Source organism: Syzygium oleosum, unplaced genomic scaffold, assembly GCF_021117445.2.
Source record: "Syzygium oleosum isolate NSW1041296 unplaced genomic scaffold, Sole_v2.1 Sole_v2.21, whole genome shotgun sequence".
Lineage (NCBI taxonomy): Eukaryota > Viridiplantae > Streptophyta > Magnoliopsida > Myrtales > Myrtaceae > Syzygium > Syzygium oleosum.
The window spans coordinates 1,939,802-2,079,534 of record NW_026607505.1 but is presented as its reverse complement, the minus strand read 5'-3'; the positions used below and the strand labels follow the sequence as shown (position 1 = coordinate 2,079,534).

The following is a 139,733-nucleotide window of genomic DNA, read 5'->3' as shown; positions in this document are numbered from 1 at the left end:
CCAGAGCTGCCACTCCACCGAGGCCGTGCTCACCATGATCAAGGATGGCACCTACCAATCCAAGTTCGCCGACTTTGTGAGGGCTCGGACCAACGGGCCCCACCAGGAGGCGGGCCTCGACCTAGTCCTGGCCCACCCCAACGGGGGGCTCACGTGCAGGCAGCTCTTCCAGAAGGAGCTGACACCAAGTGATGTAGGGAAGCTGAACCGGCTTGTCATCCCGAAGAAGTTTGCCATCAAGTACCTCCCCCGCATCTCGGGGGGATCGGAGGCCGGGAAGGGCGAAGCGCCGCTGCAGCTCCGTACCCTGGGCCTGGATGACGTGCAGCTGGTGTTCTATGACCGGTCGATGCGGTTGTGGAAGTTCCGGTACTGCTACTGGAGCAGCAGCCACAGCTTCGTGTTCACAAGGGGTTGGAACCGGTTCGTGAAGGAGAAGGAGCTGAGGGCGAATGACACTGTCGCCTTCTACATGTGCGAGTACCGAGAACCACGGAAGGAAGGGAGGACGTTCTGCATGATCGACGTGCACCGGAGGGACACGAACGACGGCGGGCTGGGTGAGAAGGCCAAGGGAAGCATCGAGATCATGCCGGTGGAGGGTGAGGAGGAGGATGAGAATAAGATGATCAAGAAGGGCCTCAAAATCTTTGGTGTTGAAATCAGTTAATGTGAACACCCCTGGCTTAAACATGTTTTGACTCTGGGGTTTTAGCCAACAGTGAGTCTTTTAATTACTTTCTTTTCATTTATGTGCTTCATGTTTGTTCTAAGTTTAATATGGAAGATGTGGGAGTTGATGCTTCCTAAGTTGCTTAAGTCGCAAACAATGTGCTTATGAAAATGCAAAGAGTTTGTTTCGGTTAAGTTATTTGGTGGTATACCAAGCTCCATATGCAATCCTTGGTGAGATTTGTGTCTTCTATCTTAATGGTACTGGTGTGAAGTTTCCCCTTTGAAACTCACAAAATGGCAGATATCTGGTTGCAACTTCATGGGCCATTACTCAAGTTGGGTTTTGGTACCCAGTTCATAAATTAGGATCATAACAGGCTAAAAGGCTTAAGCCCATTTTAGGAGAGGATGATGCTTAGCAGATACATTAATCAGAATATCTGTGTATTGACCCTCTCGATTCGCTTTGAAGCAGTCCAAATTGGTTTACATTTTACTGAAGTCGGTCCCATGCTGTCGGAGTTATCAAACCAGATTGATAACGAACGCACGCCTAACTAATCGCCGTGTACCAACCAAACTTTGACAAATCGAAGGATACAAACTCATTGTCATGAACCATGCAAAAAAGCTGATCTTGGCTTTGCTGTCATGCTGGCCTGCACCTGCACGTAACTCTGCAACAATCCTTTGGTGGTTAAGGTCAATCACGACGCGAATTCATGAGCAAATCATCAAGTCAATATATTCTTAGGGTGTATTTATTTCGCGGAAAACATCTTCCGGAAAAACGCTTGCCTCATTTTTCGACGTTTGATTTGTTTAGGAAAATGAGTCAACGGAAAATATTTTCCCAGCAATAGAAAAAGTTTGCTTATCAAAGCTTAAATTCAGAAAAATGATTTCCCCTTTAAAAGAATCGAAAAACGTTTTCCAAAATATAATTAGCTATCGGCGATTAGACCCGAAACTCTACGCTTGGGCATGAAATCCCAACGTTGATTCCTGAGTCCCGACATTCAGGACCAGGTCTCGACGGCCGGGCTCAAGACCTCGATGTCCAGGGCCCGGGCCCCCGGTACCCATGCCCGAGTCCATCGAGGCTGAGCCTGAATCCCTAGTGCCCGTACCCGATGCTCCGGCACTCGAACTTGAGTCCATAAAGGCCGTGCTCAGGTCCCCGATACTCGAGCTCTAGTCCCAACCCTATGACCCGAGTCTACAAAAGCCATGCGCAGGTCCTCGACACTCAGGCTCGGGTCCTTAGTTAATGAAGCGTTTGTTCTTATAAAAATATTTATTTAAAAAATTTGATTATTTATTTATTTAAAAAAATCAAATTTTATTTTTTTTTTAAAAAAAATCGAATTATTTTTTTCTTTTTTTCTTTCTTTTTTTTTTCTTCTTTTTTCTTTTTCTCCTTCCTCGGCCGGTCACCGGCCACAGCGACGGCCGGCAAGCCTTGAGCCTGCCCTAGGCCGGCGAGCTTGCGACGGCCTCTGGTAGTGAGTTCAGGGCTCGGCCGATCCAAACAAGCCCGAGCTTTGCCGAGGCCAGAGAGCTCGGGCTTAGCCAAGGTCGGCGAGCTCACAGCTCGCTAGATCCAGGCAAGCTCGCAGCTCAGCCGAGGCCGGCGAGCTCGAGCTCACCTGTGGCCATTGCCGGGCGACCCTCAAGCTCGCCAATGGCCGTCGCCGGATGGTCACGGTGGAGGAAGGTGGAAAAAGAAAATAAAAGAAAATTAAAATTAATAATTCCATTTTTTCAATAAAAGAAAATAAAAAAGAGAAATAAAAAATAATTAAAAACTTGATTTTTTTTTTGCCTTAAATAAAGTCATGAGATTAAAATCTTTTTCCAATGAAATCCAAACATCAGAAAACGATTTCCATTGTGTATCACCAAACAAGGGAAAACTAAGCGTTTTCCTGGAAAATGATTTTTCGGAAAATATTTTCCTTTATTATTGAGTTTTCCGTGAAACAAACGCACCATTAATGACAAGTAGTTGGGTTGAGGCTCGAGTAGTCACCTACTTGAATTTGAAACCGGCGCTACATAGATCCCGTGTGAAGGATATCAATGCAAATTGCCCATTCTATCTTATTTGCGACTAATTAATTATGCTAATTAGCCAAAACTAGTACTCAAGTCATCTCTACAAAAGTACTGCTTAGCAAGGACAATCCACTCATCATGTTTTATACTCCAACTCAGCATACAATAATCCACGTCATCAAAAAACTTCTAATTTATCATTTGAGCAAACAAAATGACTACATTGAATATTTATCAATAGTTTAGGGATTACATTAAACGAATTAGAAGTCCCAGGACGACATTGCACAGTGAGTCATATTTCATTGACCATTTATGTCATTTTCCTTTTTAAAGGTGCACGACGAAATTCATCTTATCATTCATACTTTGTGGTGGGAGCTTACTTCGTTAAGGCTTTCAATGTCTTCTCGATTGTGAAGTCGAAAACTTTTATGGTAGTAGTTTTCGAATAAGGTGCCGTCAAGAAGAGGTTCTTCACCGATAATGAACTTTAACTGTGCTACGAGGCTTACTTATCCTCATGTTGCGGTCAATCCGTGTTCGTTTATTATGATTTATACCGAGTATTTTGTAACAAGTGGGGACTCTTATGATCAGGTTTTAGATAGATTACCACCGTAATGGCTCCTTATTGCTCTTTTCGTCACTAAACAAAATACCACTAGTCAAAAATACAAAGTTTGCCCAAAAAACTCTCTCCCTGCGAAGGATTTGATAGATATATGCTTAAACACAATAGAGATGCATCCAAAGGAGCTCTTGTGAGTTCCACACGATCCTTCATACTAGAGAGACAACTTGTCAAAAACAATTGAAACAGAAACTTCATAGTTGGGGCTGTCCTGTTTCACGTCCTAGATACGGCACACTTTCTTGTTTTGGTGTACCTAAATTACATCATCACGTTGTTCCGCCAGATTTCTGTCTTCTCCATCATAATAAATACATGACCTAATTTTATCAATGTCAGAGGCTTGGACATGAACGGAGGATGACAAACATGAAAGGGGGAATCTTTTCACGTGATACAATGCATGGATACAAATGGCTGACGGGTTAGTTTAAACGATTCTGCAATTTTCACGTTGTGGAGGTCGACTGTGGTACCAGAAATGCAAAAACAAACAAAAACAGTAGAGAAACAGCTACATCAAACACATGTACCTGCGGATTTTGCATGTGTACAGAACTGCACGGAGGTATATTGCAGACGAGAACATGATTTCACTATGTTTGTCCTCTTCTGTCAGATTATTCGCTTTGGAACGAAACAAACCAAGGGGTAAGAAATTTTTTAGGTGTTTGAGACAAAAATCCAATCATGAAAGCAAAATAGAGAAAAAGGGTAACGCAAAAAAGAAGTTGTCATTCAATTGGCCGGGGCGAACAATAATTGTGTGGCAGACAAGACCTCTTCGATCGTGTGTGAAGGACAATAATTGAGACACCATAATCGAAGAAGGGCCATCCTTCATCATCATCGAAGTTCCAAAAATCATACGTATATTTGCTGGGAATGATCGAATGATCTTATTTGCTGAGCCAATATTTTGCTTTTGGAGTGGATTGCGATCCAGTAGACAATGATGACAGAAAGATGGAACCAAAAGAGCAAGGCAAAGATCCCAAATTTCTATCAAGGCCACGAACAATTCGTTTCACAAACAGAGCAGAAAGAAAGCACACATGCGAGACAACTTCCATCTCAGACCCAAAAGCACAATCCATTCACAGAATCACACAAACATATCACATTACCGAGAGTCATCGACAACGAATCTGGCTTTGATGTCCACAAATCTTGATAGCTCTATCAGTAGAAACATTAACAGAACAAGCCATTCCAACAACCCAAAAGGTTCAGTTCCTCATGCAGGCGTAGAGCTCTCGGCAGGAGATTTCCACAATATGTCTTTGAGTGCAGGTCTAAGCTCCTCGCTGCAGAACTGATTATACTCCAGAGTATCCCCGTTGTCCTTCTTCACCTCTACCACCAAGAACGACGGCGTCACGGCGAAGATCTCGGCGGCGATACCCAGCTTCCCTTTCCTCCCCGTCTCCTGACCCTGCAGCTTCACCTTCGACTCGCTCTTCTTGATGCTGAACTTCCCGGCCTTGGCCACCTCCTCCAGTCTCGAAATCACGCTGCTCGCGGGCCTCGTCGTCGCGAACCTCATCTCCTCCTTCTCCTCCCGCTTCTTCTCCTCGAACAGCGGCGACAGATCAAAGCCCTCCGACAGCGAGATTATATGGAACGCATTCAGGGTCTCCGTCTGCTTCTTCGGCTTCTCGCCATTGGCCGCGCCGCTCCCGGCCTCGTCCTCCCCATCAAAGGCCTCGAATTCCAACTCCTGCTTCGTCCTGATGGTCTTCGGCACTGACTTCCTAAACCAAGACGACTCCATGACCTTGGCAATGGTGATTCGCGTGCTCGGGTTCGGGTCAAGAAGCTTGGTAACGAGCCTCCGGGCATCGGAGGACAGCCACGGCGGGCACTTGAAATCTCCCCTGTAAATCTTCCGATACATGGCCATGATGTTATCATCCTGAAAGGGCAAGTAGCCTGCAAGGAGGACAAACAAGATAACCCCACAAGACCAGAGGTCGGCCTTCGCGCCGTCGTATCCTTTCTTCCCGATCACCTCCGGGGCGACGTAAGCCGGCGTCCCGCACGTCGTGTGCAGCAAACCGTCGTGCCTCAAGTGCTCCGAGAAGGCGCTGAGCCCAAAGTCGGTGACTTTCAGGTTGCCATCCTCGTCCAGCAGCAAGTTCTCCGGCTTCAGGTCGCGGTGGTAGACGCCGCGGCTGTGGCAGAAGTCGATAGCGGAGATGAGCTGCTGGAAGTACATCCGGGCGGCGTCCTCCCGGAGGCGGCCCTTGGAGACCCGGTTGAAGAGCTCGCCGCCGCGGACGAGCTCCATGGCGAAGTAGATCTTGGACTTGCTGGCCATGACCTCGTGCAGCTCCACGATGTGGGGGTGCTTCACCATCTTCATGACGGCGATCTCGCGCTTGATCTGCTCCATCATCCCCACCTTCATCACCTTCTCCTTGCCCACCACCTTCATCGCCACGCTCCTCCCCGTCTGGAGGTTGCGCGCGTGGTACACCTTCGCGAACGTCCCGTGCCCCAGCAGCCGCCCCAGCTCGTACTTCCCGTGTAGGACCGAGGAACCGCCGCCGCCGCCGCCGCCTCTTCCGCCTTGGGGCTCCGCCATCTCCGCAGCGAAAGATGCGATTTTTCCTTTTGCCGAGATTGAAATGGAATCTTGCAACGGAACGAGACTCGGAGTGGGGAAGCGAGCGAGGAACTCAGAACCGGCGGGGACGGCGGGGGGGAGTGGTGGGGTGTTCACCCGTCCTCGACGTGCTTCCGGTGACAATTCCGGCCGCCGATGGCGGTGGCGGCGGCGGCGGCGCGGGGGCTGAATTCAGGATTCGTCAGCAAGAAGCCTCTCATCTCTCTGCATTCCCAATTCGGACGGCGATTTAGGGTTTCACGATTGATTCGCGAGGAATTCGTTCGAATCGGGGAGGGCGGAACGGTTTGAAATCCTCCTCTTCCTCTTCGGGGGAGGCGGCCGTGCTCTGCTTTATATGGGCACAGGCAGTTCCTGGGGGATGATCGGACGGCTGAGGATGGGCCCGGGGCGGACGGGCCGCGCGTCGCGATCGTGGACGGTCGGATGATGAATCACCGTCGTGTCGGGGCCCCCGTGCGGGGGGGGGTGGGGCCCGGTGATGCGTGTAAAGGTCGAGATTAGCCCTGGAGCGGGATGGTCGCACGCGAGAACCGCCAATGAGATTTCGTAAAAAACGCATTTCGTTTTTTACGAATTTGTCCTCCTGACCGCGCGATGGACGTTCTCAATAATTCTGGGGACCGGGGGCCACCGGAGGTGATCGGTTCTCCGGCGGTCCAGTTCTCCCTCGGGAATCGGGAACTGGACTAGATAGGCCGGTTTCCTGTTTTCTAAAACTGAAAATTGGACCGGTGCCCCTCGGAACCAAATTGGATCAAACTGTCGAGTTCGATTCTCGGGTGGGCCAATGGAATCGGTGGCATGTTCGGTTTTTCCTTTTTTGGTTTATCGTTAATGTTCGAGACGAAATTGAATATGTTCTTGATAATCGAGGCGTTTCTACAATCGGTGAGTTACGTGTAACATTATAGGTTTCACAAAGATTTTTCCGATTTGTGGCAAAATTTGGTTGGAATGAAAAATTAATCTTGTGTTTTGATTTGTTTTTGTCATCTTACTCACATGCATAAGTAAACACAGTTGCTCCAGCCTTGAAGGAAAAACCTTTGTGAAATGGGAGATAGGTTACGGTTCTTACATATTTTTTTAAGAAATAAAAAAAAAATCGGTCATGTCTGGGTGGGCGGTTCCACACTTGGAATCGGGAACCGAACCAACATTCACCGGTTCTAATTTCATGGAACCGACCTAAATCGGCCGGTCCGCGGTCCTCGTCCTGAGCGGCTCTTTATGCTGACCCCTAGGACCCACTCCGGCAAGTTGGTTCGGGCCATCCGATTAGGGCAGAATAATGGCCATTCGATATGCCCAGATCTGAACATTCGAGCCGCGTCGAAAGCTCCTCGGAAGAGAACGCGATAAGCCAGACCGACATCATTGGCGAAGCTTGGGGACCACATTAGTGAAGACAAAACGAATTCGTGTGGCCAAATCGAAAATCGATTAACATGCTCACTCAAGGGTTGACTCCCAATTCGTTTTTTTTTTTTGACAAAAGTTTTTTTTTTCTGAAATTGATTATGGTAGCTTCCTAATCAACCCGCTAATGTCACGAATGTCTGCTAGGTACGTGGAAATCGTGCGGTCAGCGAAGCCAGTTGACTCGAGTCAACACCAGCTTCCCACGTACTTACTTCGCCCTGAGTTTCAACTTCGGCGGCCCCCGACACACGTGTTCTAAGAGTCGTGCTCTCATTCGATTTCTTCTAGCCATGATGCGTGTGATTCATTGAGTTCGGTTAATCTGGACTCGTATGCACTAGGGATGTGCAAAAAATTCAGGACCGCCCGGGATCGCTCGGGATCGGATCGGAACCGGTGATTCTCAAGGGGACCGGTTCGGTTTCCGGTTCCAAAAAATTGGAACCGGTGGGTATCGGTCCGGTTCCCGGTGTGGAACCGCCCACCCGCCCATCCGGACCGGACCGGTAATATAATAATAATATATTTATTTTTTAAAATTTTAATTAAAAAAATCTGACCAAAAAAAATAAAAAATAAACGAAAAACGTGACTAGATACTCATAACTCTCTGCTCTCTTATCTCTCGACACTCATTTAATGAGTACCCACTTGATTTATGGATGATGTGGTTAATAGAACTTATTATAGTATAGGAATTGTATGGAAAGTTATGTTCTTTTCTTTTTGTTCCGTTGATCCGATGTTGGTCCACATATTTTTTTTTATTTGTCCAGGAAAATTTGGTGGGACGGGTTCCATGGACCCGCCAGGGAACCGGACCGGACCGGCGGTCCGGTTCTCGGGCGGGTCCATGGAACCGACGGGCGGTCCTCGGTCCCAAAATTGAGGACCAACACTGTGCGGGTTGGTCCTAGGATTAGGGGGTGGACCGGCCCAACCCGGACCATGCTCACCCCTAGTATGCACATCACTAAACGAGAATGTACACCGAAATAAATGATTTAAAATATATATATTTTAAATTAATCGTTTGTATCGTTTTTGAATAATCGATCGACCGGAAATGTTTTCGTTACCTATATGTTTCGCCGGTTTTATCCCGTCGAAAATCTTTCACCGAACGCTGCGTTTCGGATTTTATTAGAGGAGACCAGGGTTTTGAGTCAAGTTTGGACAGAGAATGTCAAATGTGCCTATTAAACCCAACTTGTGCCTTACAACTTAACTCGATAATACACCCAACTCAACAATACTAACAATAGGATGACACCTTGCAAATGCCAAAACCAAGCTACGTCGGAATCCAATCAACGACACAACTAGTACACAACATTACAATTCCAGGTACGCCAGAATCTAATCAATGACGTGCCCCGAGAGAATATGGCTGGAATCTAATCAACAGCTATATTTCAAGCACAACTCCGGAATCTAATCGACGACGTTGAACTGGTGGCACAACATTGGAATTTAATCAGCAATGTTGGACTTGATAAAGACTCGCGTCGGAATTGAATCTACGACGTGGAATCTAAAAGCTGTAACTATTATTACTCCTATTGTATCGAAAATAAAGATAGATAAGAGGTCTGTTGTCTTGTTCGGAGGTCTTTTCTACGTCGGAAATCCTTGAATATTTATAGAGCAACCTGATAACTGTCGATCGGCTACTTCTCCCTTGAAAGTTGTTTTCCACTTCCTTACGTTTCGCACTTTAACCGCTTCTTGACTTGTCGATGTTGCTTACGCCCCTTGGGCATCACGTAATAGCTGATTTTCTTCCACGTGTCTCCTTATTTCCTGCTGTTTCCCACGTTTCACTATTTAGCTTCCTTGATCTTCATGCCCACGGTTATGTCTTTACCTTTCGACACGTGAAAATGAATTTCTTTATCATGTAACACCAAGTGCTTAATTCATCGACATCACATGAAAAGCTCGTGATCTTGGATTTGTCGACGTCACGTTCAAGGCTCGTGATCTTGGACTTGTCGACGTCATGTGCAAGGCTCGTGATTTTGGACTTGTCAATCTGTCGACACTTCTATGATGTGTCCTGTCGATAACTGCTCCAAATCTTTCCGATGCTTCGGGGCCTGACTCACGGTCTTTCTCCGGATTCATGCTATGTGAGCCGTGTTTTACGTTCTTTGTGATTTGCAATCCGCCCGCACCCACCAGAGGTAATTTTGGGTGTCAACACTATAAAAATTACCTTTTGTTCGTTCGTTTTCGCGAACAACACGGAGGATTATCTTCAAGGACAATGTTCTTAAGATTGTTCATTTTCTACGAAAGAAACGCGTCATGGACCGATGATTACGAATTGGAAACTCGCATGAATTATTGGATAAACATGAATGATTACAATAATTGAAGTTTTATAATCGGAAAGATGGGACAACATTCAATTGGAGTTAGATGGGTGACCGGTTTGTTTTGGTTGCACTGGTGGTTCGTCGTGATGGTGATTTCGGGTCCTACCCATCTTTTCATTAATCGATTACACTCGTCGTGTGTCTCTTCTGTCTTGTTTCGTGGCCCCAAAGGACAATTAGGGCAGGCGTGATTTGATTAGGCTCCAGAAAGGAAATGATTAAGGGCAATTTTTCCCGACAATCCAAACCCAATTAGGAGTTTTTTGCCGGGCATCTAAAGTCTAATCGAGAGCATAATTTATATTTTTTTCTTCTTTTTTCTTATGGTGATGATGAATTTGGATGATGGCATCGCTGATTTTCTCCCATTTCCGGCCATTATTGCTTGGTGATTCCACCCTTTTTCTTTGTATTTATGGAGTTTGCCTATCGGATGGCTCGATTAGGTTAGGCTTTAAATTTATGGTAAGTATAATCCAAGAAGAGGGAATGAATATATGGGGCCACTTATAGTTTAATCGAGTCACATTTCTTAACTCATTCGTTCACTAGGACATGCCACCAAGGCCTAGCGATAGCATTAAGAATTAAGATAGATTAAACGTAATTATATCTATTTTAAAGTACAAAATATGCGAGGTGTAAATTGCCGGTTCGACCTTAATGACGAGGAAAGTAGATTCATTGAAAAGTCAAGCGCAATGACAGGGAATCAAAGGAGATTAAAAGGAAAAAAAGGGATGAAACTAAAGAAAATTGAAGCTAACAAACACGAAATGAAAGGGAAATCGAAGCAAACACTGAAGGGGGAAATCGTTGGAAAATAAAAACACACGAGTGGAATTGAAATAACTCGAAAGCTACACACATGCCGACGCTCCACCGGAAACATCGAAACGAACGCTGCACCGATATTCATTGCATACCTTACAAATCACATGCTTTGCTCTAAAGCTAAAACGAAAACGGAAACACATTTCATTTGTTTCCTGATTTTCCTTCTTCCCATTTGTGGAAAAGATGCACTATCCATGCCAAACTGATAGCTCGCGTTAGGGATTGAGAATTTGAGGGCAGGCGCCAGCATAAGCCTATCAATGTATGCTGCCGAAGCAAGAACACGGGCGTCGTTAATGGTAGAGATTCACGTGGCTCTGTTCATCAATTTTGCAGCCTGAGGTAGGGTTAAGTGGTCCTTGTTGATGGTATCAATAAAGCAAATATGAAAAGACCACCAAGGAACTGCGTGACGCTGACGTATCTATCTGCACGCAGTGAATTCTCAGTCACGACCATGTGACGAGGTCACTACACATGAAAGCTAAGTTTTCTGGTTCGGAATAAATGCCTTAAAAATTCTAAAACTTATCATTAAAGTGTAATTGAGTTCTAAAATATTTAAAAAGTGCAATTAAATCCTAAAACTTATCATAAAATGCAATTGAGTCCTAAAACTTTCAAAAAGTGCAATCAAGTTCTAAAACTTGTCAAGTTAGTCCAATTAAGTTCTTCTTTTAATTGCACTTTTTAAAAGTTTTAGGACTCAATTGCACTTTTGCAACAAGTTTTAAGACTTGATTGTACTTTTTGAAAGTTTTAGGACTCAATTGTACTTTCGTGATAAATTTTAAGACTTCTAATACGCTTATCCCTTCTGGTTTTTTCGAGAGGATATATGCCTGTTGCTTATTGCTTTTGAGATGAGGCTTTCTTGTTGCATGCAGTGTTATCCAGATCTCTCGAAACGCCAATCAGAATATAGCAAGCTGAAGAATAATCACAGTATCAGGAGGTCCATAATTGATGTATCTGCAAAAGAAACCCTAGTTTCTATGAGCCATGGAAGCATATTTTGGTTCGTTTTCAATGCAGAATGATTGTCGCTGTGGAGTCAAGATAAGACTATTTTAAGTTTCAATGATTAGTCCCCCGATTTCAGAGCTCATAATTCACCTCGCATTGAATAATGGAAGGTACCCATTATCAAAGAATTATATGGTGCGAGAAGATGCAAGGGACAACGTTACATGAAGAACACACACCCTAGACTGAATTAAAAACATTGCACGTTCTACTAGTACGATGAGTTTTTGCTGAACACGGTATGAAAATCGGAAGATCGTAGCATGCATCGTTGGTTTTTAAAAACCATATCGTGAAAACATAATATTATTTCAAGAACTGAATCAAGGAACTTTTTTTGGGACAAAAATAGTTATATGAACGTAACGACGAACCTTACAAAGAAGATTACACCAATCTCTAACTTCCATTACGAATAGCAAACTCAGTTCTTAAACGCTTAGATTTGGTTGGCGCAAGTACTCCTAAAATCCCGAAATCAACCGGTATCTAGGTAGATGCTAATCTTGCTCTATTTTTTCATTAGCAAAAGGGGAAAAAGTGGCTATAGTTTTATGTACTATTTTTTTTTTTGGTCAGAATTTTATGTATTACATGAAGTGTTCGTTATGTGAGATTTTATGAAATTACTGTCAATTATTTTAAAAACTTAACGTAGTAGATGAAAGTGTAATTTAATAATTAAATAATATCAATACAGTGCATATATAGCTCTCTTCTCTCTTCTCTCTTCTCTCTCTTCATATCATGTGTATATGGACAAGATTTACTTATATTTCTTGAGGCCAATTAAAGATACACAGAGCTGACACTAGATGCAGGTTGAAGAGGAGGAAATCACATGGTGCAAGCTGCAAAGAGACAAGATTCTATCGCCACCACAGAAATAATGATTCACCACTGAAAATCTCTGGTCGACCTGTCCCAACTTGATGAAAAGACATCGTAATAACTCGCGTCTCTTCTGGGGTTCTGGGGCATGAGAGCCGAGGGCGTCCACAGGTTCAAACCCCATGCATGGCGACAAACGCGTAGGGCGCAGGTTCTCGTCTCTCTGATCGCGATGGTGGAGGAGAGACGCAGGGAATGTGGCACGTGACCATCGGCCCGCGATGCATGCGTTCCTGATTCTTCTTCTCCTTCTTCTTCGTCATCCTCCTCGTGAATCCTTTCTGGAATGAGAAGGACTTGACTTTGATATTAATGGGTAGAGTTGATAGGAGACCCTGACCCTTCTCTAGAACTTCATACGTATTGGCGTACGAAAGTGGATATGCGTACGCGCCCTTCTCGACATCGTTGATATACATTGGGAAGTAGATGTATTGTGACGCGTGTGTCTGTATCTACGGTGGTTTAAGCAGTAAATCGAAAAAGAAAATTCCACTCTACTTTAAAGATTAACCCCCAAAAGGAAGAAATGTATGCGTGACCCTTGTGGTTCCATTGTCAAAGAAAAACTCTTAACATTTTAACTAACATTTTAAAGAAATGACTAAGTAACAGTTCTTAATCAATTATCATGTTTTGAACCACAAAAAGATAAATAACAAATTATTATAAATTATTATAGAGTACACTTTTTCAAGAATTTATGACTCACAACAGCCTAAAAACTGTTATGCTAGTAAAGCCCAATATTTTATATTAGTTGTAGTGGTGGAGGAGCCGAGAGAGACGGCCATAGCTCCGTTGCTGCGACGCAAGAGGCAACGATGTAGTCACTTAGGGTATATTTAATAATGTTTCTGTTCCCATAAACAATTTTTGTTCAAAAATAGTTTTTTCTATTTCTATTTCCTAGATAAGTTTGTGAGCAAAAAAATGCGTTTAGTAACTGTACAAAATTTCTATTTCCGGAGTAGAAAAAGAACAGAAATATGTTTGGTAGGATACTAAAAATTTCTACTCCCAATTTTTTTATTAATTATAAAATTGTCGGTGGAGACTTAACAATTCATGTTTGGATAAAATTGGATTAGAAATAGAATAAGAATATATAATTCTTGGATGACCTTAATACAATCATAAAGAAAATTACTCCTTATAGACAAAGCAAATACCGGGTGATGATCGAGGAAATTGCAGTTTAGGGTGTAAAATTTAAGATTTGGGGTTAGGGTTTAAGGATTTCGATTTTGAGGTTTAGGGTTTTGGATTTTGGATTTTAGGGTTTAGGGTTTGGGTTTAGTGTTTCGGGTTTAAGGGTTTGGGTTTTGGGTTTTGGATATTGGGGTTTGGGATTTAAGGTATAGGGTTTAGGGTTTACAGTTTAGGGTTTATGGTTTAGGATTCGGGGTTTTGCGGTTTAGCATTTTAGGATTTAGGGTTTGGAATTACCATTTTAGGGTTTAGGTTTTAAGGTTTCGAGTTTGGAGTTTTGGGATTTAGGATTTAGTGTTTCGGGTTTTAGATTTGGGATTTTAGGGTTTGGGTTTAGAAGGTTTAGGGTTTTGGGGTTTCGGGTTTTTGATTTTAATGTTATGGGTTTTAGGGTTTGGGTATTGAGATTTAAGGTTTAGGGTTTAGTACGAGAATATCTTGTGAAAGAGAGGGAGCTGATCTTGTTTCTCTATTATTATTTTTTGTTTCAGAAACAGAAAAGTTGATTTTTTTTTACATCTTATTTCTATTCCAAATTTATTTCCTGATTACTTTTCTGTTCCGGGAAATAAAAAAACTAACTGACGTTATTAAACGGATTTGTGTTCTTTTTATGTTCTTGAGAACAAAAGAACAGAAAAACAGAGAAACAAAAATGTTACTAAACAAACCCTTAGCTACACAGCAAACATAGTTGATGAAGAAGAGATGGAAGGAACTTGATTAGGGTTAAGATGTCTCATATCGATAGAGTTAGAAAAATGGGAATGGCCTTTTTTTCTAAAAAGAGGAGATACCTTTGACATTACTACATTAATTTTAATTTATAGTGATGAGTACGAAACCATCTTATAATGATTCTCCGATGTAACTGCTAGAATCCCTAATGCATCTGCTGGTGTCCCACATCTAGCCACAAGGGACGCGAGTCCATCTGTGATATTTTGGATCGAGTCGACATGGACAAACCGCAGGAATTAGGGGTTCAACTACGAAGAGATAGCGCACTTAAAAAAATTGCCATCATATTGATATCGTCAAAAGCAAAATCGAAAGATTGAGTTTCGATGTATTGCAACGAACTAAAGTGTTTCGCGAAAAAAAAAAAAAACTAGGGAAGTCATTTTAATTTCACTCGAAGGGTGTGGAAAAGGCAAAAGAAAAACTATTTAAAATTTTAAATTATCCAAAATCTTGGGATGAGGATCTCTTTGCTGGGGAGAATTTGCAGGCTCTTGGCCTTTTGATGGCCGCTGAGGCCAATAATGCCAGACCAGAAATGCATCAATTTAACAATATAGTGAAGTGATGATTGTAGACGAGCCAATAAAGCCTGATGCAACACCTCGAATAATTCCCAGGATTCTGTCTGATCGTATTCATGTCCATTTGCAACATCTTATAAAATATATATTGGTCTTCTATCTTATAATATATTAAATAGTAAAAAACTAGGGTTTCTGCCTTCTGGTCTGTGAATGTTGGGCTGACACTATAGAAAACCGTCCACAGATCGCAATATAAAAACGTGTATTGATACATAGCCGGCCGTATTCCAATTCTTTGTTTTTTACTCTTCATGATCCCACATCCTTGCGTTATTTTTCAGCCCCAAAATGAAAAAAATAGTGAAAAAAAGAGAAGCTTTTTTGGATATTGATATTCGAGGGTCCCCAAGAGTCAAGAGTGCTTCGGCAATGTTTGTCTGCATGTCTTTGCAATTTGCATAGAAGGTCACATCTGTGTACGTTGTCTTTTAAGATAAGATCACGTATAAAATATTCGTATATGCATGTACAGATTGTTGGGTTTCGATGCATTGAGATCTTTGCTGGTCCAAAAGAAAAGATAGATGGGGTCTTTGGTACCCATGAGGACAGCACATTCCACTTCAAGTTTCATGTCTCTCTGCTCTCCTCAGAAAGAGTCTTGGAAAGCCCTCTTAGACTAGGTTTAAAATATAAGTTTCTGCATCTGCAATTTATTTTACCGGCTTTTATTAGGTCTTTACCATAATCTGCCTACTTAAATGTCACTTATGACTTATCGCATCACTTTGTAAGCCATCCTTGTTAGCTATTTCTCATGGGATAATTACAAAAAGCAGTTTTAAACCCATTATATTTGTGCCAATTCAGTCCTTAATATTTTTCATGTTTTGCCAATTTAGTCTATTCGATCAATTCTGATCGAAAATTGTTGACGTGAACACCAACCGTCCTATATTGCATGGCTGATGCTAATGTGAATATTTTTAATAATAATTTTAATGATTTTTTTTAATTTTTTATACATATTTTTGGGTTTTTTCTATTTTCTTTTCTTCTTTTTGGGGGGGGGGGGGCGGCGGCGGGGCGAAGGGCCAGCAAGGGTCGCTGGCTGACCCTCGTCGACACTAGGCGTGGGCGTCGCGGCCCTCACTCGACACCCTCATTGGCCAAAGCGAGGGCATTGCAGCCCTCGCCGACAACCTGCGGCAGTCGCAGTCGTCGCCTGTGACCGGCGATTCATGCCAGTCCTTAGCTTAAAAAAAAAAAGTAAAGAGAAGAACAGAAAAGAAAAAGTAGAAAAACAAAAAAATTTCATAATTATTAAAATACTATTTAAAAAAATGTCTATGTTAGCGGCGACCGTACCACGTCGGACAACCGGCCGCCACATCAGCAATATCCGATTGGAATTGGTCGGATAGACTCAATTGGCAAAACAAAAAAAGATTTATGACTTGTCGCGACCTAAAATTTCTCTCAGGCTAATGGATTGTTAAGACTAAGCTAACTCGCCCTCCCAAGCCCTACCAATTCGCAACTTAGGTTTAAATTTTTAACATGCAAAAGTTTTCATGCTTGAGTCGCCACTAATCTATTTGTGGTAGGTTGATTAGAAACCTAAATAAAACATAGGAGATATGTTTTATTCCTACGAACCGAGATTCTAAGCCGGACTTGATTACGCTTAGATCCGGTCTAACGCCCTTTCGGTACCTTTTCTTTTCAAAAATGTTTTGGCGGCAGCTTTGGATCCATTTCAACTTAGTTACTAACATGTGAGGTGTTCATGCAAGTCAAACCACCAATTTAACACCCAGAAAGCATTAAATAAATTGCAAGTTTGGAAGAATTACTTACCTGGAAGCAACGTAAGCATCCGCATTGTTAGCTAAAATCACATTGACACCCTAATATGATTTCTAATTAACAAGCAATTCACTCAATTTCTTTTTTTTTGGATTTTCACTTATTTAAATGAAATCTAGCCTATATGCAATGACATGCGAAAATGACATGCGATTAATGCAACCTAGCATGCTGTAAACTATACGTAGTGCGACGACGTGGCCTATTTCTAATGACAGACGAATGATTATTTTTGGTATTTTCTCAATTTAGATTCGGAATAATAAAATGCCTAAATTAACATGCAAACTATGATGACTTAATCTACCCTAGCATGATTTCTTTTTAGGATTTTTGTTAAAATTCGAAATAATGAATAACCTGAATAATCTATTAAGATTAGAATATTACTTAATTTAAACTAGGAAATAGATCATCTCAAGTCCTAATTTAAATTAAATAACTACTCTATCTTCTAGATACATTTAGGATTCCTAGACATGCAAAAACTCTAATTCAAATCTAATTAATATTTTTTGAATTTTCTGTTTATTTGAAAAAGGAAAGCAATTAAATAAACAAGGATGGCAACCACATTCAAAACGTCCACGCGATCCGCCATATTTGTTTCAAACTCGGATTAGGCACAAAAATCAAACTATCGGTCATATCTATAGGGTTATAGATATCAACGGAAAGCCGATTATTCAAATTTAGAAAGCGGATAAAAATCATTATCGTACCAAGTGGTTATGGATAGGATAATAATTTTTCGTATCGCCGCGTATCGAACCTTAGGGATAAGGTCGGATAGTCGTCCGTATACGTTGCTAAATTAGGAAGTTTTCCTAATTTTGAATATTTAAAAATATTGCGGATATATCGAACATTATCCTAAGATATCTAAATATCCACATGATATTCACGAAATATTCAAACACCCATATTAGGAAATTAAATATTCTGAAAATATCGGATAATGTTGAATTACCTAATTTGCGAGATAATTCCCAAATTCAAATCGACTCGGGATCGAGTTTGCGGATCGGGATCGGACTCGGACGACGGGCGACGCGAGCCGCGCGGCGGCTCACGGTGGCGTCCGGCGACGGCGCGGTGGAGCGCGCAGTGAGGTAGCGGTTCCCACTGAACAACGGCGGGTCACGAGCGGCGATAATGCGTCAAGGACTGACGCGGTGGTGGTGCTCGTCGAAGGGATCTTTGCGTGAATCAGGTGCTCCCTGGAAAACTTTTCTTCGTTGAACAAAGCAACCCAGGTGATATTGTGATTTGACAGTTGAACGTGGCTTCTCTTCTCTTCCTCAAAGCCACCTGTTTGTTACACGATGAAGTCTTCCTTATCAAACGGTGGTCAAAGTCCCTCTTTTTCTCACCACACCTCCACCACTGGGCTCTCTATAATCACGTCATTATCAATCTTCCTCTGCTCGTTTGACTTGTGGCCATTGGAGGCGACCCGATGCTCCCGGAGACACTTGTTGGTAGGCGTTGTGTGGCGGCTCGGCAGGATCACGAGCCAGGGAGGCAACGGTGATGTTGAGAGGGACAGGCCGAGCTGAAAGACAACGTCGTCAAGGAGTTACGGGACAGAACAAGCCTTCGCGTCGGTGCAGGGAGTCCTCGGCGGGTCTTCGACCTGGATCGGTTATCAGGAAGGAGCAGCACTGGCCGGGAACAAGCAACTACGTAGCAAGGACGGCGTCGAAAGCTATGACTGGGTTGCGGTGGTACAAAGCAGCTCGGTCAATGCGGAGAGACGCGGCAAGGGGTGCGACCAAAGGCTTGGGCTGCGGGCTCTCTTCAAGTTGTCTTTCTCACTCCTTCTTTGGCGTTTCCTCCTTTGCCTTCTCTATGAGTACAGAACATGGAGACCTTTTGTTCTCCACCTTGACTCTCGTGAGTTGAGCCTCGCCGAAAGAACAAAAAATAATCTCTCTCTTTCTCTTTTCTCTCAAGTGATTCACTCGTGTGTTCTCTGAAATTTCCGAACTTGAAAATTATTAAAGCCCCCTTTGATTATGATGCATAACGATATATTTATATCGCAACCCTAGGTTAATTAACCGGGCTTCCTAGTCCTAATGGGCTTAGACTTAGGCTTAGATTTTAATTTAATTTAAATGGGCTGAATTAATTAAGGATAATGGGCTGAATTAAGCTCAAATTAAAACAACCGAGCCCGTTTGACTCGTAATTCCCGGCCCTTGCCTTCCGAGCGAGCCGAGTCCCATTCGATGAAATTTAAGCTCGTTCGTCACCGCCGGTCCGATGCAAAATGCAATTAATTTAAATGGATTTAAACTATATGTTTATGCAATTTAAATATTTTTGTTTAGGGTTAAAAATTTAATCCCTAATTTTCTATGCAAATTACACTAAATGATACGCCAAAATTTAGGTGTCAGCAATTGCCCTCTTTGAAGGTGAGCTCAGAGGTTGCATTCAAAGACCAAATGATACCTAAATTTCAACCATGCAAATGCAATGAATGTTGTTTTTGTCGGGATTATGAGTCCCATTTTAAAATGCATTAAGAAATGATGCATGCTAACATGAGTGGAAAACATACCCTGGAATTACTTACCCGATAGGAGTGAGATAGCGCAATTCGAGGCACGACTGGACTTTGTATGTTGTTTGGCAAATGTCTGGGCTCATTTCCATAGGTATTGCCTCGATATACGTTGATGAACTTCGGTGATCTGCAGCTAAGTCAAAACACACGAAGAAAGCTCGACGTATCCAATCATCATCCGGATTCGTGAGAATAGTTCCGATCTTTACCAACTACCTATACATCTCCATAGGTGTTTGCAAAGATTTGGCCGCTTCACTTATACCGCTCATAAGTGAATTGCGGGGAGAACTTTGAAGTCAAGAGGATATTCCGACCTTTACATATACCGCTCATATGCAAAGATTTGGCCGCCTCACTTATACCGCTCATAAGCGAGTAGCGGGGGAACACCGGGGTTGAAAGAATATTCCGACCTTTACATATACCGCTCATATGCAAGGATTTGGCCACTTCACCTATATCTGCTCATAGGCGAGTAGTGGGAATACCCGAGATTTGGGGAGAATTCCGACCTTTACATATACACCTGCTCATATGCAAAGATTTGGCCGCCACCTATACCTGCTCATAGGTGAGTAACGGGGAATACCCGAGATTTGGGGAGAATTCCGACCTTTACATATACCCCGCTCATATGCAAAGATTTGGCCGCCTCACCTATACCGCTCATAGGTGAGTAACGGGGAATACTCCGAGATTTGGGGAGAATTCCGACCTTTACATATACTTGCTCATATGCAAAAGATTTGGCCGCCTCACCTATACCCGCTCATAGGTGAGTAACGGGGAATCTTCTCGAGATTGTATGAAAATCGTGATTTGGTGAACAAAGGGGCTAGCCCAAGTGTTCAAGGGTTCCCGACAAAGTACCCTGGATATCATCGTAGGTACGACGAAAGGTTTGATCAATAGACACCTAAACATCATCAAAGGCATCTAGAGATCGCAAAAATGATCAAATGTGGGACCCGACGATTGCTCGAACAAGTTAGGGACACCTAGATAGTCATAGACATCCTAGGATAGAGATATACTTACCATGGCGATATCTCCAACTCCGAAGGTGTGTCTCCCTGTTAGACACGGATTTAAGTAACATGTAATATGCATTCGCACACTTGTCAAGAACACATATACACATGCACTATGATTTTCAACGATTTTCATGCACGATGGTTTTGTCAAATCGGCATTACAAACCCACTGGGAACAATCATGACAAGACAATCCGAACTTACAAGTGGGTGTCTTGAAAATGCCGAATGAGGGACTTCCGATCTAAAAGGGCTTTCTCTCATTCTCATTGAAAAAGGCTGATTTATGAGAATCACTCCATCTCACCTTCATCATGTGGACAAGGGTCCGAGTATTCTCATAGCGGTACGACCTTACCAATCCGAGAGGTCTTTGTCGACCGTAACATGGGCTTGGTCAATGGCTTAGCAAAAGGGGACTCTTTGAGTCAAGGCTATTGAAAGAACAATACTCCGCAATCATCTCCGTTTACAAGTCAAGAACCCCGCAAAACGAGATAGAAATGGACTTGCTCGCACTTCTTCGAGCTAAGCTTATAAACATTTGAATCCTTAGTTCAAGTGCCCTAATCAAGAAACTTTGCAAGGGACGTAACGTAGGCTAGGCTCATGGGTTGAGAGATGAATAGATCATTAGGCTCAAAATGTGTATAATTGGGGTGAATAAGTTGGTGATCATCTTGGCATTGTCACCGGTCTTCTTGTTCATTCTTGGGAGTTGTCTTTTCAAATGAATGCTTCATCGGGCTTGAATTCACCACTTCTTTAAATTTGTAGGACTATGACTATCCCACTGGGGATGATTTTGATACACTTATCTTTCATCCTTGGGCATTGGCCTTGCTTTTACCAGTACACCGCTTCTTTTCTTGCCCATGAACTCTCTTTTTTTTTTTTTACACTTGACATACGCTGTTTACAATGCATATGTTGGCCAACTATACTCCGATGAATGATTCAACATTAGACTTCCAGGGGTAATTGCCTTCGATTGACATTCTGAATATGTTTGCTCGGCGGTGACAACTTTTACCTTGCCCCAATGTGGGGGATGATCACCAACCGGTTTTAAGAAACGAATTTGCAGGCTCAATTGGGCTTAGCAAAGGATAAAGTGTGTATAGGATAGAGAAAGAAATGCTCTTCGTCATTCTAAGGCACTTGAATTTCGTGTGAATTCATCCAAAAGCAACACTCGAAGATTGATGCAAGAAGTGAGAGCAAGAAAATTTCTATCCATTTTTCTCACCTCATGATGTTGACTTACCTCAAGTTTGCCCCAATGTGGAGTGGTTCTTGACAGGTAATTTGAAAGAATTTCTCCAAGTGTTTAGGCTTAAAGTGGCGAAACAATGGATAACTTAGTATTTGGGATAGAGAAATAAAGCGCCTTTACGTCACTTCGGTTGCCGTACTTTTGAGATAACCCTTTACCTTACGACATAGAAATTTTTCCGCCAACTCACTGGGATTAGTGCATGGGACTATGTATAGGATAGGGCTTGCCTTCCATCATCCCGATGTACCTCATTCGACACATTCAAGTCATTCCACATGAGTTATCGATTGTCTAAATAGACTTCTCCTTTGAAGTCAATGATACTAATCGACAAAATAACCATGCAGAAATTAAAGCCAATGCAAACATCTTAACTTGAAATTGGTTGAAACCATTTATTCATCAGTGAAATGTTTGCAATTCAAAGGTATAAAGCCAAACACTGGAAACTTTTTGTCGAATGTCAGGTTTATCAAGGATAATACGCCTTTACAAAGATCATAATTAACAGGGATTGGAGAACTCACGACCATCCATTTCTGCGAGAATCAGGGCACCTCCGGTAGCACCTTATTAACCACATATGGACCATTGTAGCTTGGGGCAATTTGCCCCCCGAACAGGAAAACGGCAGTATCTTCCTTAGGACTAGATCATTTACCTCAAGTGTCTTTGACGCACTTTTTGGTTGAAAGACTTACCTACTTTCATGCGGCAACTGGATCGGGCGTTTCGTCTCACTCTCGGGGGGATTTTCCCTCTACGCACTTTTCCGGGTTCTCCGTGAATCACTCGGAGTTAATAATGATAGTTTGGTCCGATGTGAGGACTTTGGGCCTTTCATGCCGCTCTAGATCGCGAATATCGAGGAATCGTCGAGTTCGTCGGTGTCATTGGGATCAAGCTCGGGACCGCACATGATTCATCGATTGGACCGTTTTCATACTCTCACGTGTCACAAGATTGCCCTGAAAACATAAAGTAGGGGTTCGGAAGGACAAACATGGCTAAACAATGTATTTTTATTTCTTTTTTTTTTTTGTGACTTGTTTTCGAAATTCTTTTCAAAAAAAGTTTTAACACGAGGAAGCATGAAGAAGCCCAGGCCTCGTAATTCTCCTTGACTATATTTTCTTTATCGGTTGGATATCATCACCGGGCTAGTTTGGTATACCTCAACATGCCCTCAAATGAAAATAATTTGTAATTTCATTGATTATCTCCAAATGAATTACATTTATTGAATGGAAATTGCAACAATCAAATCCTAGAAATGAAAATGGAAAGCAGCGCCCAAAACGGGGCAAGTCCTAAAAAGCCGTAAAATTCCCACGCAGGGAGTGCGAAAAAGTAAAAGTTTTACTCTTGTGGGCTGTGCCCATTCCCTCTAACGGTCCTTCCTCGATAGCTCCAATGAATAAATCATCAAACAGGCGTGATTCCATCCATTGCATCAGAATCTTCCGTCATTAGAGGTGTTGGATCATCCATACCTCCCCATCCATCCGGACAATGTCACGGGGGTTAACATAAAGCTCGGGGCACCGAGTATTTCACATGTAAAATCGAACTTGCCGCTCGGATGCCCCAAAGTGTCGATCACCTCTTTCTCTTCATGCATCATTCTTGCGGGCGGAAATAATGGTGTGGATATGTGGAAACAACCTACCATGCCCAAACTCTGCATTGTTGTGGTAATTCCATCTCGGCTCTTCTTCGATCGCCGTCTATTATATCCATCTCCTCGACCTCGACCTCGGCCGCGTCCCACGTTCATGTCCACGCCCCATTATTTGGCCCGCTTGACCCTCGGTATCCCAACCCAGTGATAGTGTAGGGCCTTCGAGAGACTTCCACCGGTGCGGCGGATACCTTGACCATTCCTACCAAGGCCTTCACCCGGAATAAAGCCATGGGACACCATTACTCTTCCAACCATGAGTGCAGGCATTTGACACCTCGAATGGGCGGTGATGATCCTCTCGATGCATGTATGGTTGACACGAGCTCGGCGGATCGATAGCTTGATTCTATTTTGCAATCCGGCTCAACATAGGGGATAGCCGCTTGCGTGGTAAATTGGGTGCTCTCTTCACCGTGAGTGTGACTAACTTTCTCTCCATAACGAACTTCACCTTCCCGATGCGACCGGATGGCACGGCTCCGGCAAGTATGAATCCATGGACGACCCAACGAGAAAGGTGAATGCGGTGGGAATGTCCATAACTTGGAATAGGATGTTGAACATCGTTGGTCCTATCTGTATGTCAAGGTGGATTTCTCCCATTACTTCTTTCTTCGTTCCATCAAAGGCTGCACGAGAGGTCTTTGCAGGAATTTATCCTAGAAGGGTCTATCTTGAGAGTACGTGTGAAAGTCGCCAAAGGACAGAGATATTCAAGGGCGATCCGTTATCAATAAGTACCCAGGGCTACATGCGAGGCCTTATATTTGACAGAAATGTAAAGTGCCTTGGTATCCTACTCCCTTCGAGAGGAAACTCTTCATCCGAAAAGGCTATGAGGTCGCTTGAGGAGTATAGAGCAGACAAATTCCTTCAATTTATCATGATCGATCGTTTACGGCACGTGGACTTAAGCAACACCTTCATTAGGGCATTCGATGCTTGACAGATGTCACGGTAGTTCAAGAAGAGGTTTATGCGGAGCATCTTGCGCAATTGTTCAACTATGTTGTATTCGCTAGCCTTAATCACCGCTAGAACTCTTTGGCTTCTTCATCGATAACGGGTTTTGCGGGTTGGGCATTAGCTTGACTATAGGTACATGAGATCACGGTAACCAAGTCGACATCATTACGTAAGACCCGAGGGACCGCCTTGTGCTCGATTAATAACTTCATGTGGTTGAGAGTATCTCGATCTTTATCCCTTCATTAGGCGCAGAGTTGTGCACTACGATCTCTTCATCATCGGGCCGCGTCTTCGAGCGGAAGCATGTCTTCCAAGCAAAGGGTCGAACTTGTCCTTCCTAGGTGTTCAATGTAGCAAACTCTTGCTTCCCATTTAATAACCACTTGAGAAATAGTGGAAACAATGCCGATTAATGGTCGGCATAAACAATCATCCCGGCTTACTACCATACTTGAGATTCTTTCTCTCATGACGGCCCGGAAGAGGTCTCGTTACTCGGGTAATAACTTAGGCTTTCACCAACTGCTCGTGAAGACGTCAAAGTAGTATGTACACCTTGACGTTCTTAATTCGAAGCCAGTATCGAAACTAAAAATGGCATTTACATTGCCCCGCGTGATCGAGGGGAGTGGGTTATCTGAACATTCGGCTTAGCGGGTTGGAATGAGAAAGCCTCGTGTCCGGAGGTTCGGATTCGGTGCTTGAGGACATAGCAATCATCGGTTGAGTGTCCACACCCATGTGATAATCACATTTCTTTGACGGGTCAAAGTTATAGAACCGCTTCGGGGGATTGTGGCCGCTCTGGCTCGGTAGTAAGCAAGCGCCTTTCTTGAAGTACTACCAATACTTGAGACACCGATCCCAGGAGGAGGTGAATTGCCTCTTGTTGTTCCTCCTTTGAAAAGGGACGACGACCCGAGTTTTGTTCTTGGAGCTTCACATTTGGATTGCTCAGGGCGGAGTTAGTATTCCGCCGGCTACGGTTGATTATAAGCCACATTCACTTCAGATGGCAGTTCTTTCTCTTTCTCGCACCAAATCTTACAAATTACGAGGAGGACGGCTCGACAAACCATCCATCTTTATCTCAATCTGTTCGCCTATGGGGATGAGTTGGTTGAAGTTGTCGACTGGAATAGCAACCATCCGATTATGGTATTGTGAACTGGAGAGTTTTTACGAACATCCTCTTCAACTCACTTTGTCATGGGTTACTGGGACAACTTTGAAAGCGGCTAAATTCCTCCATCGATAGCATAGTCTTTGAAGGACTCGGTCTTTTTCATTTGAGCACGTTCGAGATCATCACGGGTAGGAATGATGTCCGTTATGAATCTGTCACGCTTTAAGAATGCTTCACTGGCTTCTTTCCAAGTTTTGAGGCCATTTATCTTCTTCATGAGATACCGGTTCAAAGCGGGACCAGTCAAACTTGCTTGAAAGGCATGGATCATCGGGAGTTCGTTGTCGCACATACGAAGTCATCTGTACGTGATAGAGCTGCAGGTGGGCTTTTGGACATGTGGTGCCATTGTACTTGTCAAAATCGACATTTTGAACTTCTTTGGGATTTTGATCGTGAGTACAGGACGGATCGATCGAAGGTGAATCCTGCGAACCTTCCAGTGCTTCACTCTTTCTTCAAGCTTGTTGACTCGTTCGTCCAGGTTTGTCTTTGTTGACGATAATACGGGCGTCTAAATCGGGAATATCGTCATCTCCGTAAACATCGACACTTTTTCTAACTTTCTGCTTTGGAACCTGATGTTTCGAGGGATGCGGGAACGAGAGATCGACCGAAGAGCTTTGATCTCGGCGGACATTTGTTGCATCGCGATGACAAGTTGCTTCATCCGGTCTTCCATACCATCAACACGCTCTGCAAGTCGGTTTGATCGGCCATTCTCGGCTCTCGACCGTGTACGAATGGGCGATCGTGGATCGGTCCGTAGTTACCTAATTCAAGAGAAATGAACCAAATAAGCACATGGTCAAGACAAGGTTGGTCCATGACACGCTTTCTAGTCTTTTTCATTCTTCGTTTATTCATAAAAATACTCGTATATGAACAAGACTTTATGGAAAAGTGCTCTAAGCAAAGAAATATAAATACACTCTAGACACAACCTAGGAAATAGACGCATCGAAATCCCTAATCATAAAACTAGGAAAACCAAAAATTAAGACTCCTAGAAACTATGAACCGAAAACAAATTCTCTAAAGCCCCTTTTTTTTGTAAAAGAAAGACGACGGCAAACTTCTTAGGAAAATAATTACCTATGACACATCTAGGAAAATAAAGACATAGATTGAAAATAAATTCTCTAAAAGAGCTTTCTTTCTTTCTTTCTTTTTTCTAAGGACTGAATGATTATGGCTTTCAAATTAAAACCTACCTAGACACATCATGGACCGACCCAAAAAAATGAGAAAATAAGCAAACCGCAAGATAAAGGTTTAGAAAACTTACTTCACTGGTAGGGACTATGGCAATCACATAGACATGCGCATGAAATGTGAGGTTCGATTTCTATCTAGACTACGGCTTGCAAAATGGAGACGAGGATTAGGGCTGCAAACAGGTCCATGGTTGTGGTTTTGGCCGGGTTCCTTGACTCCGCCCGGTCAAGGAGTCGACCCGGTTGCAAAGGGTGCAACCGTGGTGGGAACTCAATGACACCGTGAAAGAACTTTCGGGACCAAGGAGGGCGACCCGCACTACGCGGGGTGTGGTCGAGGTGTCCGCTGTCTCGAAGATCACCATCCTAAACTTGCCACCCGGGTTCGGCGGCGGGTAGTGTGTGCGGTATAGTGTAAATGCAAGGCATGCACAACATGTTATATCAAACAGCGCTTCGTGCATAAAATAAACCATACATCCAAACACCTCCACACGCAAAACAAGGGTTAACAATCACGCCTCCACCTTATACCTCCCATTCTCAGAAAACATTTAACACCTAAAATGTTAGGGACGCACTGATCCTCACAAACAAAATATTTTTTGAAAAGAAAAACTAGCCTAAGTCCACTAAGAGTTTTAACTCAAGTCCCTGGCCGAGTCGCTGCCGTCATCACCTAAAATTTCTCTCGACTAATGGATTGTTAAGACTAGTTTCAACTCGCCCTCCCAAGCCCTACCACTTCGCAACTTAGGTTTAAATTTTTAACATGCAAAGTTTTCATGCTTGAGTCGCCACTAATCTATTTGTAGGTTGATTAGAAACCTAAATAAAACATAGGAGATATGTTTTATTCCTACTAACAGAGATTCTAAAGCCCGGGGACTTGATTACGCTAGATCTCGCAGTCTAACGCCTTTCTGCACCTTTTTTTTCAAAAATGTTTTGTAAGTGTGCGCTTTGGATCCATTTCAACTTAGTTACTAACATGTGAGGTGTTTATGCAAGTGCGCAAACCACCAATTTAACACCCAAAAGCATTAAATAAATTGCAAGTTTGGAAGAATTACTTACTTGAAGCAAGCGTATCGCATGATTAGCTAGAAAATCACATTGACACCTAATATGATTTCTAATTAACAACAATTCACTCAATTTCTTTTTTTTTGGATTTTCACTTATTTAAATGAAATCTAGCCTATATGCAATGACATGCGAAAATGACATGCGATTAATGCTAACCTAGCATGCAAACTATATGTCGTGCGGCACGACTGACCATTTCTAATGTCGACAGTGACGAATGATTATTTTTGGTATTTTCTCAATTTAGATTCGGAATAATAAAAATGCCTAAATTAACATGCAAACTATGATGACTTAATCTACCCTAGCATGATTTCTTTTAGGATTTTTGTTAAAATTCGAAATAATGAATAACCTGAATAATCTATTAAGATTAGAATATTACTTAATTTAAACTAGAAATAGATCATCTCAAGTCCTAATTTAAATTAAATAACTACTCTATCTTCTAGATACATTTAGGATTCCTAGACATGCAAAAAACTCTAATTCAAATCTAATTAATATTTTTGAATTTTCTGTTTATTTGAAAAAGGAAAGCAATTAAATAAACAAGGATGGCAACCACATTCAAAACGTCCACGCGATCCGCCATATTTGTTTCAAACTCGGATTAGGCACAAAAATCAAACTATCTGGTCATATCTATAGGTTATAGATATCAACGGAAAGCCGATTATTCAAATTTAAAGCGGATAAAAATCATTATCGTACCCAAGTGGTTATGGATAGGATAATAATTTTTCGTATCGCGTATCGAACGTAAAGGATAAGGATCGGATAGTCGTCCGAATACGTTGCTTAAATTAGGAAGTTTTCCTAATTTTGAATATTTAAAAATATTGCGGATATATCGAACATTATCCTAAGATATCTAAATATCCACATGATATTCACGAAATATTCAAACACCCATATTAGGAAATTAAATATTCTGAAAATATCGGATAATGTTGAATTACCTAATTTGCAGATAATTCCCAAATTCAAATCGACTCGGATCGAGTTTATGGATCGGGATCGGACTCGGACGACGGGCGACGCGCGCCATGCGCGGCGGCTCACGGTGGCGTCGGCGACGGGCGCGGTGGAGCGCGCAGTGGTAGCGGTTCCCCGCTGAACAACGGCGGGTCACGAGCGGCGATAATGCGTCAAGGACGACGCGGTGGTGGTGCTCGTCGAAGGGATGCTGCGTAAATCAGGTGCTCCCCTGGAAAACTTTTCTTCGTTGAACAAAGCAACCCAGTGATATTGTGATTTGACAGTGAACGTGGCTTCTCTTCTCTTCCTCAAAGCCACCTGTTTGTTACACGATGAAGTCTTCCTTATCAAACGGTGGTCAAAGTCCCTCTTTTTCTCACCACACCTCCACCACTGGGCTCTCTATAATCACGTCATTATCAATCTTCCTCTGCTCGTTTGACTTGTGGCCATTGGAGGCGACTGATGCTCCCGGAGACACTTGTTGGTAGGCGTTGTGTGGCGGCTCAGCAGGGATCACGAGCCAGGAGGCAACAGTGATGTTGAGAGGGACAGAGCTGAGCAGCAACGTCGTCAAGGAGTTCTGGACAGAACAGCTTCGCGTCGGTGCAGGGGAGTCCTCGGCGGGGTCTTCGACTGGATCGGTTAACAGGAAGGAGCAGCACTGGGCTGGGGAACAGCAACTACGTAGCAAGGACGGCGTCGAGCGGCTATGACTGATTGCGGTGGTACAGCAGCTCGGCTCAGGCGGAGAGACGCGGCAAGGTGGGGTGCAGCCAAAGGCTTGGCTGCGGGCTCTCTTCAAGTTGTCTTTCTCACTCCTTCTTTGGCGTTTCCTCCTTTGCCTTCTCTATGAGTACAGAACATGGAGACCTTTTGTTCTCCACCTTGACTCTCGTGAGTTGAGCCTCTGCCGAAAGAACAAAAAATAATCTCTCTCTTTCTCTTTTCTCTCAAGTGATTCACTCGTGTGTTCTCTGAAATTTCTGAACTTGAAAATTATTAAAGCCCCTTTGATTATGATGCATAACGATATATTTATATCGCAACCCTAGGTTAATTAACCGGGCTTCCTAGTCCTAATGGGCTTAGACTTAGGCTTAGATTTTAATTTAATTTAAATGGGCTGAATTAATTAAGGATAATGGGCTGAATTAAGCTCAAATTAAAACAACCGAGCCCGTTTGACTCGTAATTCCGCCCCTTCCGAGAAATGACCAGTCCCAGTCGATGAAATTTAAGCTCGTTCGTCACCGCTAGGTCCGATGCAAATGCAATTAATTTAAATGGATTTAAACTATATGTTTATGCAATTTAAATATTTTTGTTTAGGGGTTAAAAATTTAATCCCTAATTTTCTATGCAAATTACACTAAATGATACGCCAAAATTTAGGTGTCAACATGACTAAATTGACATGAGTGCAATAGGTTTAGGATTCTTTTAGGAAGTTTCCCCGATCTTTACGGTGTTAAATGCAAGTTAGCTTCACCCGTCTTTGGGCAGTGAATGGGGGAGACCCCTTAGAGAATAGACCGAGAGAACACCCAAAGATCAAATGCTCTCTCGCCTCTTCGCATCCTCTTTCCACCCAAAGTGCAACGCGTGTGGCCCAAGACATGGAGGCTCCCTTTGAAACTGACCCCTGTTAACTTATTCTCTCTGCATTTCTGAGGCCGAGATGTGATCAGGTCATTGTAAACCAGGTTCAATGACGAGGGTTTTGGTTGGAGGAAAGCTTCAAGAGGAAGAGTTCCATTTTCTTAAGGGTTTCTTGAAAGATGAGCTATCGATTTCTGGCCCAGAAATCATTAAAAGAAAGAAGAAGATAAGCTATTAATTGTATTATCCACTCGTTTCAGACTCTCCCTCCCTCACGTCTCTCCCCCTCCTGATCGATAACAACGTATACTTACCAGTTCAAAGCCCCTCATGAGAGACTGGAGTCGAACTCCGGCATCCACAGTGGTTTTCGGCCACATCTTTTTTTTCAGCTTTGAAACATTACTCGGGCTCGACGCGGACCTGCGTGCCATCGCGACGTCGTAGCGAGTGGTCCTCAGCCATCGTCTTCGTGCGGCATTATTAGTTGATCGTTATAGTTGGTGAGTGCTAGGATGACCCGATTTGATTTGGGACCTCAAAATTACCACGAAACTAATTTCAATCTCCGACCATCAATTCTGTTAAGGCATGGCGGCTTAGAATCGTCTAAAGGAGGGCGACACCACGGATGCACGATGCTCCGCCTCAAATAAGATCGCCAAAAGTCGCAATTCGCAAGTTCTGGGAAGTGAAGGATCCAAAAGTATGTGGCCTTGCATGAGGTTCCATATGGAAGATCTAATCGCTTTCGCTTAGCCTCGTTACCATTTTCTTATAAACATCCAAATCGTTAGTTTGTGAACTTTATAAAGAAAGATCTCAGACTGTCAACAATTTTTCTAAAGGCTATGAACCATCTATTCTTATTTAAGGCTAAGACCATGGGAGTCATCCAAAAGTAGCAGGAATTGGAATTTGACGCCCATAATGAAATCGTTGGACTCCAACCCACTTGGTCGATGGTGGCCTCATGAAGCTCTCAGCCCATGAGATTGGAGGACCAACAGGACTCGGAGCAATGCTAGTGAAAACCTGACAGACAAATCAGACACCCTGCATTCCCTAATAGATGAAGCCACTGATGAAATGCCTGAAGCTATTCTCTCGATAAGCAATCAGCGAAATTTTCGGCTGCAACATCAAACAATGTTCTACATACAGCCTACAACCCCAGATGCTGAACTCGTCCTCGGGACGATCACACTATGAGTCTATGACTTTCCCTGCTTCAATTTCATATGAAGAATGTGGGCATAAAGTACCTCATCTAGTTACAATTAGAACTGCCAACGAGAATGTGACTTTGATAAAGAACAGACTGCCTGCCCAACGGCAATGTAGGTAGTTAAGTCACTGATATTAATCAAAACTGCAGAACTAGTGTTAGCCAGACTTCAGTTGTTGCACATCCAGCAGGATCAGATATTAGCTAAATCCGCCAATAGTACTATTTACTCTTCGCACCAACCTCACATTCCATGAAATGGCCGAGTTGAAGCCATCCATTGGCACCACGACACGGCCGATGAGAATATCGAAAGTGCGTCCGCTTTGTGTCTAACAGCGGTGAGTCCGTGGGCTTAATGCGAGATGGTTTGGGGCAGAAAGCAATCACAAGAAACTTGTGACTACACAACAATTTATCTAGAACTAGGATGCCTTCTTTTCCTTTCTTTGTTCTACCACAGTTGGTCCATACCTCTGCGTATTCGCTCTGACACATCCGCTCTTAACGAACTCGGCTCCTCTGCAATTTCCTGCTGACCCATCTCACGCAGTCTGCTCATAATATCTAAATGCAATATATGCGAAGAACACTGCACGTGGAAATAAACTATTATCAAACACCTAGAGATCGAAATGGAAGGCTATTCAGATCGAGAGAAAAACCAGTTTACCTCCCCAAACTCTTCCAACAATAGAAGAAAAGCTCCAAAAGATTAAAAGTGCAGCAGCAGCTACGGCTTTTTTGTGAGAGCACACGCCCCAAGAATCTCGAAACAGTTGAATCCAAATCTTGCCTGCACAATCCACAGTGGACCCAATTAGATGTTAGAATTCAATTTTGAAATGTCACATTGTCTCCTGCAATTTCTCTAGTCATACCAGAAAATTGTTTCTAGGATACAACCAAACTGTTAAAAAGTTTTAGCTTTCTCTAAACAATGCTTGTCATCCCATCGAAGATGACATTAACATTCTAAAGGAGCTGGTTCAAAAAGATACCGGGAGCTCTGTCCAGCTCTCTTTGTAGTAACCTAAGCTTAATCAAGATCTCAATGAAAAGGTACAGATGAATGAGATCCTATTGGTACCAAAAGACATAACTCACAGTTCAATAAAAAATGAAGAAGTAGCAATTTACAGGAAAATTCGAATTAGAGTTAATAAAGGTCCATGAGAATAAGCATGCTTTGCACAGAAAGACTAAACTTCCTTTTCGGAACTCGTTGCAACACTCCAAGTAAGATCCATTCTTAATGATCAACTTGAGCATTCCTTCTGGGCTGAAGCCCATGTGGATTGGCTAGGCCGTCATGGAAGCATGGCGTTGATGCCATTTGTGACAACCTAGCTTGCTCCCCGTGGGCCAAGATCCTGAAAGAGTGCTCGAGGTGGTGATCGTTTGGAGTAAGATCTTATTTGGAGAGTTGCATTGGAGTTTTTGAATATGTATCACTAGCGCAAGCATAGCGTGTCAGCATGCTGCAGCCAAGATATAGATTACCTTGTGTAGTCATATGCCCAGAATACGTAAAGCAGAGTTTTGGTACAATGAAAGCTCCAAAAAATCCTGCAGTAATGAGCAATGCAAAGTGTAAGTAAGACAAGGAAATTGCATAAATATTTCGATGATTTTTCTTCCATTTGGCTGCATCTCAGATACAGAGAATCAGAGTAACCTGTGAACATTCAGCATTAAACAAGTAAATGCTTCGGTGAGCAAATGCTTTGAAGTTGTTATCGAGTCTTTTGAGGGTAAATATTGCATGGTATTATGCTCCCTTAACTTCCCATTCTTTTAAAAGGTAGCCAAAAAACATTCTTTTCACAGGCAGTGTCAAATCAATAACATGGGCTGAAAATCACCGTAAATTCTGCAACTAGACACTTGTATGCACACCAACAGAGCCAGTGATTATCCTTCTTACAATTGAAGGCGCTACATTAAAATCCTGAAATCCTCTTACTAACAAATCTAATGAAAACTTACCAAGTTTGACCATCATCCCTCCAGTGATATAGCTTCCGCATTTGGCCACAACATAAAGCAGGACTGCCAACTGCAATTTTCACCACTCGTTAGCTTCCGCACTTAGAAGAAGTCGCTAGTTAACAAGCAAAACCACCTCACCTTCATCGTAGTCGATGGGTCTCCAGAGAGAACAGCTCGGAGCATGAACAGGAATTTGTTATAGCAAGGAAGCACCAACTTCACTAACCGCATTGCCTCTTCCTCTTCACACTCACATCTCATAGCGGCTACATCCACATAACCCCTAAAAGCAAACAGATGCGACACCAGCACTAAGTTAGGAGAACAACTAACTCGGCGACATCGTCTCTTGCATTTCTATTGTAACTGTATTACCTGCTAGTGACGGATTTGTACACGAAAATCGCAGCAAGAATGATGAGACTCAGATAAGAAACCAGAGAAATGAAGCTGGAGAAGCAGAAAAGAAACAAGTTCTCAAACTCAATTCTCATCTGAAACAGAGCAACAACCCAAATAAGCCAATTTCACATTCTTTACCCGCAATCGAGATGCTTAGCATAGGAGGATGATATTATCAGTAGTGTTCCAATTGCAAAGGCTAATGCTGACTTATGCGCATTTTTCCACATCACCAAATCCACTGAAAAAAAGAACACAAAATTTTTTAAGCCTAAATTAAGTTACAGAGTCCAAACAAAATGTAGTTCATGGAGGAACCAGAAAGCGAGAATCACCCAAAATTTGCCATCCCTCCTGCGTCTCTCTGGAACGTCGGTTTTCATCCGATACTGTAACAAAGAACATAAAACCGTGACGGAAGGACACGTGATAAAAGTGTCAACCAACTAGAACACATGAATGCAAAACTTACATGTGTTATGCTTGGCAAAATTTTGATGAATAGTAGAGTATTTTGTGGCAGCCGGCGACTCTTCAGTTGCCCACAAAGATGTGGGCTTACTTGGAGGAGTATAAGCAGTACTTCTCTGCACTCCATTACGGTTCAACATAGAAGGTCGTTTCACAGCATCAAAACAAATTGGTTTGTGCTTTTCGCTGAAATGATTATCTACTTTCTCTCCACTTGCCACTTTTTTGGATCTCTGCTCTGATGTGTGAATTTTCTCGATGTCAAATCTCTGTTTTTCAACCTTAGTCTCAGCTTTCTCATCAATGCAATGAGCCTCCAATCCCTCATCATCGAAAAATTCTTCATCCCCATCATCGTTACCATGATTACCATGAAGGTCATAATCATGGAATAGTACCTTTGGAGCAGCCTTGACCTGACCCACATCGCTCATAGTGCTTGAAATGATTCTCTCTTGACAAACCCCAACCTCCTTGCAATTTTCCTCGGATCCCCCGCGACCAGACTGACATAAATCCTTCGAAGGCTCCAAATTTTTCTTCCTCAGATCAGCTGAAACAACCTTTTCAGAACCGAGAACAGATTCACTCACCTTCTTTGCCTCCGGCCTTGATTTTATCTCCTGAGAAATTCCAAGCTCTCTCTTTTCCTTCACACCCAGATTTGGACTCTTCCTTTTCTTGATTCCATCACCCGAAAAACTCATTTCCTTGACATGCTCATCAAGACTGTTGCTCGACTCATTGACCTCCCTTGCAATCTGAATCGGGCCATCAATGCTCTCTGATTTCCATGTCCTTCTCTTCCCCGCAACCTCACTTTTTCTCAATGTGACTGAACTAGGAGCGGTGGGCACATCACTAGCAGTGCCATTATCATCATCTTCGACCACACCAAAGACTCTGATCCCACCTTTCACTTCATCTGACCTCATCCTCCTCTCCCAAACTGATCCTGCCACCACCCCATTTCTCACCCCACTCCTCCTCTTACTCGTATCCATCACTATCCGCACGACTCTCTATCTCAATCCTCACAATTCTGCAAGATAAACCGAGAAAAAAAGCTTCCCTTTTGCTTCGTCTCTGTTTCTGTTTCTTGGTGAGCAAATGAGCAGCGTTAGGGAGGTTTCAGCAGGAGCAAGGCAACAAAGGATTTCGGTGGGATCTGATACGACCCATGTACCAAAGAGAAATATCAGGGGAGGCACGTCACACGAGGCAATCAGAACACGGAAGCCTATCATCATTCACGTGCCATTGTTTATGGTCGGAGAGAGAGAGAGAGAGAGAGAGACATGGCGCTTTGCTTTGCTTGGTCGGCTCTAATTTCGTGTGGGTGTGAGACAAAACAAGAAAAAGAACCGAGGGAAAAGAAAAGAAAAGAAAAACAAAAGGGAGATGTGGGTACAAGCGTGGCGGTGGCGATTAACCAGAAGCCATGTACAGGAAGCTGCCAAGAAACTAAAATGGTACAGTAGATCTTCTTCTGGAGATTCCCCAGGAAGAAATTTCTGTGAAGGAAGAAATTAGAGAGAGAAAAATTTATTAATTGAGGAAGAGAAATGGACGCACAGCAGGACAATGTGGAAAGTTTCCAATGCATCAGAGCGAGGTAAGACTGGTCCCATTTGGCCTACCAAATCAACAGAGATGACTTTCGAAAAAAAAATCAATAACATAAACAGTTTTGAACTTTTATTTAGTACGTAACGTGGTGCCTGAACTTTTCATTTGCTCAATATAATCCCTAAACTATAGCCTAATGTTCAATGTGTGATATCTGAACTTTTGGTACATGTTCAATGTAGTGCTTGAACTATATGAAAATGTTTAACAAGAATTATATTAGCATTTTCATATAGTTCAGGGACTATATTGAACATGTACTGAAAGTCCATGGAATACATTGCACAATGAGTTAAAGTTCAGGGATCACTTCGCGTATTAGCCCAAATTTCCCAAACAAAAAACAGAGATGACTGTTTCTTCTTTTACTTTTCAAGTTCCTTCCCTTTTCTTCTGCTTTGATTTTGGGTTCTTCCGTTTTGCCATATTTTCTCTTTTCAGCATTCTAAATCTGGAGTCTCGCCCTGTTCGGAAAGAGATGCAAAAGCTATAAGATAATGTGAAGAGAACACTTTCAATCATCAACTTGTTAATTTTTAACCTCTTTTTTTACTGATTAGAAGATGAAAATCTCGAGGAACACTAACTACAATAAACAATTTACAGAGTGATTTGTTTAAGGATTGTGGAAATGTGGCGTGCAAATCAATTTATGATTGCAGACTTACTTAACATTGGTGCAAAAGAATTAAACTTTAGCCTCGCTGATCAGCAACTATGCTTAAATTAATATACAAAATTAATACACTGAGTAAACCATTTAAAAGTTCCGTTTGTTTCGCTAAAAATTAATGATTTGGAAAACATTTTCCTAAAACTAATTATTTGTATCGCTTACAAAAATGAATAAATGAAAAATATTTTCATCGTCCATGAAAATGTTTAGACATAAATTGTTATTGATAATGAAAACATTTTTCGCTGACCGACTATTTTGAGCGATATAGACAATCGTTTTTAAGAAAATGTTTCACAAATCATTCATTTTCCGCGAAACAAATGTAGGCTAAGTGTTGTTCCAACTCAGAGTCACCATGTGACTGCACATCAAGTAAATTCTGAACAATCCCCCCAATTCTAACTTTTCCAACCCATCTTTGATTAATCAGAGAAAGTGGAATCAATCTAGTGCACGAAAGCTGATGTAAAGTACCACCTCACTGCTATAATAAAAAGGGGGCAAGACAAAGAGAATTGCACTGCTTTGAAATCAAAGTGAGGCAGACCTTGCAATGGTTGAGATGTAAGTTCTTAACCACCTTTGACAGCACCTAATTGATCAATCAAACGGGGGTAGTCAACAGAATTTGATAAGTTGTATATGAAATAAAGATTCCTTGTGCTTTTAATAGCTCCTCTACAGGTCATGCCAATGCAAAAAGGGTGGGTGTGCACTTATTCTTTTATCAGGAAAGCAACATGTTACAAAACCATATGATGGTCCAACATAAGTCTTTGTCTAATGGTAGGTTCCCACCAACATCAAATTCCAGATGCTGATTTGTATGCCTTTTTTCCATATGGTTAATGGCAGGCAGATGCCATAGCTGGAAAGTATTGTGAGGTTAGCACCTTACTTTAGTTTCATATTATATACTAACCTCTTTTTTTTGTCCTCCATGCTGGTAATAATCATGGCGTTGTACAAGAGCAATGGCAAACACAAAGATCTACCTAGAGGAAAAGGGTGAGGTGAAGAATACTTACAGTACCTCACTCAAGGGTGAGAGCATAGGATGTTTCATATGAAATTTCATTTATTATGGTATTTACATGATGAAAACTGCACGAGTTGATAGATGGCCCCGGAGCCGGCCTCCGCTAACCCTCGATACATCGGTAATGGCACAAAGTTAAATATATATAATTAACGAGTTAACGATTTGCAAACTTCAGCAGAAATGGAGAGAAAAAAAAATGGTTTAACAGGTTCATATCATAATATATGTTTTCACTCCACATATTTAAATTGATGAGATCCTACAAGAGGCAATATATATGATTAATATGAGCGAAGGATTTGCAATTTTCACGAAAAAATGGAGGGGGAAAAAACCTCAAATCATCCCAACTAAGGCACTTCTATTACCACTCCTAGATAGGAAATTTTCCTCTCTCCTGATGCAACACTGCTTGTTCATTCGTTTCTTGCGAGAACCCTAGTCATGAGACGGGGGACCTCGCGCTGATCTGCGATATTGAACGACCACGACTCAATTTTTTTCCTTTTTTTTCTTTTTCTTTTTCCCACATAAAAGATATCCTATTCAAATATATCTCACTCTCTACTTGGAATTATTTTATTCGAATTATATCCGAGTTATATATAGACAATCCGGGATTTTGCATTAGGCAAACACCAGATAGGATGTAAGTTATCATATCTGCAGTTACATATGGTCTACCGTACGTAGCCTAGAGCAACGCAGACATTTTCAAGAAAATGGATTGGGCTGGCTTTTCCTTAAGCGTGATAGCCCATTGGGCCTCGAAAGCAAACTTTTTTTCATCAAGTATGTGGCTATGCTTTGCGACCGAGCTCGGCCCATATGCTCTTGCTTGGTTTTCCTGCCAATTTTCTTCTCTCTTTTTGTTTTGCATGGCTTGATCTCCTCCATGAATTATTGTCTCTCATGCTCAGATTATCTGCAATTTTGCGTCTCTCGTGTGGGGCAGCATTTCATTCGAGTTTGATCACGCTTCGAACCTAGTTCTCGTCAAAAGGGTTGGTGCTTGAAGCTCAATTTCTTCACTTGATTTTGGCGTTGGGTTGGGACTTTCAGATAGCCATCATCCCGTTTAACTCGCCATTCCCAGCCGCATTTGTTGCCTTGCCTCTTAGTGCTTAAAGAGTGGCAAATTACGCAATTGAGTGCTTGAGCGTCCTGCCACACCACATCCAAGATTTGAAGTTTGTTTGTGTGGCATGGTGCATCAGGGAGTGCAAATTAAGCTCTTGTTGCCTCAATTTCACAGCCCAGTTCTTCAATGTAGTACAAGTCGAGCTGAGGATTGCTGACATGAGAAAAAAGACTTAAGTTTTGAGATGTGGCCATATTTTTCTGCAAGTGCTCTAGTATTGAGTCTTGATCACTCATGTTGAGAATGCAATGCATTGTTGCAATGTTATTTACCTTTGTGAGGTTCATGGATGTCATCTCATATCATTCTCACGCCGTGTACCTTTGCACATATTTTCGAAGAGTGAATACTCGTATATGTGCATGTCTAAGTACTTTCCACGAGCATAAATGCAAGAGCTGTACTATCAGCTGATGATCAGATGGAGTGCCCGCCACTGACACCGAGTTGATCAGCAAACTGCTCTCAGGTAAATTTGGCTTTTAATCGAGTCTGGTTTTCCTAGTGGCTATATTCTTTCAGCTGAGTGATAATTGTAAGCTGTATGATATTCCTGGTCATCTATCAGTATCAGGAAGTTTCGAGACTTCCTCAAGCAGTGCCGATACAATACGCTGTACGAAACCTTGTGGCTGCTTGCATCCAGGAATTTGATGCACGGAAGTCTTGTACCTGGATTTTTTGCTGGCAAATCAATGGCCAAACATTCATCTATTGAGGTCAAACTGACAACTTTGGGGACAATAACAATAGCTGAACATCCATCATTTACTTCCATGGATTCGAACCTGTCTCCTCAGGTTTCGAGGACACCAATGTTCAAGAGAGGCTATAAGGGATTCCAATCTATAAAGCCTGGGCAACTTGCAAATCAACAGAACAGAAGAAACGTGTATTTCGATCATACAAACTTGTGGTCTATTTTTCCTTTCTTTGTGTTTTCCTTTAATCTGTTTTACAACTTTAACACACACACAGCAGCATGAATGCCTTGTGCACGAAACAGATGGTGAGGTTAAATTTCACTCGTTATGATGCCAATGCTAAATGACGCCAGTTGTTTGCAAATACGTCTCACGGACAGTGTTTGACAAGTGAGGCTACAGATAAATGGGCACTTCTATTGCACTCATGCTGCTCTGCTAGCTCCTGAATGGTCCTGGCCCTTTACACTTCCTAAAGAAGTGTTGCTCCATAAGGTTGGTCTTCACGTCTGGTGGGTTCTTACTTAAATCTTCCTGCCTTTTGTTTTTATCTTTCGAATTTTCATGTCAATTTGCATTTCTAACCAAGTCCTGATCACTAGAAGTACAGGTCAGAAAAGAGCAGAAAGGAAGGAAGCTTCAGGGAAGCTGACGAGACGTCTCTACTCGAGATTTTACGCAGTAAAGTAAGATTGATAATTGATACATCCGGAGGTCGAAGAAGCAGACTACCCTGTGGTTACAGAAACAAACACGCCATGCACTGCATGTGTCTTATTGGAACTGTGGCCAAAAAGCGCAAACTCCCGATATTGTTTACCAATTCAGCTACTCTCACGCCTGAGTTTACTCGTGTCTTGATTATATAATTAGCCTCGATTTGCTAGTATGCACAAAAGTTAGCCTGTTTCTGGCCAGAGAATCAGGAACTTGTCGTGCGGTGTGCCAATAAAACTCAAGCTTATAAGGCTCTTTTCAAGGTATAATTTTTCTCCTTGTCCTGGCCTACGATGATTAGAAAAGACAATTGGTAGCTGATTAACCTTCGTTTCCAGGTATATGTTTACTAATGGTTTTTAATTAAAGTTTTGACAGGTTGGAGATTTAAATGTAACCCACTTACTAAATTTCTATGGTGGATGTATAGAAAAATCTTTGTTGAGGAGAGTAGTCAACAGGTCGACTATAATATACTTTCTTTCGGCTCGTTGTGCTTGGAGATTTGCTCCCACCAATGAGTTTAAACCCCGACTACTAGGTGGCTTCTGGAATTCTGAACAAACAAAAATTAAACAAAACCAAGGAGCTTTTGAATAAAAAAAATGTCAGTCTTCTGGATGTGATCCATGTTGTAAAACGACAAAAGTGTGGATGTGTAGGCCTTAGCATTAGGAGATTTTGTGCGCAAAGCCTCATGAGAGTCTGGATGACGATGAAACAGGAATGAAGCTCTCAACCTGAAAGTTGAACCTACACCAGCAATGCCCAAGTTCTTTTTCTTTTTCCCCAGAAAACTATTCAAAGTCTGTCAAATTTCTCAACTGCTCACATGGAAGAAGATGCCCTCAAAGGAGGAAAAAGAGAGAGGGAAAACTTAACCAACTTTCAACACAAATTTGGGATCTTTAGTCTGGACACTGACAACACTGTCAAAGTAAAAGCGGAAAGAAGTAAAGAAGGGGTGTACTGGTGGACAAAAGATAAAAGAGGGTTGAATTATCCTTTATCTTTCTTTCTTGCACTTCTCTTGCATGTCTTCTGCACCGTTTTGTTAGCTCTTAGCAGGTGTTGGTACAACCACGAGAAAAGAGAGTAGCTACCTTTGCATATGCATAAGCCCAGAAATGGGCAAACAACTTTAATTCACTCTGCCAATAGGCAATGTTCTGTACAAACTCAATCCAGATATATCTGGTTATGTAGCTGTTAGGTATCAATCTCATACAAAAACTGTTAAACCCAAAAAGGAAAGGGGAAAAAAGGATCAAACTTCAAATTTATGAAGAAAATTGACTATCCTCTAACCTAGGGGGAAAAAAACTGCAAATCCTTTTCTATGATCTAGAGCAGAAGAAACTTATAATCATCACAGATGGAACCGACCCCAAAACAAAACACCACCATGACTGACTCTGTATAATGTATATCATAGAACTGATGTAGGCGGAGTCTCCCATATATCGAACACATTCTCCTCGCTATGTAATGCGAAGAGCCGATCTCCGCCGATCGAAAAATCACAAATGGAACCTCCCTGACCTCTCCGAAGCCTCGAAGTGAGAACCCAGTCAGGGCCGCTGAAAACCGAAATGCAATCACTCATGGACGAAAATAACTGCCCGTCGTGCAATGCCAATTTGGGGTAACATGGCTCATCCGACATCTTCCCGTTCATGAGCCGGCTTCTTGAGCTCCACCTCACACTCCCGGCCGCACTCCTCAAGTCCATAAATCCTAGGTCCTCATACTCGTTCACCACGCAAATCGAATTGCTCCCCTCCATCGCAATCGCATCCCTAACTCGCTTCTCGTCAAAGGTTATCGGCGCGCCAATATCCGACCAAGACCACACCATGTTCTTCTCCCTAAAGTCCAACAAACTGATGTAACAGTTATCCTTTCGAGGAAACAGCGTAGCAACTAACAAACAGTTGTACCCATTTAGCCATTGCAGCTTATCAGCATCCCCAAGCGACCAACCGGGCGATTCATAGAAGAAATCAATCTGTTTCCCTGTGATCTGGTCCCAAACACCCACACCGTACTCATTGCTCCTCCCTTTGCAGCTCGAGAAGATCTTGTAATCTGAGCTAAAGGTCAAAGCTCCAGCAGTGTAGCTCTTGATCTGATTATCATGGCTCACCTGAAACTTGTACCTCAATTCACCTGTGGACGAGCTAAACAAGCCCATCCCTCCATCCCCAGTTCCCAAACGCTCGCAAGCACTGATCACTAGGCTCTCCGAATCAATCCAACCGGCATCGTTAACCCTCTGGTAATCAAGATTGATCGGCGGGTGCTCTTCCATCATCCAATCATAAACATGTACCATGCTACCATGAGCCACGCAGCAACCGCCGTTGGGCCCCGCCCTTATCGCCGTCCCATCTCCCGGCGCTGGGCCCGTGATTGACCTCGAGAGCCGCAGCCGATTCCCATCGAATTGGCCCCACTTCGCCGCACGGACATGATCGAGAACTCCGTAAAACTGCGCTTCCCTGCACAGCAATTTCTCTGGCACAGTTGGAGGGATGTAAAGCTCTCCGGTGCGGAGAAGATCGAGGAGGACGGCAAAGCAATCCGGGTTCCTATCGATGAAGAGGTCGGAGTTCGAATTCATGGGTTGCAAGTTCCAGTTTCCATCGAAGAGCGCGCCGAAGAAGGAATTGCGGCCGGCGTTGGCGAGGGTCGTGGAGGTCGTCTCGAATGTCCTGCCGCCTACATTGAATCTTACCCTGTCTCTCTGGATACCCATCATCAGATTCCGCGGGAGAAATCCAGACGGGGGAGCTCAAAGGGGGGCGAACAAAGCAGAGAAAATTCGCAGCGGGAGACGGGAGGGGAAACGGCAAGAGAAAAAGGGGTCGAAAGATCGAGAAAGGAACAGGGGATTTCAGGGGGAAACGGTGCACCATACACCCTCAAAACGTAGCAGAAACTCAGGGAATGGGAAAACTACACAATTTGAACACAAGGAGGTACTACAATTAGCGAAGTCGCTTCTTCGAATGAATAGATCGGGACAACAGCTACGAGAAGAGACCAGATTGACTGAACAGAGACGCGTCTGAATAGACACTGCTCCTCTTTCTACAGGCCACGGCCGAGGCATGCCATGAGAGAGAGGAACAAGGAAGGACGGTGGCGGTGGCGATGGCGATGGCGATGGCGATGGCAGAGCAGAGATTGGGGGAAGAAAGCGCAGAAACTGGGATCTGGGTGTTGAAGAAGGAAGGAATTCCGGAGGTGGGTCTTATATATTTGCGGGGATTTGGGCGATGAGGAATTTGGAAAAACTGGAGCGGCCGGGATTTTCAAAAGTTTGACTCTTCTCCTTTTCTCTCTCTCTCTCTCTCTCTCTCTCTCTGTCTCTCTCTCTGTTTCGCAAAGGAGCTTGTCGGAGATTGCTGACCCCTTTTTTTTGGGCAGGTCCAATCCGGGGTTGCGCCGCGGTAGGGTCCGGTCCAAAGGGCAGAGATTCCCACCACGCCCCCAACTTCGTGTCGAGCCCCGCGCGGTTTGAATCGGATGCGTGTGGTGATCAGATGATGAATTGCCGATGGATGGATGGACTCGAGTTTGCAGAAGACGAAGGTGGGGAAGGGGAACACGACCCGGTCCCAGGCCGTGCACTAAAAGGAAGTCCGACGAGGCAAATATGCTTTGTGCGCGACCGAGATGGATAGATTATATCTTTAAAAAAAATCCCAAACCATAATATGCAAAAAATAATACTTGAATTTAAAAAAATTTAACAATTAAATAAAATTCTAGTGACAGGATTTTGACGCAAAAATAGTTTGACAAAATTGTCCGCTGCCAAAAAAAAATTGAATTTGAGCCCTTAAAGCTACCAAATATCTCAAACTATGATCGTTGTGATACAATTGTCCCAAATATTTTTTCTGTGATATCAAAAAACTTCAAATTATGTTTATCGTGGCTCATTTACGCTTTTTTTTTTTTTTTTTTTTTTTTTTTTTTTTTTTTTTTTTTTTTTTTTTTTTTTTTTTTTGGGTTTTTTTGGATAGTGATGGATGGCTCCTTCCGATGCCAAAAAAAAAAAAAAGTTGATATTACGAAATAATTACATTAATGTGATATCCACGGGAAACTTGGAGATGTGGTCGAAAGTTATAGATTTGCATTTGAATTTGAATGCCGTTACATTAGTGTTTGTTTTAAAAATTATCGGGTTACGCGGAAATCGAGATTTTTTTTTTTTTTTGGGTCGAACGCGGAATTGAGTTTTGGAGAGACGGTTTAAAACTTTGATGCCCTCGAGGAGGACGGTTGTCCCCCACGACACCATATGATCTTTTTATTTAGTTCTTGATGACCTCTTCTTGGAGCTTTCTTTGTTTATATCTTTGCATTAGATTAGATCTGCATAGCATACGGTTCACGAGTCTGACGTGCACAAATATATATTTTTTAATCGGCATTATAATAGAATCACGGCACGAAGATAGAGGTTGAACGGTCTTTTCTTAATTAAGGTTTCGTTTATTTCGCGGAAAATGTGATGTTTTCTGGAAAATATTTTTCAATAAGTCATTTTTCAGGAAAATGATAATATTTTCCGATATTTAGCTGAAACTTGAAAATAAATTAGAAAATATTCCCCGCCGTTTGATATGGAAAATTTGATTTGATTTTCCTCCGTGCACTCATTTTAATAGTTTTTATTTTATCTTTTCTTTTCTTTTGGAAAAAACGAATTTTTAATTATTTTCTATTCTTTCTCTTTCTTCTAGGCCGGTATCTATGCGGCACGTTTACCCTCCTCCATCAAGGTCCAGTCAGGTGATTTTTCAGTAAAAACGACGTCGTTTTTATTTTACTTACGTCATGCGGGTGCCTAGCGTCCGAATTTTTAGCCATTCTCATTGACATAACTTTGGAAGATGATAAATATATCACACAAGTACAAGTTTGAGATTTTTTGTGTCGCGAAAAAAGTTTAGGGTTTGTCACACAAATACAAGTTTACGATTTTTTGTGTCGCGAAAAAAGTTTGGGGTATATATGTCACAATGGACATAGTTTAGAATTTTTTGTGGCTTTTACCCTTATCATTATGGGTTAATACCACGAAAAACCCAAAACCGGTACATCTGTGATAAATTTACCAAAAACTAATTTTCTGGTAATGAAAAATCCCAAGACTTGTATACTCGTGACAAATTTACCCTAAACTGGTATATTTGCGACAAATTTACCCTTGTTAAATTGGATTAATATCAAGAAAAATCACAAACTGGTACACTTTTGACAAACATAGGGTAAAACCCAAATCGGTACACCAGTCAATTGTCAAACGTCATCCAACTGAAAGATTTTGACGGTAAAATATAACAGAAACCAACGGAGGGTAAAATTATCGCGAGTATACCGGCTGAGGATTTTCAGTGCTCAAAAAATTAATTTGAATAAATTTATCATAAACGTAATAATTTAAAGTTTTTCGTGGTATTAATCGTTCTTGTCGTTACATAACGTGCAAAGAGGGTCATCTTTGATTGGTTCAGCGAATAGGTACAACCGGGCACATCAGCTCTGACTTAGTCTCTCCATCCTGATGATGTCCAAACGAGTGGCGCAGCCCAATCTTTCCTAATCACCTGATTAAGGATAAAAACCTCCCTAATCAGTGGTGGTTATCTACCCACCAAACATTTTACGTCCCACGGAAAGCACTAAATTCGAGATCTGGGATTAATTTTAATTTTTTTTAAAAAAATAAATAATTACGCAGATTTGACTATTCTGTGGGATTTTGGTGGTGGGGGGCTCCTGTTTTTTTTTTTCCTCCTAATTTTTCTTTTTTCCAATGGGAAGAAGGGGGCAAGACTTTTGGGTTGGTTCTTCTTCTTCTTCCCCGGTTGGTCGATTGCGGGTCGTGGACGGCAAAATCATTGAATTACATTTGGGGGATTGTAAATTAAATTCTATTTTTCGACACGTCTTATTCTTACATAGTTGGTCTTCTGTTTTTTTTATTTTTTTATTTTTTTTGGGTGGATAGGTATGAATTTCAAGAAACATTTTAATTGGCGATGGCGGGCTTTTATTAATTTATTATTATTATTATTATTATTATTATTAACCATGGGGATAAGCGAATGCATGCATGGTGGGCCATTTGACTCTGCATCTTCTTATCTCCTTGCCATGACCACCAGCACCTTCTTCTTTTTTCCCTGTTTTTTTCTTTTGCTTTTATTCTTCTTTTGCTTTTCTTCTCTTTTCCCCTAATTTTAACGCGGAAAGATGTCTTCCATTTCAATGTCCTCATCAAATATGCAAGAATGGAATCGTGCTCTTTGCAGCACGTTCGAATAGCTTTTCTTTTAGCCAAAAAAAAAAAAAAAAAGCGAATATAAGCCGTGTTCGGCATTGGTTTTGTTTTTTTCGTTTGCATGATTTGTCTCGATTTAACGAGGGCTTAGCACCAGCCGATAGCTTTTTCAATTCCAATGCGGTTCATTCTTCGTAAGATCCGTTCGATCCAAGGACAATAGCGAGATGCCGTGCACATGTCGCGACCGCGAGTATACTCTTTCAAGTTTGGTGATGGAGAGACTCGTGAATGGGGATGGTTGCCAATTTGGGTGAGGTAATCTTCTAGAACTGAAAAGGCTAAAATCATCATTGTCATCAATTTTTTTGGAGTCCCCATCGTGAAATTGGGAGCTTTAACTTAAACGCAAAGAGAGGCCTCCCTCAATCATTGTCAGCCTTAACAAATTTCAATCATCATTTCATGGTGTGGACTGTGGAGTGCGCGGGTCAAATTGGCTGTATCGGTCATGTTGGCTCTGTGTTAGGTGGGACTTAAAATGACCGTGCCACTTGTCTGGTCCTTTCTGTTTAGTACTAACTAGACCGAGTCAATTCATTACTGTCCTTTTGCTTTTTTGGTTTTGTAAATAGGCATGGTCTTCCTTAGTCTCACTTTTCATTTGGTTCCATTTGGTAGATAAGAGCCTCATGAATTTGAGCTATTTGGTGTACCCAACATTGGCAAAGAGGAAGGTGTACCAAACAACACCCGCGAATTTAGATGAACCTAAGACGAATTTAGATGAAGGTAAGGGTATTTTTATTTCGCGAAAAATGAATGATTTGAAAAATATTTTTCGGAGAAACGATCCCTTGTATCACTTACAAATATAGAATGAACAAAAATATTTTCGTTGTTCATGAAAATATTTAAATATAAATTGTTGTCAATAATGATAACATTTTTCATCGATTAATTATTTCAGGCGATACTATCGAGCATTTTTAGACAAATATTTTTTAAATCATTCATTTTCCGCGAAATAAATGAAACTTAAAATACAAAATAACAAATGTATTTTTTTCCTCGGTTTTCCAATACATTTTTACCTCGAGAATCATCTGTCGGCATTTTCGTTGCTCGCACTTTGCATTTTTCTAGTTTCTAAAGTCGGATCAAGCGCTCTCAATCATTCTCATTGCCTACTCTAAATCGATGCGAGATTGCATGTATCTCGCCCGAGTTATTGAAAAAGGTAATTGGCTAGGATGCGACCATCAACGAATGACCTAACCTATATAGTTCCTAGTTGACTCGCGGCGAAAAAGTCAAGGCAATCGAGGGTGGTAAAGCTCAGGTTTTGGAAGCTAAAGAATGCTGCGTCCAAGATTTTCTTGAAAACCCCATGTTGCGAAATTATAGGATTTGAAGACAAAAGGGTTTGATGTTGAATAAGGCCCTTAGTCATCCTCAGCCCAATGGCAAACATCTAACATGGGCTTTGAGTGAGGCAAGCAACGTTGGGCCCATTGTCTATTTTGTCGTCCACATTGGCCCAATTGTCTTTGGGAAGGCAACAACGTGGGCTTTCTCTTAGCATAGTTTACAAGCCCATGACAAGATATTCTAAAATCTGAACGATAGTACAATTATGAAAGTTAAAAGGATTAAAATGAACAAATCAAAAGTTTAGAAATTAGATCGAATATTTAGGAATAGGTCAGAGACTATATTGGACGAATCAAAGGTTCAAGGATGACATTACACGTCGGGCAAAAATAGGGACTGTTTTGTCGAAAAAAATGGGATAACGACATAAATAATTCACGAACTTTGGGTCAATGTGCAATGTGGTCCTTGAACTTTAAATTTGTTCAATGTGATTCCTAAACTTTAGCTCGATGTATAATGTTGGACCGGCCCAGAATCGGCGATTCCAGTGGGGATCAGTCCGATTCTCGGTTCAAATTTACTAGAACTGGCGAGTACTGGTCCGGTTCCCTATTCTAGGCGTGGAACCATCCACCCGAACTGAACTGGACCGGTAATACATATAATTTTTAAGAAAAATTTTCAATAAAAAATAAAAAAAATTAAGAAAAATAAAAATCCTAAAATCCTTGATCTGAAATTCAAAGCGCATCAATTAAGTACTCGTCTCATCTCACTCTCACATTGTCTAAGTCGTCTCTTTATCTCTCACTCATGGTCTCGACTTTCAAGTTTAACGCCCATCGACTCATGCCCTGGACTCTTAACTCCCATCAACTGGCTGCGCCTCTAGCAGTTCATTGCCTCCCTCTCTAGCTCTCGGTCACCTTCATTTGCGCGAAACTTTGTGGGATCGGTTACATGGACTCACCCGGGAATCAGACCGCCATGGATCCACTCAAGAACCGGACTGATGCGGTTAGGTTCTCGGGTGAATCCATGGAACCAACGGGCGGTTTTTAATTTTAATTTTTCGGAACCGGTCCTCCGTGAGCGGTTTTCAATTGCATGGTGGGAATTGGCCCCTATCATTTACCCAAAGAAACAAACAAATGCCTACAAAACGACATGCCGACCAAACGTTTCAAGGTCTCGCCCAGTTCCGGCACGTGGGGGTGCTCCAATGATGTTGTTGGCCATGGCCAGACGCGACGAGGTTCATTCGATCATCGAAACTGAAATGACGGAAACACCCCCGGGAGGTCTTTGGTAGGGTTTTATAAAGTCGGCCCCCTTCGGCCACTTTTTGGCTCCTCTTTCGCGGAAGCCGTAGCGAAGCTTTCTGCAAGTGCTGCCGCCGCCGCCGCCGCCGCTCGCCGCCGCACCGTCCCGTTGTCCCTCGCTTCTCCGGCCACCCATCTGGAGATATAGAGAGGGGAGAGAGAGAGATAGAGGGGGGAGAGGAAGAGGGGAGAGATTGCTCCGTCGAGAATTTTTCAAGATCAGCTTCAAGAAGCTCTGTAGCTCCGGCGATTCCGCAATGGCCGTGTCCGAGCCGGAGCACAAGGGTCTCCTCGCCCCGTTCGCGCCGTCCGGGTCCTCTTCGTCTCCGGCGTTGTTCCAGCGGAGGATCGAGTTCCATCCCGCCAGGAAGCACTTCAACGGATACGGGAGCGGCGGCGGGGACTTCAAGATCGAGACCCTGAACCCGAGCGCGCCGCAGCCGGCTGGAAAGCTCGCGGGGAGCGGCTCCGGGCAGGCCTCGGGGAAGAGGGTGGACGGGCTGGAGCTCGTGGAGGGCTGGTTGGATCCGGAGCTCAGTTTCGGAGCCTCCGTACAAAGAATTGTAAGGAACGCCAGTTCGATGCTTGTGGCGTGTGGCTGAACTTTTTAGTGATTTCCGTGTTCTTTGTTTTGATCAGGGGATCCTTCTGTGCTTTTGTGACTTGTGACTGGGGCAATTTGATATTAGTTCGTTGGAAATTTTGCCTTTTCCGCTTGAAATAGCGATTTGCCCAAGTCTTTGGACGCCTTAGCTTCCTATAGCCACTCTCCAGTTGTCTAACGATGAGGTTGGTATGGATTGCTTGCAGGGTGCTGGCTTGGAAAATCTGGGAAACACTTGTTTCCTTAATTCCGTATTGCAGTGTCTAACGTACACCGAGCCCTTGGCAGCTTACTTGCAAAGTGGGAAGCATCAAAACTCTTGTGAGTAAATGTCATCTCGACTTGCCCAAGTCTGTTTCTTTCCGAGGCATTAACATGTTTTAATTTGTTCTTCATTGTTCACTGGACTATAACTATATATGATAGGTCGATAAGCGTTTATTCTTGCTATGACATGGGGTTCCTCGGAGGTTTTAGTTCTATCTTGTTCTTTACCTTTATGGGTTTTTATGGCGAGAACCCTTTCGGTGACATTTCCAACATTTCGTGTAAAATTTAGCTGCCCATTTGGATAAAGAGTGTGATTGTCATTTTGGTTGTAAGGTGCTTTTGCTTTTCTACAATGAGCTCTTATTAGATAGGTGAACCATTGGCATCTCAAATCTTCTCTTAGTTCCTTCCTACCAGAAGCACTAATAATGCGTACGGTTGAATAATTGAGATCCAAAGAAGCTTATTCCAACTGTTTCCAGCTGAAGTTTCATCATCCTATTGGATATTTGAACCAAGATTCATTTGGATAAAGCTGCAGCAAGTTAACAATGTAGCTGCAAGAAGTTAACGGACCTCTTTAAGTTTTTTTGTGAAGATTAGCTATTTGGAAGTGAAGTCTGAACATTCTTAGGTGGTTACTGATTGATGAATTTCTCTGATGCAACCGTCATTACAAAGAAGGTGAATTTAAAATGGATCCAGACAAGCCAAAAAATCCATGGTATTAGGTTGTTCCCTTGAGAACTTCCATATCTGGTGACGGCTTGACTGCACTTTATGTCCATAATCAATATTATTTTTTCTGAGTAATAGCAGAAGTAATGATTTTGAGATTTAGTCATTTTTTGCCACGCGGTAAGTTGAGATGCCATGCTAAAATTCCAGGTCAAAGGTTTGTATCAGTGAGAACAGTATTATGTAGATTGAGCTGATGATATTTCTGTTCAACAGAAGGCAGCTAGTCTATGTCATCTATATTTGATGACTAAAAATTGTGAAATTTTGATAACTCTTCTTCAAGTAAATCTAATAGATATTTCGAGGTACAAGTACTATTTTCTGGTTTACTTTCTTAAGAGTACCGAGACATTAGTGACTTATCTGCATTTATTTTCTCTTGGCATGGATAAATCTAACATGTGGCAGCTCTCATACGAAAGTGATATAATACTGCCTTCTGTTGTCTAATTCTTTCTTCCTTCTTTGTTTTTCTGTTCATCTGTGAAGGTCGGATAAATGGTTTTTGTGCCTTATGTGCTATTCAGAAACATGTCAGTCGTGCTTTGAAATCAACTGGTAGAATTTTGGCGCCGAAGGATCTCGTCTCGAACTTGCGGTGTATCCTTGTATAGAACTTTTCTGGAATCCCTTCTATCATTTAGCACAATTCAGTTTGTAATCATGTTCGGTTTCTGTTTGTGGATTATGTTCATTTTGTGATCAGCTGGCACAAAAAAGCCCTTATCATGATTTTTGTCCTTTCAAAATAAAAAAAAATAGAGGGGAGGAGTGTTAACATATATTCTGTTCAAGTCAAATTACAAATTTATTTTGTGTACAAGTACTTTCTGGAACTCGTTGTCCTTGACACATAATTAGGCATATCTCGGAATTTCCGAAATGCTAGACAAGAGGATGCACATGAATACATGGTGAACTTATTGGAATCTATGCATAAATGCTGCTTACCTTCTGGAGTGCCAACCGAATCACCCAGTGCGTACGATAAGAGTTTGGTGCACAAAATTTTTGGCGGTCGTCTACGAAGTCAGGTATGCTTTCTGAGCTCATGGTGGCTTTCTGTTTTTCAGTTAATGAGCTTGAATCTTTTGGCCTCATTTTTGTGCACATATATTGAAGCTTAGAGTGAGTACTGTTAGTAATGTTGAAGAGAGCTGATATATGGAAGGTCCTTCTGTCATTGTTTATCTCTCCGCTGTCAATTTTTCAGGTGAAATGCATGCAGTGTTCCTACTGTTCCAACACTTTTGATCCATTCCTGGATTTAAGTCTTGAAATTGCCAAGGCAGATTCTGTGGGGAAAGCTCTTAAACATTTTACGGCAGCAGAGCAACTAGATGGAGGGGAGAGGCAGTACCAGTGTCAACGGTGCAAGCAGAAAGTCAGGGCTCTTAAGCAGCTTACAGTTCACAAGGCTCCTTATGTTCTAACCATTCATCTTAAGCGGTTTCATGATCCTACACAAAAGATCAACAAGAGTGTCCAATTTGATACTGCGCTAGATTTGAAACCTTTTGTCAGTGGTTCCTATGTAAGTATAATATCCAAAGTAGGCAATCTGGTCTCTCTGTTATAGTTATTTTAGCTTTTGCTATTGACTACTATTGTCACCGAGCTTGTGTTGTCTTAAGACAAGATGACTTTGATAATCTATAGGGGATTTCTGAGGATTATGCTGGAAGACCTTACTGGTTTTTAGTTTTAACAATTCTCAATGTTATTCTTGCCTTTTTGTAATCTTCTAAAAGCAACTACTGATTTCCTGTTAGGAGAATTAATTTTTTTCTGTTGGTTTATTGGCTTTTTGTGTGATCTGTTTTGTGTCGTCGGTTTAAGTGCAACTGCAGATGGGCTTCTCTAATTCCCTTTGGCCACATACTTTCCAGGAAGGAGATTTGAAGTACACTCTTTATGGGGTTTTAGTCCATCATGGCTGGAGCACCCATTCTGGCCATTATTATTGCTATGTCCGCACGTCTACTAATATGTGGTACTCCCTTGACGACAATCAGGTACCTAGAGTGGAACTTTTTACCTTGTACTCTTAAATTATGTGATCATTGGCTGGCCAGTTTGTTGTGCTTGCTCAAGCCTGATGATCCGAAAAGCAATGTGGGTACGTTTTGGCAAGGAGCTGTAGTTAGAAAGCCTGGCTTTAAATCAGCCTGCTCAGGCGAAGAACGGCTAAAAAATACTGTGCACTTTTGTGGGGATGGGCAGGTTTGGCAACATGTTGTTTAAACCTTCGAGCCTGTGGCGCGTGCCCACCTAATAATGGTCACCTTTCCTAATAATCATGTTGTAGTCTTGCTGATATAGATGGTGCCATTAAGAAAATGAGCAAAATTTGTTTCTTATGTTTTAGTAGAAGGAAGTCCTTAGCATGTATCCTTATTTGTTGGCCATGCGACATTTATTTGTGTTATGCGTGAAGTATTTGATGCCTTAAAATGAACCTGTATATGTTTTCTCTTAAACTCTACATACGATCTTAAGTTTTGGTATAATAATTAATTGGGATAAGTGCATTTGAGGTTCTAAAACTTGTCACGAAAGTGTAATTGAGTCCAAAAACTTATAAAAAGTACAATGAAGTCCTAAAACTTATCAAATTGGTGCAATTGAGTCCTTCCGTTAATTTCATTTATCTTGACTAATGGAAAACACTGGCTTGGTTTTTTTTTATTCTCTCTCCTACGTGGCTAAACATGAAGGATTAGGCTAAAACGTCATTTTGATCCAAATATAATTTTTTAACGTAAATCTTAATTAAATTAGATAAAAATAACTTTTTTAAAAAACACAAAAAAGAAAAAAGGCGCTCCACCATTGCCGGAAAGCATTGGTGGGGACTCGGTGAGGGCTGGCGACCCTTGTCGACCCCTGCCGAGCCCCCACCGAGCCCCACCGATGCTTTCCAACGACGGTGGGGCGGCGGCGAGGGCCCTTGCCCTTGCCCTTGCCTTTTTTTGTGTTTTTTTCAAATTTATATTTTTATATTTTTATATTTTATTTAATTAATAATTTTTGGTTAAAAATAAGGATTTAGGCCAAAATGATGTCGTTTTAGTCTTATATTTCATGTTTTAGCAAGGTCAATGCCATGTAGGAGAGAGAAATTTTTTAAAAAAATTCACGTAGGTAGAGAAAATAATAAAAAAAAAGCCACGTCAACATTTTCCGTCTGTCTAATTAGACAGAGTTAACGGAAGGATTCGATTGTACCAATTTGACAAATTTTATTTCTGGGGATGACATTTCTCTCTATTCTTTTTATTTGTGGACAAGTGTGCAGTCTGTCTACACTGCTGACTAGGATGTATTGTCCTTGGGATACTGATGATGCAGGTTCACCAAGTGAGTGAGTCAAAGGTTTTGCAGCAGAAGGCCTATATGTTGTTTTATGTCCGAAATAGAAACAATACAACAGCAAGAAAACTGGCTGCTGTTGCTCACAAGGATGTGAAAGAGAATGTCGGTGGACCTGGGGCGCCTTTCATTTCCAGCCAAAGCCCAAAAGGACCTGTAAAATTAGATCAGATGAAGAGTGGCATCAATTCAGCAACCTCTCCTACCACCCTTATTGCGAAAGATGCAGTAAATATTAGTTCATCAAATAAGATCAGTATGAAGGAATCATCAGTCAAGGAAAACCTTGGTCCAGCGCAGGCAGAATTTCAAGTTAAGAACAACTCCATTTTGGCTTCTGTTGTGAAGGATTCATCATCAAAGGTTTCTGTGGAAGGACTTGCTCTTGCAAAAGAAAATTTGGCATCTGTTAGCCCTACGGGCATTAGTTCAAATGATAATTTGGAGAATGCTCCTCTCTCTGCACCTGTTCATGAAATTTCTCGGCGCAATGATGGAAATTCCAAGAAAGATTTGACAGTATCAATTCCTGAATTTCCTGCCAGCACAACTTCCTTGAAAGCTGCCGCTAAGAAGCTTCTCAAGGATGAATTATCTCAAAAGGTAAGAACATTTCTTAGCTCCAATATTATCTTCCTGGCAGTTTGAGTGGATTGCAAGAGGTTGCGATGTTTCTTAATGTCTCTGAATATTGTTATGCCCAGATAAATGCTGTCTCAAGTCTTGGTGGTACGACTGCAAATTCATGCAATGATTCTGCTGACAAGTCTTTTGAGGAAGTTGGACCTGAAAGATCACCAGAGAAATCAATTTGCAATAGAAGCCGGAACATTCCTTGTGAAAGTATTGCCGTTGCAGTGAGTGAGAAGACTGATAAAACTGGCCAAGGATTTAAATCTGATGTGGCTGTTAACTTTTCTGTCGCATCCACCACATCAAATGTATTGTCACGTGTGGAAACACTTGATGGCAAGCCGCGTAAAAAATTTAGAAAGCATCTAAAGTATCAGTTCGCAAGCCTTCATTTAGGCTCGAACATACTTTTGCGCGCATCACTCCGTCCACGTAAGAAGCACAAGAAGAACAAGCATCACAGGTTAGTTGCGAAGAATTATAATGGAAAACAGCTGAATAGAGATCTTATTGCTTTGGATTTTGGACCATCAACGTCAGAAACAACAGAGGTCGTTTCTGTTTCTTCAAAGAGGAGAGGGTCTAAATCGTGTTCCAAGAAAAGAGTCGGTGACACTTGTTCAAGGATGACCACGAGTTGTAATGGCGACTCCTTGGTGGGTGCCATGGATGGTGCATTTAGAGATAGGACAACTCAAAGTGATGCTGTTCTTGCAACCGATTCTTCGTTGAAAATGAGCATAAGCTCTCAGTCGTCAGTAAACTTGGGTAAAAGTAGAGAGTATGAGAGTCTAGAAGACTCTAAGAGGGACACAATGCAGAACGGTTTGATGAGCATGCTTACGCGAGGATTGGAAGAGACATTAGGTGAGTAAAGGAATTTTTGGTCCTCGTGATAATGTGAGGTTGATTGCAAACTGGGCTGCTTTTGATGTGGTTTTTTTTTTGGTCAGATGCTTTTGATGTTTTAATTGGCTCATGTTTGTTGCATTAATGCTTTTGATGCCTGCAGCAGCTGCTTTCTTTGGCATTTTTCTGTTGATGATGTCCTTAGGATAATACACTTGAGCTACCATATACTTAAGCAAGTAAAATGATCCCAATTCATTCTTTTATGAAATAGATCAAGTCTGTTATTCCTTTAAGTATTGCGGAAGACTTATGACAGTTTGCCTTCTTTTGTGTGTCTGTAGATTGTGTAAGGTTAACTTGTATTTTGAAAGTTCAGTAAAGATTTAGTCTAAACGAGAGCATTTCCCCTGTTTTCCATGCTTTAGTCAATGATGGCATATGAGTTTTATTGTGCTCTAGAAACCAAATTATAATTATCCTGTTTGTAAAAACTTTCTCCATGTCAGTACCAGATTTACTGGCATTCTTCCTGTAACATCCTTTTGCAGTGGGTACTTCATTGGGTTTTATCTGTCTGAAAAATCTTGATGACAGTCATTATTCATTTCTATTTATGATTCTTTTTTGACTTGCAACTTGTACTGGTTGCGAATTTTACTTGAGTTGGTGCTTCCCAATTATTCTGTTGAATTAGTACTCTCTATTTACCTTTTTCTTTCCTTTTGATTGCAGTTGCACATTGGGACGGGATAGAGTTTTCTCCCTCTCCGACCACGGAATCAAATGGTGCAGAGAACACCAGCATTGGTTATGTGCTGGATGAATGGTAAGCTGAAGTATTGTTAGTCATATATCTGCAGAATCATGTCCTATCTGTTATGAACTTCAATTGAAGATATCATTGGCGAAAAAAGGTGAATAGGTACTTGTATCGTATGGTTAGATGGTTGAGGGGTAGTGTCGACGTTGCAAATCATGAAAGGGTTAAATCTCAGTTCTCTCGTTCTAATTAATAAACTTTTCTGATGGTACTGTGGTTGATGCTTGTAGACATGAATAATAAATTGTTGAATTTTGAGTTTATTTTTAGGTATTTTACCTGCTGTGGATGTAATTGTGGTCTGATTAGGAAATCCTGTTTCTTGTTAATACTGTGATGATCAAAATCTGTTGATCAAAATCTGTTGAGTGGTAAGAACAAAATAAACGGTAATATAGGAAAAGATAAGCGTGGGCACGCTGTAATTTCTTTGGATAGTCAGGTGAAAGGCAGCAAAAGAGCATGTATTATGTTGGTTTACTTAGTTGGTAGAGATCTGTTTCTTTACAGTTGATTGGTAGCTCTTGCTTTTTATTTTTAAGCACATATCCTGTACAATTTACAATAATTTACGTTCATATTGCAGGGATGAAGAATATGATCGGGGAAAGAGGAGAAAGGTGAGGCAAGCCAAGTTTGATTTTGGTGGCCCAAATTATTTCCAGAAAATCGCATCGGAGAAAATAAATTTGAAGAAGACAAAACTTGATAAGGCTAGCTCTGGGAGTTTGCCATTCAGGATATAAGGTGATCCTATGGCAGACTTCAAGCTCAGTCTGCTGATTTTGATCGTCCGATTGATAAAGTCGCATTACTTGATTCTTGCCCAGTGTTGTATGAGTAAAGTCTCCTGCTTCTGGCGTCTAGGTACGAGGCTCTGTGAGATTGACCATTATGACAATTTCTCTGTTTCTTGGAGATTTTGTTTGTTCCTTTGAGAGGTGTCTTGGTGGATCGAGCACTGGGGAATATTTCTCTCAGTTCTAGCTTTTTTGTCTGTGAAATGTATTTAGCTGTGTGTTCGTGTATTAGCTAGCTATGTAATAAACCTTTGAAAGGGAAGATTCTTTGAACAGCTGACAATGTTGTAGCCCAGTATTTGTTTTTTTTTTTTTTGGTAAGGTAAGATGTATATTGACTTTTCAAAGTGTAACCTACATATGATGTAACCGAAACACAAAAATCTCGTACCTGAAACGACACCCAAGGTGTCTAAACAGGTGCAAAGGTGTAACGGATAGTGAGCTCAAAAGCATCAAACGCAAAATACAGCAGGGCCAAAAAACGACCAACCGACTACAAAAGAGAGCCAACAACCACCGAAGAGGATTAATCAAAGATGGTAGGCGAGATGCCCCAATTGACTTGGATCCTTCTGTTGCGAGGATTATCTTCAACAGGTTTGAATGACAGATCTCTATCCCTTATGAGCTTAGCAAGATGTTGCCGTAGGGCCGGCACAGAGGGGTTGATTTCTGAAGAGGATATTGTTCCGTGTCGTCCAGATAATATGGCATAATGCTCCAAATGAGAAGCGAGCAATTCGCTGGTGGAAACTGTGGCCGCCTATGAAACTGATGGCCCATTGGAGATTATCTTGCCATGACTGGTTTCTCTAAGAAAGATTACATTTATGACACCCAAAAAACAGATTATCAACAAAATCGGGTCTACATTTACAAAATGCACAAACACCTTCCGATATTCTGCGATAATTAAGCAAAACGACCTGTGTCGGGAGCCTATTCAGTGATATAAGCCACAACAAAAAGCCATACCTCGGCGCAATGCTCTGGTCCCAAACGAAGGAACACCAAGGGACAATAGGTCTGCTGATTCTGATCAGTTCCCATGCCGAGGCCACAGAGAAGATACCCGACGAGTGGCCCTTCCACAGTAATCGATCAGGTCTCTGTACATCTAGATCGGGGATAGCATCCGGCCAGGAGTTGAAGGTTTGAAGCATATACGAGCTATGCCAGGAATCGGAAAAGAACTCTCGAACAGAGGCCTCCCTCGGGATACCAGAGCAATAAATGTCCCTATTGGAAAAGAGATCCGAAAGAGGACCTTTGGGATGCCAAGAATCAAACCAGAATGATGTGGTTGCACCATCACCAATTTGCCATATGAAGAACATTTGAAAATCCCGGCGGATGTCGAGAATTTTTTTCCAAGCCCAAGAACAACAAGTCGGCTTGGTAGCTCAGTATTTGTTGAGTTTTTACTGCATTGTTAATTTATTAGATCACTTTCTTTGATGGTCTCCTAAACACTGATCGGTGAACTCTTGTAAATCTGGTTGTGACCGACGTTCTTCAAAATTTTCTGCATTTTATAATCAGGGTTGAGTGTTTGAGTAAGGGAATTAAGTAGGTGCTTAATTGAAGGTATCCTTCACTCATCAGAGTGAGCTGTGTTAAAGAATGGGCTATATGTTTGCTCGGTTGGGGGCTTAGCTCATTTTCTTTTGGGAAAATACTACCAAAAATCTTAAATTATGTCACTTATGATAAATTTACCCTGAACTTTTTTTTGTGACACGAAAAACTCCAAATTATGTCATTTGTGACAAATTTACCTTGAACTTTTTTTTTTTATACTAAAAACCTCGAACTATGCATATTGTGACACATTTATCCCAAACTTTCTCTTATGACACAAAAAATCCTAAACTTGTATTCGTGTGATATATTTACCCCACAACACTTTGGCCCAAGGGCATTTTTGTCATTTTCCTTTCTTCTTTCTTCCCTCTGCTGGCTATGGCGAAGGGAAGCAGGCGAGGGCAGCCCTCGCTGGCGTTGGAGTTGGGCAAGGGTGGCCCTCACCGGATCTGGCGAGGGCAACCCTCTCATGGGCAGGCGAGGGCAGCCCTTGCCCGACTCAAGCGAGGGCGGCCCTCACCTGGGTGGGCGAGGGCTCGACTCAGGCAAGGGTTGCCCTCGCCCGACTCAAGCGAGGGTCGCCCTCGCTAGATCGGGCGAGGGTTGCCCTCACTAGATCCGACGAGGGCAGCCTTGCTTGAGTCGGGCGAGGGACTCAGGTAGCCCTTGCCCACCCAGGCGAGGGCGACACTCGCCCAACACCGGCGAGGGTCGTCCTCACTAGATCCGGCGAGGGCAACCCTCGCCCAACTTCGACGCCGGCGAGGGCCGCTCTCACCGGCTTCCCTCCGCCAAGGCCGGCAGAGGGAAGAGAGAAGAAAGGAAAAAAAAAAAAACAGAAAAAGGAAAAGGACGAAAATGCCCCGGGACCAAAGTATTGTGAGGTAAATGTGTCACACGAGTACAAGTTCAGGGTTTTTTGTGTCACAAGAGAAAGTTTGGGATAAATGTGTCATAATGGGTATAGTTTGGGGTTTTTAGTGTTACAAAAAAAAGTTCAGAGTAAATTTATCACAAATGGCATAATTTAAAATTTTTCATGTCACAAAAAAAAGTTCATGGTAAGTTTGTCATAAGTGATATAATTTGAGGTTTTTGGTAGTATTTACCCTTTTCGTTTTGAACTTTGTAGTGTTGGTCTTAACTAAACTCTTCTCCAAAACAAGCCCTTTCGATACCTGTTGGAATCTTTGCAAGAAAAAACTACCGGGGCACTTTCATTATTTTCATCATGCCTAATCGCATCCTTCCACTAAATTCGCAAGTCCGAGAGACATATATACAAGTGGAATCACACTTGCGGGCGAGACCAATACATAATCACGATTATTCGCTAAACTCGTGATGAACTTGTAAGCAAGAAATCTTAACTATCTTGGATTATGAGACACATAAAAATCACCATATTGAAGAACAAACCCTAGCATTTCGCTTACAAAAGATTTGACATTATTTTGCGATTTTCATGGGATTGTGCGTGTTGAAAACGCAGACATGAAGATTGCTTGAAACTTGGGTTAAGGTTATTATCAACAAAAGCTGGACATTCTCTGGCTTAAAATAGACTAATAAGATAAAATTAATTAACCTAGCAACAATTTTTTAACAATTGAAGAAAATCTACTTACTCGGACTCGGACTGTGCAAATTCAAACTTGGGTTCCAACTGGAGGACACTGACTGATCTTTTAGCTATAGAACTAGAGAAACTCTGACCTTTCAAACCTGCGTGGAATCAATCCTCGTTTTCCAAGGTGACAGAAAAAAATTAAATAAAACATTAAACGAGGACTTAGTTATAACTTCCATAAAATTTTGTCTTTATTGCTGTTCCTCCTAGAGAACCTAATTCAAATATTTAATACAATGATCCTAGTTTATTAATAAAGGCATGGAGACTCGATTACTATTAGATTTTCTGTAATTAAACACAAAAAAAATCAATTATATTTGGCAAGAAATGTGGCTAATGATCGCGACATGGTTCTCATGTGTCTTTCGCATTCTTAAACATTTTTTTTGTCACACGTCAATGTCTCCGTGGGAAAACTACGTGCCCTAGTTCTTGTTTTCACACTTCCAAGAAGATAGATGTTTCCTGTAAAAAAATGAGAATTTATAATCTCGTACTTTGCATTGCAGGATAGTTATATATAGAGAATTATAAAAGTCTGATGGTTCTCTATTTCTAGCTAGAAAATATATCTTCCCCTGGAATATATGTAGAGATTAAGGGTATGTTTATTTGATTGAAAAAATTTTCCGCGAATTAATCTAATGGATTTCAATGTGTTTTAAAAGAATAAAGCATTGTTTTCTTTCTATACACTATCATGTTGCCTAGTAGTATGTCACTTTTGTTCATTTTCGATGTCCGAAAACAAACTCAACTATACTTAGTTGCTTAATAGTAAGTTTAGTAAGAACACCTATTCAGAACATTTATTTTTTTAAGAACAGATTGAAAACAAAACCAATAACAATTTCTTTAGATAATGCCCACTAGACATTACAAAGATGGAGGCCCGTTCTTTCCAGCTAACTTGTAAACTACTCCAATTATTAGTGAGGATCCTTCTTGGGTTCGTTGTTGCACAACATTAAATGATAGGGTCAAATTAATTTCTTCATGTGGAGGATCCAGCTGAACGAGATACCTGTCTCTGATTAGCATTAACTTAATTAATGTAAATCTCGCTGTCTTTTTGGTCATTAATTAAAAAGGGTGGTGCTCTGACTGGACTCAACATCATTAAGAAGAGCAATGTTTGAAGAATGAGTTTGCTGGCATTGAGTACACAAATGAGTATGAATTCTTTTTTTTTTAAGGAGGGTCCTTTTATTTAATTTGGTGTAGGTTGATTACTTGTCACTCCTCACCCCAATCAATGCAAATCATCATCATGTGTGCAAGCTTTCTCTCTTTCTTTGTCCACTCATTTCTCATGTTGGATCTTGGCATGCTCAACCCTTTGTCTCTCTCTCTCTCTCTCTCTCTCTAAAATGTAATAGATTTGCTCATTTGCTTGAGCTGGTGCTGGATAGATCCCCACACGATTAGGTTTTCCTAATGCAACTGTTCCAAGCAATCTGCCCTTACAGAAAGGAAGGGGATAAGATACAAATTCTATATGCATAACCTGTGAAAAGTGAACTGTTCCCAGTGTGAAATGTTCATAAGCCAGCATGTCATGTAATGTTCACAATTTATTACAATTAATGATTAATCAAGCAGTCACTATTACACTCCCACAAGCTTCCATCAGTGCAGGGATAGAGTGGGCAGAAGAGTAGCTGTGGGGGCCAAAAGCCACCTCGTGATTTAAGGCCATGGTGAAAGCTGGGTTCAGATTATGATATGATGTAAATCTCTTTCACACACATTTGATACTTATTCCTCGGGGACCACAGACGTTTTGATTTTGTTGTCTAGGTTTTGAGTTTTCACACATATTTAAGACCATGGAGAAAGCTGACTTCTGTTTGATCATGTCACATATGAGGCTATTTCTGTCCCTTACAGAGGGCCGTATGTATTACCCAAAAACTAATTTATATAGCTCAATAACTGAACTTTTACTTAATGTATATTAACTACACCAGTAGTTACTCGAAAATTAACATGTATCAATTTAAATACTTTTGCATGTCGGGTCGCCAATTAGGATTGTATCTAGTATTGGCCGTTCAGGGATCACTAATTACATTCATTTCTATTTAATTAATAACGTAAGGAGGATGGCTTTCCATTGGGCTATTATACATCCTTCTCTTCTCCTCAGGGCATTCCTTATATTATGAGGCTTGAACATGAATTAGGAAAAGAAGGCATTGTTTTATTCAATTGGGCATGCCCCATCAAGGAAAAAAGATTGAAAAGAGAATCAATGAAAGCTTAAAAGTCAAATGAGCATATCACAATTATTCGTAACCTATTGAAGTACATATTGATTCCCTATACAATGTAGATGCTGTTCAAACAAATGAAATGCTGATTGCAAATCTAGCTTTAGCCTTATCATGATTAAATATAGGTCAATGGGATTTTACCTCGTATCATTATATGCACTTTGGATCGCCTCTATCTTCTTTTCTTCGTTTTAAGCACCTCTTTTCATCGAGTTCTTAAAAAGTTCCTTGCTTTACGCACTGAAGATTAGTTGTCAAGTGAACTAATTCTGCAGTCAGCTAAACCGGAGTAACTGCAATTAAAATAAAAAAACAAGTAGGATGGAAGGCAGAAGCATCCAATTGAAGAAAATAAGGATAAGGTGATGAATAATGCTGAAATGTGCTAATACTATTTTGCAGAGTTAGTATATTACTTGTGATTTATTAAAATCTTATTAAATGTCAGATATGACTCATTTTAAAAAGTTCATTCATAACAGGTCGAGTTAATTAATAATATAAATTTTAGAAAATAATCTTATTATACCTTGTATTTTGCATAAAAAGTGTCTATCTCGAAAAGTGTCACTTTTAAGTGCACTGACTGCGTTGCAGAATGTTTGACCGCACTTAAAATTGACCTACAACTGAAGGGCCAAAGAGAGAAGCGTGTGTTGACTTTGACAAGTGCTGCTTTCCTTCTCTTTCGTTTTTCTCCTAAACAGCAAAAAAGTTTCACCTTTCTTACAGACAGGAGTCAGATCAACTTGCATTCAAGTGGGAAAAGCCCATCGGAAAAAAGAGAAAAAAGAACACGGTGAAGAATCATTGAATACCCACCAACATCACTGATAAATTTCACCAACCCAACAGACAGTTCTATTCAATTCAACCCCCTCCCATTTTTTTCAAAACCTATACCTTACCAGTATATACTGTTCGTTCCCTTCCCCGTTATACCCTCTCTCTCTCTCTCTTTCTCTCTCTCTCTCTCTCCAGAAAGTTTTTTTCTTTCTCATCTAAGTAAAGTTCATAGTGCACGGTGCAACCCCCCCCCCCCCCCCCCCAAAAAAAAAACGAAAACCCCTCACAGATGGAGCTTGCTGATTTCTCATGTCATGTATGTGAGGTGTAGGCAGAGACAAAAGAGCAATGCTTCGGTTTTGCTTTTGTTGTCTTCCTTGAACCTGCAGACTAAGACAAAGGTGAGCTCACACTTTCTTTGAAGGACCACTAAAAGCAATCACGGCCCTTTCACAACCTTTGCTTCTCTTAACAGTTTCCATTCAAACTTAAATGGTTTCAGCAGCCAGTTTTTGGGGTTTTCCGGGCATCTCAAAGAAGTCCCCGGACGCGGTAGCAAGGTTGGTTCTTTTGTGATGATCCTTTTCTGGGTAGTGCAATAAACCCATACCCTCCTGCTTGGTGGTGGTTTTTTGGATTCAAATGGAGCTAATGCAGCCTGAAAGGTACCGTCTAGCCTGTGCCCAGAGCCATTTATGAAGGAGTTAAGGTAGCTTTGGAGCTTTGAATTGGGGATTTTTTAGGTTGGATTAAGTCCTCTCAGTCTTATATCTCTGTCTTGAGAGATCTTGTTATTTCTCAAATGGGTCTCGGCTTGTTTGGTTACGTCCTGGTTTTGGCCATTTGCACTAGGCCTTTGGCTTCTCAACAGCCAAACACGGACGGGTCTTTTGTGTCTGAATTCTTGCGGAAGATGGGTCTCGCTTCTTCGCATGTCTACGACTTCTCTTCTCCTGTTTGCTCATGGCAGGGAGTTTTCTGTGATGCCGAACAAAAGAATGTCGTCAAGTTTCTAGCTCCCGGTTTGGGTCTCTCTGGTCCTATTCCTGATACTACCCTGGGGAAGCTTAGCAAGCTCCAGACTTTGGATCTTAGCAACAACAAAATCACTGGGTTGGCTTCAGATTTCTGGAGTTTAGGCTCACTTAAGAGCCTAAACCTCTCCTCCAACCAGATTTCTGGGTCTCTCTCGAGCAACATTGGCAACTTTGGTTCACTTGAAGTTATTGATGTTTCTGGCAACAATTTCTCGGGTGAAATTCCTGCAGCTATAGGCTCTCTTCAGAGTCTTCAAGTCCTCAAACTAGATGGGAATGGGTTTCAATGGAGCATTCCACCCAGCATTCTGAGTTGTCAGTCTCTTGTCCTCATTGACCTTTCATCAAATCAGCTAAATGGGTCTCTTCCTAATGTCTTCGGTGCCGCATTCCCCAATCTCAAAACCTTGAACCTAGCAAACAATGAGATTCATGGGCATGACGTGGATTTCTCAGGGCTGAAATCGATCACCACTCTCAACATTTCCCAGAATTCGTTTCAAGGATCGGTGCTCGGTGCCTTCCAGGAGATGTTGCAGATTGTTGACCTGAGCAAGAACCAGTTCCAAGGTCACATTTCTCAGGTACGGTTCAATTCCACCTATAACTGGTCCAATCTGGTTTATCTAGATTTGTCAGAGAATCAGCTCAGCGGAGAGATTTTACACAGTTTGAATGAATCCCGGAACCTTAGATACCTAAATCTTGCACATAATAGATTTACCAGGCGGGAGTTCCCAAGAATTGAAGTCCTCTCTGGTTTAGAATATCTTAATTTGTCCAAGACGAGCCTCACTGGTCACATTCCCGGTGAAATCTCGGAGTTGAGTCATTTGAAGACACTCGATCTCTCTGAGAATCATCTCAGTGGCCAAATCCCCCTTCTTAGCGTTCAAGGCCTCCAAAACCTCGATGTTTCTCAAAATAATTTGACCGGAGAAATCCCGATGTCGCTCTTGGATAAGCTCCCTCGGATGGAGCGATACAACTTCTCTTACAACAACTTAACCTTCTGTGCAAATGGAATTTCCCCAGAAAACCTCCAAAATGCCTTCTTGGGGTCAACGAATAGCTGCCCCATTGCTGCCAACCCAGCATTCTTTAAAAGAAAAGCTCCCCGAGATAAGGGACTCAAGCTTGCGCTTGCTTTATCCCTCTCAATGGTCTGTTTGCTTGCTGGACTGCTATTTCTGGCCTTCGGTTGCAGAAGAAAAACAAAACTGTGGGCTGTAAAACAGACCTCATACAAGGAAGAGCAACAGATTTCGGGCCCTTTCTCGTTTCAAACCGATTCAACCACATGGGTAGCCGATGTAAAGCAAGCCACATCAGTCTCGGTTGTAATATTTGAGAAGCCTTTGTTGAATATCACATTTGCCGACCTCTTGTCTGCAACATCAAATTTTGACCGCGGCACCCTTTTGGCCGAGGGAAAGTTTGGGCCTGTGTACAGGGGATTCCTGCCCGGTGGAATCCATGTAGCTGTCAAAGTTTTGGTTCATGGATCCACATTGACCGATCAAGATGTGGCCAAGGAGCTTGAGTATCTTGGCCGGATCAAACACCCGAATCTTGTCCCGCTAACTGGATACTGCTTAGCCGGGGATCAAAGGATTGCTATATATGATTACATGGAGAACGGGAACTTGCAGAACTTGCTTCACGACTTGCCACTGGGTGTTCAGACGACAGAGGACTGGAGCACGGATACGTGGGAGGACGACGAGAATAATGGCATTCAAAATGTCGGATCTGAAGCACTATTGACCACTTGGAGATTTCGACACAAAATAGCCCTTGGCACTGCGAGAGCTCTCGCATTTCTACACCACGGGTGCTTCCCTTCGATAATACATCGGGATGTTAAAGCTAGTAGTGTTTACCTCGACTACAACTTGGAACCGAGATTATCTGATTTTGGGTTGGCTAAGGTGTTTGGAAATGGATTGGATGAAGAAATTGCTCGCGGGTCACCCGGGTATGTTCCGCCAGAATTCTCTGAACCTGGATATGAGTCCCCAACATCGAAATCCGATGTATATTGCTTTGGCGTGGTTCTTTTTGAGCTCATTACAGGGAAAAAGCCAATTGGAGATGAATATCCAGAGGAGAAAGAGGCGAATTTGGTGAATTGGGTTAGGGGGTTGGTGAGACAGAGCCAGGGATCAAGAGCCATTGATCCAAAACTTCGCAATACCGGACCTGATGACCAGATGGAAGAAGCCCTTAAGATCGGCTATCTCTGCACGGCCAACCTCCCCTCGAAGCGGCCGAGCATGCAGCAGGTAGTTGGACTTCTTAAAGATATCGAGCCAGTCTAGGTGTTTGATTAAGTGAGGAAAAAACAAGAAACAAAAAGGAAAAAAAAATTGAAGCTTGATGTTGGTTTATTCATTTTCTCGCTCTGCTCATGAATTTGATGAATCTCTAGTTCTTCAAGTGCTGCTAAGGTTAAGGAAGGAGTTGTATAGTATTCCTGAACTTTCATGTTTTGGCTACTAAGCCTTCTCTTTTGTTTTATTTCCGGTAGTATAGAAGCTTAATTTATACATGGAAGTCCAATTTTCCCGACGTCGATTCTCGTTGTAGTTTTGTTTAGGTGCCTTCATTCATTCACCGCCGATCATCCAATACCCGGCCGAGCTGTTTTCCTCATCAATGTCTAAACGACTTTACCTTCTTTGCCTTGGCAAAATAACAAATTCCATGAATTTCCACAAAAGAATCTTGGCGAAAGCACAGGCCTTTAGATGGGTGTTATATGAAGATACCCTTTTGTTATCTCTGAGAAAGATGCTTGTGGGACTGTGCATACACATTACTATTCTTGTACTGTAGCGAGTGTACTCTTTAACAGGTTCCCCGCTTCGGCCGATGCTTTTAGGCCCTTAAAAAAGGGCATGTTCCTTCTGACACCATACGAGGGTGCCTTAATACCAAACAAATCTTCACAGGACTCACGAACAAAACCTGGACCACCAGACATGGACCATTCTCTACTTTTTCCTGCAGAGTCGTGGACTTTGTGTGGGGATTTTTAAGTACGGAGATAAGAAAATGGAGCATGTGCTCGTCATTAAGGGCATTTCGAAACGTCACTGCCATTTTTTCACTGCATGTCCTTCTTTTCTCGTGCAAAAGTTGAGCCCATTTCTTTTAATGATTGTGTTTGGTTAAGTGGGTGATTTCACGCCAACAACTACATGTGAAAATGAAATGAATGCTGTGGTACTACAGGGGCGACTAAAACCATTTCTAACAGAGAGAGAGAGAGAGAGAGAGAGAGAGAGAGAGAGATTGATGGGATGTATATATTATTGAAAGACTAATGGGAAAATCTTGATATAAGCTGGAAAAGAACAAGATTTGATAACCATTTTAGTCAAAAGGGGGGTTGATTCTGTGGATTCGGTTGCTGAGCATATAGTAGCATGTTAAATTGTTCTTCTTTTGACTTTGTGACACTTCGAATGCAAGAAAGAACCCCACCCAAATCACCACCCAAACAAAACTGCTGCTTTGGACCTAAGCATGTCCTCAAGAGGCTTTATCTTGGTTTCATCCGGATCTCGGGATTACCAAGATAGAAAATTTCTAAAGAGTATTCTCTCTCATTGAAAAAGATAAAGATACATGGAGAATTAAAAGTACAAGACGTGCGGGCACCAGCAAGTTAAAATAGGGAAAGCATCCGTGAAGCCTGCAGGATAGGCTGCGGAGGCCTTCGTAGGAGTGAAAGCTCCATTCCTTTGATGATGTTAATTATTATTGAAAGAGTGATGAGAAAATCATAATATAAGCTAGAAAAGAGCAAGATTTGATAAACCAATCAGTCAAAATGGGGTGGATTCTGTGGATTCGGTTGCTGAGCATATAGTAACATGTTGGATTGTTCTTCTTTTGACTTTTGTGACGCTTTGGATGCAAGAAACAACCCCACCCAAATCATCACCCAAACAACATCGACTTGACACTCCATCCATGAAATGTCCTCCCAACCAATACATTCTAAGGAAATAAATAAACAAATGAAGCCAGCATGATACACCCATCTGCGATTTATGCAGAGCTTAAGCGTTTTTTTTTTCCTCGTTCATTCGGAAACATGCATGGTTCAATTAAGGGGAAAAAATGAGAGATATATATACATGATATTGTAGTATTTTTAGGCTGAAGGGGTGCATGAGTGAGTGGTGATACACCCATCTGTCTCTTGGTCAGTTTGCATGATGAATGTCCCACACGCTGCCAAAAAACACTCATGAGAAAACTTCTTCTCATGTGTTTTTTGAGGTTTGTTTGACCATAATTTGCTGCGCTAATTGAGGGAATCATGTAATAATGCTTGCTAACATGGGGTCACTACAGTCACCCTAAGGAATGATTATTGTCCGAACTCTCCAAAAAAAAAGTCTTTTCTTCTTTATCTATACCAAAAGGAGAAAACAAAATGGAGAATAAATTAAATTTTTTTTTTGAAAGGGGAGTCTTTTGTTGAGAACTTGGGCTTGCTTTGTGATGAAATATCCCTCTTTTAGAAGGCTATTTTATCTCCTCAAGAGGAACAGCATGAACTTGCCTTAATCATGTATTAATTCGGACCGATGACCGGAACTTGATAATTATATCTTTCTTTCTTCTTTTTTTGGCAATTTAAGTGTGTTTTCTAGGATGCTAAGCAAACAGAAAGAAAATGATTTTCCCCTCAACATGTTCTCTTTTTATTTGAGAAAGGCAGCTCTTTTCATGGGTTGCAATTCCTTGTTCGTAGATTAATTTAGGATGGGCCAATTTCAGTGGTTTTGGGCAATTCAAATAATAAGATGGGCCGAGCCCATTTCAATTGGGCTACTTGACCCAGGCCCAACAGAAAAGGCTCGTGTATATATCATGAAATTTTCCCATAAGGTGAATCATACATCAGACACCTAATGGGCAATAGCTTGAGTTTTGCTTACAATTTCGATTAGCATCTTTCTATCTAATTAAAGCTAACCCAAAAGATTATTTCAATCTCGGATTTTTCCCCATAAAATTCCATAAAAAGCCCTCGATCGATAATCATAGTACAATATCAAATGACGGTGAAAATCGTAATTTTAATATTTTTTTTATTTTGTCATTCATTGCAGTAATCAAGAATCGGTTCCACTTCTATTCTCTTATTGTTCCACCTAAATTCATTTCAGCCCGTTCCATTCTCATCTCATTCTGTCGGACGTAGCCTTAGTATTTACATTTTTTGAAAAACATCCATAGAACTACCATTTCACGCATATAGTCTTGGGAAGACAAATTTTTGTAATTTCAATAAAATAAATGCGGTTATTTAAAATTAGGGAAAATAATACAGATATATGATCATCCTAATTATATTCTGGAAAAAAAGGTGGAAAACCTCAATTCAATTTTGTAGACTTTTTTTTATAGCACAAGTCTTAGTAATTACATATCTTTAAAATAAAAGCATGAACATAACTCCCAATTTATTTTTTCTATAAAAAAGCCGAGTCATAAAATTTGTCGCGAAAGTGCAATTGAGTCTTAAAACTTGCAAAAAAGTACAATCAAGTCCTAAAATTTGTCAATTTGGTGCAATCGAGTCCTTCCGTTAACATTTTGGATGTCGATATTCTTTCTCAAAGTTTTGTGGATGAACGAATCCATCAGAATATATTTATTTAAGGAGGAGGAATATGACAATCTTTGGTTCAACTAGCTGTGAAAGGAATAAGATGCAATACAGATGATTCATGCAGAAAAAGCCATTGGCATCATATACTTATGCCATTATAAGTCTCTAAAAAGGGAGAGACGTGAACCGTTAAAACTATATATGATATTAAATGTCAAAATCAATACGATACATTACAATTTTCACAAAATCAAAAAGGGAGGGTATACTCATCATGACCATAGATGGGTTGGTACTCATTACTTTGTTAAAAGTGTTAGGATAACAAGTGGCATCTTCAAGAATCCTACAAGATCAAGAAAAGGATGGCTTATATGATGCAAGCTTTGACTAATCAATATATATATTTCAAAAGATGTGCAAGACTAAAGATGCTATTCATAAATAAGAAACACTGCAAATAAAAAGGGGAAAAAGCCACAAAAAATCTTAAATTATGCCCGCGACACATTTATCATAAACTTTTTTTATGACATCAAAAACTCAAAACTATGTCCACTATAACATATTTACCCTAGAATCCCAAACTTGTACCTATGTTACATATTTAACTTTCGTCAAGACAGATGGATTTTCTATCAAAATAAAATCCTTATTACTGCACTTAAGTCATGTGAGTGCCAAGTCAACAATGTTTACTTTTCGACGTCAATGCAGATAGATTTTTAACAGTCCTCATTAACAGAACTTTGACGGAGGGTAAATGCGTCACACAGGTACAAGTTTGGGATTTTCGGTGTCACAAAAAAATTAGGATAAATATGTTTCAATGGACATATTTTGGGAATTATTTTGGATTTAGGTCACTTTGTATGGTTAGATTGCGTACCTCCTTTGACACATAAGTCGGTTGGATCATTACCCCACTTATAGTAGAGGAGTTTCCGATACCATAAGTAATGACCCAGGTCAGCGTGGACCATAAGTCAGAGGTACTCAGGTGTAACCACAGAAAGTAATAGCTACTTGGAAGTAGATTTTACTTATAAACCACTTTATAAGACCCCTTTCTTTCGACGTGGGACTTTGGGATGTTACAAAAATGTAACATTTTTTTTAATTCCCATCTTCATTACTTTTATTACTAGGTAATATAGAGGAATCTATTGGCTAACAATACTAATTATAGTAATAACTCAATGTATGTGAAGTGTAATTAATTTTAACATAGTTCTTATACTTTTAGCCTAAGTGCTTTTGACTTGTTTATTTATACAAACAATTACTTATGAATGCACCTATCTCTATACAAGGAACTAGACAATTAACTAGCGCTTTGGATGGGAAAATTTGTGTATTTCTCTTATATTATCTTCTATAGATGAAATGTTCTTTTTGCATAAAAAATCCGAATACCAAACTAAAAAATTCAATAATAGGAATCGATGGATGTTTTCCTAAATACTATAGTGATTCGAGTATGTATAACAAGCGATGGTAAGATTTCACTATTAAATTGTGGGATTTGGTGTGAGAATGTAAAAACCTTATTGTAATTATAGCGAAAAGGCAAACAACAAATCAAACAATTATATTCTGCATGAATAAAAAACTACCTTCTCTTCTCATAAACCATTTAATCATCAACTTTTTTTTAATAATAAATTTGTGATTAATCAAACAACTCAAACACAAATCTCTAACTAATCAATAGAATTTTTTTTTAAAAGAGGGGGAAATTGTCCAAAAAGCCCTAAGCCTATTACACTTTTGCCGATTCAATTCTAAACCTTTCAATTTTGCTAATTGAATCATAAACATTTTCATCTTTTGTCAATAAAGTCCACTCAGCTAATTTTGGCTGGAAATCGCTGACGTGGACGTTGGTTGTGCCATGTAGGACGGTTGGTGCTGATGTGGATAATTTTTATAAATATTTTAATATTTTTTCATTTTTTTATAATCTTTTTTTATTTTTTCTTTTTCCTTCGTCTTTCTTTTGCTTGTGGTTGGGCAAGCTGGCCTCGTCTAGGCAAGGGTTGTCGTTGCCTGCCATAGGCAAGGCCCGGTTGGGCGAGCCTCAGCGAGGGCTCCTCTTGCCACCTCATCTCGTCCAGATCCGGCGAAGCCGACCTTCGCCCAGGCTAGAGTGACCTCATTAGATCAGGTGAGGGGCCCTCATCGGGGCTCCTAAGGGCCTTGCTTGTGGCGGGCAATAGCGACCCTCGCCTAGGTGAGGCTAGCCTACCCGTTCATGGCTGGTGGCCAGTCATCGGTAAAAGAAAGAAGAAAGGAAAACAAAAATCAGAAAAATGAAAAAATAATAAAAGATAAAAAAAATTAAAACGTTATTAAAATTTATTCATATCAGCTTAGTGTCGACCGTGCCACGTAAGACAGTTGGTGTCCATATCAATGATTTCCACTCAAAATTGGCCGGATGGACTCAATTGGCAAAATGTGAAAATGTTTAGGACTCAATTAGTAAAATTGAAAGGTTCATGATTGAATTGATAAAAATGCAATAGGTTTAGACATTTGTGAACAATTTTTCCTCGAAAATATCAATTAAGAGAAAAAAAAGATCGAGAGGATGTGAAAACATCATAATGAGGAAAAATTATTCATCTTGCACCAAGCATGACAAGAAATATTTCATTATCATTTGTTTTCTTATATTCTATAGATAGATGGGCGCATCGAATGATTGACTATCAAAGATGATCGACCAGTAAAATCAAGAGAAGAACCGATTTTACACTCTATTAAATCATCCACGATAGAAGGAAAAGGACATTAACAAATATTAAAATCCTATAGAAAATTGATGTAGACTCAAATCACTCCAAGTCTCCCATTTGTATAATAATCACAACACCCCAAAATCCAAGAATTATATCCATGGATTCTTGATTTTCAATGTCACCATCATCAAACCTGGGACCAACACATCCGACGGCCAGGATTGAACCTGCAGTGTCACCAGAGTTAGAAGAATATCAGTAGGGGCCTCCCCACCCCCACCTGTCTCCTCCTCCTTCTTCTTCCTCCTCCTCCTTCTCCTCCGGCTCGTCCTCACACTGCGAATTTCTAGAGAGAGAGAGAGATGTCGGACGAGGAACATCACTTCGAGTCGAAAGGAGACGCGGGTGCGTCCAAGACTTACCCGCAACAAGCTGGCACCATCCGCAAGAATGGCTACATCGTCATCAAGAATCGCCCCTGCAAGGTCTCTCTCTCTGTCTCTGTCTCCGTCTCTGTCCGTCTCTCTCTCTCATATTCTGGTTCTGGGATCATTTGGGTACTGAGAATTTATCTGGGTATGCGATTTAACGCGTCAGATCTTCCATGCAATGTTGTGAAAGCTCGGAATTGTCGAGGCGTGTCTTTTCTTGGTGTGTCGTAATTCAGTAATTCTTACTCAAATCTTTTTGTTGGGTTGTTTGAATAATAAGCAATTCGTTTCATCGTCCCACGAGAGATGTGCGGGGGAATGATTTGTTCCGGTGGAAACTGTGTGAGGCTCCAACTCCTTTTGGGTACTGCCAGAAATTCTAAAGATGGTTGCTTTTTTGTGCGTCTCTCTTTCGTGCGTCTGATTGAAACCCACTTGTCTATAAAGTTCGGGAATTTGTTGATCTGTCGTGTTCTTCTGCTAGATGGAAATTCATGTAACAGGATTCAAGTCTTGCTAATAGATTTATATTGAAACCCTGTGAGTTATAGCTTGAGGGTTATGTTCCGTTCCGTTGCATATCTTGTATTACAATAGCTCAGTTTGATGCGCAGTCTAGTCTGCCTTTCCTCATACTGGGAAAAGCTGTTGCTGTTAATTCATGTGCAGTTCACTCATCTATTTAGAGGATACTGCATCACATTTGATGTTATCTGGATTATGGTCTCGCTCATAGAAAATTTCTTGTCATGGTGGGAGCAGGTTGTAGAGGTTTCTACCTCAAAAACTGGCAAGCATGGACATGCCAAGTGCCACTTCGTGGGGATTGATATCTTCAATGGGAAGAAACTTGAAGATATCGTTCCGTCGTCCCACAACTGTGATGTAAATGCCCCATTGGCCAAATCTTCTTTCGAAAGATCTTTTTTTTAAGAGAGCTTGTTCTTTTCTAAAGTTTTCTGTGTTCATTTCGCAGGTTCCTCATGTTAACCGCACTGACTATCAGCTCATTGATATCTCTGAAGATGGTTTTGTGAGTGATTCTTTGCTGTTATTGCCAGATCATTTGCTTCACAAGGGCCTCTTAACTGTTATATACATACGATGGTGCTTGTAATAGTGTTAACGTGAGAAATAGATCATGGTTTATTTGAAAAAGGAAAATGCTTTCCCCCTTTCTTTTTACGAATGAAGATTCCATAATGTGATCAAGATTTTGGATGTTAAGTACTCCAAAAAGTTTCAGCTTTCCATTTGAAGGAAAAAAAACATATCGATATTTGCAACATCTCTGAGAGGCATGATTATCTGATGTCCAAAAGGTTCTCTCCTGGACCGTGAAGGATCATTGGTATCACAATTTTGAGTCGGTCTTCTTCTGATCAAAGCAAATTTCATGGGATGAATTGCATTTTTCAATTGAAGAAACTTCCTTCTGCGGAAAAAGATATCTTAATCCCAGAAGACCTTAACCGGTATAAAGACTGTCACGAGAAAGTCTCTGCTCTTCTCCTCAAGACTGATTTAAACAATTTGTGTTGAATATCTTTCAGGTCAGTCTTCTGACTGAAAATGGAAACACCAAGGACGATCTGAGGCTTCCCACCGATGACAGTCTGCTTAGCCAGGTATCACTCTAGGACATGCATATTTTCTTATCCCAGTCTCTCTATTTTTCCAACGTGCTTAAATAATTGTCAGCTTAGATCTAACTTCTCACGGGTTCTCCTTTCACAGATTAAAGATGGGTTTGGCGAAGGAAAGGACCTTGTGGTGTCGGTCATGTCCGCAATGGGAGAAGAGCAGATATGCGCTCTCAAAGATATCGGTCCTAAGAACTAAAATAAATCGCTACTGTTCTATTAGCCAGTCATGGCAGCAAAACTTGTTAATGTTTGCTAACAGAGTTATCTTACATTCCTAAATCCACGAACAAAGGCTTATTTTAGCTGTGTGATTGTAACGATGGGGAGTGGTGAATCCGATGATAGTAATGGCAAGAGGTACTAATCCTCCCTGCCTGTACCTCTGTTGTAAAACCTTGCTCTCGCGGGGATGACGATTACGTGGTTATGGCTTATGGTCTTATATCCTGTTTTTATTCTCAAGCATTTGTTTTCTAGTTACACTGTGGCATTTCCGAGCTTAGCTAATATGCTACCGGGTGCTGTAATTCTAGTTTTTCGGAACCCTGTGTTTCTTACGTGGCCCGAGTTTGGATTCGTACTCGTCGCAGACTTTTGCATCGTAGAGGCGCGATACCCTGCTCAAGTGACATTCAACAGTTCATGGAGTAGTTTATCTCTTGATAGAAGAAGAAAGATATGATCGTCTTAATCAATGTGTGTTGTTGTATCTGTCTGCATTCTAATAAAACTGTGCTCTTCAGTTCGCGGGCTTCATATTTCTAGGCTGAAGTTCAGATCATGCTCTTGAGCTTTTTGTACCGATGAGCCACTTGACATGTTCGATGGGGTTTCGTTCTCATGCAGTAGAGAGAGTAAGTGCGAAGCAACCTCGACGCTTGACTGATAGCAGAACGAATTCTGTGTCACCCCAGCCGGAGACCTGGCCCTAGCGCTTGTTCAAATGTCCCGGAAGGATTTCATTTTGACTGCACCAGGCGCTTTCGCTTACTAATCTGTTCTTTTCTTCACATCTGATCCATCATCTCCATTCACAGGTCTGGTAAAATTACCTGTATCTGATTTGCTACAAATTGATAGGAAACCACAATGTGTAATCTTCCATGGTCACACTAGCAGTCATCTCATTATGGTTTTCCTCTTTCGGTCGTCCATACGTCTTTATGAAGTGTAAGCAGTTTGAATGCGTCCGAGAAATTTCTTCACTGGGTTGTTTGCTCATTTGGGAAAACTCTACATCATCACTTTCATTGATCACTATGATCTGTTAATGAACCTGAGCTGAGTCCGCAGACAAAGCTCACACAAGCAAGAGAAGAAGAGCAACAATTGGTACCTACTCAACGAAACATGTATGCATAAATCTCTACATTGATATTGCATTTCTGCATATAGTTTTCAACCGGCGATCGACACGCCAAAATAGGTCATTGGAACCTTACTGTTGTGTCGTGGCCCCAAGTGCGACGGTTAGAACTGTACAGTTACTGCAGATGAAAGGCTTTCTCTCTGTCCACCGAAGGTGGTACTCTAGTTCGGAGAATACAGTAACTTCTGGTCAGTCATATCAATCACAGATCATGAACATTGACAAAAATGACTCAGTCTACTGCAAAAGTTAGATGACTACAAAGCAGATAAATAACCTTTCTTATCATTTCTTTCACACTATGCAGTATACACTGAATCACAAGTTGCACCATAATGTGATTAGTGAGAACTAGCCAAGATACAGTCATGAAGTTTCGGTACTCACATTGGCACTGCCATATATGTATGATCCAAATCCCCAAAAGGTTATGACAAGCGACAGGATCTTGAATCCACTCATCGGATCTTTCAACAATATAACGGCAGCGATGCTAGTAAGAGGCACCCTCACAGCGTTCAAGACACCAGCGAGGACGGTCGAAGACAAGAAAAGCACGGCAGTGCCTCCAAGCACCCCCAATTGAAAAGTTATGGCGCCCCATATCATAACCAAGTAATACGAGCTCTTACCGCCCTTGAAACTTTTGGCCTCGTTTGCCATTTCTTGAAAATCGTGATTCAAGGCAACACCGATCGTTGTAAGTACGAAAGCGAAAGAAGAAACCATGACCTGTTGCTCCAACACCACATGGAACGATCTTCTTCCTAGATACTTGATGAAGACGAGCTCCGAGAGAGCGAAGATGAGGCCATGGAGTGCGGATCCCAAGATGTCCCACATGAAACCCATGATGTATTGGCTATTGGTGACATTGCCATATCTGTCTGAATTCGAGTCCAAAGCGATTATTACCATGGCTGCTGTAATTATCACGACACCATTGATCATCGACATAGTTAGTTTGTTCTTGACGAATAAATATCCAAATAGTGCAGAGAACACCAAAGATGACGATGCTAGAAGAGACGAGGTTGACGCAGGTAGGTAGGCATAGGCATAGGCATACATGAGATTGTCAGCAGCACTTAAGAAACCTAAGACTAAGTAAGAAATGACGAGCTTTAAGTTTAGAGGGGTTGGGGAAACTTTGCAGATGAAGTATGTAGGGATCAAGATGAGCGCAGTCAGGGGCCATCCGGCGACGGCCACCCACGAGATGATCCATTTGCTTTTGCCACCATTTGTGTAATAGACACGGGAAAGGAGGCTCGAAGCAGGGAAGGCGGTGAGCATCAATCCGCCACTCAGAAGCAGAAGAATCCAATGCGAGATGGGTTTGCTTTTATATGCTTCCCAAGCCACAGTTCTAGCAGCAAATATTAGGTCCCAGAAAGTTGGACGCGGTTTCTTGGGTAATGCCTCTTCCATTCTTGTCCCCTACCATAGACATTAAGTGGCATGAGTAAACAGTATGCTCATAGAATAAGTCAATAAAACTTGCATGAGTAAAGGGTCTTGAACATTTCTGTTGTTACTATCGAAGCTGAAGACGGTTAATCAAATTTCATCCAACTACAAGAGAAGAACACCACCCCTAAAGGAACAGTAGTCCATCATCGCAGTAAACAACCAGATTCACCACCTTTCAATTGAATTCGATCATTTGGAAAACTACAAATAGCATGCAAAGTCACAGTATGGAGGAGAGATCCACGGCTCATAAGAACGAATCACCTGACCACAATCAAAATATTAAAAGTTCAAGTGGCTGAATGAAGCAGCTACTTCTGGAGAGTTTACTCGACAGTTGACAATCACCACTCGAGCTTGTGCAAGAATTTAAGTCATGCATCCTCAGAAAGGATTAAGAAAGGACTGGAAATTTCTGCTTCCAAGGTAATTTCGAGCAAGCCAAGTATTTCCTTGGTCTAGCAAAATGAGTGGAACAAAGTCATGATACTTCGGATATACCGAAGATCACAAGTTTTTCAACTGCAAAAAACCATTTAGCATTCCCAGAGGAGCCAACGCATCTCCAACTTTAACAGCAAACAGACCAGAACTCCAGGAAGGCATAATTGTAAAAGCTGTTTTCATCAATCCTACAAGATTGCAAGAATCAAGCATTCCATAAACTAAGCATAATCTCTCCACCAATTGATTGCTTCCGCAAATCACAGCATAATCAGACACGGCATCAAACCATTTCCGACTAATTCGAAGGTCACAACTAACAACAAGCAACAATAGTTTCTCTCCAGAATCAATCACCATTTCTTGCAAATTACTAATCAGTTCAGCTTGAGGAACTAAACTAAATTCCGAAATCATTCTTGCGGGAACAAACAGATGCTTCAGCTCCAAATTAGAACTCGTGAGAATTGGTAATAGAACCACCAAAAACCAAACGCTTTTGTTTGTTTTTTTTTTCTCCTTCAGCCAACCCAAGAAACCACATGAGAGAAGAAAACCCATCAACAACAAAAAGAAACTACGAACCAGGTGAAGAATCAGATGACAAAGAGAGCAAGTGGGTTCAGAAGACACTCGCTCGCCTTGTGAGAAAGCGAGAGAGGCGCCAATTCAACAGTCTCGTCAGCTGAAGCCCCAGCAGATCTTGGAATTAGGATGCTTTGAATATTTCTCATTCGTTTTTAGATGTCTTAAATCTCGTGCTCGTGGTGGAGATGATTAGGTAGGTGGTCCAGTCCCAGCCAGTGGGGAAGGTTGGTGATGGTGGGTCTGATCGAGCGGGCAGCATTTAGTCTCCTCCCAGAGATATCAAGATCGACTCTTTGACTCTTGAGTTCCCCATTTCCGAAAACGACCATAAGAAGAAGCTCACGGGATCAGCATAATTTAATACAAGATTGACTTTCATCGTGAAGACATGTAAGATTTAGAGGGGTTTGTCACGTGTTTGGAGTTTGCCGAGATGGTCGGGATGAAAGGAAAAACATTTCACACAGCAAGGAATGCTTCCGTCGGTTGTTTTGACAATCATGCTTCCGCTGGTGGTTCATTGGGGAAAATTACCAAAAAAGTACTCAACCTATTGCATTTGTGCCAATTTAGTCCTAAACCTTTCAATTTGGCCAATTCAGTCCTAAACCTTTTGCAAACCAGCCAATTCAATCCTTTTGGCCGGCCGGCGCTGACGTGGGCCGCCGGCCGGCGTCCACGTGGCAATATTTTAATATTTTTTTATTATTAATATTTTTTTTTTTTTCTTTTCCTTCTCCCCGGAGCTCGTCCGTCCAAGGGGCCTTGCCGACGAGGGCGGAGCTCGCCCGGCTCGGGCGAGGCGGAGCTCGCCCGGCCATGGCGAGCTCCGCCTCGCCGGATCTAGGCGAGGCGGAGCTCGCCCATCCATGGCGAGCCGGGCCCCGGATCGCGGCGAGCTCGCCCAACTCTGGGCGAGGGCGGAGCTCGCCCATCCATGGCGAGCCGGGCCTCGCCGCCGCCCGCTCTCCATGGCTGGGCGAGCTCCGCCTCGCCCAACGGCGGCGAGGGCCCGGCTCGCCTCGCCGGAGCCGGGCCCTCGCTCGGCGAGCCTCCCCCCTGGCCGGACAGGCCAGGGGGAGAAGGAAAAGAAAAAAAAAATTCGAAAATAATAAAAAAATATTAAAATATTGTCACGTGGACGCCGGCCGGCGCCACGTCGGCCGGGCCCGGCCACGTCAGCCACCCGGCCGCCAAAAGGATCGAATTGGTTGCTGGTTTGCAAAAGGTTTAGGACTGAATTGGCCAAATTGAAAGGTTTAAGACTGAATTGGCACAAATGCAATAGGTTGATGACCTTTTTGGTAATTTTCCCCTTAAGATAAGTCCATGTCCGGATCAAGGGGCGTAAAAGACGAAGGGAAGGCATGAACTGATGCTGCTTGCCCTTGTGTTTCTCTCGTTTGCAGAAGACAAGTAGGCACGTAAAACTAAACGTGATGGAAAGGAACCTACTTTGATCTCCTAGAATCAAAGGAACTAGAGCCGAAGGAGGTCAAGAAACGATATTATCAACGTATGTATCGCGTAAGGCGAAACTCGCTAACCGATCGGCGCATGTGTCGCCTTCTCCATAAATATGTTTTAGAGTAAAGCATTCGGACCGCTCGGTTAGGCGGCGAACGTGTGGCGGCAAATCATTTCTGGTTGCATTTACCTTCGACGAACGTGTGCTTGCAATGTTCGGGATATTTAGTAGTATTAATCTTGGAATCTATTAGCAAAATAGAGTTATATGCATTTTGACGCCGGTGCTTCGACTAGAGGCAAGGACTTGACAAAGGATTCGTACAACCTCAAAGTATCATAAATTTTTCGATAGCGTTGGTATTTTGTCATTCCATGTCTCGTTTGAATTGCTTATTCTTCTCAAGTCGCCTTACCGTTAAAAAAGCAATTGTTGAACATGCTAAAGAACTAGTACATTTTAAATTCGTGTTAATTCGTGCGACTTTGGTTTGCCAACGCCTTTTATAGAATCGGGTACTATCATGTCAACTCATATGAAAAAGTCACCACCTATCATTATTTGCATTGTATAATACTGTGGAAAATTGTATGTCGGATTGGGAAAATTATCTAAAAAGTCATAAATCTATTGCACTTTTGTCAATTCAGTTGTAAATCTTTTAATTATGTCAATTGAGTCTTAAAACTTTTCATGTGTTGCTAATTAAGTCCATTCGGTCAATTTTGGCCTGAAATCGCTGACATGAACGTCGACCGTCTTATATGGCATGGCCGGCGTGCCGGCGGCTAATATGGATAATTTTTTGTAATATTTTAATATTTTTTATATTTTTTTCTTTCTTTCTCTTTTTCCTTTTTTTACTTTTTTTTATTGTTAAGGCTGGCAGCCCCCTACTTACCTCTAGGTGAGGACCTACGAGCCCTCACCCGCCGCGAGCCCTCACTCATAGCTGGGCGAGGGCTCCCGGCCCTTGTCGGTCGTTGTGAGGGCCGTGAGCCCTTGCCTGTGGCCGATGAGGGCTTGCAGGCCCTCGCCCAGTAGTGGGGGTCACCGGGCTTAGGTCGATGGTCCCCTGCCGGCCTTAACAATAAAAAAAGAGTAAATAAGGAAAAAGAAAAAGAAAGAAAATAAAATAAAATAAAGAATATTAAAATATTATTAAAAATTATTCACATCAGCGCTGACGGTGTCATGAAGGACAGTTACGGGTGAGCATGATCTAGGTTGGGTTGGTCCAACACCTAACCCAAGGACCAACCTGCACATTGTTGGTCCCTCATTTTTGGGATCGAGGACCGACCTTGTTGTACCTGGGACCAAGGACTGGACTCGGGTCCATTTCTAGGGTCAACCCGGGACTAATCGATTATTTTTTTTTCGTTTTTTATATTCCTTGAATTGACAAACATATAATTTCAAATTACATATCCATCAACAATGCGACATTGAGCAACCAAATTATGGACACCAATACATATCAGACATAAATATAAGATAAGGTAACAACATAAATTTCAATTTGCTAAAAGCGACAAATCATAAAAATGAACACGTGAAATACGATTAAACCATAAGAAGTTCAAAATACTTAATATAAATCATGAATTATACAACTTCATATCTTGTTCATTCTTAAATGATCGCTTCAACTTCCAAACACTTGAAAACTTAACAAACAACACACATAATTAATACTTAACAAAGTATGTTTGTCCAGTTGAGCTGCACTCGTGAGGCGAGCGAGGAGAGGCCTAAGGTGAGCGAGGCGAGCAGCGAGGTGAGCGAATAGAGGCAAGCGATAAGGCGAGCGAGGCAAGCAAAGAGAGGCGAGCCAGGCAAGGTGGGCAAGCGAACAGAGCAAGGCGACCGAAGAGGATTTCTATTTTTTTGGTCGAATTAGGGCTAAGTTTCTTTCTATTTTCTAATTAACACGGCAAATTGAACTGAACAAGAAAGAAGAGAATAGAGGAGGAGGTACTAGGGTTTAGAGTAGACAAAAGCATACAATATATAATATCTTAATATATACAGTGCTGGTTCGAGTTGGACCAACTCTAAACTCTCAAGACCGAGGTCCAGGGGTCTCAGAATCAAGGATCGACCCAGTCCCCGGGAACTGGGCCAAGACTGGCCAATCCAGGGTCGGTCCAGGTTGACCCTGGACCGATGCTCACCCCTAAGGATGGTTGGCATCCGCGTCAGCGATTTTCGGGTCAAAATTGGTAGGATCGATTCAATTTGCAAAACATGAAAAGGTTTAAGACTTAATTTGTATAATTAAAAGATTTAGGCTTGAATTGGCAAAAGTGCAATAGGTTTATAACTTTTTGGACAATCTTCCCGTATCGAATAATGATCTGTCACGCTATTCAATACGCCGATTTCATTTCATAGTAGTAAATAACCCTAAGATTGTTCACTTCTCTTTGGGTTAGATTATTCGTGGCTCTATATGTAGTTAACACGTGGGATTAGTTTAGTACATTAACACCCCCCCAGGTCAAGAGCCTCGCCACTACTAAACAGCAATTTTTTTTTTTGGCCCCGTTTAATTAAGGCAAAATTACGACCCAAAAAAAATAAATAATAATACCAAGAGGCAAAATGAACGGGGGGAGAAGGAGGAGGAGAAGATGTCAACCAAAACCAACGGCGGCAGTCCCGTCACCCGGCGAATCGGATCCATCCCCACGCTCCCGCACGCACGACCCGGAACCCCCAACCAAAAAAATAATAAATAAAATAAAAAAAAATAAAAAGAAAATAAACCATTATCATTAATATTTATTTTCTCAGGGAAGAAGAGGAAGACCACCTGAGTCAAACGCAGGTCAAAAGGACAAATGTCCCCACGCTCGGCGTCTTTTCTCTCTGAAGCTTCGCCAACGCAACCTCCCCCCCAAACAAGCAGAGCACGAAACCCTCACCTCCCAGAACCTTCGCTTTCTCTCTCTCTCTCTCTCTATAGCGCATCGCGGTCGCGATCGGCGGCGGCGACGCTTCCCGCCCCCTCGATCGGCGGCCGGTCGGCGAGCTCGGCTCGGCTCGGCTCCGGCTTAGGCCCAGCCCCGAGCCGGTCCATGGGGGAGAACGGGAGCGACAGCTCCGACGACGCCGCCCTCCCGACAGAGGACGAGCCCGAGGAATCGGAGTCGCTGTCGGAGTCGGAGGAGGAGCGCCTCCGCGACCTGCAGGAGTTCAGGATGGTCGCGCGGCTCGGCGACCTCCGCGGGGCGGCGGCGGAGGCGGCGGCGGGAGGAAGAGGAGGAGGCTCTCGGTTGAAGACGCCGAGTCGGTGCGCGAGTGAGTTGTTCCTCCTCCTGCTCTCGGGATCTTTTCCCGGTTTCTTGTTGTGTATTTCTCTTCCGTTTCTGGGAAAGGTGGCTCGGGGGCTTTGCTGGTGAGGCTGAGTCGGTTGGTTTTCGGGTTGTGTTTTGATGCGTGTCTGTGTGTGTGCGTGTGTGTGGCAGGTTCGCATGCGGATTCTGCGTCGAGAGAGGAGCCGGAGGTAAATATCTCTCGGTGATTTCCCCCTCGCTCCCTTTCATTACGTCGGTTTCGGCTTGATCTCAAGGTGTCTCTGTTTAAAGTGGTGATGGATGGTGGTTTTTGTTTCTTGAAAGTTGCTGTTTTTTTTTTACCTGCTGGTATAGATACCGGTTCTAGCTCTCAGTGGGTGAGTTGAAGATAACTTAAGTGGTGCGAATCAGTGTTCGACCCATCTACATTTAGTGGAATTCGACTAGGTTCCGTTTCCAATTCGTATTTTTATTTTTCCGGTGCATTCTGCATTCGAGCTTGTTGTCTGGGTCACTTTGTTGATGCACCGCGGCTGGTTTGTTTATTTGTCCTTTTTTTTTTCTTTTTCGCTTTCGATTTCGATTTCGATTAAGAAATGAGTGAAGGCCTTTGCATGGCTTTGGGGTCTAGGTTTAATTTTGTAATTAGGCGAATTATGTTTCGCATCTTAAACGAAATATGCATGTGCGAGCTTTCCATCCACGGCTCGCACCGTCACTTTGAGGAGGTAGTTCTAAGTTTTGCAGGCTGCCGAACGCATGAGGTACATCCAAAGTAGATGTGGATCTATGGAAGAATTATGAATCATGGACTTTACACCTAATGTCGTGCAGGAAAGATGAGGTGGTCAGGGCTGTCATCGTTTATGTTGATCCATGCACGTCTCCAATTGTAGAGGAAGCCTGCAAAGTAGTTTTTAGGCACGAATTCGATTGTAGGGGAAGCCTGAGAAGCAGTTTAAGTTGACTAGTGTTGTTAATTAGGTTTACTGAAGTTTGGACTTGAAGACACATATTTTCCTGCGTAGTTTCGGATGCATCTTAAGTTGTGACAGATCTTTTTAAAGTTTTGGCTTTAGAGAATCATTGTAGCCAATTATACACGTTGAAGGGGGAATAATAATGTTATTGATTGTCAGGCTCTGCATATTAACAGGATCTGTTATTACTTATGCTTAGGGATCAATCGGTGTTACGTAGTTTAAGATAAATTGAAATATTAAAAGGGAATAGATCCAAGCAGGGTTAACGCTTACCTAAACTTACATATAGTTGTCATTTGCTTAGCTAGAGTTTATATTTAATATAAATTTTGACTTTGGTACGTGAAAAAAGAATAAGGGCGAGGGCATATACGGCGTAGGCGTTTCCTGCTCGAGGTTCCTGCTATTAGCTTGTTGAGCTTTTTACTTTGAGGCATGGATTTTTCCTTGCATCTCATCGCGGACTTTTGCAGTTCATTGGAGATAGATTTATGATCAACTGCTGTGAGATAGATTTTTCCTAGTGGCCATTTCTGTTATCACATCCCTTTAGGCAGGAAAGAGATACTTTCCACTCAACTCAGGCATATCGTGGGCTGATCTTTTGTTTTGTGATTTGGTTAATGTTGTATGTTCGCATGTGCTGCCTGTTTTCAAGTCATGATAGAATTAAATTTCTGTGCAAGTGTCTAATTAGTCTGGATTTCTCTTTCCTTGTGCATTTTATTTCCTTTTCTTTAGGAGCGCGTTAAGCGGTTGTATGGCGAACTCAGATCTGACATCACGGGCGAGGCAGCAGAAACTTACTCCAGGAACTCGCGTAATGTTTGTCCATATATTTCATCAGAACTGTCACTAGTTTCTGCTTCTCAGACCATTTCACCAGTTGCCAATTCGACTCATCTAGACCATAAACTGCCACCAACTACAAAGGTCACAGATTCATGTACTGTACATGCCAAGGTACAGAATTCTTCCGATTGTGGAACTACATCTGATGTGAAGGCATCTAGAGGAGATGGGTACAATTGGAGGAAATATGGTCAGAAGCAAGTTAAAAGTCCAAAAGGTTCCCGTAGCTACTTTAGGTGCACTAATTCTGAATGTTCTGCCAAAAAGATAGAGTGCTCTGATCTGTCGAGCGACACAATAGAGACTGTTTATAGAAGTTCACATAATCACGATCCACCTCAGAAAGTCAGAGATGGGCGGCAGAGGAGTCGGGTCAAGTCTGCCAGAATCATTGTGGAGAGTGAGGTTGTCGAACATCCGGTAAGAATGCTCACTGAATCAGATCCATCTGTAGCTTCAAGAGAACAAAAAAATGAATTACCATCATCAGTTCCTGGAAGAGAAATAGAAAAGGCAAATGGCTTTGATGCAAACGATGGAATTGTGGCCAAACAGGAAAATGACAATAATCCAGAGCCGAAGCCAAGGCAAGTCGATCATATATTAGTCTGGATCTTATGTGCTGAGCATGATTAATGTCGTTTGCGCTTTGGCTCTTATACCTTTTACTCCTTGTTTTGATCTCCAGGGGGAAGAAAAATAGGTTGTTTCGGTCGAGTTCTCCCTTAAAACCTGGGAAGAAACCGAAATTTGTTGTGCATGCCGCGGGTGACGTTGGGATATCTGCTGATGGATACAGATGGCGCAAGTATGGACAGAAAATGGTTAAGGGAAACCCTTATCCGAGGTATGTGCTTATATGTTGAAACGGCTCTTTGAGAGTTAATATCGTCTCTTCTGAATTGGCAGAGAATTCTATACAACTTAAACAGTCTCTATTGTGCGGATTTTGCTAATCGACTTTGTTGGGATTCCATTTGCCACTTGGAATAAATTACAGGAACTACTACAGATGCACCTCTGCTGGATGCCCTGTACGTAAACAAGTCGAAACAGCAATAGACAATGCTAGTGCTGTTACAATAACTTATAAGGGGATACATGACCATGACAAGCCAGTGCCCAAGAAAAGGCATGGCCCACCAAGCGCCCCTTTGATCACAGCTGCATCTCCAGATTCGTTGCACGGTACACCGATCAAGAAGTCAGATGGATTGCGAAATCACACTTCACCGACGCAGTGGTCTGTGGACTCAGAAGGAGAGTTATCAAGCCAGGCCCTAGACTTGGGAGGTGAGAAGGCCATCGAATCAGCTAGAACTCTTCTGAGCATCGGTTTTGAAATCAAGCCCAGATGAACGTGTGCTTGCGACTGGTGGAGAAGGGATAAGCTCGTGCTCTTGTTAAAAATGACTAGAGACAGTTTTTTTCGGCTTTTTACTTCACCGGTTTTGCCCTGTATCTTGCTTCGCCAGTCTTCCTGTTTGCGTGGTTTTACACACCCGGTCTTTATTTACATGAGTGAGTGGTGTATCTCCATCGTAGACTGATCGTGAAGAGATGAATGGCAAGACCATCGTCTTCCAAACAAGCCAGCACATCTGTTCAGTAATGGTATAGTAGCCGAACAAGATGCGGAATGACGAGGCAAAGTCCGTTGGGTCTTGCCCCCTCGCCACACGAGGTTAAAGATGTGCTCTGTTCGGTAAATTGATCTGGGAATACACTGTTCCAACTAGAATGGCGGGGAGCATAACCTAACCATAGTATGTGGGTCCGAAACAGGCAGTACTTGAGATTGGACAATTTTCCAGAGACAGCCTATATGGGAAGTCACTATCTTTGGTATCTATTCAGAATATAATGCCAGCCCAACTGTATGTTGCGCTCCAGGGTACAGACATGTTGAGTGAAGGGGAATCCATTAGCTGCCCAGTAGAAACAAACAGGTGTTCCGGGTCCTTCAAATCCTTAGATTTCATCACGCCCGACCGGTCGTTCCCCAAAATTAAATCAAGCTGTCTGGCGTGCAACGGCGAAACACGTACCAACCAACCCCACCTAGTTATAATTGCAAGTCCACGGATCAGATGGTGACCGATCTTACACAACATGGGACATGGACTTTTGCTTGGCACACTGTGGCCTTTAACGAAAGCCACCGACTATCATCTCCTTTGCCATGCCCAAAGGCTCTTCCCGCATCGCATTTCACCATGAAACATATGTTTTTCATTACTCTACAAGCAAAGAAAAATCCACCATTGATACGGTTCGGTTCATGAAATTTTATACACATACATATTCATTGTCGCTAGGCCGACACGGGCAGCGTAGCTACATAAGGAGGGTCAAAGGTTTGTTTGACGTTTGTTCGAGGTCTGGCCTCGGGGCTATGTACGTCACAATTCCTCGGAGAAATCCAATTCATCCATGGCCGCGGATAGTTCGCGTTCGCTCGGACCGTCGGCTTTCTCGTCGCGGGAGCTTTCCATGGCACGGGCCTCTTCCTTCCCTTCCGCGGCGGAGATGCACACCTGGAACCTGAAGCAGCTGATGAGATGATCGTTCGTTAGGCCCGCCGCTTGCATGAACGAGTAGATGACCGAGGGCCCCACACTACGGAAGCCCCGCCTGACCAGGTCCTTGCTGATCACGTCCGCCTTCGGAGATTTCACCGGGACTTGGCGAGGGTATCGGAATTTACTAATTATGGGTTTGTGATTCACGAAACTCCACATATACTTGTCGAACGAACCAAACTCTTCTATGACCTGGCATCAACAGAGCCTGCAAAGAGTTAGTTGCTACAAAATCGACAGCATTTATTAGCTACAGTTATGTTTACTTCATCACAATATAGGACTAGAGACTTGGTTACATAGTTTTGATTCAGAGTTCACCAATCAAGCAAGACGTACATTAGTTGTATGAGTAAACCTCATATTCGAAGAGAGAGAGAGAGAGAGAGAGAGAGAGAGAGAGAGAGAGAGAGAGAGAGAGAGAGAGAGAGATCAGGCTGTACGGAATGGTTTATCTTATCTAGATCAATCAGATTTAGGAGGGATGAGAACCACAAGTCAACTACTATCACCTAATCAATTGTGATGGGGAAGATCACTAAAACTCCATTAGAAGACACTTAATTGCTTGTTAGATAGAAGACACGATGCCTGTGGTCCCAATTAGTATGAGTAGCATGGACCAACCGGGACATATGCTTGAGGTTATTGATGAGAAAAACTATTCCCACTTGCAAAAGAGGACAATTAGGAGAAACGTCAACAGCTTGCAAGAGATAATTAAAACCGGCACCTAATTGAGCACCATTGACTTCAGAAGCATAATCACATTTTAGGTGGACAATCCGTCAAGTTTATCCAGCTCAATCCATGAAGGCAGTCTGCGAAATAGAAATGAAAGCGCTAATTTACCTTAGTTATTTGACGTGCATTCTCAAAGATAGCGCGCAATTTTAATTCTGATAGAAGGGAGCTCGCAGCACTTCCTGGTGCTACCATCTTCTTCTCGTTCATCTTTGAAACAGCGAGCGGGTCGAAGTCAGCAAAGACTTCTCTGCATGAAGAAACACATCATATGGCAAAATAGAGTGAATGGTCAAGTAGTAAGCAGAGACTATGGATACAAGAGGACCAAGGCCAATGACAGTTCTAAAACAGTTTTGCCAATTCAGGGAGAAATTATCAATTTGATTTAACTTAGAGAAGCACCTGAAAGTGTGTCTTTTGCTCAGAATGGCAGGCCATGCAAGTTCAGAAAGGGTGCTGGAGAGGACAAGAAGCTCAAACAATTTCCTGCATGTAAACAACAATGTAATGTGAATCAGCTGTCAACAGAATGTTATGGTAGGTGTCTAATGTCATGCCAAACCAACAGAGCAGATGTACACTCAACATTCGCATCTTCACATACCTATCATCATGCACCGGAACTCCCCATTCTTCGTCATGGAAAGCAGCATAGCAAGGCTCTGTCGGAGAATTGAAAACTGATTAGCATCTCATATGCCTGGGCAAAACTCCATAACTACAGTGGATCTATTAACGTTAAGGAGCTTCTCACGGAAAAAGGAGAGGATGGAGGACTACAGGCATGGATTAAGACACTGGTGAATTGAAGTGAACTATCTAGTCACACTACAAGAAAAGAAGTCGAATAAGGATTGTGATAAACCTAATGTATAAGTCAAGTCTCCCTTAGATATCCCCATACACAGTCAAGAGACACAAGGTTAGACATAGAAGCATTCTATTCCATCCCTCTAGATAACATTTTGAATCTGTGTTATCCTTATAGTCAGCATGACCGAGAGAACGTCTGGCGTCTAAAGTCAAAATAACAAAAGATGATTATGCCTGAAGAGTGTAGGCCATCAGAGTTTACCATAGTTAAATACCCATTCAATCAAAGAAAACCGTAGTGCTAAAGGCTAAATCAGATTTATGACATTTCTTGTTTGCATATTGCAATGGGAAATACAAGGTGCAACATCATAGTGGATGGTTAATATAATACCTCCACTTAGCAAAGAAAATCCCTTGCGGTTCCTATAAGCTTTTGATCTAGTACAAATGGCTGCATTATCTCCCCTATTAACCTTTGCTAACACATCTCACAACATCACCAACCCTCTATTTTTGCCAGAAAATATTATCCTCAGCTAGTGCTATAAAGGCTGGTAATACAGAAAACAGGGAACAATCCATTCTGATATACAGGGAAAAGAAAGCATATATCAATTGCTTAACGATGTTGTTTAATGACAAGCCCAATATATCATAAGTTACAAAAGATTCTTCATGTAGTAGCTCGCAGGAATTAATTCATGATTCACCCAATCTCAAGTGAAGAAGAAAACGATTACTTGCATTCTAGGACAGTTCTAGGCAGATGCATGGATCTATTGATGATGATCTTGCAATGATAAGCAACCTCTTGGCTGATATCTAAAGAATGGCTTCTTAAGCTCGGGAGCAATTTATTCCTCGAGATTGGCTAGTTCTAATAGAGAGAGAGAGACCAGCAATTGAACTAGATTAATGACAAACAAAACTTTGTACAGTGATCTTTCACGGGTGCATACGTTTCAAAACAATCATGAACTCTTTTTTAAGGTTCTACATTAAATGAAGGACCATGAGGACTCAATACTGGCGGACATTGTGATATTGTATTGATAGATGATATTTCTCAGTGAAATTCATTTGGCGGGTTTACTCTAACCCCGTAAATATATCACCATTAGACAAACATAGATCAGCAAAAGCTACAATGCGTTTTGCAAAGATAAGCACATACGAGTTCTATGCAATTCCAGAACTACCAAAGAATTGAGAATGCACGCACCTGTATTTGGCGTCACCCAAGCACAAGTCTTTTTTGCCTGTGGACCTAGCGGAGGCGGAGAATCTAAACTGCCATCAGAAACAACACTCCTCGGCTTCGAAACAACAGGCTTTCTTCGATACCCAACACTACTTGATCGAATGAGCCTTCCAGTAGATGCCCGACTATGAAATGACTCCGTAGAGGCATCAGATGAGCAAGACGCATTCAAGGACGAGTTAGAATGCAAGAGCTGCTCATGCCGCCGAAGTACAGAGGAACCATTAGTAGGATGCAACTGGGGAGAGGATGAAGTAACTGTCGCAAATTGAGAGGCCTTCTTTCCCTCTGGAGTTCCAAACTCATCAGGTGACCTATCCTTCTTTCTCAATGGCTTCGAACTGGGTTTCCGGACACTCAGAGAACTCGCCTTATTGCCAGTTGGACCTAGTACAGGTCTCGTCTCAGAATCAGCCACATTCATCGACCTCACTCTGGGTGCTCCAGACATGAATACAAGCGAAACTTCCTCAAAACTCGTTATTCTGCTTCTCGCCCCAAAATCACCAATTTGTATCAAGTTACCTGAGCTGGTGGGTTAGCTCAAATTCACGAAGAGCACAGCCAACCCACCAACATTATCCACTAAAACCCCCATCTTGCTTATGCTTATGCCTTGACAAATCAGCTCGTAGACCATGAACATGGATAATAACTCGGGTTTTCCTCCTCCAGCAACATCTAATCACCAGAACTTCACAATATCGACTCAGATCTCCTGCTCTAAGGCTCCAGAAATCCACAAAATCGCACCAACCCACTTTGAAGAACCCACATTAACAGTCATCGATTCATATAAAAGCTCCAAAAACTAGCTCAAAACACCCAAGAGGAGATACCACAAACCTCCAGGAGATCTCAAAGTGGGTGAAGCATTCTCCACTGAAGTGAAGGGAACTGACAGCACCCACTACATCAGCGAGCAAGTTTCATGGGTTCGTGGAGAAACACCAGAAAATGGAACCGCGAGGAGCCTTCGAACGCAGAGATTCCTTCGTGCATTGCAAGGAGAGAGAGAGAGACAGAGAGAGAGAGAGAGAGAGAAAGAAAGGAGGATGATTTTGAAACTATACCCTCTCACTTTCAGCGACTGACCACCTCTCCCACCACATGGATAGCTAAAGCTGCCAACTTTCGCTCCAATCTTCCACGCTTCCTTCTTCTTCTCTCAAAGATGGGAATTTTCCAGGGGAAATGCAGGAAGAAATGGGGAAGATTCGACTGATCAGCAGATGGGTATGGATCCACGGGATTTGCAGACCAAACCCAGTTGCGTGTAGAGAGAGAGAGAGAGAGAGAGAGAGTGTGTGTGTGTGTGTGTGTGTCTGCGTGCGTGTGAAGATTGAAGAAGACTAGGCTCGAGCTCTAGCTAGCTTGGATTTCATGTGGTCTGAAGCGACGGGGAGAGGCGGTCGCGCCACTGCTTTACCGGCTATTGCCGGTTGGACTGGCCATGCCTTTTCTTCTGTCTTGGTCATCATCATCCATCGTTGGTATATATTGCTGGAGAAAAATTAGCAGGATATATTATGTTTCTTTTTTTGGCTAAATTTTTAATTTTTTTTCTTTTTTTGTGGGGAATGTAAAAGTGAGTTGCTCTGTAATTAAATACTAAATAGTAGATGGAAAAGAGGCCCCATCAAAGATTTCTCGGATTTGTCCAAATTGACATTGGAGAGCATGACGCTGTGTAATGATTGCATTGGGTCGTATGTATCATAGATTGCACATCATGATTCTGTGAAAGTCACCCAACTTAAATCAATTCTTATACCATGGCAAAAGGCTCGACACTTTGTGCATAGAACCAGAACTATCAACACGGATTATAAATCTATTTCTTAACAAACATATGATGAGTTGAGTTGTTGTATGTTTTAATTATAAGTGGATTTAAATATAATTTGGGTGATAATATTAAATGGATCGTAAATGGGTTTACGTTTTACGTAGACCCAACGTACATAAATGATTCTTTCTCGCCCTCACTTGATCTTGTGCCTATTGACTGCGCATTCTTACTTCAGTTTTAGTATGAATTTTCTTAAATTGTGTTAAATATAGAAGTATTTTAATAATATGGGTCGGGTCGGAATATGTGTTGGGTTTGAATTGAGTATAGATCACTAGATTTGCGTAGCATAGAAATTGATCTATTTAGGTTGGACCTTTTTTGTCTCGACCCAAACTTGACCCAACCGATCCGTTTGACAAGTCTAAATGTAACTGAGGTCAATATAATAATAATAATAATAATAATAATAATAATAATAATAATAAGGGTATTGATTACTGCTTACAAAATTCATATTTTTGGTTCTTAAACTTCATATGATTTCGGAGATAGGGTTATAGCATTTAAAATCATAATTTTATCATCTAGGACAAATGTCAGTGCACGCCGAATTTTCTCTATTTCGAGTAACTCGTTCGATCGATCATGCTACACTTGCACTTCGCAGGGCTCGATCCCGAGAATTCTAAATTCGTTGTCATATTCTAATTAACGATAATATATTGTATTAAGATTAAGAAATTTGTAATTAATTGACTCATTAGCTCCTAAAGGTTCTACACACCCTGAAATGCAATTTGATATTTTATGTCTGCCCTTGTCATGACAAGGAAAAAAGTCCAATTGATTTTGAAGGACTCATTGGTTCAAGCAAGCTGCAAGCTGTACACCAACGAACCTTACTCAGGCCAGCATTGCACATTTTTTTGGACCATCACACTTCTCGTCCAACATATAATAATATGCTAGAGTTGAGCCCGTGTGATGCACGGAACATAGTGATAAAATGGTGGATCAAGTAATAAATTATAGGGGAAAGTGCATCAAAAGTTTTAGAATTTATCACAAGAGTGCAATGAAGTCCTAAAACTTTCAAAAAGTGCAATTAAGTCATAAAATTTGTAACGAAAGTACAATCAAGACCTAAAACTTCCAAAAAGTGCAATCAACAAAAGTTTTAGGACTTGATAATACCAATTTGACAAGTTTTAGGACTTCAGTGCACTTTTTAAAAATTTTAGGACTCAACTGTACTTTTTATGATAAATTTTAAGACTTAATAAATAGGCTTAATACCATTTGACAAAAAAAAGGATTAATACCACGAAAAACCCTAAAGTAGTACATATGTGATAAATTTACCTCAGACTAATTTTTTGACTACAAAAAATCTCAAACTGGTATATCTGTGACAAATTTACTCCAAACTAATTTTTTGATCACAAAAAACCCCAAATTGATACATTTGTAACAAATTTGCCCTCCGTTAAATTTGATTAATACAAAAAAAAAATCACAAACTAGTACACATGTGACAAACAGAGGGTAAAACCCCAAACTGTTACATTCGTCAACTGTCACGTGTCATTTAACTCGGCAATTTGATAGTAAAATTTAACGGAAACTAACGAAGAGTAAATTTGTTACAAGTTTATCAGTTTGGGGGTTTTTGTTGGTTAAAAAATTAGTTTAGAGGAATTTGTTACATGTGTACTAGTTTGAGGTTTTTCGTAGTATTAATCCTAATAAATATACAGAAGTATTCCATTTCTAACTTTAGAAGATGAAAAGCCCTATGCTTGTTGGATTTGGATGGTGTATTTGTGCCTTGGGCTCTGTCTAGTGTGGTCTTCAAGTCTTATCTAAAGCCTATAATCATTTTCTGTTTCATAGGAAAAGAGTTCAACTCAAAGCTGTGTCTCCGCCACTGCATACCATGGTGCTCAATCAAATTGCAAGCCCGCATTTGGGCAAGAGGATACTACAAGTGCCATAAGTTGTGTACGGAGGACACTTTGGTGCCATAACTTTTTTTCGGAACACTTTGGTGCCAAGTCGGAGGAAAAGAGATCACTTAAGTGCCAATTTGGCCGGAAATCCGACGTGGCATTTTTTTTAATTTTTGACATCGACGTGGCTTGCCGGAGGATGAGTCAGTGTGTACAGTTAGCATTTTTTATTTTAAATAATTTTTTTCTAGCGTGTACAGTCAGCATTTTTTATTTTAAATAAATTTTTTCCTTTTTTTTTTCGTCTTCTTTCCGTTTTCCTTTCTTTTCTCCCCTCGTCGGCCCGGCCACCGGCGAAGCCCGGGAAGGGCTGGGCGAGGGCGGCCTTGCCCATGGCCGGTGAGGGACGGCCTCGCCAGATCTGGGCGAGGCGACCCTCGCTGGCGACAGGCGAGGGGCGGCCTCGCCCATGGCCGGTGAGGGGCGGCCTCGCCCATGGCCGGCGAGGGGCGGCCTAGCAAGATCCGGGCGAGGCGACCCTCGCCGGCGATCGCGAGGGCGGCCTCGCCGGCCATGGGCGAGGGGTGACCTCGCTAGATCCGGGTGAGGCAACCCTCGCCCATGGCCGGCGAGGCGGCCTCGCCTGTCACCGGCGAGGTCACCTCGCCGATCCTGGCGAGGCCGCCCCTCGCCCATGGCCGGCGAGGGGCGGCCTCGCCTGTCGCCGGCGAGGGTCGCCTCGCCCAGATCTGGCGAGGCCGCCCCTCGCCGGCCATGGGCAAGGCCGCCCTCGCCCAGCCCTTATTGGGCTGGCCCGGCCACCGGTAACCGGCCGGCGAGGGGAGAAAAGAAAGGAAAAAGGAAAGAAGAGGAAAAAAATTATTTAAAATAAAAAATGCTGACTGTACACGCTGGAAAAAAATTATTTAAAATAAAAAATGCTGACTGTACACGCTGACTCATCCTCCGGCGAGCCACGTCGGCGTAAAAAATTAATAAAAAATGTCACGTCGGATTTCCGGCCAAATTTGCACTTAAGTGATCTCTTTTCCTCCAACTTGGCACCAAAGTGTTCCGAAAAAAAGTTATGGCATCAAAGTGTCCTCCGTACACAACTTATAACACTTGTAGTGTCCTTTTGCCCCCGCATTTGCCAAGAAAATTGAGGAGACTGAAGCCTTTCTTGAATCCAAATGCCAAGAAACCTTATAGGTGAAATAATGATATACTTGTCCCATAAAAAGACTGAATCGATCGCGAAGGTCGATGGCTCCGAGTCCCGCACAAACTTCACACTCGTTGGCCACTGTAATTAATGCCCCAAGTAGTGGACATTTTCTCCGGTGTAATATCTCCTTCATCATATTTGACCCGGTTTAACATTTCGTTATGATAAAACTTCATATTGCATGCCGCCTTGATAGTAACTTTTTTAAGATATATTGTTTTCTTTGCACGTGAAAGACTTCAAAGCTTCGTACAAATCAAGAAATACGAGTTCACATCGTTTGGATTACTAGTCGCCCAAGAAGAAATAAAGTGTAAAACACTAAGGTGACCCTTTGCAGTCTTGAGAGAATAATGTTGGAGGCCTAATGTCAACATCCAATAGAGCTTGATCTTGACCTTGTAAGTCGACAGAGCGAGCGAGATGCGATGCTAAAAATCTATGGATAATTAAGGATAAAGAAAGGGAACTGCATTGATAAAATAAAAATAAGAGCCAATCCGAACTAATTATTTATACAGATAATGAAGCATAGCCTCCTACACCTTGTCACGTTATCAGACAAGTATACAAGTGACAATGCTTCTGATCCATAAAAGTAGTCCAAGCAGCAAGATTGGTGTGGTTAGCTTTAGGGGTGATCGGTTTTAGGGTAGGTGGATATCCTGGAATCGAAAACTGCCTACTAAGGACCGGTTCCATAAAATGGGAATTGGGGACCGCTCGTTAGTTCCATGGTCCAGTTCCTGAGTGAGTCCATGAAACTGGTCTTTTTGTTTGTGAACGCATACAAGAATACTATGTTCAATATCAAAACGATACTACGACAACTGACAATATAATTTTATTCTCCTACTCTTTTTCTTCTTCCAACTTTCCTTGAACATTTAAAGAACCAAAAGAATAAACAGAGAAAGCTCCTAAAAGAAAAGTTCAGACCTTTCCAACCCTATTCAAAGAGCCTTGAAAGAAACCTAGAGTGACCAAGACACTGGCCATGATCGCCACTAAATATGTGGGGGTCTTACCCAGTGATCTCCCTTCTCCTTCCATTTTAACACCAACCTAGAACTCTCTCTTCCCTTTTCTTTAAATCTCAAACCCAAATTCAAACCCACTGATACAAGAAAGAGACCCCAACTCTCTTTGATTCAAAGCAAGAAAGTTCATAACTTTTAGAGACCGTACAGTGAAAAGAAAAACACATTTAAGATGAGGTGAGAGAGTTGAGAGGGTTAGGGTTGAGAGCGTGTGTGACATCCGAAAATTTCGTAATAATATATATATGTGATATTGAAAATTTTTCGAGTTCGATAATTATACTTAAATTATAAAACTAAGTATTATTTAGCTTAGCATTCGTATGGATGTGTAGAAATCGTCGTTGGACTGCAAATTGTGAGGCGCGAATTCGGGAACGTAATCGTTCCGAGTTCGACGTGTTTAGAATTTCTAAACGTTGATGTGTACGTTAATGGGGTGTTAATTAATTTACCGTCGCCTTAATAGTTAGTGGATAATATTATTAGTTAAAATTTAGTTAATTATTAATAACCATTAATTAATTTCTAATTGGCGTTAAGAGGGGAAGATATTCTGTTTTTCTTCTTAATTCTCACAAAATTCTCTCAAGACACCTTGCTCTCACGTGGCCTATGGAGGATCATGGATGACCATATTTAGAGAAATCAAGCATGCCACATGCCATTCTTAAACCAAGTTTCTTGCATTAACTTGACACATAGCCATAAGCTATCATTACTTGGTTATTACTCATCCCTAACAATGTCTTGACTTCTCACACTTGGCCATGGATGGAAATAAGAAATGTCACCTATGAGTACATGCAATTATCCACCTCAAAGTCCACTCCTCTGTTTCAGTTTCATCTAGGTAACATCGAAGGGAATTTTCACCTCAAATCGTAACTCTCTTCTTCACTGTCAATCTTCAAAGAGAATCTACTTTCATCAACACCCGATCCAAAATCTACAAGCTAGTTTTGGGCGTTCAGGTTTTAGGCAAGGTAAGCGAAAACTCTACAATTAAGTTAGATTAAATTTACTTGTCATTTTTAACTTGGATGGTTGTGATTTGCTATTTGGAGGTGTTACAATAGTGAGAACATGGTAATTTGTGGGATTGTTTGATTAGTTTCGAGCGTGTTAAAATGGGTGTGTTTCGTTTCCTTAAGAGTGTGATGTAATTGGCAAATGCAATTGTTAAATTTGAATGTGGAAATTATATCTTTGAGGTGATTGTTGAATCCTTCTTGCTGGTCTTATGCACGTTTAAAAGGTAGTTGCTCATTTTACTCAAAATTGAGTACATTAGGTGAGTGTAAATGATGAGTCAGAACTTGAAAAAATCATATCTATAGGTCCAGACTTAACCCTCTTTTGTAAAATCTATTGATTCCTTATCCGAGAAAATTTTTACTTTCTGAATCTGGACATACTGATTTATGAATCTAAGTAGATTTTACACTTAAAATCTGTGTATATCTATTTTGAAACCGAGTAGATTTTTACTCCCTAAATTTGGTTATGCCTATCTCCAAATCTGAATCTGGATTTATCTATTCTTTAACCAAGTAGATTTTATTCTTAAAATTTGTATATGTCTATTTCTAAAATAGAACAGATTTTTACTTTCAAAATCTGGTTATACTTATTTTAAACCAGAACAGATTTTATTGTCAAAATCTGAAAATGTCTATCTTGGAAACCGAGCAGATTTTATTATCAGAATCTAGGCATGTCTATCTTTGAAACCGATTAGATTTTACTGTTAGAATTTAGATATGTCTACTTTTAAAACCAATCAGATTTTACTGTCAGAATCTGGACAGGTCTACTTTTAAAACCGAACAAATTTTACTGTCAGAATCTAAACATGTCTATTTTTTAAAACCGACTATAACTTACTCTCAAAATCTGGACATATGTATTTTGAACTCGAGTAGACCTTATTTTCAAAATTTGGATATGTGTATTTTGAACTCGAGTAGGCTTTATTTTCAAAATCTGGACATATGTATTTTGAACTCGAGTAGACCTTATATGTATTTTGAACTCGAGTAGACTTTATTTTCAAAATCTGGATATATGTATTTTCTAAACCGAGTAAGTTTTATCTCAAAATCTAGTATGTGTACTTTCTGAACTTGAGTAAACTTTAGCCTTTTGAGTCTAAACATGTATTGCTTCATACTTATTTACTCAAACGATGCATTTCATTGCTTTATGTGATGTAAAAAGAAGATGAGTATATACATGCAAATACTTATTTATCATGGCTTGCATGAGAATAATATAAATTCCGTCACCCACAAATCAACGGTGACGATGCCCCGTGTGTCGGGATGCCTTGTTGGTCGGGATGCCTCGGAGGGTGTACCAAGATGCCTTGGGAGTCGAGATGCCCCGAAGGGGTGTACTAGGATGCCTCGGAGTTGAGATACCCGTTAGTCGAGATGCCCCAGGAGTGTTTGGGAGGAGAAGTAATGAACCTAACACACGAGCATGAATATTTTATATCATATGCTTGTGTTTGAATGATATTCTTGTGGATTAATGAAGTGATAAGGATTTGTGGCATATCCAGACGGAAAAGGTATAATATTTATTTAAGTTCTATGCATACTGTTTGTAATGCATGTATGTTGTTTGTGCCAGGTGAAGTGGTAAGCTAATTTTCCTAACGTAAAACTAGAGATTTCATTTGCTGGGCCTCGACTCATTCCTTTATTTTTTTTCGGACTTGTAGGATGGATGTTTCACAGTCTCTGCGTTTTGGAGTTCCCGTGTATTACGAAGGTGTCTATGAAAATGTGTTTGTATATGAGTCTGAAGCACTATATACTAAATGTAGTTCCACTGTTTGGATCGACGTGGGTTTTATGGAGTAGGTTCCCTATCGATTTGTTGCATGGTATTGTAACCTCGACGGCATGTTTGTTGGCCTGTGAGGGGCTTCGACATAGATGATGGTGGTCCCGCAACGGAGGGCGAAGTCATCGATCCGTGATGTCACCAGACTTTTGTCCAGGCAGACTTTTGGAGTATAATATAGTATGGAGATAGACAACCTCGACCTACCCAGACTTTTGTTTTTTGTGCTTATATGATATTTGTCTGGACTTGTAAATCTAACAAGTTATAAGAATCTTACGTACTTTGACTAAACTTGTGTGATTTTTATGTTTAAAACATGTTCAGATTTTAACTTTCGCTGACATAATTATTGATAAAGATTAGTAATACTAAAAGACACGTGTCGCGCGTGATGTTCTGGGGCGTCACAGCGTGCGTGAGAAGGTGGAGAATAGGGGTGTGCTAGAGTTGTATGTATGAAGCCTAATTAGGGTTTTTTTTCTTTATATATATGTATGTATGTACCAGTATGGTCCGGGTGAGCAGTTTTGCACTTGAAACGATGAACTAGACCGATACTTAGTGGTTCGAAAATTGGAACCGGGAACCAGACTTGTCCCCATGGGAACTATTAGTTCTGGGCCAGTTTGGTCTGGTTTTGGGCGGTTCTTGATTCTTTTGCACACCCCTAATTAGCTTACAAATATGCTAAATCCAACATTTTATCTATTGGGCTGACAAATAAAAACTAGAAGAGCTTTTGTTGTCATGGCAATGGCACAATTTTTATTAGATCCAACTCTTTTAAGAGAACATGGGGAGAAGAACATCAGAAGTGCTAAAACTTGTGCACGACGCTCACTTTAGTGCCAAAAATTTTCGCCGGCTCACTTAAGTGCCAAATCGGAGGAAAAACGATCACTTAAGTGCCAAAAGTTTTCGCCGGCTCACTTAAGTGCCAAATCGGAGGAAAAACGATCACTTAAGTGCCAACGGCGAGAAATTCCGTCCAAATTAATACGTGGCTTTTATAATTAAAATTTTAATCTGAGTTGGATTTTTTTTAAAAAATAAGTCAATGTGGCATTTCCTTGTGTATATTTAGATTTTTTAAATATATTTTTTGATTTTTTTTTCCTTCTTTTTTTTTTTCTTCTCTTTCTTCTTCTTTTACCTCCGGTCACCGGAGGCCAGCCACTGGCCATGGCCAGCCGCTTGGTGTCGCCCGGACGAGACCGCCGTCGACCGCCACAGGTGAGGCCCGGCTGACCCTCGCCTGGGCGAGGGCGAGGGCGGGCGAGCCACGGCAAGGTCGAGCCCCGGTGAGGCCACGGCAGCCTCATCGGATTTGGCAAGGGGATCCCTTGCCGGGGCTCGCCCTCGCCAGATCCGGCAAGGCCGGCTGTCACCGTGGCCACGGCGGCCTCGGCGTCACCTTTCCCCTGGCGACGGCCGGCCTCGCCAAGGCTCGCCCTCGCCCAGGTGAGGCGAGGCCGACCCTCGCCAGATCCAGCGAGGCCGGCTGTCGCTCAGAGGAAGGTGACACCCCGCGAGGCTGCCGTGGCCACAGCGACGGTCGGCCTCGCCTCGCCGGGTGAGGCGAGCCCCAGCGGCGAGCCGACCTCGCCCAGTCTGGCGAGGCCGCCCGTCGCCCAGGCCACGACGGCTTCGCCGGGCGTCGCCTTCCCCCAGGCGACGGCCGGCCTTGCCAGATCTGGCGAGGGTCGGCCTCGCCTCGCCTGGGCGAGGGCTCCCCTTGCCAAATCCGGCGAGGCCGCTCGTCAACCAGGCCACGACGGCCTTGCCGGGCGTCACCTTCCCCGAGCGACGCCCGTTGTGGCCTGGGCGACGGGCAGCCTCGCCGAATCTGGCGAGGGGAGCCCTCGCCTCGCCGGGGCTCGCCCTCGCCCAGGCGAAGCGAGGTTGACCCTCACCAGATTCGGCTGTCGCCCGGGGGAAGGCGATGCCCCGCAAGGCCGCCGTGGCCACGGCGACGACCGGCCTCGCCGGATCCGGCAAGGGTCGCCCTTGCCTCGCCCGGGCGAGGGCTCCCTCGCCAGATCCCGGGCGAGGCCATCGTGGCCCTGGGCGACGGGCGGCCTCGCCAAATCTGGGCGAGGAGCTCGCCGGGCTCGCCCTCGGGCTCGCACAGGCGAGGCAAGGCCGACCCTAGCAGGGGTTCGCCCGCCCTCGCCCAGGCGAGGGTCGGCCGGGCCTCGTCTGTGGCGGGCGACGGTGGCCTCGTCCGGGCGAGGCCAGGCGGCTGGCCGCGGCTGGTGGCCGGCCTTCGATCACCGGCGGTGACTGGAGGTAGAAGAAGAAGAAAGAGAAGAAAAGAAGGAAAAAAAATCAGAAAAAATATTTGAAAAATCCAAGTGTACATGCTAAACTACGTCGTTTTGATGTATACACGTTGACTAAATCCTCCGGCGAGCCACATTAGCTTCAGAAATTAATAAAAAGATGTCACGTCGGATTTCCGGCCAAACTGATCGAAATTAGCACTTAAGTGATCGTTTTTCAAAAATTTTGAAATTAAAGTGATTCAAAATAAACTTTTGGCATTAAAGTGAGCGCCGTATACGAGGTTTGGCACTTCTAGTGTTCTTCTCCCAGGGAACATGTATACTATGATTTTTTGAGACAAAAAGCATATTATATCGTGCGTGCCACCAAATGAAGTTTGTATAATGGTACAATGCGATCCTTCTTTTCGAAAAAGAAATCATGATTTATTAGGCTTAAAAAAAAAGAAACCATGGCAAAGATGCGAGATAGAAAGATGGAAAAATTAGAAAATCAGAAGAGCTTTTCGAGAGAGAGAATGCATCTTGTCATTGTCGTGCTGTTCATTTTTTGCCAATCAATCGTCTCTAATTTGCCTTTCTTTGATGCTAATCAAATCCTCTCAAAGACACAAGATGCTCTTCTTTTTGTCCTTATTGATTCCTTAATAAAGGGAAACAGATCAAAGGTACACGAAGCATCGTATTGGCAATGGCGGGTATGGGTGCTGCTTGGTGACGTGAACCTTAGCCTGCCTCCCTCTCTCTCTCTCTCTCTCTCTCTCTCTCTAATCTTTAATTGATTCGAGGGTCCATTATAAATAGGTAGAGGCTCTGGCACTGGAAGATGGCCGCCATTATTGTGTCTTTGGCCTCCTCATTTGCCGTCTCTTCCTCCTCTTCCTCCCCGTCTTTGCTCCTCGCCGGATTCCGCGCTGCTTCCGCTTCGAGCTTCCGGCTTCCCTTCGCCGTCTCGCCCTTGCTGTTGAGCTCGAAGAGAGGGAGGCTCATGGCTCACACCCTCGCTCAGGCCTCTCTCGGCCTCACCCAGCCCGCCAACGTCGACGTCCCCAAGGTCCATCCCCCCCTCCTTCTCTTGTCTCTCTCTATAAAGTTGGGATTTTGACCCTTCTGGTCTGTTTTTTGCGGGTCTAGAACTGATGGGTCATTGAGTTTTTTGATCAAGTCCCTGGCTTTGCGTTGTTCTTGATCGTCCATATGCCCGGTTTTTCTGAACAAAGTTGTTGACTTTGCTATGTTTTGTGACGATCGGCGGTTTTGTTACGATTGTTGTTTGTGCGATTGTTTAATGTTACTGAGTGCCTGTTATCTGTTTGTGAAATTTCCCGCGAGAAGATTGCTTTTGCTGCCAAAGACATTGATGCGGTGGAATGGAAAGGAGACATACTCGCGGTTGGCGTGACCGAGAAGGACATGGCCAAGGATGAGAATTCTAAGTTCCAGAACTCTATTTTGGAAAGGCTTGATGCGCAATTGAGTGGCCTCTTAGCCGAAGCCTCTTCAGAGGAGGATTTTACTGGAAAATCTGGCCAATCGGTAGTCCTCAGGCTTCCGGGCAGTGGTTCAAAGAGGGTCGGCTTGATTGGACTTGGCCAATCAGCTTCGACTGCCACAGCCTTCCGAGGTCTTGGTGAAGCTGTCGGTGCTGCGGCGAAAGCTGCTCAAGCTAGTAATGTCGGCATTGTCCTAGCCTCATCTGAAGGGTTATCTGCTGAATCGAAGCTCACCACTGCTTCAGCAATTGCATCTGGTATAAATTTTTATTAGTAATGTTTGCTGCTTCTCGGTTTGCATATGATTGTGCTTTGACAATGATCGGAGGTGCCGTTGAAGAACATCACTGTACAGTAGTTTGGGTTCAAATGGTTTGTGAGCTTGTTTGTTTTGTGTAATTATGCTCGTTCAAGTGTGAATCAGAAAAGCTTATGGTAAATCACTAGTACACCGTTGTAAAATGTGTTTTTGTTGCTGTAAACACGTCCATTTTTGTCTTGAATCACAAACAGGCTTACGAGTTATGACAATTCATGACTTGGTTTATGGTACATTGATGTACCTCGAAAAAATCTAACAAAAATATAATTCATTAATGCTGTTCTTGGAGGAGTTTGGTTGACTTGATAACTTTGGACCGTGACAGGGACTGTGCTGGGGATACATGATGACACCAGGTACAAATCTGAATCCAAGAAAATAGCTCTTAAATCTGTGGATATTCTTGGCCTTGGAAGTGGACCTGAATTAGATAAGAAGCTCAAGTATGCTGAAGACGTATCTTCTTGTATAATATTTGGAAGAGAGCTTGTCAATTCTCCTGCCAATGTGCTTACCCCCGGTATGTACAGCAGCATCCCCTCTTTCATGTTGATTTCATAAGCTCTATTGTTGTTTGCAGATATCCTTTTTTAGCTGCTTGGTGGTACAATAAATGAAGAGTTCTGTTCTTTGTTAATTTACTTAATTTTCTTGTGATGGATGATCTTCTAATGAAGCTCCCATTTGACTTTGTTTCTCTGACTTGTATTAATCAGCTGTACTAGCACATGAGGCATCGAAGATTGCTTCCACATGCAGCGATGTGATTTCTGCAACAATTTTGGATGCCGAGCAATGCAAAGAATTGAAAATGGGATCTTATCTGGGTGTTGCTGCAGCCTCTGCAAATCCTCCGCAATTCATCCACTTATGTTACAAACCTGTTGGTGGACCTGCCAAGGTGAAGTTGGCTTTGGTGGGGAAAGGATTGACTTTTGACAGGTGATTCTTAGTTATGTCATGTGGATATGCCATGGTTCAGTATCTAGAAGGAAATAAGACCCCGGGTTGTACTGACTTCCTTACCGTTTCCTGAAAGTTCAAGTTGTAGTTCATGCTTGGATGTTATGTCATGTGAAATGAGTCTATTCATCTGAAGATTGCTTTGTTGCTTTTCTCTGAATTCCAGATTACCTGATCCACTGTTTTCATTGAAATATCATGTTGCGTTGCTATTACTTATAATAATTAAACCGATTATATTCTTTTGTGTGCTCTCACTGCTCTGGTTTAGTAATCTGTTCTGAGAGCATGCTTTTGATATTACTAGTGGTGGCTACAATATCAAGACTGGGCCTGGTTGCTCAATTGAGCTCATGAAATTTGACATGGGAGGTTCCGCAGCAGTTCTTGGTGCAGCAAAAGCAATTGGTCAAATTAAACCTCCCGGAGTTGAGGTATTTGAGTTTAATATTTTTTTTTGCTCTAGTTTTTATTACCATTTCTGAATCAGTATGACAGGTTCTGCTTCTATTTTGCTGCCCCATATCCAGTTTCTCTTACGTTGAAGATCTTGACCAGTGCTACGAGTATTGATGGGTGTACTTGGTGTGCAGGTTCATTTCATTGTTGCTGCTTGTGAGAATATGATTAGTGGAACTGGCATGAGGCCAGGTGATATTGTCACAGCCTCAAATGGAAAGACAATTGAGGTATATTGTTTATGTCGTTTTGCTCAGAGTCATATTATGGATAAGATTTCAAATCTATTCACATGCTGTTTAAGGTTTAGTTAGCTTTTTTTTTCCGCCTTTTGATGTAAGTGAAGCTAGTTATGATTTTCATTACTATGTTTCCATCTGGAATCAGTAGGTTGTTCATGTTTGAACATGTATATGTATATGTTCTAGCAAATAAAGTTAAAAAAGGAGTGCAATAATTACTATTTGTCCCTCTTTATTTTCCCTGCATCAGTAATTCACTGACGAAGTCTCTGTGGGTGCTGCTTTGTTAGGTGAATAATACTGATGCTGAAGGAAGACTTACACTTGCAGATGCTTTGGTTTATGCTTGCAACCAAGGTGTAGAGAAGGTAATCTGCTTGATTGGTTATCATAGTTTTGTTTTGCTGCTTATGTGTGCAGCGCAAACTGCTAAGAGACAGAGAGAGGGAGGGAAGAATAAATTGCTAGCTGATCTAACTATAAATATATGCAATGAAGAGCCATAGAAGATGATTGGATATGTCAAGTTCGTGTTGACAACAGCACTATACGGTAGTTCAAGTTCGAAGATCAGCTTGCAATTTGTTTTTCTGAAAACTAATGATGACACATTCCTTGATCTTAGATGTGCTTGGAGGAGGAAAATTGGTTTCTCAGTAATCCTTTTTGCTTTAACTGAAGTTGAATTATCTCTCTTGGTTCTAACATTGAGAATTGTAAACCAGTTATCGGATAGCTAATCTTTGAAGCTGATGGTTGTAGCTCATTAATGTGTAACTGTAATCACTTCGGAAATTTTGACTCTCCTTTTGTTTTTAGCTTGTGCTGACCTTTGCAATCTCTATACTCTTGTGTCCAGATAGTGGACTTGGCAACATTGACTGGAGCCTGCGTTGTTGCTCTTGGGCCATCAATTGCTGGTATGTTCTGTATATGGATTTAAGTAGTGTGTGTTTGTCGGGTTCAACTATTAGTAGTATGCATATAGCCCATGAGAAATATGAGTGAGGCTTGATGATGACAGATTGACTGTTGTGAAAATTATGCATGATCTATAACCGATTTAGTTGAATACCAAACTTCCTCAAGGTGGAATAGAGAGTAGTGCTGGTAATGCTAAACACGATGAGTTTGCACGACACAAGCATGACGCATGGTAAAACATGAGTTATACAAAGAAAACCTGAATAGGACACAATACGGTATGTCTAGCTTATATGTTGACATGTTTTCATCGAAATTCAAATATTTGATAAGTAGAATCAAAATTAAAATATTTTAGACCAACACGAATTGACATGAATTATTAACATAGTTATGATATACCGACACGAATTGCCAGCCCTAATAGAAAGAGGGACAGAGAGTCATTATTGATCAAACTTTTCCATATCATCAAATTGATGCATTCCTAGCATCATGAGCCTTTGATGACACTTAATATTGTTATTTCTTTTTTGATGCCGAAATTTTTCCCCCCTTTAGGCGTCTTTACTCCTAGTGATGACCTAGCAAAGGAGGTACTCGCTGCATCGGAACTAAGTGGGGAGAAACTGTGGAGAATGCCATTGGAGGAAAGTTACTGGGAATCAATGAAATCAGGAGTTGCTGACATGGTGAACACAGGAGGCCGGCCAGGTGGTGCAATTACAGCTGCTTTGTTCTTAAAGCAGGTGCGTTCCCAAAATTGTCAGGGTGCTATAAGGCGCTCATGCTTTCATAAGTGATTAGTGTTTATGTTTTGCGAGATCGTCTCATCAAGGGCAGAATGTTTAAAGACTTTGAACTTTTACTTGCAGTTTGTTGATGAGAAGGTTCAATGGATGCACATAGACATGGCTGGTCCTGTTTGGAATGACAAGAAAAAGGCCGCGACGGGATTTGGCATCTCGACTCTCGTAGAGTGGGTGTTGACAAACTCTTCTTAGACGTGCTAAGATATACTGCTTGGAGCTCAGTCATCACCAATAAGCAGGAAAAAAAGGCAACTTATTGGTATCTTCGGTTTTCAGAGATCAACTACATGTATGGGGAGGAATGGAGGGCCTCTTATCGTTAAACCAATTATCTATTTGCCATGCCGTTTTAACTTCCTTACAGATAAATAATGCATAGTCTTCTGCATATTAGATGCCATTGCTTGCCTATTGTTTTCCCTTCCTCATTTTTCGTCGATTACGCAATGCGCAATGTGGGCATTGAATATCACCCATCGGGCCGACTTGCTGGATCTGCCACTATAAGAAGATAGAATCTCGTTGATGGATTGGGTTTCTTGCAAGCACGGTCTTATCCAAAGGCATCGTTGCCATCATTCGTATTGCCCTCGACATGTTTCCATTAGGGAAATCATAGATAATTGCTTCGTCTATCCCTTGTAAATCGCCGAGTTTATATAATAACTTGGAATTGATACACTGGGCGGGTTTTCAGGATGGCTACAAGTAGATCTGGGAAAAGAGAAAGATGAAAGGTGCGCTCGCGGTCATGTTCTACTACCTTCTGCTTACCTTGCAATGCATGGGAAAGTGAAATATTTTCGACTTTGACCTGATTGTCCGCTTTTTCAAGATCGACTTGCATATCCAATGTGAAGTTGTGCCAAGAAGCATTAATGTTTGGCTTTGCGTGAGGATTCAAATGCCCCTAAACCCATCCCAAAGCAACTGGTCAGTGACACCTAAAAGTTACAAAAATAATATTTTTTCATGCTGTTTACCTAGGAAAAAACAAAGAGAGTGGGAAACTTCAATGTTGTATCATCACTAGTGTATACAGATCACAACCTCTACCATTAAAAATATCGGGTCCAAAACATTAAACAACTCGGCCAAAATACTAACAACTCCTGACTAAGTCATGTGAGGTTGACTAGAAAATATGAATTGTCACCAAATGCAGGGTTTAGTTGGGAATCATGAAGTAGTATTGATCGGATCGGTGCCATGTGATTTTCGGTACCGGCGATGCGACAGACCAACCATTTTAAAACATTGTTTATCATTTCTCAATAGAGTAATGCACATTGAAAATTGAACTTTAGTTTTTGTCGACTCGAAAAGTTTAGTCTTGCAGATGACTCAGGGTTCACCATAGCTTAGTGTACCTAATATTCTTCCAAGACTCGAGAAGATATCGCAAAAAAATGGCATATGTTCTGTGTTTACCCCTCACGCCCTTTCTCTGATTCTTTTTATTTACCTGTCCTTTTCTTTTCAAAATTAAAAAAATTCCAAAGGAACTTATAATTCTCCCTAAAGTATGAGATTACATGCCTATTCTTTCACCAATGGAGTAGTTAGCAGATTGCCACCATGGGGGTGGTTGCAGAAAAACTTGCAGAAGTGGGATGTGGGATTGCTTGAGTGATCTTCTGCCACCCAACAAACAACAACCAGTAGAATCCATCACACTGTTGGACAGTCTATCTCACTCTCACTCTCTTTGTTGATGAATTCTCTTGACCATTTCCCCCCAAGAAATGGTAGTTCATGAGCAAAATGGTTTTGTGTTTGGTCAATATTTCTGAAAACTGAGGAATGCAGACTTTCTGTCAATCAGGGTCCATCTCATCGTGTGTAAATTTCTCATAAGGGCAAGTTACAGTAAGCCTGGCCAGTCAAGCCACGTGAGGCCCACAAAAAAAAGAAAAGATATTTTTTCCTTCTTCTTCTTCTTCGCAATCTCGAGTTACTTCCAAACGTTGACTTTCCATTCGTGAGTTTCGGAGTTTACCCATTTGGCCCCCTCAAAACTCGGTAACGTAGAAGACGAATAATACGACTTCCATCAAGGCCGCACATCACTCCCGTCCATTGAAATCAGACGGCAAGACCATTCGGTCAGAAGAATAAAACCATTTTTTGCTTCAGAGTAAATCCCACACAGCTGTTGGTGGGCTTTTGCAGGCGGTCTTAGGCTTCTTGTTCTTCTCGAGCTATTGTTATTCAAGAAAACAGCCAAAAGTTTCGTTCTTTGTTCGGTTCCCCCAAGAAAAGCGAAGAACCCGCTCGATCACATAGCCAAGAAACACTCCTCTTGGAGAGTGAATCGGCAGGTGGGTTCGATTCGCTTCTGATCCTGGACATGGGGAAAGCTGCTCCCGGTCAGTATCTATGGATCTCTGTTTGCGTGTTGCTCTTCGTCCACGCTCGGTCCTTCTACCTTCCCGGTGTCGCTCCTCAGGAGTTCAAGAAGGTGAAGCCTTTTTAATCACGTCTCTGTTTTATGTGAGCTAAAAAAGAAAATTCTTGCTTGTTTGTTTGTTGCATATGTTTGAAAAAAATGGTTTCTTTAAAAGGGTGCATGGTGACGAGAAAGTGAGCATGTAGTGTTTTGGTATAGTCTGATGCTTGATTTGGAGTCTATGTTGGTAGAAGTGGGAGATGGATGAGCTCCTCTTTGCGATTCATATGTGGGATTCGTTAATCTAAAGCCTTCGTTATATTGCTGATCCATGTATTGTCACCTAATGAAACAGTGTTGACAAGTGTATGAAGAAGGCTGTCGACTGTTGTTGTGAGTTTGACTTGAACCTTTGATCCAAGTGGAGTAGTTATTTGCTTAAAGTTCATTCGACTTTTTTTCCCTTAAACGATTGACCCGGAAATCAAATGGATACTTAAATGCTTAAGTGTTTGCATCTTTGAGATGGTGTTTCAATGTCCTGTTCCTTGTTGAACCAACCGGATATAATGCATAGTATTATTCTTGCTTGGGTGTTTTTGTGCGAATTTTCATGCTCTAGTTTATTTTAAATGGATGACACAATTGGAGATCAAGGGAAGTAGCGTGATTTATTTAACAAGTGTGATTGACTTTTTTGTGCATTCTGAGAACTGGCCTCAATCTGACTGGTGAAGAACAATTGCTGTATGTACTGAGATTTTAACCTTTTTGCAAAATTTGGATGAAATACATCACAAGCTGGTTTAGAAAGTCACAATATTTTTATAATATAACTGTTACTTCTGACACATGTAGTTATCTGGTTGATGGTTTTGATGGTAATTCTCTTACTAAAATTCGCACTGCTTTTGGATTGAAGCATCATCATGATAATGATTTTGTTCATTGCTGGATGTTGGATGATTGTTAGTACATCCATTACTAAATTGCCATTGCATTCTAATCCAAGTATTACCACCTTATTTGTGACCATCTTATCCAAGGATTGCCGTATGCACAGTTATCAGGTGAATGGTTTCATTAGGAAGTTCCTCACTTAGATGGATTGATGTAATATAGGGCAAACATAATATAGCATTCCACCATTTTCATGGAAAGAATCTTGTTACATTTCTCCAAATTTTGTGGAGGAAAGTCTACACATGCACATATAGTTATGACAAAGATGAAGGGCTCATGTTCCCTAAGTGTATGTGGTGGAGAGCGAAGGGTGTCCTCAGTTTCTGAATATCTTGCTTATTTCTTGAGGGTTTTTGGTATACATGATCAAGGGCTCAGAAATCTTCTTAGCATTTCCGAATGTGATTGGTATGTCATGGTGTAAAAGTGTAAACTCATCATGTGCAGGGAGAAGCTTTGACCGTGAAGGTGAACAAATTGACTTCAACAAAAACACAGCTTCCTTACACCTTTTACTCCCTTGATTACTGTCGGCCTCCTAAAATTATTGATAGTGCGGAGAATCTTGGAGAAGTTCTTCGGGGTGATCGGATTGAAAACTCTCCTTATGAGGTAGGTTATGTAATTTTGTGTATATGTATGTACAGACTTACCAGTAAAACTATTTGCTGCGTGGCTTATAGATAGGATGGAGCACGTTTCTTTCTGATCACCTGATTGCTTCTTCTTATCACAGTTCAAAATGAGAGAACCCCAGATGTGCAATATTCTTTGTCGAAGGACTCTTAATGCAAAAACGGCAAAAGATTTCAAGGAAAAGATAGATGACGAGTATCGAGTGAACATGTAAGCACCAATTAGCATAAAATGCATGCAGAGCAAGAATTGCTGTAACTCATGATCTGCAACTGTTAGATGACGCATGGACTTGTGGCAGGATATTGGACAATCTCCCTTTGGTGGTTCCGATAGAAAGGACTGAACAGAGAATCTCCACTGTGTATCAACGTGGCTTTAATGTTGGCTTCAAGGGACAATATGCTGGAGTGAGTACCAATCTTAGCATTTTCTCTGTTTTCATAAAATTGAAAGAGAACAGAGTAGGTCTTAAATGTGCAAGTGTTTCTGGATATTTAACAAGTAAATACTTTATTTTTTGCAGACTAAGGAGCAGAAACATTTTATCTACAACCACTTGTCGTTCACTGTCAGGTTTCACCAAGATAAAGAAACAGGGGCCACAAGAATTGTTGGGTTTGAGGTTAAACCATTCAGGTCATTTTCTATGATCACATACCAAACACCAAAGATTGATGCTAGTCCTGTTTATTAAACATCTACCTCAATAATTATGCTGAATCATCTTTTCTATCCCTGTAGTGTCAAGCATGCATATGAAGGCAAATGGACCGAGAAGACAACTCTAACCACCTGTAATCCTCATGCAAAGCGTGTGGTTACCAGCTCTGAAACTCCTCAAGAGGTCGAAGATAAGAAAGAGGTTATATTCACATATGACGTTGATTTCCAGGTAAGAGGCCCCTTTTTTTACCTTCATGAAATAAGGCCACACATAAAGGAGTGTATCTTAAGAATACTCCTTTGGCTCAATTTCAGTAACGGTTTCTTCCTTTTCCTTTTTCTCAACATATATGCCTCACCTATTGTTCATCTTGCAGGAGAGTGACATCAAGTGGGCTTCTCGATGGGACACTTATCTTTTGATGCCTGATGATCAGATACACTGGTTCTCTATAGTCAATTCACTGATGATCGTCCTGTTTCTCTCTGGAATGGTGGCTATGATTATGCTACGTACTCTCTACCGCGATATCTCAAAGTACAACCAATTGGAGACCCAAGAAGAAGCCCAGGAAGAGACAGGCTGGAAGTTGGTACACGGGGATGTGTTCCGTCCTCCTGCCAACTCGGACTTGCTATGTGTCTATGTCGGGACAGGGGTCCAATTTTTTGGGATGATTCTCGTCACCATGATCTTTGCTCTTCTTGGTTTCCTCTCTCCTTCTAACCGAGGCGGTCTGATGACTGCAATGGTCCTGCTCTGGGTCTTTATGGGCCTTTTGGCAGGATACTCTTCAGCTCGTCTATACAAGATGTTCAAGGGAACAGAATGGAAGAAAATTACTCTCAAGACGGCTTTCATGTTCCCCGCAACCATTTTTGCTGTATTCTTTGTCTTGAATGCCCTAATTTGGGGCCAGAAGTCCTCCGGGGCTGTGCCTTTTGGGACCATGTTTGCCCTAGTGGTGCTATGGTTTGGCATTTCAGTTCCTCTCGTGTTTGTTGGCAGTTACGTTGGCTTCAAGAAGCCCGCCATCGAGGATCCGGTAAAATCTAACAAGATCCCGAGGCAGATTCCGGACCAGCCATGGTATATGCATCCGGCCTTCTCGATCCTAATTGGAGGAATACTTCCATTCGGGGCTGTCTTCATTGAACTCTTCTTCATACTCACTTCAATATGGTTGCACCAGTTCTACTATATCTTTGGGTTCCTCTTCATCGTCTTCCTCATCCTCATTGTGACGTGCGCTGAGATCACAGTCGTCCTATGCTACTTCCAGCTGTGCAGTGAAGATTACCAGTGGTGGTGGAGATCGTATCTCACTTCAGGTTCCTCGGCTCTATACCTCTTCCTCTATGCCACTTTCTACTTCTTCACCAAGCTCAATATCACGAAACCTGTTTCTGGGGCCCTCTACTTTGGTTACATGCTCATTGGGTCATACGCTTTCTTCATGCTGACGGGCATGATCGGTTTCTATGCATGCTTTTGGTTCACGAGGCTAATCTACTCGTCGGTCAAGATCGACTAAACTTAGTTCCACACAATCAGAAGGTAAAGAGCTTTTTATTGATTTCTGTACAAGTACTTTTAGAGGAGGCATACAGAGTAATCAGCATAAAGAATTGCTCGTCGTGGTGTGCTCGGTTTTGAACCCTAAATCGCGTGCCATGAGAGCCACCTCCTTGATATCATCCTGGTCACTTTTCTTTCTTTTTCTGTTTTTTCAGTTTTGGTATACTTTGTGGTCGTTTTTTCTTATGAAATGTAAGAAAGGAAAACATTTGAGGGCGTTGGTAAGCAGTTCATGCGGTCAGGTGCTTATTTCTGGAAATTCCAGAAACCTTATCAGACAATCTGCTACTTTCAACCGATTTTCTTCCTCGTATCAATTGGTTCCGACCAGCTTTCATCTCCTGAACGCTGCTTAAGAGCAACCTTTGTAGGTTCATCTTGCACTGCTGGGACGAATCTTTGGTGAGAAAGCAATTGTTCTGTCATTCATCTGAGTGACTATCATGTCGATGGCTCTCAACACTCTGCTGCTTACTCGAAGAATGAAGTTGTCAGATTCAAGGACACATTATAGGTCCCGCCGATGCTTGTGTGGTCTGGGTTCGACTGTTGTCCTTGTGCATGAAAAGAAACTACCTCATTTGCTCTCGACAATAATATGTCTCATTGAAGCCCCCTATCGATCGGTAGGGAGTTCTCATGAACACTTGTTGTTCGTCTAATAGTCAGTATTAGCAGGTTCGATTGCTGATTAATCGATGCCCAGTGAGATTCATGTTTTAAACTAGGGGAAAGATAATATTATTTGGCATAAGCAATTAGAAAGGTCGAGACATCTCTATGGAATTAGTCTAGATGTCAATCATAGGTGTTATAGTTTTACTTTTAAAACATGAAAATAAATGGATACTTTCATCATAACTATTGTCTTCAAAGATTTACACAAACAGGATGAATAACCGATAATAGATGTCTTTACCAATTGACATTCGAGAAGAAAAAGAGTGAGGAAAGAAAATAAAGAATCAAGAAAAGGGTCGCGTATACATTGGAGATCTTTATTGGTTGTTACCATTACAAAGCAACATGAAATAGCACTCACTCTTAACAGGAGCAGACAAAAGCAAAAACCGAGATCTTGTGCAACGAATGATAAACGAGAACATCATAAACTTTCGCTACTCTCATGAATCAGTCTACTTATGAGGATGAGTATTCTTAGGATGCGCATTAATCCCGGTAGCGACCTTGGCGACGTCCAAGGCTGAGGCCTCGGGCTTCTTCTTGGTGCACAGGACCGAGTAGCCTAGAACGGCCGTGACGGCGAAGCCCCCGATCGCCAGTCGCATCGGGCACACGGGGAGCTTCTTGCGCTGGTGCAGCACCTCTTGCGCCGCGCCCGCTGCTTGATCCGGTATCGCCATTTCCGTTCTCTTTTCTCAAAACACTCTTTCTAACCTAGAGCTTTTGATATTGATTGTAGTTGCTGCAGTTTTGTTTCAAGCTGTGGTGTGTGGGTTTGGGCAATGAATTTACTTGGCTTTGTAGGAAGTTTGAGGGAGTGTTTGTGGATGAGAGGAGAGAATGTGAGGGGGGCATGAGAGTTAGGACCGAATGTGATGGGATGATGAGCACTTGGTGTAATGAAACAAGAATTTTGGACCATTTTGACCATTGACTTAGTACTTGGTGCCAATTCTTTTCTTAGGTTCAAAAGAATGGTGTTTTTATTTTAATTAATTAATTAACATCATGATTTGTAACCCTATATAAATAAATATATATAATTTAAGGAAAAAATACACATGGATCTATTTTAAGGACTATGTTGGCTTGTCTATGCATAAAATGTTGATTGAGCTTATTCAATAAACTTTTTTTGAATAATTAGATTTATAGATTTTGTGCTTGTTTTATTGATGGAAAGTGAACTCATATTTTTTTGGGGGAAATATGATTTGGATAGAAAAAAACCAAATTTTAATGAATTTCCTATAATTTTCTCTAAAAAAACTCTGCTTTTGTTTCCTCTCAAGAGTGTTTGTCACTCCATTTAGTTCTTGGATTTTATATATCTCTAATTAATTTAGTTACTACAAAAAAGCCTCCGATACAAATCACTCGGTGAACAATTACAATTGATGTAAAGGGGAGTGTGACAATTGTGTTTGTTATGATCGATAAGCCATGCCTAAAACAATCTTAGACCTGCTCATGCACGTCTAATCTAAATATCGGGTTTAATAGGTGTCACCTGATGTGATAAAGATTTCGTCGATGAAATATAGTCCATGCATGCATAAATGTGTTTGATGAAAACCGATAGAACTGTGACTTAAATTCCCAATTGCTAGCAAAGCAATGAATAGTCGCTGTTTGGTAAATTTTAGTGCTAGGAATATGAATGGGAAAATTATCAAAAAAGCTCTAAATCTATTCCATTTGTACCCATTCAGTCCTAAACCTTTTCGCGTTTTGTTAATTGAGTTCATCTGACCAATTTTGGCAAAAAATCGCTGACGTGGAAGCCGGCCATTCTACGTGGCACAACCAACACTGATGTAGAAAATTTGTAATTATATTTTAATATTTCTTGAATTATTTTTTCTCTTTTTCTCTTTCCTTTTTTTTTTTTAACTTAGGGCCGGCGGCGATTCTCGCCATCCACGGGTGAGGGCGTTGCGGCCCTTGCCGGCCAAAGCAAGGGCCCGTAACAGCCTCGTCCAGAGCTTGCAAGGGCCGCAACACCCTTGCCCAATGTCAGTGAGGGCGTCCTGACCCTTGCTTGTGGCCAGTGAGGGTCACCGGCCCTAAGTTCAAAAGAAAAGAAAAGAAAAGAAACAAAGAAAAGAAAATTTTAAAAATTCAAAAACCATCAAAATATCATTAAAAATTGTTCACATTTGCACCAACATGCCACGTAGAATGGTTGGTATGAACGTCAGCGATTTCTGACTAAAATTGATCGAATGGATTCAATTGGCAAAATATGAAAAGGTTTGGCACAATTGAAATATTTAGAATTGAATTGACACAAGTGCAATAGGTTTAGGACTTTTTTGGTAATTCTGCCAAATATGAACATATCTGATGACTTATATTGGCATTCTAATAGCAATGTGACCGAAGAAAAAGAAGGGTAAGAACCTTTTAAAGATTAGAGCGTATGATACGAGTACCAAACGTGCAATGTGGACATAGTTAGTAGCAGCTGAACATATTTAAAAGGGGAAACATATGGGGTGCCTATGCGTAGCACATGGGAGAGTAGAGAGAAATCTGGATGCTAATACCATTAGGGGGTGCAAGAATAGGATATCTTCAAGTGTAGATGCCAAATTAATCAATTTAAGTCTGGACAGGCAAATTAGCAACACCAAAACTGATGCTTTTGGTCCCACTTAGAATCTCTCCTCCTTGGGTGTCTATGCCTATACATAATTTATGAACATATGATCTCCCAAAACACCATATTTCTATAAAATCCACATCAAAAAGAGGAAATTACTATAGGGGTGCTAATTGAAGACGAACGGTCACGGCCATCCTCACCGTCGCCATCGCGCCGAGCTAGGAGGGTACGACCACGGATACGGAGGTGGTCATGGTGGTTTTGGAAACGGTCCGCACTTGCCGCCTGGACCATGTATTGGAGTGTTTTGTGGCAAGGGGGACGATCCTTGTCCCTAATCTCGCTCTTGTTGGTGGACCGGAAATACGTGGTTTGTCCATCCATTATATGATTATCATCTATCATGGGTTGTCATCTATTAGATGCTTGTCTCGATTAATCACCACCTAGTAGGGGTGGCAGAACCAAACCAGAAAACCGAACCAAAATTGAAACCGAACTCAATCGAAATTTCGTGCATTTTCGGTTCGGTTCGGATAATGAAAAAATGATTGTTTTTTTTTAATTTCGGTTCGGAAAACTGAATTGAACTGAAAATCGCCTATCTTCTTAATATTACAATTTACACAATCTCTTTTCCTTTTCACTAAATCTTTTCTTAATATTGCAAAGCGAAAAACCGAAAACCGAAAACCGAACCGAACCGAACCGAACCGGGTCTTCAGTTCGAGACCTTCGGGTTATATTCGGTTTGGTTCAAATCTAATGCAAACTCAATTGGTTCGGTTTGGGTTTCGTGAAAACCAAAGATCGAACCAAATCATTGACACCCCTATCACTTGTTTGTTGAAGCTTGAATAGTATTGCGTGAAAAGGAAAGTTGCTCTTCAATTTTCCATTTCTTGTACACATATACCAACGCGTGAACACACTATTTCAGAGTTCCCAAACCCTTATTCTTTACAAACTTTTTTTTTCAATAGAAAACACTTTAAACCTTAAGACTGAATTCTGAATTGACAAATTGTCAACATGTTTAGGACTGAATGGCACAATTGAAATGTTTAAGACTGAATTGGCCACGTACAATAAGTTTATGACTTTTTGGACATTTTTTTCCTAATCTTACACCTTTTGACGAATTTCTAATGTAGTATTTTTGACTCATTTTGACAAAAAATCACTAATGTGGCAAGTCAGTCAACCCTAATTATCCTGTGGCCTGGCCGGCATTCTTCTTGTAGAGGGAATTGTCTTTGTCTTCAATCCTACTGTTTGTCTTCTCATTCTTCTCTAGCAATTACTATAAATTTTTTTTTATCAAAAGCTATTATTATTATAGAAAAGAGAGCTACTAGCATGACCGTATAATGGTGTGATGGTCAAAGGCCAGCCCCAAAATTTTCCATTCCCCAACACAAGCGCTTGGAAATTTCCAAGCAAAACACAAGTTTCTTTCTCTCTGATGAAAAATGTGTGTCTAGGGTTGACCGTCCATTTTCCAAGCTAACGGTATGATTAGGCAAGCTTTTTCCTATAGAGTACAGCCAAAAATAGCATCTTTGTTCGATTCCACCAAGAGAAAGGAAAGAAACTACTCAAGCACATAGCCTAGAAGCACTCCTCTTGAAGAGGGAATTGGTAGGTGGGTTCGATCCGCTTCTGATTCTGAACATGGGGAAAGCTGCTCTGAGACAGTATCTATGGATCTCCGTTTGCGTGCTGCTCCTCGTTCACGCTCGGTCCTTTCATCTTTCCGATGTTGCTCCTCAGGATTTTCAGATGGTGAAGCCGCCCCCCCACCGCCCCCTTTTGTTTTTCAAGTCTCTCTTTCTTATTTAAGCTTAAAAGATGGTCTTGCTTGCTGTTTTGCTGCATATGCTTGAGAAGATGGTTTCTTTAAAGGGTGCTTGCTGTCTTTTGTTACTGCGAGTTTGACTTTAATTTTTGGCCCACGTTGAGTATCTGCTTGCTTAAAGTTCATTTTTTCCCTTTAAATGAGTAACCCAGAAATCAAATGGATACTTTAATTCTTATGTGTTTGCATCTTTGAATGGGATGGTGTTTCCATGTCCTGGTTCTGGTTGCACCAAATTGATATAATATTTGTAGCGAAAAACAAGCAATCAAACACGATATTAGGTAGAAGAAGTAATCAATAGGACATTAAATTTACGTGATCTGGCCGGTGGGAAACACTCTACGTGGAGAGCACCGTAAATCAAGTACGAGTATTCTGATCCGAGTATTACCCCCCTTATTTGTGACCATCTGATCCAAGGATTGCCGTTCCCATAGTTATCAGGTGAATGGTTTCCTTAGGAAATTCCTCAATAAGATGGCTCGATGTGATTCAGGGCACACATGTTATAGCATTTCACTGTTTTCATGTAAAGAATCTCATCGCATTTCTCCATATTTAGTGGAGGAAAGTGTACTAGTGTACATACATTTATGACGAAGATGAAGGGCTCATGTTCCCTAAGTGTGTGTGGTGGAGAGCGAAGGAAGTCCTTTAGTTTCTGAATATCTTACTCTATTTCTGGAAGGTTTTTGTTATATATGATCAAGGGCTCAGAAATCTTCTTAGCATTTCGGAATGTGATTGATATATCATGGTGTGAAAGTGTAATCTCATCATGTGCAGGGAGAAGCTTTGACCGTGAAGGTGAACCCTTTGACATCGACAAAATTACAGTTTCCTCACGCCTTTTACTCCCTTGGTTACTGTCGGCCTCTTAAAATGGCTGATGGTGCGGAGAAACTTGGAAAATTTCTTCGTGGTGATCGCAGTGAAAACTCTCCTTATGAGGTAGGCAATGCAAGTACATGTATATGTATGTACAGACAAACCTAATAAACTATCTACTGCCTGGCTTGAAGATAGGATCAAACACGTTTCTTTCTGATCACCTGATTGCTTCTTGTATCACAGATTAGAATGGGATCAGATGAGCGGTGCAAGATTCTTTGTCGAAGAATTCTCAATGCAAAAGAGGCAAAAGATTTCAAGGAAAAGATAGATGACAAGTATCGAGTGAACATGTAAGCACCAATAACATAAAATGCGTGCAGAGCAAGAAGTGCTGTAACTTTATGATCTGCAACTGTTAGATGACACCTGCATTAATGGCAGGATATTGGACAATCTCCCTTTGGTGGTTCCATTAGAAAGGACTGAACAGAAAAATTTCACCGTGTACCAACGTGGCTTTCCTGTTGGCTTCAAGGGACAATATGCTGGAGTGAGTACCAATCTTAGCATTCTCTCTCTTTTCGTAGTAGGTCTTAAATATGAAAGTTTTTGTGGATACGTAACGACTAAATACTTTTCTTTTTTCAGACGAAGGAGCAGAAACATTTTATCTACAACCACTTGTCGTTCACTGTCAAGTATCACCTAGATAAAGAAACCAAGGCAGCAAGAATTGTTGGGTTTGAGGTTAAACCATTCAGGTCATTTTACATGATGACATACCGAACACCCAAGATTGATGCTAGTCCTGTTTATTAAACATCTACCTCCATAATTGTGGTGAATCATCTTTTCTATCACTACAGTGTCAAACATACGTTGGAACACCCATGGGGACACCATCTAAGTCTAACCACCTGTAATCCAGATGCGAAGCAAGAGGTTACTAGCTCTGAAACTCCCCAAGAGGTCGAAGATAGGGAAGATGTCGTGTTTACATATGACGTTCATTTCCAGGTAAGGCCCCCGTTTTTTCCGTCATGAAATAAGGCCACACATAGAGGAGTGTATCTTCAGAATGTTCTTTCGGGTCAATTTCAGTCTCTTTGTTTTCTTCCTTCTTGCTTTTCTAAACATACATGCCTCACGCATCGTTCATCTTTCAGGCGAGTGACGTCAAGCGGGCTTCTCGATGGGAGACTTACCGTTCAATGGCCGATGACCTGATACACTGGTTCTCCATCGCCACCTCCGGCGGTTTATCCAAGCTGTCCTCCCGCCGTCTTCTGCCCGCCAGGCTGCTGTAGCCGCGACCAGATGATGGGTTCGGCCGCCGCTACTATCTGGTTATAGCACGAATAAAAGCTCCCTTGAGTTACTCTATGTAATGTTACATATGAACTGTGTTATGCGTGTGACCAAGTGAAGAAGTCACTTGTCTTACCCTCGAGAAGATAAGGTGGTTGTCCCTGTGGTCTTGTATTATGTGTTTTTCACGACCTAATTCTTGCTTTCTTCTCGAGTTTTCTTTTCACTGGGTCAGAGCGTAAAGATGCAGATGTTCTTTGCGGTTGGATGTCGTAGTTCTCACGTCATTGTATTTATGTGCATATATAAATTTGGATTCTTACTCATGGGCTTTTGCAAAAGTGTTCGTCTCCTGTTAGCACTGAATTCTCCAAGTGTCTTGAAGGGCATACCATAGCAGCAGTTACTACACTTTGGTTCTTGTCTCGTTGGCACTCACTTTAATTTAATCAACCTCCTATAACTTTTTGGTAGTGAGTTAACCACACCAAAAAGAGGAACTTTCGCTCCCATGAGGACCTCCGCGGTCCATCTGTTTGATATGCTGGATCCACGGATGCGTTTTTTATTTTAACGTGCCGATACCCGCACGTGTTGCACCCCTAGAGAGAGATGTGGATGAGAATCGAGATGAAGCTTATTAAGGACGTGCTTGGGTCCAAACCTTACTTCCTTATAAAACTCTACTTCTGTGCCCTCCCGAGATTGTTTATCACTGCATTTTAGTTCTCTTGGAGTTTATAAACATCTAATTAATTTAGCAAACCAAAAGCCTTTTTATACAAATCACTCGGTTGGCAAATTTGAGGCAACGCGCAAGCTCTGTCCCATTGTGATCGAGAAAATAGGAAAATTTCTTTACTTTATGAAGACTGAAAACCAAGTGGCGAAATAATGAAGAAAGAAAAAGAAACAGGAAAAGCAAGAAGAATTCACACTAGAGTGGCGACAAGAACAAATTCGTGGGGGTCAAACTTGCACGACAAGGCTATGTCACATCGTATGACTCAGTCACACCCCATAAAGGAAGGAAAGTGCCCCGCAAGTTTCGTGGAAGGAGCGGTTTACCTTAAAGAAACATTCAATGGCAATAATGCTTGCCTAACCCCTTTGTCCTATTTCTGATTCAGCAGCGATCTGATCTTTTGTAAATCTGGAGGAAACCCTCCATTCGATTTGACCTATCGGTATAGTTTTAGGAAAAAAATATGGTTATTATTGCGAAAAATAAACGATCGAACGATCAAGTAAACAAAACGAGAAAATAGTCTGAATGCCGGATTTACTAAGTTTGGCCGGTGGAATTTACTCAACGAGAAGAGCAGTAAGAAATATCGCTATGGATAAAGTAATTTGGCGAAAGGATAGAAAAAGCAAGAAGATAATGAGTGCCCACCATGAATAGACACCATTATTGCTGCTCATCTTTTTCACTTTTGTCCAACGTCACTAGTGGCATCTCTTTTCCCTTCCTTAGCGAACAAGCTTTTCTCTTTTGATCAGAGACTGGTTGCTCTCTCTCTCTCTCTCTTTTCCCTTCCTTAGCGAACAAGCTTTTCTCTTTTGATCAAAGACTGGTTGCTCGCTCTCTCTCTCTCTCTCTTTCCACGGTCGGAACCCCATATGATGGAGTGGCATTGCTAGGCATCATTGCATCGAGGCGGTCGTCCAATCGGCTTAATACTCGAGACATATTCTAATAGCTATATTGAACATGTAATGAGTAAATAACTGCTTTGTTAATTTAATTCAAAGATCAAGTTAAGCATGAATAAGTCTTAAGTTGGATTAGCCAAGATAAGACATAATACTCTCTGCAGATTCAGTTTAATGATATGATTTAGTTTCATATAATTAAGGATAATGTAAAGTTAGACATGCGCAACATAATTGAGATGCTTAATCATTTTGCAAAAAATTTCTCTAAGATAATATATGGATGCAAACGAAATATGAAATTGTGAGGTAAAACTAATTGTTCTATTGAAGAAATAGACATATAAATCTTCCCTTAAGCACTAAGTGAGAGGGTTATCTCCAAGCTAAATAAGTCAATGAGAAGAATTGTCCTCACCCCACCGTCCAATTAAATAATGGCACTTGCTTGACCAAGACTTTCTAATGCAATTACAGAAAGTTAAGGGGGCCTCTTAGCAATTTTTTCTGCTGAGGCCTTTCTCCCATCTTTTAAGGACTAAGCCTTGCCTTGACTTCAGAGTTAGCCTCACCATACGCTGCTGCTGCTGATAATTTTGCTCTTCGTCGCCATAAACGATCACAATGAATCTCCAAATTAACATTCACCCCCGCAAGGCAAACCATCAGCACATAAACATGGGAGGCGGCCATCGTCACGGCGGTCATCAAGGCTCCCGGCATGGACCTGGCGGCCTCACGCACGGCCAGAAGCAGGGACGCGGCGGCCAAGGACACAAAGAGGGCCACGGCCACGGCCACAAAGACGGCGGCCATAAAGAGAGACACGGCCACGGCGGGCACGGCCACAAAGAGGTACACGGCCATGCACTCGTCCGCAAAGAGGGACAGCAGGCCCTCGTACGCGTCCACAAGGAGGGACACGGCCATAAAGAGAGACACAGCCACCAGGTACTCGTCCACAAGGAGGAGCACGGCCACGTACACGTCCACAAGGAGGCACACGGCCACGGACATGGACACACGTCGTGGTCGTCGTCATGGTCGCGGTCATCGACATCCGTCTACAAAAGTTCATCCTCCGCCAGTAGCGTGCCTGGCCATCGAAATCCAATTCTAATCTCAAACAGATCTGTGAAAGTTCAGCGGCCGCCGCCGCCTCCGGTGGTTGTTCAAATCCGTCCTGCCGTCGTCATCTCCCGGCCACACCGCCGTTAGCCTCTACCATGTGAAGAGTTCGGCCGCCGCTACTATATCTGATCACAGCATGAATAAAAGCTCCCTTGAGTATCTTTATGTAATGTTATATTTGAAGTGTGTTTTTGTATGTGTGTGAAGAAGTCAATTTTCTCTTACCCTCGAGGAGACAAGGTAATTGTATTTTGTGTTTTACATGACCTAATTCTTGCTTTCTTCTCTTGAATTTTCCTTTTCGTTGGGTCAGAGCATAGAGATGTAGTAGATGTTCTTCGCGTTGGATGTCATAGCTCTCACCTCTGATAATGAATTTGCATTCACGTAACTTCTGTTGGTCTTGCAAGTGCGATTAGATGGGTAAATCTCATGTTTGCACTGAAATTTTTTCTGTTACTCGCCAACGAATCTCCACTCAAGTTTAATGCCATTTTATTTCATCTATAGTTGATAACAGTTTCTCTATTGTTTAGATTATACATTCCGATCGGTTAAGTCAATATCTTTCCTCACAAGTAGTATAAGTTTCGTAGAATCATGTGGACATGAGTTCCTCGAACCTTATGAATGCACGGTAGAGGAAGAAGGATGAGGAGTACAAGTAGGGTCGTGGGGTTGTGATTTTGAATGGCTACTAGACCAGTAAACGCTCTAAAAAACTAAATTAGAAAGATTTGCAAAAGCCATGGACGACTTGATTCTTAGTCTTTTTATATAAAATGCATATATTTGATGGACAACAATTGTATCAACCGCGTGGAAAAGATAAGGTCCATCCGATGTTCAAATTCACGCTAGTCACGGTGGATCTTTGCGGATAGTGAAGCACGTTTGTGTTGCGTAGGATTAGAGCAAAGGTCAGTCGTTTTTGACTGCTACGCCTTTGAGAAAACAACCGGCTGTCCTTATTTGCATATTATTACAATTCGATGGACTAATAATTAAACTATGCATTATTGTACTATGAGAATCGAATCTGAAGAAACCCATAACCTATTTTATCACAAAAAACAGAGAAATTCAGTATCTTGGCAAGAGATTTGATTATATTAGTCACTAATCTTACGTATGTTATTTGAAAACACTGGTTTCAAACTATAACCGCGAAGCCGACATAAATAAAATGAAAAATAAATAGGATACAATGGCTGTGTTTGGTTTAGCATTTGGAACGGGGTTTGGGGCTATAAAATTCCTTCGGTAAATGCAATTGGTGTTTGGTTCGTTTTTTGGAAAACTTTGGAACAATGCAATTGCATTTCCAAAGGCCTCTAAAGAGCTTTAGCCCAAGACAGGTACTTTGGAAAGTAGCATTATTGGAATGCAAGTCTTGGCATTGTTGATCTTCCGCGTGGTTTGCACAAAAGAGCTCGACGGAGGCTGGCAAGTACCACCTGATGTAGCTAGCAAGGATCACCTAGAGGGGGGGGTGAATAGGTGATCTAAATAAATTCTTTACCAATTTAAAGCGGAAGTAAAATATCAAGAACAAAGTCTAAACAACAAGCAGATTCTGATCAGACTTTGTGACAAATGTTCTTGTGAGCAGTATAAACAATATAATAAGAGATTAGAGATGGAGAAAACTGCACACAAACAATTATAGTGGTTCGGCTTAGATCAAGCCTACGTCCACTCTCCCACGCTGACAGCCTACTGGCTGGATTCCACTAATAAAATCAATGAGAAGTTACAGCGAGTTGTGCCGCTTAAACCCAAGCACTTCTCCCCGAAGCTGGTGCTGCTTATACCAAGCCGATAGATCACACTATCTCACACCTAAGCATACACTTGTAACACTGTCTACACCTCTCAAATGATTACACGTTTAAGCTCACGAAAGACAAGAGATTGAATCGGAGTATGCTCAGACTTTGGACTTGTTGATTCTTGATTTCGTTCTCTACCTTCTGCTCCTCGTTGATCTCCTTTTTATACTCCTCCACTTCCAAACTAGCCGTTGGACAGTCTTCAGAGGATCATCTTCCAATATTCACCTTTGGACAGATTTGTATAAAATGGATTGAGTAGCCGTTGGTTGATAAAATCTGAATCCCGCTGATTCTGGTCGCCCATACAATCAGAATCTTGATTTCCATAAGTAGAGCTTTATCCGTTGTAATGCATACTTGTCGTAATGTTTGATTGTCAATCAACTATAGCCTTAGATTGAGACAATCAAAACTTTCCTTCTGTGAAATCCATACCAGATCACTAGCTGTTATGTTTCGTTCTGAATTCTGCGTCTGAATAATTTTAGCGTCTGCGTCTGAATAATTTCAGCGCCTGCGTCTGAAGAATTTCTGCGTCTGAACTTTCTCGTTCTGAGTTTGAACTTCTCGTTCTGAGTCTAAATCTCTTTTGCTTGAAGTTCTTTCACAATCTGAACACGAACTAGATCAAGATTGACATATGCTTTTCTTCCAAAAACAACTTCCTGAATCAAAATACTTCAAAGCATTTATCAGACTTACAAAACACTCATGGACAGTTTTGTCAACTTCAAAATCTATTGGGAATTTTCCTTAACACCACCTAGGGTCACGGGAACCTAAGCGACTGTTGCCCGGAGTGTCGCGACCCAGGCGATGTTACTTGAGATTGGGCAACTCAGGCGTCGCTCGGGTTACGTGACCCAGGCGACGCAGGCAACGCTTAAGGTCGCGCGACCTCAGCGAGGCTGGCCAGTGGCCAGCGGCGGCTGAGTTCCGCCGTTTGAGAGTTTTTTTCTAAAAAAAGAAATAGCAAAAGCCATTTACAAAATGTAGTTTTTATCGAATAGCATTTAGATCAAAGTTGTATCATAATGTGTTTTTAAAATACATTTTATCAAACACAACTTGTATTTTGAAAAATCCTTTTAACTCAATGACTTTTTACATTTTTTCAGAGACATTTCTCCAAAATCGAATCAAATGCACCCAATGAGGAGCTTCTTACTTTTGGAGATTGTTGGCAGGGTCCGCTTTTGTGCGGCCTAGCTAACATTAAAAAAAAAAATGTCAAAAGTAAGAAAGAAAGAAGGGGCGGCTCCTTTCGTGGAGTGCCCAAGAAAAGAGAGAAAAGAGAGAGAGAGAGAGAGTTCACCGATAGGGTGTGTGAAAGGAAAAAGGAGGGCAATGGCTTCCGGCAACGATTCGACAGTCAAACGTTATTGGAAATGGCTCAAATTTCATTATGTTGTTCTTGAGACCAAGGGCTACTACCGTGTAGGGGCATTATAACTGAATAAAGCTGTCATCATTTGTACCTCTATTGTGTAATTGCAATATCCGAAATGTGTAATCTGCGTGTTAAACAAGTCTACTACTCTCTACTACTATGTGTCCTTCCCTCCAGAGACACATACATTGGATTCATGGAGTAATTTCCCCCGTACGTCGGAAATATGGACGGTCTTCACTTGATTGACCGTTGGATTTGCACCACAGTCCAACAATCGCTCAGCTAGAGATGGCTAACGGGAAGTGCCAGCCCACATGCTGGGCCCGAGCAAAGTTATGCCCCGGCCTTGTTTTCATTTCTTGTTTAACACGAACCACTTAAATCCTTCGAAGTATATAAATATTGACATATAGAATCATATACTATCCATTCACAAACTTTAAAGTTCAAATAATTACTCTAACTTTGGTGGAAGGTGAAGGACTAATGTTTTGATTATGAAAGCCAAAATATTGGGGTCATAGCTAGGATCCGAAGTCCCTGGGACGACTGAACTTCAAGTTCGTGTTTGTTAGCCTCCATGTGATTTTGATAGTTTTTATCACTTTTAAAAAAGCATCAAGATTTTCTAATGGGTTAATGCCACGAAAAACCCAAAACTGGTACACCTGTGATAAATTTACCTAAAATTAATCTCTTTTTTGGTAAGGGCCCAAAACTAATCTTTTGACCACCAAAAACCCCAAACTGGTACATCTATGATAAATTTATCCTTCGTTAGTTTCTGTTAAATTTTACCATCAAATTGCTGAGTTAAATAACACGTGACAGTTGACGGGTGTACCAGTTTGGGGTTTTACCCCTCTGTTTGTCACAAGTTTATCAATTTGTGATTTTTTGTGGTATTAATCCAATTTAACGGAGGGTAAATTTATCGCAAATTACCAGTTTGGGATTTTTGTGGCCAAAAAATTAGTTTGGGGTAAATTTGTCACGGGTGTACTAGTTTGGGGTTTTTCGTGATCAAAAAATAAGTTCGGGGTAAATTTGTCATCGGTGTACTAGTTTGGAGTTTTTCATGTTATTAACCTTTTTCTAATCTATGCGTGCCAAATAATAGATAATGTAGTCTTTAGCTTACCATATTCTCCCATTGAAAAAAGGTGTCTGAATAAAGCATTTTCCTATCAAGAAACGATTTCATTAGAACAAGGCAACCGCATGTTTGTGTCATGGCAATGTTTGCTCGGCTTATTAATTGGTAACTTATATATCTTCCCCGTCTTATCCTTGTTTTGATTGATTTATTCTATTACAAGAGAAGACTTGTAATGATCAATTTATTTTTTTTCATATAATTCAGAGGCGGGAACGCAGAGCTAGACATGGCCACGGTTCGGAACCAGCGGTTCCGGTTCGTGGCCATGTGTGAACCGGAACTGGAACTGGCCGGTTCCGGTTCGTAATTTAAAAATTTAAATAATAAATTATGAAATAAAAAAATAATGAATTATAAAATTATGAAATAATGAATTATTCAATATAAATTGTAATCAAAATGTAAATTGTAGCGGTGATCGGTTCCTAGTTCGATCCGGTTCCGCTCGGAATCGGGAACCAAACCGGTAAGACCGGTCCCTTAATTTTAGAACTAGGAACATGGACTGGCAAATCATAGAACCGGGAACCGGACCATTGGTCCGGTCCGGTTCTAGGCGGTCCAATGGAACCTTTTGCTCTTAACTAGCAAAGGATTGTAGGCACAAAAGGCATACAACTTCACATGCTCATGGCTTGGCTTGGGTTTTATACACAACCCCTTTGATGGTCTCTTCGTTCCCATTCGATGTGGGACTCTTGGCATTTGCATGAAGACAAGCCAAGTGTCACGGGTCGATCGATCTAGCGTTCCCACACCCGTGCGGCCTTAGGAATTTCTCCCCAAGTAAGTCTTTTCACACTCACACTCACAAGAACTTTAGAGAGAGAAACTCTAGAGAGAGAAGCTCTCAACTTATATTGCTTCTTGAAAATGAGAGATGATCAAATGAGGGGGAGGAGACCCCATTATATACAAGTATCGGGCTGACCGTATCCGTAGATCTCTCCCCGATCTCAACGGTCGAGATCGTACTCCCCCAACTACCCCACCTACCGCATTTATTACGGAAGGGTACAATTACAATATCGCCCGCCCCTAAGAGTATTCTAGAAGACATCAAGAAAATCCTAGTACTTGAACACTCGGGACTCAAGAAAACCCTAGTACTAGAACACTCGGGGCCCGCCTTCTCGTCCAAGGGTCGGTCACGGTCCATCGTCCAGAAAACCTCAGGAACGATCCAATTCTTCGGGCCGTGACATTCTCCCCCACCTATTCGGGCGACGCCCTCGTCGCGCCTTCGGCATGAAAAGCATCGATATGTTTCTTGAATTGCCAAAGAGCTTCCTCGGGCTCCCAACTTGCTTCACTCTCCGGAAGACCCTTCCATCGGATCAAGTATTCTCGCTTTGGTGCACGATATCTCTTCCGTATGACTCGATTCACCATAATGAAGTCGACGTCTTGATCATAGGAGGTTTTTGCTCCAAGCGGTGCCCGTTGCGACTCCCCTCGATCCGGGTCCTCTTCGTCTACATGGAAAGATTTAAGCATACTCACATGGAATACCGAATGTACCTTAAGCTTTGGTGGAAGTTCCAGTTTGTATGCGACCTTCCCGACTCGATGCAACACTCGGAATGGCCCTTCGTAGCGACGTATAAGCCCTTTATGCACATCCTTGTATCGGAGCACAAGGTGTAGCTTGGCCAACACCAAGTCTCCGACTTGGAATTCCACGTGCCGTCGCTTCTTGTCGGCCCACTTCTTCATGCGCTTCGAGGCCTTGTGTAGACACGTTCGCGCCAAGTCCGCCTGCTCATGCCGCTCCTTGGCGAACTTGAAAGCGGACGGGCTACTCCCCTTATAGCCCGTTGCAACCGTACTCGGAGTGAATGGTTGTTGTCCCGTCGCGATCTTGAACGGACTTTGGTTCGTGGACTCGCTCTTTTGAAGATTGTAGGAGAATTGGGCTACATCGATCAACTTCGCCCAATTCACTTGGGTCGTACTTACATAGTGTCGGAGGTACAACTCCAAGAGTGCATTGACTCGCTCCGTTTATCCGTCGGTTTGAGGATGCAAGCTCGTGGAGAAGTTGAGATCCGACCCTAATAATTTAAAGAGTTCAGTCCATAACCTACCCGTGAATCGAGGGTCGCGATCGCTCACGATCGTTTGTGGCACTCCCCAATATTTGACGACGTGCTTCAAGAATAGCTTGGCCGCCTCCTCGGCCGGACAATCTTTCGATGCGGGCACGAACGTCGCGTACTTGGAAAATCGATCCACCACGACCATAAGAGTCCGACACCCTTCGGACTTTGGCAAGTTGACAATGAAGTCCATGGAGACACTCTCCCATGGACGCTCCGGGATGGGAAGTGGCTCCAAAAGCCCCGCCGACGACCGTTGTTCAAGCTTGTCTTGTTAGCATACAAGACATGTCCGTACATATGCCTCAACGTCGTCGCGCAAGTGAGGCCAAAAGTATCGATCCTCCACAAGCGCCATAGTGCGGTGGATCCCCGGGTGACCCGTCTACTTGGAATCATGGCACTCTCGTAGGATTTCCTTCCTTAGCTTCCCATGGAGGGGCACATACAACCGTCGTCTCTTGGTGTAAAGCAAGTCGCCTTCACACCAAAATTGCTGGGTCTTGCCTTCCCGAGCATGGTCGAGGAGTGCCTCGGCGGTTGGATCATGTTTGAGCCCTTCCTTGATCCGCTCGTTCCATGGATTCTCGGGACGAGTTAGGGTCGATGCCAACCCCGCCTTTCGACTAAGAGCGTCGGCCACGGAGTTCGCCTTCCCAGGCTTGTACTCGAGCACATAATCAAACTTCGCCAGGAAATCTTGCCAACGAGCTTAACTTTTTTTTGGTTTGGAAGTAGCTCGTGGCCACGTTGTCCGTCCTTACGACGAACCGGGATCCCAAGAGATAATGCCTCCATGTACGAAGGCAATGCACCACCGCGGTCATCTCCTTCTCTTGGACCGTGTATCGTCATTCGGTATCGTTCAACTTTCTCGACTCGAATGCTACCGGGTGTCCACCCTGCATAAGAACACCACCAATAGCAAAATCGAAAGCATCGGTCTCTACCTCGTAAGGTTTGGCGTGATCGGGTAGCACGAGCACCGGCTCCTCGGTCATGGTTTGCTTCAATCGATCAAATGCCCTTTGGCATCAGGCCGTCCACTCCCACAGTTTCTCCTTCTTCAACATATCCGTGAGTGGCACGGTGATGCTCGAATATCCTCGGACGAACCGTCGATAATAGTTGGTAAGGCCAAGAAATGACCTTAGATTCGTCACCTTGGTCGGCGGCTCCCAATCTACAATGGCCTTAATCTTGGCCACATCCATCCGCATACGTCCACCCCCGACGATGTGTCCCAGGAATGGAACTTCCCGTTGTGCAAAGGCACATTTCTCCCGCTTGACATATAAGTCATTCTCCCGTAGAACTCGGAAGACTCGTTTGAGATGCTCGATCTGTTCCTCGAGCGTCCGGCTATACACCACGATATCATCAAGATAAACCACTACAAATTGATCTAGGAACGGGTGGAGTACCTTGTTCATGAGTGTGTAAAATGTGGCCGGAGCATTTGTCAAGCCGAATGGCATGACGAGGAACTCGTATGACCCATACTGCGTTACACAAGCGGTCTTTTTCTCGTCCCCTTTTGCAATCCGCACTTGATAGTATCCCGATCGAAGATCAAGCTTGGTGAACCATCGTGCTCCTCCAAGTTGATCGAACAAGTCGGCAATGAGAGGGATCGGGTACTTGTTCTTGATCGTCAGCTTATTTAATGCCCGATAGTCGATGCACATCCGGAGTGATCCATCGTGCTTCTTTTGGAATAGAACCGGAGCACCAAACGGAGCCTTTGATGGTCGGATATACCCCGCATCGAGCAACTCCTTGAGTTGTCTTCTTAGTTCCTCCAACTCGGGAGGCGCCATGCGGTAGGGTGCCATGGCGGGTGGTCGAGCGTCGGGTACGAGCTCGATTTTATGATTCACCTCCCTTTGAGGCGGAAGCTTCTTCGGGAGTTCGGGGGGCATCACGTCCTTGAAAGAGTCGAGGACTCGGGTTACTTCCGTCGGGACATCACTCCCTTCACCCCTTGGATCCTCAACCTTCAAAGTTGCCAAGAAAGTAGCTTCCCCTTTCCTTGCTCCCTTAGTAACTTGCATTGCTGATATTATCTTTTGGTCACGACCCGACTCTCGGTTGACCGGGATCACACATTGACAACGTGCGTCCAAGATACAAATACAATCGGCAAATGAGACAATAAGAGCATCTATTCTATCAAGGAATCCCAAGCCAATGACAAAGTCATAATCGTCAAGTGGAATTACCTCGATCGTCTCTTTGCTCTTCCATTGTCCGAGTTGGAACTCCACATCCTTAGCCAACCCGTTGGTAGGGACTTCCTTGGAGTTCACCGTCTTGAGCCAACCGGCCCCCTTCTCAACCCGAAGATTGAGTTTCTTCGCGACTTCTTCCGAGATAAATAGATCGGATGCCCCCGTATCGACGAGTGCACTCATTGTGGTTTTTTCGATCGTCACGTCCGCGAACATCAAGCCCTTAGGCTTATTTGCCTTCTTGGACTTTATGGAACTTAGGATTCGCAACGAACCGAGTCGTGTCCCCTCTCGTTTCTCATCGTGTGCCTTGACAAGCACCGCTAGCTTGCCTCGAGTTGGGCAATCACGAGCCATGTGTGCACCGTCGCACAAGAAACACTTGAAGATACGTCCCTTCTTGTGTTCTCCTCCGCTCAACTCCGTCCTCGCCCTTGGAGGGGCCATTGGTAGTTTGCTTCCACCTGGGCGGTGGAATTTGTTACGATCTCCCCCACCAATGCCCTTGTCCCTCGGTCGGGTGTCCGGCTTGCTTACGGGAGTCGATTTGTACTCCACCAAGGCCTCGGCCACGGACATGGCCGTTGAAAGGTCTTTCGCGTTGCATCGCTTTAACTCTTGCTTAACCCATGGTTTTAAGCCACCCATGAATTGGTGGTAGGCCTCCGTATCATTCATGGACGGAATTTGGAGTAGCAACTCCGAGAACTTCCGGATATACTCACGGACTCCTCCTTTTTGCTCAAGGCGACGAAGTTCATCTCAAGCTTCTTCCTCCGCATAAGCGGGATAGTATTGTCGTCGGAATTCCTCGACGAACAATTCCTATGTAGTGATCGGTTCACCACTCAGATCGTCACTCCTACGACGCCACCATAAGAGTGCATTATCAGACAAGTACATAGCGGCGGTACTTACCCGAATCGCCCCGTCGGTGATCCCCATCGCTAGGAAGTACTGCTCCATGTACCATAGGAAGTTGTCCACGTCCTTGGCCACCCGTGAGCCTTTGAACTCCTTTGGCTTCAGGGCGTCCACTCGTGGACTGGCTTGCACGGTGATCACCCCGTTCACGCGTGCTCCTTCCATTTCGGCGACTTTCGCCTTAAGTTCGGCCATCTCCGCGCGCATAGCCTCCACCAAGGCCTCCAAGGCATCGTCCCGTTGCTGAAGTTCATTGGTGGTGTCGGTCAGGTTGCCCAGCATCTCCCCTCGGAGTTCTTCGAACCCGGATTTGAGCTCCAGCACCTCGGCCTCAAGCTCCCCCATTCCGGTCTCGCCTCCTTCGATGCGTGTGGACATATCATCGACCATTCCTTGGATGTCTGCCATGGCGATCTCCACCTTCGCCATGCGGGTCTCCAAGTCACCAACCATATCCCTCGAACTTGAGCTAGCACGGTCCTTCTTCGCCTTGGCGCCTTGCTTCTCGGGAGCCCTCCCACGATCATCGCCTCCGCCCTTCTCTGTTTGGGACGATACATCGGATCGTGGTTCAGTCGCGCCTTTGCCCATCGTTGCTCTGATACCACTTGTCACGGGTCGATCGATCTAGCGTTCCCACACCCGTGCGGCCTTAGGAATTTCTCCCCAAGTAAGCCTTTCCACACTCACACTCACAAGAACTTTAGAGAGAGAAACTCTAGAGAGAGAAGCTCTCAACTTGTATTGCTTCTTGAAAATGAGAGATGATCAAATGAGGGGGAGGAGACCCCATTATATACAAGTATCGGGCTGACCGTATCCGTAGATCTCTCCCCGATCTCAACGGTCGAGATCGTACTCCCCCAACTACCCCACCTACCGCATTTATTACGGAAGGGTACAATTATCGTATCGCCCGCCCCCAAGAGTATTCTAGAAGACATCAAGAAAACCTTAGTACTAGAACACTCGGGACTCAAGAAAACCCTAGTACTAGAACACTCGGGGCCCGCCTTCTCGTCCAAGGGTCGGTCACGGTCCATCGTCCAGAAAACCTCAGGAACGATCCAATTCTTCGGGCCGTGACACAAGAGTCTCACATTGAAGGTGTTCAAGGCAAGCCGAGAGTCCCACATCGAATGGAAACGAAGAGGCATTAGAATCATTGCGTATAAAACCCAAGTGAAGCCTCATAATTAGAGTTCAATACATCCAAGCCAAGCATTGTAATTAGAGATCAATGCACTTACAATGCATGGCAATTAGAGTTCAAATTGTTTTATAAAAAAAATTAAATAATGAATTTTTTTTTAAATTTCATTATTATTATTTTTTAAAATAATTTGAAACCGGGTCCGGTCAACGGGCCGGGCCCGGGTTTGACCGGGCCGGTTCCGGGCCGAAACCGGCCCGTGGCCATGTCTATGCAGAGCCTTAACTATAATAATCAATCTTAGACACATGCTACCCGGATATTAAAAAACTAGAAACATAGACAGTTGGAAGAATAAAGAATTTAGAAACTGAAGAAAACGTTAGAAGGAGATGACGAGACAATATCAGTGATACGATAGTACGGGGATTAAAATCTATCTAAATATATTCATTAAAGTAGATACATGACTAAATCTGTCAGGTTTTGTGGCACTTAGTTATTAGGAGTGTATCACGAACTGTAGAATATTTTTATCAACCTTTCTCTTGTGTTCGGAGAACCTAGATCTGATTATATTAAATATATGTCAGGTGAATATGAAATTCACTAGGTCATGATATACTAGAAACAAGAGGTAGCAACTGAATATTTATAACTTTGCCGTGGTGAGGGGATGGATGGCGACTAATTGGCGAGTGGTGACAAAAACGGTGTCGATGAAGTCAAGTTTAATGTGAACAAAGTATACCTCTCGGCATTAGATTTGACACAACTATAGCATCGGTAATTGCACGCAATCACCTAGAACGTCGACGACTTACAAGGTGCAAATATATGGACGCTGTTTGAATAATATAAGATTGATTGTTGGATTTGAGCATGTTGGTCTTATTCAAAGAAAGCCTTCACTCGTGGTAGGCGCCTGACGAATGAAAATGCAAGCATTTGATGAAGAATAGGTACTGAAGCATGAAGACAAAAAGAAATCAATAGGCGAGATTTGGGGTGCGCCGCGTGAGCAACAATGAAGACCTCTTTGTGAAGACCTCATTGAATGCTAGCAGGCTCGTGAAAAGGAAAAAATTGTGGGCACCTAGAAAAATTTCTTCTCCATTAAATGCGAAGTTTGTCTTGGAGCAAATTGTCATAGGGTCCTAACAGTTTTTTTAGTAGTAGAACTTTAGCCATGAATAAAGCACTTGTGAAGCATTGTAAGCAAGCCGCAAAAGCCAGTGAGCTTCAGAAATAAAAAAGTTGTAGCACGAACATTTGCATTTCAACAAAAAGTTCTCCATCCATTCTTTATTTGTGCCTGTGCTTTTGTTCCAACAGAAGCTTGGCAGTGTGAACTCCATCCACATGGTTCGGAGAATTAAATTGAGATACATAGAATGAGTACATAAGCCATTTAAAAAGACCATTATGCTCTGCACGAAAGAGACCAACCGCCGCGATGAAAATTCATAGGTGGAACTAACCATTCTGACTTCTCTTTTATCAATTCCTGCTCTATCGTTTTATGTAACATCAATGCGTCACGACCTCCATCCACCCACTTGAATTAGGGCAACATTCTTACGACAATTCAACGAGGGAACGAGACGATAGATCAAGGAAATACAAATCTTGACAATTTTTAAACGAATAAGCAACAATAATAATAATATGCAGAAATCAAGATGCATATGTGTTACGGGTCGGTCGATTAACGACGATCCCACACCCGTGCGGCCTTAGGATCACTCCTAAGTCAGCCTTACACACACACACTCGAATTCACAAGAATGGAGAGAAATCTGAGTAGTAGTTGTATTTCTTGCAAATGAGCATGTACAAATGAAGGGGGAGGGTCCCCTATATATATAAGTGCGGGTCTAATCTGATCCGTTGATCCCCTCATGATCCAACGGTGGTGTTTGAACCGATACAATCATTACATAGTTACTCAAGAAGTTGCAGAGGCCCTAGGGGCGTGTGGAAGCTCAAGGGACGCCTGCCAAGGGAAGCTGCAGGATCGTGTGTCAGAGGCAACTGAAGGGTCGAAGGCAACTGAAGGGTTGCGGACGGTGCTCGCACCTAGTCACGGATGGGCCACGCCCCATGCTCGGATGGGCCACGTCCCATGCACTCAAAGTGCCACATCTCGTTCGCGGACAGGCTCGGAGCCCTTCGCTCCCTTGGGCCGTGTCACATGTGTCATGGACCGAAGTGACACTAGAGTTCTCCCGTACTCGTGTACCCTTGTGAGTGAAACTTAGGGTTATCAGGTGAAGAGTGAGTGATGCAGAAGTGATTAATACAACTGGTTTGTGAGAGTGGTATCGGGACGGTTGGTGCTAGGAGTTCGATGATAGAATGAATATACCCTTAGGAGCTCTGAAGGCATGATTGACCTCTTGTGCACAAACTGATAGGGAGTTGATATCGCTCTCCTGATGAGGCCATGGTAGGTTAAAATCAATTGTTGCATTAAAAGTGTTTTGTGTTCCTCGATTGATGGCTAGATATCTGAGCTAAGCTGAGCGTGGTGCAATTTAATATGAAAAAGTTATTCGCTGTGCGATTTTTTTGGAGTAACTATAGAACGAAAGCCGGTTTGTGGCGTAAGGCTTGTGATGTACGGCGGTTGATCCTAGAAACTCCTTTTGTAACGACGAAACCGAGCCCGAAAGGAACGTAGACATGACGTAAGTTGTCCAGAAGTCTTCAAAAACTGTAATTTCGTGTCTAGTGCAGGAGGGTAGCTGACAAATCAAAACCCTCAAAGCTGCGTGCTTTGACTTTGACCGAACCAAACGCATGTTACAGAGAACAAATAACAATGCCAGTTTGGTCGATCACGGTCAATCACAAGCAACCTCCGATGTCCTAGGAACTGCCGGTCCGTCCGTGGCACATGCATCCATTTGAGGTTGACCGCAAAGCAATTTCAGGGCGGCGAAAAATATAAATTCGGTGGGGTCAAATCTGAGCGGAAGCCCCACGTCGTATGTTATGCGCATGATGACAAAGGCTCTTGTAATAATTTTTTTGTGGCACGCAAGCTTCCGGAAAGGAGAAGAAAATGTGATTGCATTAATTATTCTGGCTCAGTAGGCTAAGTGCTAACTGTGAAAGATTAATCGCACTTTAAAGGAAGAAAGAAAGATTTTAACTTACTGTTGGCAAAGAAATGTCTACAGGAAGAGGAAGGAATGTGTGAACATTCTTATTCTAATGTTAAAGCAAAAGAAATTCTAGATATGCATTCTTATTTCTTGGTGAGAGAAAGATTGCGAATTTCTTCATTACTAGAAAGATGCCGCCGTGCATTACACGGATTTAAGACTATATTGATTATATTGCAAATTGAGAATTGTATCCAAAACAAAAACCATAGAGATCAAATGGATGATTGATCCCATCGACCAAGACTTGCAGAGGCCATTCCTCTGTATAAATACTGGACTTTTGCTTCATGAACCATCACAATACATCTCTTAACGTAAATCACTCTTGAGAGAGACTTCAGCGATCAACAAATCATCCATGGGACATGGACATGGCGACCATGGTCATCATCATGGCCATCACGGTCACGGGCATGGGCACGGCCACGGCCAAGGCCATGGTCACGGCCACGGTCACGGCCACAGTCACGGCCACAGTCACGGTCATGGTGGCCAAGGCCCCTGCCCGCTGCCACCGTGCCTGCCACCACCACAACCATATTGCCCACCACCACCGCCCCCGCCTCCTCCGGTGATTTACCCGACATACGTGCGTCCTGTATGTCCTCCTCCTCCCTGCTTCCGTCGCTGTTAGCAGCTTCGACCAGCTCGTGATTCTACGCCACTACTTCTCTAAAGTTGTATTACAACTTAGTAAAGAACTCATCATTTGTGCTTTCTGTTGTGTAATTGCAATCTACAAAGCGTGTCATGTGTCTGTAAAACAAGTCTACTATATGTCATGGTTTTGTGTCATGTGTGCTCGTAGTCAAGACTCAATTCTTGGGAAAAGTGTCAAAAAAGTCCTAAACCTTTTGCATTTGTGCCAATTTAGTCCTAAACCTTTTGCATTGATGCCAATTCAGTCCTAAACCTTTTTTTGGTACCAATTCAGTCTTAAACCTTTTTTTGGTACCAATTCAGTCCTAAACATTTTCCATTGGTGCCAATTCAGTCTTTCGACACATGAATAACCATTAGCTGGAAGGACTGAATTGGCATTAATGCAAATGATTGAATTGGCATAAATGCAAAAGGTTTAGGACTGAATTGGCACCTAAAAAAGGCTTAGGACTGAATTGGCACAAATACAAAAAGTTTAGGACTGAATTGGCACAAAAAAAAAGGTTTAAGACTAAATTGGCATCAATGTAAAAGGTTTATTACTGAATCGGTACCAAAAAAAGGTTTAGGACTAAATTGGCATAAATGCAAAAGGTTTATGACTTTTTTGATACTTTTCTCCCCAATTCTTCTGTCGAACTTCATGTACTGGGTCAGAGCACAAGTGTCCTTATGTATCATGAATAACAGCTATCACCTCATTGTAGTTTTGTGATGCTGGATGGTTGCATTGTGGGATTTCAATTCTCTTTTTTTCGGTTGGTTCAAGTAATGAATCTTAAACTCTGCCACCCCCACGAAGGGCGTGTTCCTTTCCCTGCATTCCAGAAATCAAAAGATGGAAAATAGATTCCCTTGAGTAGTTGGCTCCAAAATGTTGAAGGAAAATTGGCCAATCTCCATGCTTGCTTCCCCATCATTGCCTTGTTAAATGTAATTAAGTCCCTAAATCATAGCCCACCATTCTCTTTGCTAAGTTTCAACACTTCCCATATCCTCCAATGCAATCCCTGTTTTCTTTCATTATTTTGCCATCAAAAGGCAACAATTTTCTTCTCAATCGCCTTAGAAATAGAAACAAGAATTTTGAAAATAGACATGACGCATTGGGGAAGGGTTTGCACACGGCTTTAATT

At 42.1% G+C, this 139,733-nt stretch overlaps 13 protein-coding genes and 1 long non-coding RNA gene across 25 annotated transcripts in view; 8 read left to right on the top strand and 6 right to left on the bottom strand.

The window, feature by feature from the left end:
• The window catches only part of LOC115677383 (AP2/ERF and B3 domain-containing transcription factor At1g51120-like), an 8,541-nt gene extending 7,674 nt beyond the window's left edge, over positions 1 to 867 (top strand). For all 8 annotated transcript variants that reach the window (XM_056320860.1, XM_056320859.1, XM_030600539.2 and 5 more), the window contains one exon: positions 1 to 867. This exon is cut by the window's left edge and continues 345 nt beyond it. In XM_056320860.1, the coding sequence (XP_056176835.1) occupies positions 1 to 670 (670 nt within the window). In that variant the 3' untranslated portion in view covers positions 671 to 867.
• A 3,375-nt stretch (positions 868 to 4,242) lies between these two features.
• Positions 4,243 to 6,318, bottom strand: LOC115677358 (CBL-interacting serine/threonine-protein kinase 6-like). The gene has a single exon (XM_056320855.1). It carries the CDS (start codon positions 5,952 to 5,954, stop codon positions 4,605 to 4,607), a length of 1,350 nt encoding a protein of 449 aa, XP_056176830.1. The 5' UTR covers positions 5,955 to 6,318; the 3' UTR covers positions 4,243 to 4,604.
• A 25,267-nt stretch (positions 6,319 to 31,585) lies between these two features.
• On the bottom strand, positions 31,586 to 36,178 carry LOC115677362 (reticulon-like protein B21). Its single transcript, XM_030600517.2, has 9 exons — positions 34,619 to 36,178; positions 34,482 to 34,535; positions 34,285 to 34,387; positions 34,120 to 34,194; positions 33,883 to 34,027; positions 33,742 to 33,811; positions 33,256 to 33,321; positions 32,426 to 32,548; positions 31,586 to 32,344 (listed from the first exon to the last, which is right to left on the bottom strand). Exons 1-9 carry the CDS (start codon positions 35,619 to 35,621, stop codon positions 32,298 to 32,300), a joined length of 1,686 nt encoding a protein of 561 aa, XP_030456377.2. The 5' UTR covers positions 35,622 to 36,178; the 3' UTR covers positions 31,586 to 32,297.
• Positions 36,179 to 41,639: 5,461 nt separating this feature from the next.
• LOC115677364 (BTB/POZ domain-containing protein At2g24240-like) lies at positions 41,640 to 43,933 on the bottom strand. The gene has a single exon (XM_030600518.2). The coding sequence runs from the start codon at positions 43,288 to 43,290 to the stop codon at positions 41,959 to 41,961; it is 1,332 nt and encodes a 443-aa protein (XP_030456378.2). The 5' UTR covers positions 43,291 to 43,933; the 3' UTR covers positions 41,640 to 41,958.
• A 5,691-nt stretch (positions 43,934 to 49,624) lies between these two features.
• LOC115677365 (ubiquitin carboxyl-terminal hydrolase 23) lies at positions 49,625 to 57,936 on the top strand. Its single transcript, XM_030600519.2, has 10 exons — positions 49,625 to 50,095; positions 50,343 to 50,457; positions 51,637 to 51,747; positions 52,009 to 52,181; positions 52,361 to 52,681; positions 53,037 to 53,162; positions 54,499 to 55,122; positions 55,224 to 56,019; positions 56,737 to 56,830; positions 57,411 to 57,936. The coding sequence occupies exons 1-10, from the start codon at positions 49,790 to 49,792 to the stop codon at positions 57,568 to 57,570; spliced, it is 2,826 nt and encodes a 941-aa protein (XP_030456379.1). The 5' UTR covers positions 49,625 to 49,789; the 3' UTR covers positions 57,571 to 57,936.
• On the bottom strand, positions 57,353 to 59,270 carry LOC130140708 (uncharacterized). The gene is made up of 2 exons (XR_008818685.1): positions 59,015 to 59,270; positions 57,353 to 57,900 (listed from the first exon to the last, which is right to left on the bottom strand). It is a non-coding gene; the product is annotated as an uncharacterized LOC130140708 (long non-coding RNA).
• A 4,879-nt stretch (positions 59,271 to 64,149) lies between these two features.
• On the top strand, positions 64,150 to 67,515 carry LOC115677376 (probable LRR receptor-like serine/threonine-protein kinase At2g24230). 3 transcript variants are annotated; one of them, XM_056320921.1, is made up of 2 exons: positions 64,150 to 64,307; positions 64,409 to 67,515. In XM_056320921.1, the coding sequence occupies exon 2, from the start codon at positions 64,709 to 64,711 to the stop codon at positions 67,262 to 67,264; it is 2,556 nt and encodes an 851-aa protein (XP_056176896.1). In that variant the 5' UTR covers positions 64,150 to 64,307; positions 64,409 to 64,708; the 3' UTR covers positions 67,265 to 67,515. The 3 variants fall into 3 exon arrangements, with proteins under 3 accessions (XP_056176896.1, XP_056176897.1, XP_030456392.1); XM_056320922.1 differs by having other exon boundaries at positions 64,158 to 64,307; positions 64,382 to 67,515; XM_030600532.2 differs by having other exon boundaries at positions 64,160 to 64,307; positions 64,412 to 67,515.
• A 6,071-nt stretch (positions 67,516 to 73,586) lies between these two features.
• On the top strand, positions 73,587 to 75,861 carry LOC115677388 (eukaryotic translation initiation factor 5A). The gene is made up of 5 exons (XM_030600550.2): positions 73,587 to 73,807; positions 74,516 to 74,638; positions 74,730 to 74,786; positions 75,307 to 75,381; positions 75,491 to 75,861. The coding sequence occupies exons 1-5, from the start codon at positions 73,685 to 73,687 to the stop codon at positions 75,593 to 75,595; spliced, it is 483 nt and encodes a 160-aa protein (XP_030456410.1). The 5' UTR covers positions 73,587 to 73,684; the 3' UTR covers positions 75,596 to 75,861.
• Positions 75,862 to 76,986: 1,125 nt separating this feature from the next.
• LOC115677387 (probable purine permease 5) lies at positions 76,987 to 79,621 on the bottom strand. Of its 2 annotated transcripts, none has more exons than XM_030600547.2 (2): positions 79,323 to 79,621; positions 76,987 to 78,208 (listed from the first exon to the last, which is right to left on the bottom strand). In XM_030600547.2, the coding sequence occupies exon 2, from the start codon at positions 78,197 to 78,199 to the stop codon at positions 77,135 to 77,137; it is 1,065 nt and encodes a 354-aa protein (XP_030456407.2). In that variant the 5' UTR covers positions 78,200 to 78,208; positions 79,323 to 79,621; the 3' UTR covers positions 76,987 to 77,134. The 2 variants fall into 2 exon arrangements, with proteins under 2 accessions (XP_030456407.2, XP_030456408.2); XM_030600548.2 differs by having other exon boundaries at positions 79,271 to 79,614.
• A 3,976-nt stretch (positions 79,622 to 83,597) lies between these two features.
• Positions 83,598 to 87,469, top strand: LOC115677428 (probable WRKY transcription factor 32). Of its 2 annotated transcripts, XM_030600596.2 has the most exons (5): positions 83,598 to 84,047; positions 84,215 to 84,252; positions 85,768 to 86,465; positions 86,567 to 86,725; positions 86,879 to 87,469. In XM_030600596.2, the coding sequence occupies exons 1-5, from the start codon at positions 83,825 to 83,827 to the stop codon at positions 87,234 to 87,236; spliced, it is 1,476 nt and encodes a 491-aa protein (XP_030456456.2). In that variant the 5' UTR covers positions 83,598 to 83,824; the 3' UTR covers positions 87,237 to 87,469. The 2 variants fall into 2 exon arrangements, with proteins under 2 accessions (XP_030456456.2, XP_056176765.1); XM_056320790.1 differs by lacking the exons at positions 83,598 to 84,047; positions 84,215 to 84,252 and adding an exon at positions 84,325 to 84,420.
• Positions 87,470 to 88,087: 618 nt separating this feature from the next.
• On the bottom strand, positions 88,088 to 92,641 carry LOC115677429 (uncharacterized). The gene is made up of 5 exons (XM_030600597.2): positions 91,246 to 92,641; positions 89,812 to 89,869; positions 89,610 to 89,693; positions 89,313 to 89,454; positions 88,088 to 88,652 (listed from the first exon to the last, which is right to left on the bottom strand). Exons 1-5 carry the CDS (start codon positions 91,733 to 91,735, stop codon positions 88,281 to 88,283), a joined length of 1,146 nt encoding a protein of 381 aa, XP_030456457.1. The 5' UTR covers positions 91,736 to 92,641; the 3' UTR covers positions 88,088 to 88,280.
• A 10,520-nt stretch (positions 92,642 to 103,161) lies between these two features.
• Positions 103,162 to 108,052, top strand: LOC115677427 (leucine aminopeptidase 1-like). Its single transcript, XM_030600593.2, has 10 exons — positions 103,162 to 103,491; positions 103,773 to 104,187; positions 104,578 to 104,772; positions 104,969 to 105,194; positions 105,523 to 105,649; positions 105,809 to 105,904; positions 106,207 to 106,284; positions 106,776 to 106,836; positions 107,402 to 107,589; positions 107,716 to 108,052. Exons 1-10 carry the CDS (start codon positions 103,264 to 103,266, stop codon positions 107,842 to 107,844), a joined length of 1,743 nt encoding a protein of 580 aa, XP_030456453.1. The 5' UTR covers positions 103,162 to 103,263; the 3' UTR covers positions 107,845 to 108,052.
• Positions 108,053 to 109,657: 1,605 nt separating this feature from the next.
• LOC115677385 (transmembrane 9 superfamily member 8-like) lies at positions 109,658 to 114,198 on the top strand. Its single transcript, XM_030600545.2, has 7 exons — positions 109,658 to 110,113; positions 111,452 to 111,616; positions 111,741 to 111,850; positions 111,942 to 112,050; positions 112,167 to 112,279; positions 112,385 to 112,535; positions 112,684 to 114,198. The coding sequence occupies exons 1-7, from the start codon at positions 110,003 to 110,005 to the stop codon at positions 113,839 to 113,841; spliced, it is 1,917 nt and encodes a 638-aa protein (XP_030456405.1). The 5' UTR covers positions 109,658 to 110,002; the 3' UTR covers positions 113,842 to 114,198.
• Positions 114,199 to 118,589: 4,391 nt separating this feature from the next.
• Positions 118,590 to 121,506, top strand: LOC115677386 (transmembrane 9 superfamily member 10-like). Its single transcript, XM_030600546.2, has 7 exons — positions 118,590 to 118,962; positions 119,825 to 119,989; positions 120,113 to 120,222; positions 120,314 to 120,422; positions 120,521 to 120,633; positions 120,739 to 120,889; positions 121,039 to 121,506. The coding sequence occupies exons 1-7, from the start codon at positions 118,852 to 118,854 to the stop codon at positions 121,177 to 121,179; spliced, it is 900 nt and encodes a 299-aa protein (XP_030456406.1). The 5' UTR covers positions 118,590 to 118,851; the 3' UTR covers positions 121,180 to 121,506.
• Positions 121,507 to 139,733: the final 18,227 nt, after the last annotated feature.

What these genes read in the sequence shown, in the direction of transcription:
- LOC115677385 (XM_030600545.2), top strand. Translation starts at nt 110,003, where the DNA reads ATGGGGAAAGCTGCTCCCGGTCAGTATCTATGGATCTCTGTTTGCGTG. An exon ending in TTGAAAACTCTCCTTATGAG is followed by an intron (nt 111,617 to 111,740) that starts GTAGGTTATGTA and finishes TTCTTATCACAG; the next exon opens with TTCAAAATGAGAGAACCCCA. An exon ending in GACGAGTATCGAGTGAACAT is followed by an intron (nt 111,851 to 111,941) that starts GTAAGCACCAAT and finishes GACTTGTGGCAG; the next exon opens with GATATTGGACAATCTCCCTT.
- LOC115677386 (XM_030600546.2), top strand. Translation starts at nt 118,852, where the DNA reads ATGGGGAAAGCTGCTCTGAGACAGTATCTATGGATCTCCGTTTGCGTG. An exon ending in TCAAGGGACAATATGCTGGA is followed by an intron (nt 120,423 to 120,520) that starts GTGAGTACCAAT and finishes TTCTTTTTTCAG; the next exon opens with ACGAAGGAGCAGAAACATTT. An exon ending in CATATGACGTTCATTTCCAG is followed by an intron (nt 120,890 to 121,038) that starts GTAAGGCCCCCG and finishes TTCATCTTTCAG; the next exon opens with GCGAGTGACGTCAAGCGGGC.
- LOC115677365 (XM_030600519.2), top strand. Translation starts at nt 49,790, where the DNA reads ATGGCCGTGTCCGAGCCGGAGCACAAGGGTCTCCTCGCCCCGTTCGCG. An exon ending in TCTCGTCTCGAACTTGCGGT is followed by an intron (nt 51,748 to 52,008) that starts GTATCCTTGTAT and finishes ACACATAATTAG; the next exon opens with GCATATCTCGGAATTTCCGA. An exon ending in ACTCCCTTGACGACAATCAG is followed by an intron (nt 53,163 to 54,498) that starts GTACCTAGAGTG and finishes CTGATGATGCAG; the next exon opens with GTTCACCAAGTGAGTGAGTC.
- LOC115677362 (XM_030600517.2), bottom strand. Translation starts at nt 35,621, where the DNA reads ATGGATACGAGTAAGAGGAGGAGTGGGGTGAGAAATGGGGTGGTGGCA. An exon ending in GGAGGGATGGCAAATTTTGG is followed by an intron (nt 34,388 to 34,481) that starts GTGATTCTCGCT and finishes TCTTTTTTTCAG; the next exon opens with TGGATTTGGTGATGTGGAAA. An exon ending in GCTAAGCATCTCGATTGCGG is followed by an intron (nt 34,195 to 34,284) that starts GTAAAGAATGTG and finishes CTGCTTCTCCAG; the next exon opens with CTTCATTTCTCTGGTTTCTT.
- LOC115677429 (XM_030600597.2), bottom strand. Translation starts at nt 91,735, where the DNA reads ATGTCTGGAGCACCCAGAGTGAGGTCGATGAATGTGGCTGATTCTGAG. An exon ending in TTGGGTGACGCCAAATACAG is followed by an intron (nt 89,870 to 91,245) that starts GTGCGTGCATTC and finishes ATTCTCCGACAG; the next exon opens with AGCCTTGCTATGCTGCTTTC. An exon ending in ATGCACGTCAAATAACTAAG is followed by an intron (nt 88,653 to 89,312) that starts GTAAATTAGCGC and finishes TGTTGATGCCAG; the next exon opens with GTCATAGAAGAGTTTGGTTC.
- LOC115677364 (XM_030600518.2), bottom strand. Translation starts at nt 43,290, where the DNA reads ATGATGGGTATCCAGAGAGACAGGGTAAGATTCAATGTAGGCGGCAGG.
- LOC115677428 (XM_030600596.2), top strand. Translation starts at nt 83,825, where the DNA reads ATGGGGGAGAACGGGAGCGACAGCTCCGACGACGCCGCCCTCCCGACA. An exon ending in GACGCCGAGTCGGTGCGCGA is followed by an intron (nt 84,048 to 84,214) that starts GTGAGTTGTTCC and finishes TGTGTGTGGCAG; the next exon opens with GTTCGCATGCGGATTCTGCG. An exon ending in AAGGGAAACCCTTATCCGAG is followed by an intron (nt 86,726 to 86,878) that starts GTATGTGCTTAT and finishes AATAAATTACAG; the next exon opens with GAACTACTACAGATGCACCT.
- LOC115677376 (XM_056320921.1), top strand. Translation starts at nt 64,709, where the DNA reads ATGGGTCTCGGCTTGTTTGGTTACGTCCTGGTTTTGGCCATTTGCACT.
- LOC115677387 (XM_030600547.2), bottom strand. Translation starts at nt 78,199, where the DNA reads ATGGAAGAGGCATTACCCAAGAAACCGCGTCCAACTTTCTGGGACCTA.
- LOC115677358 (XM_056320855.1), bottom strand. Translation starts at nt 5,954, where the DNA reads ATGGCGGAGCCCCAAGGCGGAAGAGGCGGCGGCGGCGGCGGCGGTTCC.
- LOC115677388 (XM_030600550.2), top strand. Translation starts at nt 73,685, where the DNA reads ATGTCGGACGAGGAACATCACTTCGAGTCGAAAGGAGACGCGGGTGCG. An exon ending in TCAAGAATCGCCCCTGCAAG is followed by an intron (nt 73,808 to 74,515) that starts GTCTCTCTCTCT and finishes TGGTGGGAGCAG; the next exon opens with GTTGTAGAGGTTTCTACCTC. An exon ending in ATGACAGTCTGCTTAGCCAG is followed by an intron (nt 75,382 to 75,490) that starts GTATCACTCTAG and finishes CTCCTTTCACAG; the next exon opens with ATTAAAGATGGGTTTGGCGA.
- LOC115677427 (XM_030600593.2), top strand. Translation starts at nt 103,264, where the DNA reads ATGGCCGCCATTATTGTGTCTTTGGCCTCCTCATTTGCCGTCTCTTCC. An exon ending in TTAAACCTCCCGGAGTTGAG is followed by an intron (nt 105,650 to 105,808) that starts GTATTTGAGTTT and finishes CTTGGTGTGCAG; the next exon opens with GTTCATTTCATTGTTGCTGC. An exon ending in CTGCTTTGTTCTTAAAGCAG is followed by an intron (nt 107,590 to 107,715) that starts GTGCGTTCCCAA and finishes TTTTACTTGCAG; the next exon opens with TTTGTTGATGAGAAGGTTCA.